Genomic DNA, 144,179 nt, shown 5'->3' on the forward strand with positions numbered 1-144,179 from the left:
ACCAGCTATTCTCAATATTCTCAATAGGGGCCATATATTCCCTGGGAGGCATGGTCTGAAATCATAAAATTTTACTTACTCCTGTATGTTTCTTATGTAGATGGTAGAAGACAAATACAGAAGAAACCAACTAAATGTGACTGCTTCACAGGGGGCCCATAAAGTTTGAGCAGAGTTTAAAGGGGGCTGAAAAACAGACAAGTTCTATTTGAGAATGGCTGGTCTAGACAAGATTAGAAGTGTGACATGATTAGAGCCATACACAAATTATTCACAATGTTCACTGAAATACTTCTAATCTTCTTACTTCCAAGGGTCACTCTGCAAAGAGGCCAGTGTGGTGGTTGGAATCATGGTTTATATCAGTCTGCTTGGGCTCTCTTTAATGGTATGAGGTGATTATGCATTTAATATTAGAGGAGGTGTTGATCTTATGTTGATTTCAACTTAGCATTAGTTTAATCTGTTTAGCCTTATTCAAAGGATGTTTCCACTTCATACCAAATTACATTGACATGGCTCTTTGGATACATCTTCAGAACTATAATCTGTCATTGTTTATTTGTTCATTGGAACCTAGCTACCTTAATAAGGCCAATCATGAATTGGTATTGAAATGGTGATGGTGAACCATCTTCTTAAACTGCTGAAGTCCTTTTGGTGAATGTGTTTATCCAGTTCATTTGGAGGGGAGCTAAATTATTTAGACCCAGTGACAATGACAGATGTGCAATATATTTCTGAAGCAGCATGCAGTGTGGCTTGGAGGAGAACATGCAATTAGTGGTTTTTTTCCCCCACATATTTGCGTGCTTTGTCCTCCTTGGTAACAGATTTCGGGAGCCGTGTTGATGCAACTGTATTGTATTTGAACATTACTTTTCCTGCAACCACTGTATTTCAATATGGTGAATAAGATGCCCCTCACATTGGTTACTAAGTTCTGTAAACCCACTGAAGTATTGTGAGCTGCAGTCATCGAGGAAAGTGGGAGTATTTTTTTTTGCCTTCTTGACTTGTGCTTGTAGATGATTAAAAGGCCAAGGAGTGTAAAATGGTGTGTCACTTGCAACAGGATACACAGGCTCCATACTGCTAGAAATGACCCAGTTGAGGTCCTGTTCCTATTTAGGTCCTGGTCAATAGTGACCTTCCAGAATATTGATAGGAGCGGATATTGAACTCTCTCTTTTTTAAGGTGATGGCCATCCTTGAATGTTGATTAAGTTTGACTGCATGCAGAAGAGTTGTAAATAGAATTGAACATTATGCAATAATCAGAAATCATTCCTACCTCTGACATTATAATCAAAGGAAGACCATTAATGAAGCATCAAAGTTGACTGGGTTTGTGAATCATCCCTGAATACCTCCTGCAGTGATGTCCTTTGGCTCCGATAACAGGCTATCAACAATAGCAATCATATATGCATCTTTACAGGGTACGACTTCAACTTTTGGAACATCTTCCTCCTGATGCTTAGTTTGAGCATTTTATCAAGGCTTGTTAATTCCACACTTAGTGAAATTCAAACTCTGGGCCGGCATGGAAGGCATAGTGTTTACAGCACCAGCGATCGGAACCATTTTCGAATCCAGAGCTGTATGCAAGGAGATAGTACATTCTCCCCTTGTCTGTATGGGTTTTCCCTTCTGGTTTCCTCCTACCATTCAAAACAGGGTTGTAGGTCAATTGGGTGTATTTGGGTGGCACAGGCTCGTGGGCCAAAATGGTCTGTTACCGTTCTCTTAAAACCCTACTGGGCACTAAATAATAAATGGAAATCAAAATTGATAAAAGTTGATTTAAAGTTTTGTCACATGTTGTAAATTAATTCAGTATGTAGGATGTAAGTTGCATAATAGATGGATATTTTAACTGGCAGAAACCACTGATGTACTGGTAATAGCCCATTTTTTATTATGGGTACAAAAACATGAAAGCAGAATTGCAAAAAATTGTAAGTTTAATGCAGCCTACAGAAACTCTGTTCAAGACTTGATCTCATACTTATGAGCCCGCTCAGATCCATCCTCACACTTAATTAGCTCTAAATTTCGTAAAAAAGCCAGATAGCTGACAGCAGAGCAGATAACAGCAACATGATTTAGATTCTGCTGCAAAGAACTGGGAAACTTTCTTTAACTTGGCCGAAAAACAGACAAGTATTTGTTTCTTCATGCACATTTTCACCAAATATACCGTAGGTGCAGTTTGTTTTCTGAAGCCCTCATAAATATGAACGGTGACTTATTAGGACTATCTAATGTGTTATTATAACACACCTAGAGGGCATTCTCCCATGGCAAACAGTAGGGATGTGCATTCGACAGTAAAGTCAATTTTCTGCCTTAGGCTGTGAACTTCATTGTTTTTTTTAAAGGGACATAACAGCAGAAAAATAGTTTGGACAGACAAAAGACGAATAAATCGGCATGGGGGCATTCTCCTCAAATACAAAGCTGTTTATCGTCATAATAATTGTGCAATATCAGTGTAAAGCAGAGTTGTGCCTTACATATTTTGCTTGGTGGAACATACACTATTGTCAGATAGCTCTGCAGGGTGTATGGGAAGAGGGTCTCCCAAGTCTGAGGAATTTAGAGCTAAAGGGTCATATCTTCAAAGGAGAGAGTAGAATGCAACATAAGATCACAAGAAAATGATATTCAGAGGAGGTCACTTGGCTCTTTAATCCTGTTTTTTTTTAATACTTACGTAGCTGATCTGCCCCAAGCCACAACAAATCATGAGCACCAGTTTCCTGGAAGACCATTTTACATTAAAACGAGGAGAACTTTCTACATTCAAAGGGCAGTAATTCCCACTCCCAGAGACTCAGTCACTGAGTGCAGTCACAGATAATGAATGGTGTTGAGCAAGTCAGCCCTGATCCTAAATGACAAAGCCATTTTCATCCATTCCTTATTTTGTTTCCTTATCATTCTACTATAGTTCTGTTCTGAAAGCAGTCTTTATTTCTTAAAAACTATCTTGACAATATTGCAAAAATAATAATTCTTCTGACCAAGATTTAACTTGCTTATTAGAGCCAGTTGATTATGAATGATCTAATTTAATTTCCAGAAAGTACTTGAATATTTTTGGCCTATCTATTTGGTAGGTTGGTTCCTGTCACTTGCTTTTCCCTTTCTGGCTATTGTCTTGATCCACTCTTCCACAACATTTTCTCTTAATTCTTATTCCATGAACCAATTCCAGGCTTAATAAACACCTTGCAGATACAAAACAGTTAGCATAACGGTTAGCGCATGCTATGACAGAGGCAGCATCCCAGGTTGGTATCCAGCACTGTTGGAAAGGAGTTTGTATGTTCTCCCTGTGTCTGCATGAGTTTATATTTTCCTCCCAGTCTCCAAAATGTGTGAGGTTGTAGATTAATTTGGGTGCAATTGGGCAGCATGGGTTTAAATGGCCAGAATCATCTTCTATCATGTTGTAAATAAAAAAATTTAAGAGTAAATGGTAATAAAGGAAGTCACAACACCTTATGGGAATATGCAAACTCCACACAGCAAATACTCAAGCTCAGAATCAAACCCAGGATGCTGTTACTATGCAGTACCATTATAGACCGCTGCATTACTGTTTCATCCATTGCTTATTTGTCATTTAATAGACACATTACCATCTTAACGCCAACAACATGCACATTATTGAGAAAAAGATGTTATTTCTTGGAAACAAATTGACATTGAAATTCATTTGACTCATGTGAACTTGTTGTCTGAACTTGGGTATAGTATAAAAGCTGTGGGAAAATCTTATCAGTACAGGGCAACACAAAATGAAATATTAGCATTCATTTGAGCATGGTCTGATCCAAAAAAAAACAATCATTATTGAGGTGTACAAAATAAACATTCATTTAATAAGTAGCCTTGTATGTAAAATGAAAATTCACAGGTAAGCATTGTTAAATGATGCAAATAGTTTTTACTATAAAAGATTAGGTTTACTTGAGAATATGTAATAAAGTAATAAATATATTTGAACCTCTTCATTTGAGTTTTCAGTTTTGACTCTGAATCTTAATTGGTTCAGTATATTACCAGTGCATTCGAGAAACTTCTGTCTGCACATCTGCAATTACTTATCATCCACAATGACTTTTTCCATATTTTTAAAAATCAGACAGGCACTCTATTTGGTTAGATTACTACCTTTGTGGAGAAGACAAATATGCAATCATTATTATTTTTATGCAGAGGTTTGAATGCAGAACAACAAAGAGCTTTCATTACTTCAGGGCATCATCCCAGATGTTCAACATTTTCACAAAATAAAAGATCAAACTCCTTCATCTTCCCTCACTTGCTCCAGAGGCTAAACAAGATGATATTTTTGCACCTTATTTTTCTAGTGTTCAAAAACTAATTTTCTCACCAACTTCCCTTTCTTAAAGCTGTAAGCTAAAGTCACAGCAAATGGATCACATTATTCTCCTTCACACTCTTCATCATTAAGTTACGCTCCTTGTGGTGTGTTGCGAGAATTTGGGGCTCCCTCCTAGCCTGTGCTGTTTCTCTCAGTTAAAACTAATCCCCTCAGCCATATCAGACCAAGAAGTCAGACTGTGAGCAGTGATCCAGATCAACGGCCCATATCTCACAATAGTCTTACAGCATGGTGACTTTTTGGACCCAGAAGGAAATCTGATTTAATCAATCTGAAACATTTCATACAAGATCTGTTTTAAAGTGTTTGCATGTGACCTACTCTAACAAACCTTTCCAAATCTTCCAGAAACATTTTTATCTACTCGTCACAGTACTCAGCTGATGGACAATTAATTTTCCATCCAACAACCCTTTCAGTCCCCTTGGCACTTCTTTCAAATGTTGTTCAGCATGGTGTGGGACTGATTAATCAGCTGAAGGAGGTGGGTAGATGTAGAATGACACTAAATGGAAATTTATGTTTAATTTTAAAAAGTTAAAATCTGTGCAGCACACAATTCAATTAAGTTTGAAGATTTCATTAGCACAAATCATATTTTTAAATCAATCATCTTTAAGAACATTTTTTTCAGCATAATTTTATATCTAAGAACATAAAAAATAGGACCAGGAGTAGCCCTCTAATTTTCAAGGCTCCTGCATACCAATGGTATTTTAAAAATAATTTTTAACTTACAAGTTTTCTTCTTTCCTACAGAACTTTAACATATTTTGTAATGAAAACTTTTACCTGTTAATTGTTTTCAAAAGTTATACTGGCATTCAAATCAACATTTATGGTAAATAATCATTCAAATATATTGTTACCAAAACCCATCAATAGAAATTCACCAAGGCAAACGGTTACTTAAATAAAAGTTGCTTTTAATTTTCTCTAAACATAAAAACAGGATCAAACTTTAACCTAACTTAACCCCCTTCTAATTTTAAGTGCGTGTATGTAATGCATATATGTTCAGGAAAGTCATTTGATTCACAGTCCAATCTTACTTCTCACTCCTCCAAGTTCACCAATATCAGGCAATTCTTATACTGTGGACAGAATTTAACATTTTATGAATTTTCACCAAGTTTTGGTGATTAAAGGGAAATGGTTGCCTCTCAGGAAGGTTCTTGTTGGTTTCAGAGAGAGATTTGTTGCTCTTTGGACTGATTTCCTCCGATCAGTCACTTCATTGTCTTGCTGAAGAAACTTGACCCCTCATGGGTTTTCCAAATGATAACCTCTTTTTCCAGGTCACTACAGAGTTCCGCTTCTTTCTCTTACTTCAAGAGAAACACTCTAGCCAGCCATTTCCTCTCATAACGATTACAAGGGTTTTCAACAGGCTGAACTCAGAACTCACAACTCATCTTCAAAATTGGGTTTTCAACAAGCTGTCAACTCACCATGTTGCAGCCTCCAAAGGCAATTGCTGAACTATCGAACAGTATTCTCCCTCTCTCTGCTTGCAAAAAAATCGCATGACCCCTCTTAGACCAGCAAACTGCAACCAGATAGATTGCTAGCACCAGAATCAGTTTGTAAGCCTAGATATGTTACATTAAAGACAATAGTCCATTTACTCCACAACATCAGTCCAATTAACAGTTACTTGTGAAGTCTCCATAGGCTTTCTTTAAAGTTTCTGTAAAGTCACTGAGGACATGAAGTCTCTCTTTCAGTAAAGTTCTTGCATTTTAAATGAGATGTCCTTTGTGAAGTGTTACTCTGTTTTTGAAGTGACTTACACTCTAAACTCCAACAATCTATCTCTTTTGAAGACATATTTATATATAATATAATATACCCTGTAACAGTATAATTAATTAAATATAGTAATTTGAAAAGATATAAACATTACACAAATTAAACATTCAAGATTATGCTGTATCCCATCCAAATTATTCCTAAAATGTATTTACAGATTTCTACATGTCAACAAACATAATTATCATCAAACATGTTTTTGTGCTTTGGTTTCAGTGGTGATTGTTTCTCAAGGAATTCGGCTTGTTGAACATGGGCAAGAGTTAATATTTTCACTTTTATAAATAAAGAATCTGATGTGAGTGAGCAATATTGGAATATGTGAGAAATTAATGTGGGAAATGTAGCCCAGTCAGTTCAACATAGAAAAGTGCTAAAAGCATTTTATGTGTGATAGAAAGGCTCGCTGAAAAGAATGTGGTAGACTGAAGAAGTAGTTAGCATGGTTCACAAATGCTGTAATTCCTTAAGGACCTAACTCAATTAGTAGACAAAGGATATTCATTTGATATACGAATTAAAGCAAATCTGGAGTGAGAAAAAATATTCAACCTGCTGACCCCTTTCTTTCCAAAGGCCATGTACAATCAGACCTATCATGGGTTTTAATTTCCTCAGGGAAAGTTCTGTATAATTTATTTGGGGTTTGTAAAGGCATTTATCTATTTCCACCTTTAATATTTTTCAAAGTTTTAAGCTTATGGAGCTAATGGTCGATTTGACTAGCAGCATGTAGAAAAAATTTGAATGTTACAACACAAAAACCCATCAATCAGCCCAACTAGATCATTACACCAGAGTCCCAATCATATTTACCTATCCACTCCTCTCTTTATGCTCTATTTCTTTATCTGATGATCTATCAAAGCACTTTTGTTAACATACTCTCTTCTTCAACCAATAATACCAAAAATAATATTTTTTTTATCTCAATGAATGTCCTCCAAAGTGACAGTTCTAATATTTCACAATTCCTAATATAATAAAAAGAATTGTCTTCCCTCTTTTCTAAATCTCGAATCTAATTTAATTCTGAATACCCTACATTTTATCTTGTATATAAATCTCATCATATCACATTCTCATGACAGTGGAAACTCTCTTTCAGAATTTAAAATGGATTTTTCATGTCTCCTTATGAATTTTATTAAATAAACAAAAACAATATTTTTCAAGCCACGTATTTGTATTTCCCTAACCAGAAAATATTCAAATGAATCTTTACTGCGTGGATTAAAAACCTGCAAATTCATTTTGTGGAGTCAGATACTTTACAGGGTGCTATGATACCAAACTACAGAAATATGTTTTTATTGATACAAATTCACCTTTGCTGTATTAATTAACTGTGCTGATTTTAAGACAGAGGCCATCGTATTATTAATGCTGCATATTAATAATGAGCAAGTCTTGCTTGAAAACTCAAGATTCCTATTCCTGGTGCATCCCAGAGTCACTGCTCATTCTTTAAAGGTGTTTTGCAAGTCTATTTTTGCTTTTAAATACTGCAATATGTGATAAAAGCTTCAATTCTATTTATTTTTCTTTCAATGGCTCTAACCATCTGAGGATAGTCTTTAATATTCTGTGATTCTATACCTTTAAAGTACACACTTTCACAGCACAAGCCTACTGCTCAAGATATTATAATCCTATTGAGAGTTGGGGTATTTCCCTGCTCCTATTTCTTATGTTCTTATGTTATAATTGATAGTTAATCATTAGTTCATGGAGCATGCATAGCATATTTTATATTAAACTCCTACTAATGGTAATCTCTTCACTATAGTAATTCATTCAAGTCTGTCAATCACAGAGTGCTAATTAATATTGTATCTTCTGTTCATTATTTAACTGAAGAAGATAGCCAAAAAGTCATCTAATTCTTTTTCTATCTAGTTCTTCATTGAATGTCATGACCTGGGAATGAACACCCACTGATTAAATGGAGAATCTTCCTCCATACTGAGGAAGAGTTGGAGGATTTGGAAGTCTATAACCACATAGCATTGAAGACTGACAAGGTTACAAAATATCAATGGATTTTTTTTTAAATCACAAGATCTACAAAGTCTAAAAGCACAAGGTAGTCATGTAATTGCATAAAATGTGATGATCAATCAACTTCGAACATTAATTCAGTTCCTGTTCTGTAAATACTCTCTGGCCTGCTTAATGTTTTCAGTATTTTCTTTTAATTTGGATATACCAGCTCAATTATTCTGAAAGATACCATAAGGGCACGTTTTTGCTCTGTTGTACAATGCAACACCATCTGTTGTGGTTGCATTCTCATTAAGGGAAAGAACAACATACATACAAGAAGCAGTATAAGGCCACTCAGTCCATCAACCAGATTTCAGATACTGGATTTATTGTCGGAGTACATTCATGACATTGTAGCGGGCACACACTGTGAATCGCCACCATTAGTTCACAGACTTACCTAACACATCACAGGCTAGCAGTGCTGGACACCAAAGTACAATGAGTGGATCAGATTAAGCTCCTGCCTAAAGACATGGGGTGCTAATGGCTCATAGCTTTAACCTGCTGGTCCACAGGACCAACAGCTGTTCACTAACGAGCTCATTAACAGGCAGGGAATAAAAAGTCTGTGTATGTCTGCAATAAACCACTCTTGAGTTGACCACCTTTGTGTATGTGTTTGCTTTTATTTAGTAGCATCTACTAAAATATTACATATAACCCTGGGATTCTTTTTCAGTGCAAAATAAAAAATCTGTACACAATGTAAGCATGTAAACACATAAACAAATGTAAACAATGGACTGCACAATACAGAGAGGAGGAAAAATAACAATAAACTGCAAAAGTAAGAGTCCTTAAATGAGTCCTTGATTGAGTTTGTTGTTGAGGAGTCTGATGGTGGAGGGGGAGCAGCTGTTCCTGAACCTGGTGCTGCGAGTCTTGTCCCAGCAATACTTATTTCTTGATGGTAGCAGCGAGAAATGAGTGTGTGTGCTAGATGATACAGACCCTTGATGATTGCTGCTGCTCTCCCGTGGCAGTGTTCCCCATAGATATTCTTGATGGCAGGGAGGGTTTTGCCTGTGATGTGCTGGGCTATGTCCATCTTCTTTTGCAGGACTTTACAGTTAGGGGCATTGATGTCCCCATACAAAGCTATGATGCACCTGGTCAGCACACATTCCACCACACATCTGTATAAATTTACCAGGGTTTCCAATGTCATACCAAACCTCCCCATACTCCTGAGGAAGTAGAAGCTCTGATTTTCTTTCTTCACGATCTTATTAATGCAAGATCCTCTGAGATAATGACTCCCAATAACTTAAATTTGCTCACTTTCTTCACCACTGATCCCCCAATGATTACTGGATCATATACATTTGGATTTCCCTTCTTGAAGTCAACAATGAGCTCCTTGATTTTGGTGGTATTGAGTGCAAAGTTGTTGCTGGTGCATCATTCACCCATGTATTCAATTTCCCTCCTGTGTGCAAAATAGCATCAATGGCAGAGGTGGCCAATGTTTCAAAATACACAGCAACAGGAGGTCTCATGAGAGCTGGCATTGGTGGCCTCCATGTTGTAAAAGGTGTTGTATAATTGAGAGTGAATGCTAGGAGGAAGGAGGACAAGTTTACCAAGAGTAGAAAACACAGGTGTATGTTCCTTGTATGTCAGGGTTGGCAGCGGCATTGAGGGGGAGCCTCAAGTGAGAAGTGGTGTTCCCTTTCAAATGTCACCCCCTCTTTCAAGTTGTGCCACACCCCCCCTTCAAGTGGTGCCCTAGGCATGTGCCATGCCTGCCTTACGCCCCTCCCCTTTTTATACAACCAACTAACATGGTATTGTCAGTGAATTTGTTGATGGTGTTGTGTTGTACCAAGCCACACAATCATAGGTTGTCAGACATGTAGTAATTCTAAGCCACTGAATCCTGCTGAATCATCAATTACATCAGGGACAAGAATCTATTTTCTACTGCTTTAAAAATATATTTTCTGTTTCAAATACCCTTGAAGGAAGCGTGTTCCAAAATGCATGACACACTGATTGAAAAAAAATCCCATCTCTGTCTTAAATAGGCCACGCCTATCTGGAAATTCTCATTCCAGATTCTCCCACATGAGGAAGCATTCTCTCCATATCCACCATGTCAAGACCCCAGAGAATCTCACACACTATTATGTATCTTAGCCCAGAGAATCTCACACTTAGCCCATTGCATCTGTCCCCAGACACAAGAATGGAATTGGCTTTAAAAATAGTCTGCATAACATGATGTACAGAGAGATAGTTTACTGATAATTCTGCTACAAGAAGAACCCAGTGCTCACTCCTCCCTCCATGCTGTTGTTTCAGGAACCCATCACCATCTCTTGCCCTCCTAGCCACTGAGCAGGAACCCACTGCTAACCCCTGTTTCCCTGCTGTTGTGCTAGAAACCCAGCATAAACTCTTGCCCACCCTTCTATTGTCCCAAGAACCCATGGTGCATCCCTAACGTTCTCACTCGAGCCAAGAGGCCAGTGCAGATCCTTTGCCTCTGTGCTATTCTGTGGGGAAATTAGGTGCCTAGACTCTGCTGCGCGTCCCTGCCCTCACATCTGCTGCAACTGTTGTACCAATCCAGCAATGAAATGTCCCACTGTTTGGAGAGTCCAGGCTGTATATGAGGCTTTACGTTGTGTGGACTGAAGTGAGAATTGCAGCCACTCAGGCCTGAGACGTGGGTTTCAAGGTTTCACTGTGGCTGCCACAGTATATGGCTATTGCTGGGATCTGGAAACTCTCCTTCCATGTGCTGACAGACAGTACAGATCCTATAGTATTTCACGTCACTTCCTGTTCAATGTGATGGAAGTTTCCATTCCCCGCCCTTTACTTGGATACAAAGCTCTCTCCAGCTCAGGTATCCCTTTAAAGTAACAAAGTCAGTAACAAATGAAAGGGAGACAACAGTTTCCATCAGTGCTGGAGAGTCTTGATGTAGTATCTTGACCTGAAATGTTGACATCTCTTTTCCTTCCACAGATGTTGCTTGACCTACTGAGTTCCCCCAGCAGGCTGGTTTTGTGCTTCAGTTTCCATCAGATTCCCAGATATCAGCCTGAAGCCCAAGCAGATGATTTCTTTTTGTATTACAGAGCTTCTGCAAGTATTGGAACTGGAGATCCAAGAACACTACAGCAGATTAACACTCTATGCTGTAGTGCTTAATCAGAAACCATTTTATAGTTCAATCATGTCCTCTCTCACTCCTCTTAGTTCCAGAGGATGCAAATAAAATCTGTCCAATCTTTTCTTGCAAGACAGACACCATTTCCAGGTTTTAGTATAGTGAAAGTGTCTAAACTGCTTCCAAAACTGCAACTTCCTTCCTTAAATAATGAGATATATAATTGTGCCCAGTATTGCAAATGAGATCACATTAGCATTATACATAAGGCATTATCTCCATACTTTGTATTCCATTTCACCAGATAACATTCTGTTACAAAGGACTTGTCTCCATGCTCTCTGACTCTGTGAATATTCTTTAAACCTGCTAACTGACACTATGCACTGAAGAGCTCAACATCTCACAGCGCAGCCAGATCTCTGCCCATTCATGGAACCTAACCATACTCCTTCACACTCTCATGTTTGAAGCAAATGCAATAAACATGTTGCAAACTCATCATGAACAGAAAGTTTTGGTTCAGTTGTGGATTCACCTGGGTATGAAGTGAGAAACTGAGATGAGGTATATACTGTGTAATTAATGGGTTATTAAAAATCCGAACTATTTCTGCTGCGAATTTGTGAGAATGCTGAGCATTTTGCTTTGATGTTCTGCCAGGGTATTACAGTAGAACTGATCTGTTTTTAGTGTGTAGAATTAAGCACGTGATCAATTATTGTGCTAGACTTTCCAAGCTTTGTGATTGATTGTTACAGTTCAATCCCATTAGCTTAAAACACACTCCAGTTCTGAGAACAATGCCATCAAAATGCTTTATCTCTTTCAGTTATTTGATTGGTCAGCTGTGCCATTGTTGACCCCAGAGGGCCATTGTTGTCACCCATAATGAACAACTTAGCTATGGGAGCAATCTCCAGTAATAACTATACCGTCCTTCGTGGCTGCTTTTTTGAGATCCTTGGGAAGAACTGACTAAGGTGAAAGTTAAGTGGTTATAGAACATGTTGTGTGCTTGTGCTCTCAACCATTAATTATATTCAAATATCATTCCTGATCTGAATGAAGGCTGTTAAAAAAGCTGTTTCATGTGTACTCAACCTTAAGGAGCACACACCATCCATCCCACAACAAATAATTGCTTTGTAATGATAATCTTCTCATAGTTAGACATCATGTATTTTTCTGCAGCTCATTTTTTTTGTTCATCTGTATCTAATCGAATTCAATGCATTCTTGGGGATCCAGTTCAGAAGCATAGCTCATATTCTATGCAAAGTTTTAATATTTGAAGAATATTTAATTGGGCAAGCCTTCAGTTAGCTTCAGTTTTCATGTAAATAGTTTTACTGTGAGCCGGATAGATTATCATTGATCTAGCTGATGTAGAAATCCACCTGGGATTATTAAATAGTGGTCTATCATGCCATTAACAATATAATTACACATGCCACCATTCCCTTAATTCCTGGAAATAAAATCTATGTTGGTTCTGTGTTGAGATTTTCTGCCTGTTCATTTTTAACAGAATCACAAAAACTTCAGAAATTGCAGTCCTGACTTCTAATCTGCAGTTGTTAAACTCACGAGGCACAAACTGAGTCAACAATCTACATCATAGTAACAAATGAGACCCAACTCCCTATGTTAGTTCCTTGGTAGATTTCTATCCAGTGAAAATCAAAGATGACTGATGGGGATGAAGAAAATTGATTTCAGGTACCCTAAATCAGGAGTTCTTTATTTTAAGGTCAGAAGTTAAGGCCTGGATTGAATTGCAACTTTGGCAGTTGGGAAAACGAGAGAAGAAAGGAAGGTTGGAGAGACCTTCCTGCACCTCTGAACTATCAAGACATTATACTTTTAGATAAAAGGCACCCATGGTCTTTTCAGTGCCCCCATCCACCCTCTTGCTTTTCCTAAGATTCTTTCAATGAACCTGGCCCTACAAGCATTATGAATGAATTCATATCAGTCTTAATTATGTCATTGTATTAAATTTTTGCACAGTCATGAGGCATGCTTTGTTTTTTTTAAAAAAATATTTTTCACACTATGAACCATACTGACCAAAATACACACAAACATTTCCCTCTTGAATATACACAGTGTCATTTTCTCCCCTTTTTCCCCTCTCCCTTCCCTCCCTCCTTCACCCACCCCTCCCCACTCACTCAACGTTCAACATATATGATACATGAAACCCATTAAACAATGTCGTCCACAATGAAAATACAGAAGAAATTTGTGTCTTCTACTTGTACATACTGGGTCAGTTCATTTCATCTTCTTCTCCCTCTGTCATTTTAGACAGTGGAGGTCCGCGGTAGGACTTCTCTATTGTGTTCCATGTACGGTTCCCAGATTCATTTGAATACTGTGATGTTATTTCTTAAAGTATATGTTATTTTTTTACAATGGAATACATTTATTCATTTCTCTGTACCATTGTTGTATTCTCAGGCTACCTTCTAATTTCCAGGTTGACATAATACATTTTTTTGCTACAGCTAAGGCTATTAAAATAAATCTTTTTTGTGCTCCATCCAAATTGAGTCCAAGTTTTTTACTTCTTATATTACTTAAAAGAAAGATCTCTGGATTTTTTGGCATGTTGCTTTTTGTGATTTTATTTAATACCTAGTTTAGATTTATTAAGAAAAGATGAACAATGGAGAATATCTGTAAGTTCATTAACTTAATCCATGCAGTACAAGGAAACAAGATGCCAACGGTGGTGGTTGCCTTAGACGCAGAGAAGGCCTTTGACAGAGTAGAATGGAATTATTTATTCAAAGTACTACAGAGGTTCAACCTACCAGAGAAATATATTAATTGGATTAAAGCATTATATAAGGGACCATTGGCAAAGGTGACTGTAAATGGATATATATCAAACCATTTTAAATTAAGCAGATCAACTAGGCCAAGATGTTCACTATCTCCCTCACTGTTCACGTTAGCTATAGAACCACTGGCAAAACTGATAAGAACAGAAAATAAAATAAGAGGGATAAAAATAAAAGAGAAGGAATATAAAATCAGTCTATTTGCAGATGACATCATAGTATACTTAACAGAACCAGAAATATCAATAAAAGAATTGCATAAGAAATTGAAGAAATATGGAGAAGTATCGGGGTAGAAGATCAACGCAAATAAAAGTGAAGCAATGCCAATAAATAATGCAGATTTCACAAAGTTTAAGAAAGAATCACCATTTTGATGGCAAACACAAGCAATTTGATACCTAGGTATACAACTAGATAATAATCTAAGCCATCTATACAAACTAAATTATCAACCATTAACGAAGAAATTACAAGACGACTTAGAGCATTGGAAAGACTTACCACTAACACTGATAGGAAGGGTAAATTGTATTCAAATGAACATCTTCCCAAGGATACAAAACCTATTTCAATCATTACCAATTCACCTAAAAGAGAAATTCTTCAAGGATCTAAAGAAAATAATAAAGAAATTCTTATGGAAAGGGGGAAACCGAGGATAGCACTAGATAAATTAACAGAATGGTACAAACAAGGGGGCTTACAGCTACCAAACTTTAAGAATTATTATAGAACAGCACAATTAAGATACCTATCAGATTTTTATCAAACAAGGGAAAAACCAGATTGGACCAGATTAGAGCTAGGTAAAATAGGGGAGAAGGTACTTGAACATATACTATATAAATGGTGCAACATAGGAATTCACCAGTACTGTACCATCTGCTCAACATTTGGAAGAAGATTCACGTAGAAAGGAATAAAACAAATTATCATCTACCAAAATTAATATTGACGCAAAATCAACTAATCCCTTTCACAATAGATAACCTTTCCTTTAGAAAATGGGAGAGAAAAGGGATCAAAAGAATAGAAAATTGTTTCTTGGGAAATAATTTATTATCTTTTGAACAAATGAAGGACAAATGTGATATAACTCACGGTACAATGTTTGCATACCGCCAACTGAAAACCTACTTGAAGGACAAATTGGGAAACAGACTGAGGTTACCATAAGGAAGCAATTTTGAATATGTGATTACAGACACAATGATAATTAAAAGATTTATAACAAACATGTACATCAAACTGCAAGAGAAAGAGAACGAGGAAACAAGCCAAACCAAAATGGGAACAAGATCTAAACATAAAGATAAAGAATGAAACATGGGAAAAGCTATGCTCCGGAACTATGAGAAATACAATAAACAAGAGGTTACGCATGATACAATATAATTGGTTACACAGGCTATACACTACGCCCCAAAAGTTAAATAAATGGGTCCCAACAGTATCAGACAGATGTTTTCGCTGTAAGAAGGAAACGAGAACCACAGTACATGCAATTTGGGCATGTGAGAAAGTGGAAAAGTTTTAGGCAGGCTTTGTTTGTGCATCTTTTATTAAGTAGTTGACATTGTCACAGGCAGATTATGGTATTACTGGAGAGATGTACATTCTTCCCACTATATTTGGGTCACATGCATTCACTCACATTTGGCATTACAACTGGAACTTAGACATAGAACATAGAGCAATGCAGTGCAGGAACAGGCCCTTCACGCCATGTGTCTATGATGCCCAAGGTAAACTGAAAAACTGCTGCATGCAGTTTTATGCGTACATAAGCCCTCCAATCAGTATACGTTCATACAATGCTCTGGGCAGGAGTTAACCATGAGCATATTTTCTATCTGAGTAGGCAAAATAGGGATTTTCCTGATTTCTAATTTTAGTTAATTAATGGTGAACAACCATTAACAGCAATGTTGAAATGCTTTCTTTTGACTTTAGAAGTTAAGAAGTGAAGGAGATGAATGGGTAATGAGAAATGTGTTCAATTCTGGTCACCCTGCAATCGGAAGGATGAGATTAAGTTGGACAAGATGCATAAAAGATTCATCAGGATGGAGAGAGGATGTGTCATTCCCTGGAGTGTAGGCGATTGGGAGATGTATATAAAATCATGATGTGCTCGGATGAATTGAATGCTGACAATTTTCTCCCGGGTTAGATGATTATAGAATTTGAGGGCATAGGTTTAAGGTGAGGGGAAGGGATCTGAAGGGTTATTTTTTTTTTCCCTCAGAGAGAAGAATTCGGGAGAGTAATTGAGCTTCCTCGGCCTATACTGGATGCCGTAACTGAATGTGGCCAGCTCAATTCTCCAGCACAAGATTTTGTCATTTTTGATCTTAGCTCTGTGGGTGGTGCTGAACATAAATGCCACCAGATGCTGGTCTGTGAGAAGGGTGAAGCTTCTGCCTGCCAGGTAGTGGCACCAGTGGCGGACTGCTTCCATCAATGCCTAGGCCTCATTTTCGATGGCAGAGTGCCCAAGCTCTGAACCATGAAGGGTCCTGGGGAAGAAGGCTATGGGTCTTCCCCCTTGATTGAGGGCGCCAGCGAAGGCAATATCAGAGGCATCACACTCCTTCTGGAATGGGGTGGTCTTGTCCATGCCATGCATCGTGGCATTGGCAATGTTCTGTCTGATGAAGGCAAATGCCATTTGTGTCTCTGTGGGGATGGGAAAGGTGGTGGCTTGGTCCAGTGGACAGACCTTGTCTGAGAAGTGGAGGACCCACTGGGAGTAATAAGAAAAGAACCCTAGGCACCTGCAGAGGGCTTCGTGCATATGAGGGAGGGGCAGTTCCATAAGGGGGCGCATGCATTTGGGTTGAGACGGATGACACCATGTTCATCGATGCATCCCAGGATGGCGAGGCGAGAGGTACTGAACACGCACTTCTCTCTGTTGTAAGTGAGGTTCAGTGCCTCTGTCATGTAGAGAAATCTCTCCAGGTTGGCATCGTTGTCCTGCTGGTTATGGCCCAAGATGGTGACATTGTCCAGGTACGGGAATGTTGCTTTTAGATTTTGTGCCAGTCTACCATGCAGTCCATTTCCTGCTGAAATATTTGTGACCCCAAATGGGACCCAGCGGAACTGTAGAGGTGTCCGTCAGCCTCAAAGGAGGTGTAAGGTTTATCCCGGGCATGGATGGGGAGCCAGTGGTAGGCCAACTTCAGGTCACTCATGGAGAAAACCCTGTACTAGGCTATCACGTTGACCATGTCGGTGATACAGGCAGTGTGTAGGCGTCCAGCTGGGTATAGATGTTGATGGTCTGACTTTAGTTGTTGACTATCCTCGGTTTTCTGCACTCCTTTATGACAAGGACCTGGGCTCTCCAGCAGATGGTGCTGGGCTCTATAACTCCTTCCACCAGAATCCATCTCAATTCAGACTTGATAAAGGTCCTGTCAGCCAGAGAGTGGATCCTGCTCTTGGCCACTAAAGGCTTACAGTCTGGCGTCAGGTAGTTGAAGAGGGATGAAGGGGACACACATAGGGTGGAAAGCCTGCAGGTGGACTGAGGTCGGTAACTGGACAGTGCTGTGGATAGTGAGTGGGGGTAGTGGGCCACCGAAGGCAAGCGGGAGGCTGTGGAGGTGACACTGGAAGTCAAGTCCTAGGATAACTGAGGCACAGAGGTTGATCATGACCAGGAGCCTGAACCCTTGGCATGTTTCTCCCGCCTACTGTCATGTTCACCGAGCAGCATCCTAGTGCCATGATGGAGTGATCATGGGCCACAAAGGTGATAGCGAAGTTCTCTGGGTACACTTTGAGTTTCAGCCTACAGACCACATTCGGGTGCACAAAGCTCTCAGTACTATTGCTATCTATTACCTTTCCATTGACAGTGATGTCCATCATCGAGCACTTGAGTCCATGTGGAATGTCCTCCATTAGTGTGGTGGATGCTAGGACTGCCACGGGGTCTGAGTCGCTGCTCCCCAACTGTTATGGTGAGTAGCGGCAGTGGGTGCCTTTAGGAGCATGGAGTGCAACGAGTGCGCAGTTTTGCATGTGCACGTGTTGACCACATCGCCTGGTCACCTGGGGGAGTTGGGTTGGATGGGGGGGTCGGCTGGCTCATGGCATCAGGGAACCCGGCCGAAAGAGATGTCATCAGTGTGGGCAGAAATGGTGTCACCAATGCGGGAGGAAGTTGAACAATGAACGATGGCTGCACCTGTAGTGAGCACTTGGCAATGACGTGATTGGATGGCTGGACCAGAAATGTCATCATCGTTGCAGGCAGAAGTGGCAGGCGGAGTAATAGCACTGCCTGGCATTTGCATGTGGGGACATCCAAAGAATTGGAAGGGACTCCCATTTGGTCGGGAAGGACTGCAGCACTCCCGGTGGGTTTGGAGAGGTACACTTTAGCAAAGTGGTCTTTCTTGCTGCATCGGGAGCAATACAAGTTCCTCAAAGGGCAGTTTTTTTTTCAGGAAAACCTGTTCAACCCACAGCAGGATCCTCAGTTCTTACAGTGGCAGACTGCGTCAGCAATGATGATCGTCTCTTCCACATGGGATCCCTCAGCGACTGCTGTCATCGGTGTCGGCCATTCTGGAGGATGAGGGAGGCACACATCAAAGAGTTCTACATGGTGAGCTGCAGCTTCTATGGAGCAGAACACCCTCCATGATACTGGTAAGGGAGGCATTATTCTCCTCCAACAGTCATTGTCGAGTCACCCTCGACCACAGACTTCACACTCATGCATCTTGGATCGTGCATTGGCGTGCCAGCTCATGCAGTACCCCCAGCTAAGGTCTGCCCTCTCATTTGGCTGCTGTACCCTGATGCTGAGCAGGTACCAGGCATAGAGTATGTTCATCGTGGTACATGCCTTCCAGGATGGCTATTGCTGGTTTGAAATCCATGCAGACTCGGATAGCCTGGAAAGTGCACAGGCTTGGTGCATTGTACCATGATTTTTTTTCTGGTTAATATTGATGACTTCAGCCTGTGTGTAGATGATTGCACCATTGCATGCTTCCAGATCTCGAAGTATGCTGGAGTATCTGGATGTTGAGGGTTGATATCCAGCTTCTCAATGGTGTGGAACTTCTCCATGGTCCTTTAATTTTAAGCTAATTAAATTGTGAGTGCTGCTGTGTGAATAATTCTGATGTAAAATCCATAGACTGTACAACAGGCTTTAATTAGTTTAAACTTGTACGCATCAGTCTCAGTATACTGCCAGCTCAAGGTGTCTGACTGTCCCTTAAGGGGCCGGCTTTAGTCTTTATACGGGCTGGTGATTGACAGCCAGCAGGTAGGGCCAGCCTCCCAGGTTGTCTACCTGCAGGTACAGTAGTTGCCACCTGCTGCAAGCCGGTAGGAATGTGGTCAGTATAGTGGTTGTATAACCACAGCAAGAGCGGGTTCAATTACAATGTTTAAAAGTTATTTGGAGGGATATATGGATTGGAAAAGTTCAGAAGGATTATGGACCAAATGAAGACCCAAAATCCCAATTTGGTCGGCATGGATGAGTTGGGCCAAAGTTCCTGTTCCATGTTGTATGGATTTCTGACTCAGTGATTCTTTAGATTTTAGATTATATTAGATTCAACTTTATTGTCATTACACCAAGTACAGAAACAAAGCCAATGAACTGCAATTAGATTCTAAAGAGAAGAATAGTGCTATTTACAAGTAACTGTGAATAAAAAAAAAGTGCTCCAGCATACAGACAAGTTTAAAAGTACTGTAGTACAATATGGGTGCAATACTGCTCAGCGCTGTGATGCAAGGTTCAGCAGGTGATTCTATCAAGGAATTTAAATGGAGAGATATAGAGGATGAAGGAAAATTAAGGAGAAAGAAAGTGGAGAAGAAGATGAGCAGAGAAGGGAGAGGTAGAGAGATGGAGAATGAGGTGGAGGAGAGAAATGATAAATCAATACAAGGAATGGGGATAAGAAGTGGATGTAAAGAGAATGAAGAAAGGAACCAAATAGGTACAGAAAGTGGTTAACATTAAAAGAATGTGAAGAACAAAGGTTGAAGAGGTTCACAAAAGAAAGATGTTTCAATGATTAATGGACAGGGTCAATCTCTTTTAGGATCTGATGAGAGCCAGGATAAAGGATAGATGGGTATAATGTAGCAGATATCATATTTTATTCAGGAGGGTGAAAGTCCTTGGGAAATGTTACTTGTAAATTTTACTGGGGATTTTACCCATACCTCCTAAATGTATCCAGGGAAGTTATCCTGGACAATTTATTAAATGCTCCTGTGTCTACTTGTGGGCCAAAACAGGGAACACCCAGGTATAGAAAATGTTTTCCTTCTTCTAATATATCCACATTTCAAAGTGTAATTTTCCAAAGCACGAGCTACAATATCCTAAATTTTGATCCCTTTAATCCAATAATCAAACACTGTGGCTGTTACTTTATATAATTTTAATTCATTTATAAAACAGATAAACATTTTGCATAGCTTCGTATTAAGACTTTCATAATGATAAACAACAAAGTATTTACTATGATAGAGGTACAAAAGGTATTTAAAGATATAAAAAAGCTTTTAAAGGGATACACAAAGATATTTAAAGAGATACAAATGCTTTAAAGAGATACATAATTCAAAGAAATATTTCTCATAGTCATGCTTCTTTCACATCTTGTAGAATAAGCAAGGGCAAGCCATTAGCTTTGGCAGATATTATGTCATATTACATCATAGTAACTATGGTAATACTACAAATGATAGTTCTCTAAAAAGACAGGCACAAAATTAACTAAGGAATAAAAACACAAGGTTTTATCATTTACACCAGATAGAATAAGTCAATGAGTAAATGTCAGAGATGTAAATGGAGTGACAAACATACAGGCTGTTTTGTCCTGACTCAGTTCAAGAGTTTAAAAAAAAATTAAATGTTGACATACAGCACGTTAACAGGCTATTTCAATCCATGAGTCTGTGCCACTCAATTTATACCCAATTAATCAACACCCTTGGTATGTTTTGAACAGTGGGAGGAAACCGGAGCTCCCGGGGAAAACCCACACAGACACGGAGAGAATACACAAACTCCTTACAGACAGAACAGGATTTGAACCCCGGTCCTGATCACTGGTGCTGCAAAGGTGTTGGTGTTGCGCTAACTACTATGCCACCAGTGGCATTCATGTCATCGGTATGTGATAAACAATTGTGCTTACACAGGAAGGCTAGAAAATTCATTGTCCTCATCTCCATATTCCTTCAGCCAATCTACAACTATTCACTACATCATTGATACTCATTTGTTATATTTTTCAGGAACTGCAACAAACTCATCAAGACTCCTTAGACAGCACCTTCCAAACGGACAACCTCTACTGGCTAGAACAAGGCCAGTAAAAACATGGAAACACCACTACCTGGAAGTTTTGCTCCAAACCACACAACAGCCTTACTTGGAAATATACAACCTCACTAACACTGGGCCAAAATCCTCCAACTCCAAGCCACATAACAGCCTTTCTTGGAAATATACAACCTCACTAACACTGGGCCAAAATCCTGTAACTCCAGCATTGAAGGTACATCCCTCCTCAAGGACAGCAGCTGTTAAAAGGCAATTAACACCACTTTTTCAAGGGCAATTAGGGATGGCCAATTAAATGTTGTCTCAGCTTGTGATATCCACATCCTTTGAATGAATAGAAAACCAATATGGCTGTGTTTAGTGGTAAGCATGCTTGGAGTCAGGAGATGAGTCACTCCCCATTAAAATATCCAGAGAGCGACATTTATGCCGCTGATCTTTTTCAGTTTCTGATGAAAAATGATTATTACCCTTTCTCCATGGATGCTGCTAAGATTTGTCTGATGGAATGGTTGGCCTTCATCAAGTTAAAGATGTAATTTCTGGCAGTTATATGGTATGGTTGTCATTTGCTATCTGACAGCAAAAGCATTAATCTCTCCCTGGCAATTCATGTGGACATTGATAATTTTGTTAAGGACAGAAAATTAGCTAAATATGCATATACATAGGCATAGAAAAATACAGCATGGAAGAAAGACCTTTGACGTGAGTCCATGATGACCATCATTCATCCATTTACACTTATTCTATATTTTATGCTCCCTAACTTCCTAAAGACTCTAGATTTTACAACTCTCTTCCACACAAGAGAACTTATAATGGCCAATCCAGACATCTTTCGAATTTGGCCAGAATCTAGAGCACTCAGGGAGTCACAGTGAGTATCTGAAATCTCCAAATAGGGAGATTTGTTAGAGCTATGTCAGTCTGAATCGGAAATGAAGGTTGAACCCAGGTCAGCAGTTGTATTAGATTCATCACTCTGCCACCCTAAAGCACAGTTAAAATGGTTGTGATTGAAGAAATGAAGCAATGGAAGGCGGTTAGGCCTTGGATACCTCCTTGCAGAACTCCTGCAGTGATGTTCCATCGCTTTCAATAGATACAACCACTTTCTTTGTGTCTGCTAGTGTCCAGATAGTGAGGCATTCCCCTGTTGATTCATATTTACTTCCATTTTACTTTGGAAGGGTTAAGTGTGACTTGATGCCATACATTGTCAAGTGAGGTTCAATATTCATGACAGTCACTCTTGATTCATATCAGTTTTACTTTTTTAATCCAAGCTTAAACCAAGGTTAAAAGGCTGGTTGGAAGTGGAGGTCCTGTTAGAATCCAAACTAAATATAAGTGAACACATAATTAGTGAGTAAATTATCAACTCATTTCCATTCTTGCCAACACTTTCCATTGTGTTTATGCTAACATAAGAATAAATAGATGGGATGGTATTTGGTTTCAAAGGATTCATCCTGCTTTTTATGGAAAGGACATAGCACAACAATTTTTTTTGTCATCATGTAGATAAGATGTAAATTTTTCAACGTGCTTGATAATTACTGCATCAACTTTTGAGCATAAGAATTTAGTTCCACAGATGGAAGTTGTGATCCTTGATTGTTCAATCCAGTGCATTCAACTGTATTCTACAATCACTGGACCAAATGAGATGGTCCAAACACTGACATCAGGATTCTCAGGAAGAGGTTGAAGTGGATCATGCACTGCATAAACAAATGGTGGTTGCAAATGTTTTAGCCTTGCCTAATGTTCAGACATATTGGATTCCGTCATCACTGGAGAAGGCAATCTTCACTTAGGTTCCTCCTAGCCTTGACTGTTTTATTGCCCAGCTCTATTCATGGCTCGATGTGGCAGGATTTTAGAATTTTGACTTGACAATCAGTTGTAGGATCATCATAACTTGGTCTACAGTTTTGCTGCTTTTGCTGTTGTCGGCATGTTTCCATAAGTGGAGAAGGCTGAGGATGGGGTGCGGCTGGCAGGATTGCTTATGAAGGAAAGGATAGAAAGTCAGAAAAAGTCCCCTAAGCAGATGTGTTTAGGTTTGGGGTATGGACATTTTGAGGTGATTTGAGGAATATAGTTTTCACCAAGAAGGTAGAACTGAAATGTGGAATGCACTAACCAAGGGGTTGATAGAGGCAGACACCACATACTTTTTTTTAAAGTACGGTATGAAATGGATCCTGATATGCTTTTGGACTGGGAGCTGTAAAATGGGGTCTGTATGATCCTATTTCTGTGCTCTATGACTCTGTGACATTGTGTTAGTGAGGAGAATTTCATGGTAATTACTGGCCTGATTGTGAGGTAGCTGTGACAGAATCCATTGATAGCTGGTCCATCTAGCTTCTCAGTAGTTTTGACATAAATGAATGGTTTGCCAGACTATTCAAATCCATAAAGCCAATCTCAGACAATGACCTTCCCTCCATTATTAGGACAACAGATTTCCTTCCCTGAAAGACATTAGAAAGCCAGATGGGGTTTTAGGGCAATCTGGTAGCTTCACGGTCACCATTACTGATCCAAGTTTTCTATTACAGATTTGTTTAATTAATTAACTGGATTTAAATTCCCCAGTTGCACTGGGGGAATTTGAACACATGTCTGCACATCATTAATCCATCCCTTTGGGTTACTAGTCCAATTAATTAACTACTATGCTCTTTACAAAGCCAAGATCCCATGTGTTTTATTTAACATCTTCTCAACTTGCCTTCTGATTCTAAGATTTACGAACATCCACTCTTCAGCTTCTCTTCCACCCTGGACTCTTTCTCAGTATCACTTAGATTAAACTGCCTCTCTGGGTTGTTTCTCCCCAGTTTGCTCAAATGTGCTTTGAACCAGATGAGTTAATTCATTTTATCATCCAGACTCTGAATCCTGGTCACTATTTAATGAATTGGAATGTTTTGGATCATCTGCAAACTTTAAAATTTCACTTCTTGTACAAAAGCCCCTATTATTTATATACAGCAAAAAGGTAATGAGCCTACATAAATCACTGAGTAACTCCAGTATATGTTACATTCAGGAAAGTATCTGTTTTCCATTGCAGTCTTCATCCCACCACTTAACCAGTTGTCTGCTCTTATTACTATTTTATATCACCACTTCCATTTCGAGAATAAATGAATTTTAAGATATTTCATGAACTGTTCTTTGAAAGTTCAGAATTCAATTTTAATTTCACCCATCCCTTCCCCAATACATCAAAGAGTTGAATCAAGTTGTTGAATGATTTAACAAAATTGCGTTTGGTGGAGAGAATAGGAGCTGGGTGAGTAAAAAATAAGAGCACAGGAGCTGAAATGTAAATGAAATTCCCTGTTTATGAGAACATGTTGATAATTGATACATTTTCATGGTAATATACTGACATGGTAAATAGAGGATGTTGTTCCCATCAGTAGATATCTCAAGGGCAAAGGTACTTAAACTGCTGAACCATAATGAACATCTATTTATCATTGAGTGTGATTATGAACTGTCCATAAAAAAAGATGCAAACAAAGACAATCAGTTGAAGAAACATCAGTAACAAAAGGGAAATTGAGAATCACCCAAAAAGAGAACATTTAGGCAGGCCACAGAAATATATAAACATAAAGTTCCATTATTGTCACTTAATACTACATTTAAAATGTATCATACATGAAATTCTTTAACTTTGTCTACTGTAAGGAAGACAGAGAGGTGCCACCTTGTCCAGCAACTCTCACAGAAATGAGACCTCAGCGTGAAACAAACCCACGACTCTTGGTTTATAAGACCAGTGCTCTAACCACTGAGGTGTCAGAGCCTAATAGGAGCAGGAATAGAACATTCTGCCCTTCAATATGATCTACCCTCCTATATCATTATGGCTGATCCAACTGTACTGACAATAACCACAAAAGCAGTGCGAGTATATGACAGCTTTAAGAAACTAATATGATCTTATTTAATACCTGATTTAGATCTTCCCAAAACTTTTCCACTTTCTCACATGCCCAAATTGCATGTACTGTTGTTTCTATTTCCTTCTTACAGCAAAAACATCTGTCTGATACTGTTGGGTCCCATTTATTTAACTTTTGTATCATGCGTAACCTCGTGTTTATTGTATTTCTCATAGTTCCTGAGCATAGCTTTTCCAATGTTTCATTCTTTATCTTTATGTTTAGATCTTGTTCCCACTTTTGTTTGGGTTTACAGCTTATTTCCTTGTTCTCTTTCTCTTGCAGTTTGATGTACATGTTTGTTATAAATCTTTTAATTATAATCATGTCTGTAATCATATATTCAAAACTGCTTCCTTCTGGTAACCTCAGCCTGCTTCCCAATTTGTCCTTCAAGTAGGTTTTCAGTTGGCGGTATGCAAACATTGTACCGTGAGTTATACCATATTTGTACTTCATTTGTTCAAAAGATAATAATTTATTTCCCGAAAAACAATTTTCTATTCTTTTGATCCCTTTTCTCTCCCATTCTCTAAAGGAAAGGTTATCTATTGTGAAAGGGATTAGTTGATTTGGCGTCAATATTAATTTTGGTAGCAACATACCAAACAATCCAGAGATCTTTCTTCTAAGTAATATAAGAAGTAAAGAACTTGGACTCAATTTGGATGTAGCAAAAAAAATATTTATTATGATAGCCTTAGCTGTAGCAAAAAAATGTATTATGTCAACCTGGAAATCAGAAGATAGCCTGATAATATAGCAATGGTACATAGAAATGAATAAATGTATTCCATTGGGAAAAATAACATATAATTTAAGAAATAACATCATAGTATTCAAACAAATTTGGGAACCGTACATGGAACACAACGCCGACCTCCACCACCTAAAATGACAGAATGAAAAGAAGATGAAATGAACTGAACCAGTGTGTAAAAGTAGATGACACAATTTTCTTGTTTATTTTCATTGTGTGATGACATTGTTTAATGGGTTTAATGTATCGTATATGTTGAACATTTAGTGGGTGGGGAGGGGGGGTGGGAAGGAGGGAGGGAAGGAGGGGGGAAAAGGGGAGAAAATGACTGTGTATATTCAAGATGGAAATGTTTATGTGTACTTTGTTCAATATGGTTCATAGTGTGAAAAATTTAAAAAAAACTAATATGTACACTAAGAGGTCTTGACTCTCTGCAAGATAAACCTGGAAGGCTAGACTGTAGCTCTGGACTGCTTTATAGACAAGGTCACCGGGATGACCCCTGGTGACCTAGTGGTGTAATTACATATCACCACATTCACCCCCCCTTAAAAAATTGTTATCCCCCCCCCCCCATCCTCCTTCCCTTGTTTGTAAGTTCATAAGTCCAAAATTTTTCATGCCTTCCGTTGTCTACTGGACCTCCTCGGTAGTGGTATAGGGGTGGGGAGTGTGGTCTGCCTTTCAGCCTTTCTTGGTGGAGGTGTGGGAGAGGGAAGTACTGGTTGGTCATGTGACCACATGGGCTGGGGATCCTCTTGTATGGGATTAGGGTGGTGATATTTTGTGGGGCAGGCATACCCAGGGTCCTGATTTCCAGGGTGGGTGGTCTAGTCCTCTGGGGTGACTCGATGGTCGACTGTTCTAGTGACTGCTGCTGCTCTCCTTGTTGATCCGTAGACATCTGTGTTTCCTCCGGGTTGTTCACAAATCCAGCCGGCCCGAGATCCCTGGTGGCCATCGAGTCTTCTCTTCCATCTGGGAATATGATGAAGGCGTACTGAGGGTTTGTGTGCCTCAACTCCACTTGATCCACCAGCGGGTCTGCTTTGTGGGGTCTGCAGTGCCTCCAGAGGAGAACAGGTCCTGGTGTCATCATCCATTTAGGCAGCAATGTGCTCGTCGTGGCTTTCCTTGTGAAAGAAAAGATACGGTCATGTGGGGTCATGTTAGTGGCAGTACACAACAAAGAATGCATAGAGTGTAGGGATTCTGGCAACAGTTCTTGCCATCTAGTAACAGACAGGTGTAGTGCGCGTCAAAAGAACCAAATTACTTGTTTCTTTTTTAAACTTTATTTAAAATTTTATGACATGAATAAAATAAAAATTACATTTAAAGAAATAATAAAAAATAAGATAATAAAAATTAGAATACTACATCATTAAACTACACAAATTAACCCCCCCAATAATTATAACACAACATTAATCATCTAATTTAAAATTAATCCAACCCTCCCCCCAAAATAAAGAGTGAAGAATTAATTAACAATGTTGTAAATAAAATAGAAAAAACCCCACTTACAAAAAAAAGGATAAAACTTAACAACAAAAAAATTACTAACAACAAAAAAAATATCAATACTAAAATAATACCCTTAAACATATATTTAAATCAAACATAATTCATGTATTTAACAAATGAAATCCACTTTAAAACTAAATTCAAATATTAAAATCATATATCAACCACATATCTGTTATACAAAAAATCATAATTAATAATACATAAATACAGAATTTCCATTAATACTAAGTTTCCTTTATAATTCATCGAGAGAACAAAAACATCCCTTAGAAAAACAATCAGATAAACTTTTTATTCCCTTCCCCTCCCCTTATATAAAAAGAATTCACCCCTTCTTTGAGAACCGACCCCAGGGTGGATGGAGGTTAGGGGTTGTACAGGTCAGGGGGCCTGACCATCCGGCATGACCACCGTGATGCCGGGATTGGGGTCGCCGGAGTCGTGTTGCCGGAGTCGTGTCACCGGCAGGCCCATAGGGTGCGGCCACTGCTTCGCTCAATTCCCCAACAGCGTTGTTGACAGTATGTCCTGGGCTGGTGGGGTGGTGCTGGTCTCTCTGTTCAACCACATGACCTGGGGGAGAAGGAATAGGGGGAGGTTGGGTTAAAGGCACTGCTGCGCCTGATCCGACTTGGGCTAGGTCCCTTACCGAGATTGTGTCCTCCCGTCAGTCCGGGTACTCAACGTAGGCATAATGCGGGTTTTCTTAGAGTACCAGACGTGGCGTCATAAAAGGACTGGACCGAGAACCATGAGCCATGCTGGTATGGTCATACCCAACTCGGATTTCCTTGGGAAAGAGAACATCCTTTCATGGGGGGTGGCATTGGTCGCGGTGCATAGGATGGAGCGGATGGAGTGTAGGGTACTAGTGAGCACATCCTGCCAGCGAGAGGTGGGGAGGCCTTGGATCGGTGGGCAAGCGTAACTGCTTTCCAGACAGTGGCATTCTCTCTTTCAACTTGCCCATTACCACGTGGGTTATAGCTGGTATTCCTGCTTGAAGAAATACCATGCTCCAGAAAGTACTGCCGCAGCTCCGCGCTCATAAAATGAGGACCCCCTGTCACTGTGGATGTAACTGGGTTACCCAAAGATGGCGAAGATGCTGTGCAGGGCCTCTATAACTGAGAAGGCAGTCATGTCCGAGCAGGGCACAGCCAACGGGAAGCGGGAGTACTCGTCGATGACCATAAGGATGTAGGTGTTATGGTTGGTCGACGGTAGGGGTCCCTTGAAGTCTACGCTGAGATGCTCAAAGGGGCAGGTAGCTTTGATGACATGGGTGTTCTCCGGACGGAAGAAGTGGGGCTTGCACTCAATGCATACTAGGCAGGCTCGGGTCATGGAGCGAATCTCCTCGACAGTGTAGGGCAGGTTGCGAGCTTTGACAAAGTACGCAAGCCTAGTGACCCCTGGATGACAGAGCTCCTCGTGGAGTTTCTGCAGCCTGTCCAGTTGTATGTTGGCGCAAGTCCCCCTGGAGAGTGCATCTGGTGGGTCGTTGAGTTTACGAGGCCAATACAGTATGTCATAATTAAAGGTGGAGAGCTCGATTCTCCACCTGGCGATTTTGTCATTCTTGATCTTACCTCGCTGTGTATTGCTAAACATGAAGGAGACCGTGCGTTGGTCGGTCAGCAGCGTAAAGCTCCTGCCAGTGAGGTAGTGTCTCCAACGACGTACTGCTTCGATTATGGCCTGGGCCTCCATCTCAACAGAGGAGTGTCGGCTCTCAGGACCCTGGAGAGTTCTGGAGAAGGAGGCTACCGGCTGGCCGGCCTGGTTCAAAGCATTTCACCCAATGCTTAAAGTCATTCGAGGCTGTCAAGCGTAAGCTACAGCTGGAACGCTTAGACATCAACCCACAGTCAGCTACAGCCTCAAATGACTTTAAGCAATGGGTGAGATGCTTCGAAACATACTTACAGCTCTCTGATCCTGCCATGATAGAGGACAACCATCGACTACTAATATTGATGTCTATGGTGTCCCCAAGAGTCTACCAGAGTGTCCAGGTTGCGACCACTATGCTGCAGCCATGAAGGTGCTGAAAGAGCTCTACGAGTAACCGATGAACAGGGTCTATGTTCAGTACAAACTTGTTACAAGGAGGCAACGGCCTGATGAGTCCAGTAAAGCTTATATTCAGGCACTAAGGGCAATGGGCAGGGACTTTGCCTGCACAGACTGAACAGCTGCGGAGACCACAGACGATCTCATTCGGGATGCCTATGTGGCCAGGGTTCGATCGAATGAGGTGAGGCAGCGCCTGCTAGAGCACGGGGGAGAAAAACTAGAGGACGTGATCCAGATCACAGAGATGATGGAGGCTGCAGTCTTAATTAAGTATGGACATGTACTCTCAGGGCTGGACCCCAAACTCTGATATGAGTAGGATGCCCTTCGGCTACCCTACTACTGCCACTACGCTGCCCGATGCAATCCCAAAGTGTTTTTTTTTGTGAGAGAAACAAGCACAGCAGGTCCCAGTGCCCAGCGAGAAAAGCCAGGTGTCTGAAGTGCCTTAAAATAGGCCACTTTGCTGTAGTCTGTCTCTCCAAAATGGCCACCGTCAAACACAGTGCCTCTTGTGAAGCCAAATCGCCACTCTCCATTTCAAACAGTTCTTCCTCAGAGCTACCGCGTGGCAGCACCTGACGTCACAGGGCAGACACCTAGCGCGAAGGTACAACCCTCCCTCGCCACAATGACATTCACCCTACCTCACGAAGCAACGTCTGACCAGGCCTCAGCCCCGACCTCAACGCCCGCTGCCGCTGCCGACCAGGGACCTGCCGCCGCAGCCGCCATCCAGGGACCCGCTGCCGCTGCCACCGACGGGAAACGGTGGGAAAACTGAGGCTTTTATAAGTGGGCGGACCCTGTCGGAGTAGTTGGGGACCCATTGGGCGTAGTAAGCGACCAGCCCCAAACATCTTTTTAGTGCTTTCAGCATGTGTGTCACTGGGAGGTCTAGGAGAGGGCACATATGGGCTGGGTCTGGGCTGATTTCCCCGTTCTTCACTATGTAGCCCAGGATTGGCAATTTCTTGGCGCTAAAGACGCATTTGAACCTGTTGTATGTTAGGTTCCTTTCCTCGGCTACCTGGAAGCATTTTAAATTTGTGTCATGATCCTCCTGAGTGTGGCCACAGATTGTCATGTTGTCTAAGTAGGGGAACACCACTTTCAGTTGGAACTCATCTACTATTCGATCCATTTCTCTCTGAAACAAGGACACTCCATTGGTGACACCAAATGGAAATTGCAGAAATTGATACAGCCTGCCGTCTGCCTCAAATGCTGTGTAAATGCAATCACTGTTTCTGATGGGCAGTTGGTGGTATGCTGCCTTCAGGTCTATGGTGGAGTACACCTTATACTGCGCAATGTTGTTGACCATGTCTGCTATGCGTGGCAGGGGGTAGGCACCTAGTTGTGTAAATTTGTTGATTGTCTGGCTGTAATCCACTACCATGTGCAGTTTTTCTCCTAACTTTACAACCACCTGGGCTCTCCAGGGGCTGGTGCCCTATTCTATGATGCCCTCCTGTAGTAGCCTGCGGACCTCTGTCCTAATGAAGGTTCTATCCCTCGGGCTGTACCTCCTGCTCTTTGTGACTATTGGTGTGCATTCTGGGGTCAGGTATATGAGCAGCGGAGGGGGTTCTATGTTCAGGACAGACAGGCTGCAGTCTTGTTTCTTCGTAAGGCATAGTGGAGGGTGAGGCCTGTTGTGCACAATTGTAATGCTTTTTAACTGGCACTGAAAATCTAACTCCAATAGTACCGGGGCACAGAGGTGAGGGAGTACTAGTAATTTGAACCCTTCATATTTTGTGCCCTGGATTTCTAGAGTAACCCTGCAAAACTGTTTTACCTCAGCCACTAGGCTGCTGGCTGCTAACAGGATCTGGTGCTCACTCAGGCATGTGGGGAGGGCAAGGCAGTTGACTAACCCCTAGTCAATAAAACTTTCAGTGCTTCCACTATCTATTAAGCAATTTACCCTCACATCATTAATTTTGATGCACACAGTGGTGTCAGATAAATTGTGTGGACTTGCCTGATTCATGTGTAGGGAAGCAAGTCTGGCGTGTCCTTCGTGTCCTTCCATCCGATAGTACTCGGCATCATATTCATCTCCTGAAGACTGTGTCCTCTGCTCTGTAGCATTTGTCCAAGATGGCCGGCTGCACATGGCATTCTTCTTCTGTTTGTCTGTGGAGAATTTTTCCTCCCTCTCATTAGCATGAGAATGGGCCTTGGCTGTGGCCCATTTTCCACAGTTGGAACAGACATTTTCTCTGGCAGGGCAGAGGGCTCTGGGGTGTTTTCTTTGTCTACAGAAAAAAGCACTTGGGACCCTCAAGGTGTGCTGCTGCTGTGAATTCCTGTGAGACAACATACTTTTCTTTTCGTGGGGCTAGAGAGTCCAGCAGTGTGTCTTTTGTCCCAGCCCCAGGTCCTGTGAGTACTCCTCCAATTCTTTCCTGGTGCTTTCTAAAGCTTCTGCAATAGTCTCTGCCTCAACTAGCCCCACCATTCCTTTCTCCAGCAATCAATGTCTCACCTCAGTGGAACAATTCTGTCCCTAATAAGGTCCTCCACATACTCCTGAGCTAATACTGCTTTAAAGTTGCAGCCTCTCGCCAGGTCTTTCAGAGAGAGTATAAAGTTTCTGGCAGACTCCCCTACTTGTGACCTGGTCATGAGTCTGTACCGGGAGTGGAGTTCACTATGCCCCTTACTGTAATGCCTCTGTAAAATGCTCGTTGCCTCTTGGTACGACCTGGCATCCTGTATAAAGGAGTAAGGGTGGTCTCCCGGCTGGGCTAACAGCAGCATTAATAGCTCTTTATCCGATACCTCAGCACCCTACACGTAATTCAGAAAGCATCTCTGCCAGCGGCCGAAGTGCGTGCCAGCTCTGGGATTTCTGGGATCGAGCTCCAGCCTGTCTGGTCACAGCACATGGCTAAGCCACAGTCTCTGGTCCCTTAGGTGTAGCAAGGGTGGACCCTGGGGTACTGGGAGCTGCTGGTAGAGCCTCTGTGGGGCTTGTGTCTGCTGGAGGAGTAACCTGGGTGCTTGGAGCTGTTGGTTGAGTCTCTGGCTTTGGGATATTTGCTGCGGGCTTAGGGGGGATCCCAGCGGTAGCGTCAGGTCTCTGTGGTACTGGGGAAACTGCTGCTGGGGGAGTGACGGTAGCAGTGTCTAATTTCCCTGGCTCTGGAGTGGCTGGGAATTCTGCACATACGTGGCGATCGGGAACACGACTTGTGGAGATCCTTCCACCTGCACTTGTAGTGGCCCCTTTCTGATCGGACTGGGGTTTAGGGTCGGTGACACCTGTACCAGCAAACCCATGGGCAGGCAGGGCTCTTGGCCATTTCTTACCTGCCCTATCATACTTTTGTGGTCTTCCCTGCATTGCACCACGATTCCAGTACAGCGGTTCCTTGCTGTCTCTGTCCTTGCAAGCACGTGCATGCTAGTTGTCCCCGGATTCCATTCCTCAGGAAGAGTCTCTAGGTGGTCGGGAATGCGTGATGGAGCAGAAACAGCTTCCATCCTAGTAGCTATCATATTAGTTTATGAAATTATACTGACAATAACCACAACAGCAGGGTGAGTATAAGACAGCTTTAATAAACTAATATGTAAACTAAGAGGTCTTCTCTCTCTGCCAGACTACCTGGAAGACTGTAGCTCTGGACTGCTTTATATACAAGGTCACCGGGATGACCCCTGGTGACCTAGTGGTGTAATTACATATCACCACACCAACATCCCAAACTTCATTTCTGACTCTCCATACCATAATACAAAAAAAATTCTTTTATCTCACAAGTGTTTTTGGTGTTTGGCCTCGTTTATCAAGAAGACAAGAAAAACAAGGAAAACTTTTTTGCCTTCTGAAACATTTTGGTCAATCTTGACAACAATGTCATGTTTGTAATGAACAATTTTAATGTCCATCCCTCTCCTTTCCGGTTTCTGCATCAAGACACATTGACAACCCAAGGAGGCACTAAGCGTATGTTAAATTTTATAATACTACTTTATGAATCACAACCAAAAATAGTACATCAACCTACCCAACATGATGCCGATGGGACCTGAGATATCCAGAAACCCTCTCTTGCAGCAACTTTCCTCTCTTGCTTGCCTGACAAAGGTTATCACGTAGTCTGAGGTAAAGTCCCCATGCACACAAAGGAATAGCCACATTTTGTATTTTCCATAATCAACAGAAAAATAGCTTCAATATTTTTTCAAGCAAATGCAGTGCACATCAGTAGTCTTTAATCTCCATGGAACTTCTTGTGTCTGGCACTTCTGCTTCTCTCCATGATAATATTTCCTGATCTGGGGCTCCACCTTCTTCTGTGGTAGTGAATTCCAATAATGTATTGAGCCCAGAGTAAAGGACTATCTTCTCATCTCACTCCGGTTCTCGACACTTCAGGAGAACTACTTTTCCAAATCTTTTGAACATAAGCCTTTTTGGCAAAATTCCCTCTCCCCCCCACCCACCCCCATCCCCCAATACATCCGATCCACTATAAAATGGATCAGTCTGGTGAATCTTTACTATACTCCCCTCCCTTTTAATGAATTAAAAATGCATTTATCAGGATGCACTTTATTGAAAGCTATTTGCTATTTAACACCATCATCCTATCAAAAGTGATCAACAAACTGAGACCTGGGACTCAGCACCCCAGTGTGTAATTTGATCATGGATTTCCTCAGGACAAGACCTCAATCACTGAAGATTGTTAAGAACAAAAAACATCTCCTCCACAATCTTCATCAGTACCAGTGCACCACAAGACCCTTACCCTCCTGTTCTACTCACTTTACTCCCTTACTCACTTTATGAGGGTGAGCAAATTTAATTCATTGGAGTCATTCACTCCGAGGAACTTTCCTGGACTAAACACACCAATAGCATTTGTGAAGAAAGAATGTCAGCACCTCTACTTCCTCAGGAGTTTGCAAAAGTTTGGTATGACACCAGAAACTCTGGCAAATTTCTACAGAGGTGCTGACCGACTACATCATGGTCTGGTATGGGGACATCAATAACCCCTGAGTGTTAAGCCCTCCAAAAGGTAGTGGATACAGCCCAGGATATCAAAGGTAAAATCCTTACCACTATTGAGTACACTTAGAGAAAATGCTGTCTTTGAAGGGTGTAGCATGAATAAAGGCTCTCACATCTGGAGGGAGAACATATGCATTTATTAGCTTATAATTAAGGCTAAGGTCTCACAGTAGTCTTCAGAAGGGTTCTAGGTTTAGGCGGGAAACCAGGGTTATAAGTGAGCAGATTGGGACGGAGCTAGGAAACGGGGCCAGCCATCAGCACAACACACTACCAGAGAATCCCAGTTCACTGCAGAGGGCAGCAGGAATCATCAAAGACCCACACCACCCAGCGCATGCTCTGTTCTCACTACTGCCATCAGGAAAGAGTTAAAGGTGCCACAAGACTCGTGCCACCAGTTTCAGGAACAGCTGCTACCCCTCCACCATCAAACTCCTCAATGAGAAACTCAATCAGACTCATTTAAGGACTCTTACTTGTGCACTTTATTGATTTTATTTTGTTCTCTCTGTATGGCACAGTCAGTTTGTTTACATTCATTATCCATTTTACAGTTATTTTATTTGTTTACATGTTTATGCTGTGTAAAGTTTATTTCTGCACTACCAGTTAGTGGTAATTCTGCTATGCCTACAGGGAAAATGAATCTCAGGATCTCAGGGAAAATGAATCTCAGGGCTGTATATGATGTCATGTATGTACTCTGACAATAAATCTGAAACTTGAAAATCTGAAACCTAAGACTGTGTGGCTCTGAGTGATAATAACACTATCTATCTTCAAATTTGGCAATGATACCACGGTTGTTTAAACAAAGGTGATGCGTCAGCATACAGGATGGAGATTGAAAACCTGGCTGAATTGTGCACCATTGACAACTTTGCACTCAATGTCATCAAAACAAAGGTGCTGAATGTTGGCTTCAGGAAAGGAAAGCCAGAGGTATACAATCCAGTGATCATTTAGGGATCAAAGATGGAGAGGGTGAGCAAATTTAAGTTCTTGGGAGTTGCTATCTTGGAGGATCTTTCCTGGACCCAACGCACCAATGGCATCATAAAGAAAGCACGTCAGTGCCTTTGCTTCCTCAGGAGTTTGTGGAGGTTTGGAATGACATCAGAAACCTCGACAAATTTCGACAGATGTGTGGTGGATAGTGTGCTGACCAGTTCCATCATGGTCTGGTAATGTGGGACACCATTATTCCAGAATGCAAAGCCCACAAAAAGGTAGTGGACACAACCTAGGACATCACAGGCTAAACCCTCCCTACATTTGAGAACATCTATGAGGAAGGCTGCTGTTGGAGAGGAGCAACAATCATCAAGGGTCTGCATCACCCAACACATGCTCTGCTCTCGCTGCTGCCATCAGGGAAGAGCTGAAGGTGCCACAAGACTCACACCACCAGGTTCAGGAACAGCTGCTACCCCTCCCCCATCAGACTCCCCAACAACAAACTCAATCAGGGACTTATTTAAGGACTTTTATTTTGTGCAGTTTATTGATTTTTTTAATATTCTCTCTGTGTTGCAGATATTTTGTTGTCTGTCTACAATTCTTTATTTGTTTACATGTGTAAATTTTGTACAGTTCTTTATTTTTGCACTACAAATAAGTGGTAATTCTGCCTCAAAGGCAGAAAAAAAATTCTTAGGTTTCTATGTAATGTTTATACTCTGACAATAAGTCTGAAACAAATAAAATAAATAAGTACTCCAGCTGCAGTGTCATCAAGGTGCTACAGAGTCTATGGAGATAAAAAGGTAGTTGGATTGATAGGATTGCGCAAGTAAATGTTGACGCAGAGGTGATAGACAGTATAATCTCTCTCTGCTCTATTAATTCTATAATTCTGTTCTTAAGAGAGAAATAGGTACACAAAGGGAAAATGTAGTTATAATATCTTTCCATCAAAGAGGAACAGAATTTTGCTCAAAGGAAAAGATAAATGCAATGACAATATTTAAACAGAAATGTGTGTGCTTATATATTTCATGAAAGCATAGAAGACAGAATTGTTCTTCAGAATAAGAAAAGAAAGGGGCACTAACCAGGAATTGAGATATAGGAAATAAATGAATAGCAATCTCAAAATGACATGGGACTGACCACCAAAAGTTTGTAGTTTGAGAATATTGCATAATAGGTGTGGACAATGAACGAAGTTCAAGTTCAGCACCTGATAGTCTGAAATCGCCTGGGATTGCCTGGTCTAGGAAGGTAAGCAGGTTCATGACTGGTCAGTTCTTGGAGGGGAAACTGCCTAGGAACAGCAGATGCTGTAGGTTTCTGTGCTGGACAAAGTGGTGACTCTCTGTCTGCCTTATGGTAGACAAAAGTTAAAGAATTTCATGGATGTTATACTCGAAATGTAGTATTACATGACAATAATAGAATCTTTACATTTACGGTTATTAATTGGGGTCGGGTTATGGGGATGTCTGACGAAGGAGCACAAAGCTAATTTTAGGACAGTTGAGTGGATATTATGGAATAAAGATGAGATATTTATTTTAAGATCACTCATGAATGGGTAAGCCAATAGAGAACATTCTTTAAAAACATATCTCTGGGACTGAGGACAAGCAGTGGAGACTGATAAGCATTTCATTTGAAGAAGACCAAACATTGGATATGCTCCTGTTTTCAACTGCTGAGATGGAACTTATGAAGGTGAAGGCCATCCTTCCCATGAATGGTTCACATTAGCAATAGGGCCACATGGCTGAAACATCCAAAGAGTGGCATCCAGGCTTGAAATGAGATCCGTTGGAAGAGATTGTGCATGCCCAGATCCCCTCTTATATTCATGCTCAGGATATTTAAGAAATGTTGAGACTTTGTCCAACCTGCAGTAAGACCACAATTATCCTTGACCATTCCTATTTCCTTCAGAACCTGCCATTAGATTATGCCTGCTTATAATAATTCTGAAGCCCCTTGTGAGATTAAGGAGCCAACCCATCAACTCTTTCTCATGCATAAAGTGAAATATTGAAATTCTTTGGCCATTTCTTTGCCACCTTTCCAAGAGTCAGTATTGGTCTTTGGACTCCCATTTTTACATCAGTTATGCAACGTAAATAGTCAAGAAACCAAAGTGTTGAGTTATTGATCTAAAGACAAGAGCATAGAATCTAGAAAATTTAAATTCAAGTCCATAGGAAGACCAATCCATTTAACATCTCAAGCCCAAGCTTCCATTCATTAAAATGCCTGTCATCTTCTACCTCAGCTTCATATGGCCTATATTATCTACATATATCTTGATGCTCCTAATTTACAGAAATATATTGATCTTCATTTTGAATGCAATCATTTATGCATTTCAGTTCAAAGTAGCATTCTCTTACCTTGTGATTGTGACTTCTTAATTCTGGACTCCTCAGTCATGGGAGACACAATTCCCACATCTTTGTAAGTTATGTAAAAATGCTAAAAGTACTGAATGCTTCAATCATTGCTATCATCCTGTAACATGGAGACACCTTGTTAACCAAAACCATAGAGACTAGACACTTTATCTTCTCAATCCATCCTCATTCAACAGCTTTGACAAAGTCTGAACAACTAGTTTGTTGAATCTTTGCTTCCTTCATTCCTTCAAAAGCTAATATATCCTGATCTAAATAACATATCTCCTCATTGCTTCCCCAACATACTCATCCAGAAAACCATCCTACATGCTTTTCAGCAATTCATCCTTCACTAATTTGATATGCCCAGTCAATATCAAGATGCATGTTATATTATTATATGATATAATCGTGTCTGCCTGTCCCGCATCGGACTGGTCAGCCACAAACGAGCCTGCAGCTGACGTGGACTTTTTTACCCCCTCCATAAATCTTCGTCCGCGAAGCCAAGCCAAAGAAGAAAAGATACCTCTCCAATTTCTTTATTTACATCATACCCTCAGTTAAATACATCTGGATTTTATTTACAATTAACTGTGTTACTACTAATGTCGCAAAAAAAAGCTTTTTGTTTTCCATGTCCTTCAGGAATGGTAATCTGTCATCCTTGCCCAATTTGCACCATGAGTGACTCCAAACCGACCAACAGGGTAAACCATGAATTGCCTCCAGTTATGCAGCAATGTGGGATGGACAATGTCTATATCCTGCGAATGAATAAGTAAAGAATTTCTAATTAAGTTTTCTTCATTTGTACCTTAATAATAACTATTAGACCATCTCAACTGTGTCTATCTTTGCCCCTGCCACTCAGACTTTTCTTTCATTTTCAATTGCACAAGGGGTTAAATTTGGAACAAAAACAAACAGCTAAAAAAAACACCATAAAGTTTCATGTTGATGGTGATAAATTAATAAATTATCAGTAGAAGAGAGTGGTCGCTGTGAAGCAGCTGTGGTTAATTGAATTTTGGCTGACCACCGATTAGCTGTCTCCAGAATGCCATAGCACACACTAATAAAACTGACAGGATGATTTGAAATTCAGGGATATTTGTACTCGTTTGCACAGCAAAGCAAATACTTGATTTGTTCACTGATAATCAACTATTTCCATGAGAGAAGATAAACCTTTCCATATTAGCATCTTGAATATGAATGGAAAAAAAGGCTTTAACTAAAAGAATGTTTACCATATAATTTCAGAATTATAAAATGTATCATTTTTTCTTCAGTCTAAATTTCACTACTTCAAACCTAGTTATTTAAAGATTTCAACTCAAACTTTGTGAATGATCTTTGTGCTTTATTAAGATCAGGAAATGTTCCAAATGGACTGAACTTGCACCTACATTTCTCCAATTAGCCATGTTGCTCCCACATTTCTTCCTTTCACAGTGCTCCCAACAAGCTTAGTTTTGTCTTTTATGTATTTTGTTCAAATATTGTAAATGATTTATGAAGCCCATGTCGCAGAGACATAAATGCAGCAGCCATATCTGGGGGCCATCTTAGCTGTCGGAAGATCACAAGAAAAAAAAGCTTATAATTTAAAATGAAATGTTTCCCCAGCTTTGAATCATTGTCTCATATCAATGTTCTCGCTACTTTCCAATTGTAACCATTCATGTCAAGTTGTGCCTTTGTTTCTATGCTTTGAAACACTCCTTGTTTTCTTTTCTGAGCTCCAGACATGCAATACTATTTCTTCTTTTTGCATGGTTGGTGAGATTAAAACTTCCTTCCTAGGTCTTAAAAACTGAGAAGCTGTTTCTTCTTCTAATAGTCTTTGGTGTTATAAAATCAGGTTTGGTATTACTTGATAATAGCATCTTTTACCTCTCCTTTATTTTAATAGTAAGAACTTGTATTAAATTCTTTACCTGGTCAACTCAATAGGGAACACAAAGAATTTCCATTCATTTGACAAGACTACAATTAAATCTATCAAACTTACTCAGGGGAAAAAAAAATAAACTCGGTAATACGTTGGAGCTCGAAGATGAAGAAAGGAGGGAAGGCAGAAAAGGAAATAATTAGTTTGAGGAACTACAAAGATTGAATGTGAAGTAAATAATATTTAAATACCACACAGAAAGAATAATGTAAAATTAGTGTTTAAGATTGAAAATGTCAAACTACTTTGATAAAATGTAACTCTCCCACCACTGTTGCAAAAAATAAAACTATCAGGAGCAAGTGCTGGGAATTTATCTGTTTTTGCCGGCTGTTCTCAACAGGGAGCAATTCAAAATCTTGGCACCCTGGAGGTAGAACTATTTTGTTTGCTCGCTCATTGAATGGTTTCAAGGTTCAATCGCAGCATTTGGAGAGACTCACATTATATACAATTGGATGTCAGTACCACAGTACTCACTGTGAACAAACTGAGTCTGGCCAACTGGGTGCCTTGATAGCCTTGTAGCCTGTTATGCCAGTCAGTGAATGAATTTGTCACTAAGGCTACAAAAACAACTGATCTTTGAGTAACAGCATGCTTCTACATTTCTATAATTACTTGCAGCCACTCTCACCTCCCTAAAGAATAGGCAAGGGCATGGTTGGGGGAATTCTAGTCATGACACTAGTGGTGATCTGCTAATTTCTGATCTTTAAGCCCCAGTGAATCTGTGCAGTATGTGACATTGTAACCTTCTTGGGAGCAGATGTATTATCTGCAGGTTGTCATCATAGCAAGAAAGCTTAATGAAAGATTATAGCTATTTTTGTAATCATAGTGAAGAAATAGAAATGTGTGGCAGAGTATCAGCCCTTACAAGCTTGGATATTTGGACAGCTAGTCCACATTAAGCAAATGCTAGAGAAGTGACTATTTCTATTAAAGTTAATAAAATCCATACTGCTTTCCATCTGCAATGAACTAACTCCATGAACTCGTGGGATTACTGCAGAACTTTAATATTTCTGCAGCTGATATGGTGAAGCTTGATACATAACAGAAATAAATGAAGGAAATTTTCTGGCCTATGAACAATGCCTGGTGGAACATTTTTGAGGTGTCCATAGTTGTTCCCACACTAAGCATCAGATCTTTTGTTTTTAATACCCGGATGCATAATCTGCTTACGGTGTTGTACTGAAGGAAATTTCAGACAAAATAACCATTCTGAGCTTCTGGCTTTTGTACCATAGATGGTTTGACTAGGTAGATATCCATAAATTGTAAATTCTAAAATTAATATGGAAATAATGGATCGATATCTGGAACATCCAGTTTATCATTTGGCACAACTAATTACTAGTAATCTTTCCCTCAGGCCTGGATAGAATGCTGCATAATAGCATTGGAACACGCAGAACACTAGATCAATCAAAATCAAACTAATAATTAAAGAAAACTTCAAAGAACACCCTTTAATTCCTCAGACCCTTCTCAAACAAAGTCCCAAGCAAAGGCATTAAATCAGAGAGGACTCAACCACTTTAAGATCAGAGCAGTGACATTGAATGTGTTTTTGCAATTGGCCATCTCATCATCTGATGCCACATGATTAAATTGTCAGGAAAATGTTCAGTGGGAATCATTAATTCTAACCTTGCTCAACTCTCATCTAAAAGTTGTCCTCAGAAGTATACACTCCCTCTATAGATGTTTGCTAATTTTCTGAGCATTTCTGGGATTTTCTTTAGTTTTCAATTAGATTCTGTTAATAAGAGTTAAATTAGGCATGGATTGGAATCTAACTAGCAGAAAACAACAACAAATGAAATTTAAACTTTGTGGGATTTAACAGAAGGATAAAATTAAGAATATCCATCAAAATCTAAAATTAGTCCATTCTTACAGAGAGAATAAAACTTATTATTAAATAAAAGTTCATGTGGGAAACTGAAAAGATGATGTAGAAAGCAGCAGACGACCCCAGCAGATTCACAAGTGAAGTGTTGCTTCACTTGAAAGGACTGTTTTGGGTTACAAATGGTAGTGAGGGAGGAGGTGTGGGCTCAAGTGTAGCATTTCCTGCAATCACAGGGGTAGGTGCCTGTTACAGAGTTCTGTGTTGTGTATTGACCTATGTGTTGTGTGGTTTTATGTTAAAAAGTGACAGTTTGCTTTTAAGAGCCAAGGTGAAGGTAGACAGACTGAGCATGTGCAGAAAATTATCTAAAAATTTCTGAACTTGGATGATAAACCACCAATGGGGGTGTTGTGGAGTGGAAGAAGGCCCAGACCATGAGTCATGGTCTGAAGGACAGCTTAGAATGTTTGGATTTCAAAAAGGATGGACATTCCGAAGGCAGCCAGAAGGATCTGGACCAAGCCAGATGTTCCTCTCTCTGCAACCAACACAAGACAACTTCGGATTTTGTGCTCTATCTCTCTCACAAAGTTCTTTTGGCTTCAGTTTACCAAACAAACTGAATTTTGTTGATGATCTTTGCTTCGGTTGAGATCGAAGTTTTGTGAGTCATGTGTGTTTTGAGTTTGTTTTGTGTCTAAGTTTTTCTGTGGGCTGGTTGGAAATATAAATTAGACTTTAATTACATATGTTATATTTAGGCTGGGGAATTTATTAGTTTTACACTGTTATAGAAATTTGCATAGTAACCAGTGGGCATTGTTATAAAAGGGAGGATTTTTGAATTAAAGTTTGAAGGTGAATTTTTGTTAATAAAGTAATTGTTCATCTTTACCCCTGTGTGATATACCTTCTTTGTGGTTGCTGGTTTGATCTTGTAACAGCACTGAATGGGCAATTGGTGGGAGGGAAGGAGTGAATAAGCAAGCTAACGAGGGAACGGTCCCTGCAGTCCCTGTCAAACGGAGACCACTAGAATTTGGAAGAACAACACTTCATATTCACTCTGGCCAGATGGCAATAACATAGACTTTCCATGTTTCCATCAATCACACACACACACCCACAACCAATCACCCCCTTACTCACAATGATGATTGCCATCTCTCCCCTTCTCCTTTCCCTATTTCTTTTTTTTCCTCTCTTTCTCTCTCTCTTTCCCTTTCCCTATGTTTCTTTTCCTCCTGCTCTGGATTCACAGAGCCAGTCTTTGCAGCAATCAATTCTGATCTTTCCTCTCTTCTGATCCATGTCTGTTGGGTTTGAACAGATTTGATATGGAAGTGAAGTGGTGCGGTTGATCAGAGACCAATCATGAAACTGGTTATGGAGGCACAGGATATGAATTAGATAATAAATGAGTGCCAATATTTATCTGAATAAGTTTTTATTGTTTTTAGCAATTGTGACATCTGAATTAGTAAATTAATTTCTTACAATTTTAAAATGAAAGTTATTATTTTTTGGTGCCAAATTATTCAAAGGAAAAAGTTCACTCTTATGAAGATTTAACTTGTAACCTGAAAATTGACTGAAATGAGAAATTAAAGAAAGCACAGAAGGCAATAAAGTCCAAAGATTAGAAATAAAAAGCAATAAATCATCACCATAAACAAACCATTGTCGGCTGTGCCCTTCCTTAAAATGCAATAGCTAAGTGTTCTAAAGCCAGGACAAAACACAATGGACTTAGAGGGCATCCTTCATCTCAGTCAAGTAGCCTTTATTTCTCACTTTAAAACTATCCTGCAATGCAGTGCCTCAGTAGAAAAATGAGACAATATTCTCCAAGACAATAAAGCACCTGGACCAGATGTGATGCATCCTAGTTTGAAGATGAAGTTACAGAGGAACTGCCAAGAATTTGGCTTTAACCTATTAAACAATAGAGCTATGCTTTATAAATATATATAATGAACTCAATAACTACAGACCAGTCAGTTTAATCTTAGTGATGGTAATATTTGTAAGACAGTTAGACATGGTTCAGAAAGGTTTAGAAGAATATGGGTCAAAGGCAGGAAAATGGGGCTAGCTCAGGTGAACGACAGGTAGCATGGACAGTGCCGAAGAGTTTGTTTCTGTCCAACCCTATAACCCAATGGGGAAATTTCTTGAAAAAATAGGGAAAGAATTAAAAGTTTGTAGATTTACCTCAGCTAAACAAATAATACACTCATTTGTTTATTTCAGAACATCACGAAGTTGACTTTCTTATTATTCGCTAAACACAACATTGCAGTCTTCATCTACCTAAAAACCACCCAGCTAAACTCCTCTGACCTTCTCTTTGAGTGATGCTGACACTCTCACTCTCCTCCTCCCGACAAGTAACATGGACAAGCATGTAGTTTTTTTAGAAAAAATCATCAAGAATTTGTTGAAGGACCAATGAAGAAATATAGCTAATCCTTTATTTTTAGACTTCCAAAAGGCATTTGATAAGGATTACTGTGTCGGCTTGTTAGAACTCCATTGAATCAAGAGAGCTGGAACAGTTAGGTAGAAAATTGACCAAGAGGAAAAAGAGCAGCTGTGAAAGGTTATTTATCGAACTGGAAAAGTGCATTATAGAAATCCCAAGAGTTCTGCACTACTTTTCTTAATATATGTTAATGATACGGATTTGGGTTTATAGGTCACAATTTCCAAATTTGCAGCTAAAACAAAACTTGAGGCAATTATGAACTGTAAGAAGGATTGCAGCAGGCTACAGGGAGATATGGACAGGTGGGTGGCAGGTAAAAATGATGCTGAGATTTTAATAGTGTGACATTTTGATGGAAGAATGAGAGGAGGCAATGTAAAATATAGGGCACAATTTCAGAAGGGATAATGTGCAGAGAGATCTAGATGTACATGTGCATTGAAAGTGGCAGGGCAAGCTGACAAAGTGGCTGGAATAGCAGTCAAATTCTTGAGCTTTCAAAAAAGGGGCATGAAAATAAAAGAGCTAGGGTTTCATTATGAATCAGAAAATATTGGCTTGGCTACACATTGGAGAAGTAGGTCAAACTTAAGGTGCTGTACACATTGGAAAAGCTAAGAAGTCTTTGAAGAGAGCCTAAGAGAGAATTATCAAAATAATGCAAGGATTAAGGTGACTTATGTGAATGGGTTGGAGAAAATAATGGTTACTGTCATGAAACATGGGAGGATTCTGCCAAAGAGATGGGACAGTGTGTGATTTTTAGTTAATATCAGCTGGTGCATGGAAGTTGGGTTTATGCCAACCTCCTGCTCCAATGCCTTAGAACAAATCTTGATTAAATGCAGACCCTTCTATCTACCCCGAGTTCTTATCAATGATCTCATGGTGTTTTTATCGCTCCCGATGCCAATTATAAATAGGCTCTTGGGGAGGGGTGCAATGTCGTCAGTAAATGAAAGCCCAACCACCTTGACACACTACAAATCATAGTCAGTGACTTTAACCAAGTCTTTCTCAAGGAAACCCTGCCCAATTATCATCAACATATAACATGTTGTACCAGAGATCCCAGCATACTTGATCACAGCAGCACTGAGATAGCGAAGACCTACCATTCTTTTCCAATACTGCATTATGGCAAGTCGGATAGTCTCGTTGTACTCCTTCTGCCTGCAAACAGACAAAGCCTAAAAAGAAAGGCTTCAGAGACTAGAACAGCTAGAAGGTTGTCACTGGAGACTGAAGAACAGGTCGAGTCAGTGAATTGGGCAATGTTCAATAATTCAATTGGGGATCTGAATGATTAAACCAGGGCTATTAGAGACTTTATCAAAACAGCTGTGAATGAGTGTGCCCTCAACAAATCATTCAGGGTTTTCCCCAACCAGTGCCTGGGATGAACAGTGCTGAGAGCCAAACCACAGGCATTTATGTCCGGAGATCAAGAACAATACACAAGGAGCAGGTACGACTTGTGAAAAGCCATCTTCTGGATGAAGTGAAGATTCTGGACAAAAATGGAAATAACAAAGGATACCTGACACCTGTAGCAGAGCCTAACTGACATAACCTGTTTCAAAACCAAATCTGGTGCAGAACGCAGCACTCCCAGATAAACTTGACGCCTTCTGCCTTCTACGCCCAATTTGTCAACCAGAATAAGGAAGAATCACTGCACACCCACATGACCCCTGATAATCCTCTACTGCCAGTATCCTAGGATGGCATGCAGGCTGCCTTCAGGAGAACGAATCCAAGGAAAGAATCCGGTCCAGATGGAGTACCTGGCTGACTACTGAAAACCCATGCTGACAAACTTTCCTAAGTATTCATGGATATCTTCAACATCTCACTCCAGCTGGGATTGGTACTCATCTGTTTCAAATTGGTCTCAATCTTTCCTGTGACCAAAAGTGTAATAACCTGCCTAAATGACTATCGACCAGTGGCACTCACATCCACAATATTTGAAGTGTTTTGAGAGGCCACTGCGAAAGCATATAAGCTCCTGTCTGAGCAACGACATGAATCTGTTTCAATTTACCAACTGCTGCAACGGGACTAGGGCAGATGTCATCTCATGGGCTCTACACAAAAATGCTGGAACATCTGGGCAGTAACTATGCATCCATCAGGATGTTTTTATCGATTACAATTCGACATTCATCCCTCAAAACTTAGCAGCAAACTCCAAGTCCTGGAAGTCCTGGGCCTCATTACCCCACTGCGTAATTGGATCCTGAATTTCCTCTCCTCAAGACTCCAGTCAGTGAGGATTGGTAAGAACTTCTCCTCCACAATCTCCGTCAGTTCCGGACATCATAGGGCTACATTCTTAGGCCCCTGCTCTACTCATTTTGCACCTATTACACCTGTGATTGTGTGGCTCGATATGGCAACAACACCATCTACAAATTCACTGATGATGGTGAGTTGTAGGAGAAGGGGCAATGAGTCAGCATACAGGAGAGAGATTGAAAACTTGGCTGAATGGTGCACAACAATAACCTCATACTCAATATCACCAAAACCAAGGTGCTGATTGTGGACTTTAGGAAGGGAAAACCAGAGGTGTATGATCCAGTGATCATTGAGGGATCAGAAGTGGAGAGTATGAGCAAATTTAAATTCCTGGGACTTAATCTCAGAAAATATTTCCTGGACACAATACACGAATGTCATCGTGAAGATAGCGTGTCAGTGCTTTTACATTGTTAGGAGTTTGCAGGTGTTTGGTATGACATCAGAAAACTTAGCAAACTTCGACAGACCAACTGTATTATGGTCTGCTATTGGAGCACCAATACATCTGAATGAAAAGACCTGCAAAAACTAGTAGACACAGCATAGAACATCACAAGTAAAGCTCTCCCAACCAAATCTACATGGAATCCTGCCATAGAGAGAAGCAACAATAATCAAGGATCCACAATACCTAGATCATGCTCTATTGTCTCTGCTGCCATTAGGAAAGAGGTAGAGGGCTCATACTACCTTGTTCAGGTACCACTCCTCCATCAGACTCTTAATCAACAAACAAACATTTAAGGATTTAAACATTGCATGTTATTTATGATTATGTTTATTTTCTGTATTACATAGTAAGATTGTTTACATTTCTTTCTTTGTTTACATCTATGTCTTTTGTCTTGAGTACTGTTTACAGTCACCAATAAGTAATAAACAGGAAACAGAATCTCAGAGTTATATATGATAACATTTATACACTCTGACAAAATTTGAACTTTGAACTGAACTTGAGGATGCAATGAAATGTGATGGAGATACTTACAATCATGAAGAGTGTGGCAGAGTAAGTGGAGAGGACCTGTTCCCATTGACAGAGGACTCAAGAGATTTACTTGCAATATTTATCACTCACAAAGACATGATGTCTGATATCAAAGTGAGAGTTCACAATTATTTTACTTAGACTAAGAGAATACATCCAGTAATTCTTAGAACTAATCAGTTACCAGACAATAACTTCATGTTAATAGCTTTGAAACTGAGCATATCCTCAGCCAGATGATGCACACTGGATCGAACAGTGGTCGTGTTATAACCAATATCATGGCAGAAAATAAATTTTTTCCAACCGCTCAATAGCCTTTTGAAATGGACCAGTAAATACTGGGTTATCTTCTAAAAAAGTTCAATCAGTTAGTGCACAGCAATTCAATTTACATAAACTCTAAAGCAATGGAAAGGTAGAATCTGTCTGCTTAAAAGGTAAGGCATGTTGTTGCCACAAGTCATTCACTCACTCACAAAGCCGCTAGCAACACAACCCACAAGCAATTGAGGAAGGAAGAACACAGGGATATCAATCAAGATGAAGCATATTAATGGCAATCAATGGCAGTAATAAGAAGTAAGGAGTATATGATTGGCAGAGAGGAAGCTGGTGACAGGTTAACATTACTCCAACACCTTGGGCTTGTCAGGATCCTTGCAGATTTGAATTTAGACTGAAGCAGAACCAGTGTCTAATTTAAATGGCTTAACTCTCACATAAGGATGGTCCCTGCACAGTGATCCTTTAGATGTACATTTCCTAACCCCTTTATTGGAATTTTAGGAGTAAATGAAAGTTTATTTAAAAAATAATATGCACGAATGCTGGAAATCGGAAATAAAATAAGGAAATGCTGAAAACACCCAACAGGTCAGGCGGCATCTGAGTAAAGAGAAATGGAGCGAATATGAAGACCTGACACAAAGTGTTTCTTGTATTTTCTGTTTATTTTCTATTTTGGCACTGATGCATGTTAAAAATGATGGGAAAGTGCTGCTAGCTTTTCAGACCTAGGTTTTTAATTTACAGATTTTTGAATTATTGTGCATGTTGAAACAAAAATACTGAATTGTCCACAAGAGTGCTTAAAAGCAGGACTATATATTTTGGAATGACTTCATCGAGCTGGCAGAGTCCGCAAGCATCGAATCCATGCTGCTGAAGACCCAACTGCGCTGGGTGGGTCACGTCTCCAGAATGGAGGACCATCACCTTCCCAAGATCGTGTTTTATGGTGAGCTGAGACAGAGGTGCACCAAAGAAGAGGTACAAGGACTGCTTAAAGAAATCTCTTGGTGCCTGCCACATTGACCCCTGCCAGTGGGCTGATATTGCCTCCAACCGTGCATCTTGGTGCCTCACAGTTTGGCGGGCAGCAACCTCCTTTGAAGAAGACCGCAGGGCCCACCTCACTGACAAAAGACAAAGGAGGAAAAACACAAAACCCAACCACAACCAACCAATTTTCTTTTGCAACCGCTGCAACCGTGCCTGCCTGTCCCGCATCAGACTTGTCAGTCACCAACGAGCCTGCAGCAGACGTGGACATACCCCTCCATAAATCTTCGTCCGCAAAGCCAAGCCAAAGAAAGATATATACAGAACATAGCAAGCAATGAGGGAGCTGGCAGTTCAAGCATTTTGAATTTGGTTGTGCAGATTATACAGGACAACAAAGATTTTCTTTTCTAAAAATCTTTGGGTGCATTTTATGGATTTTTGGACTGCTGATCATGAAAATCAATTTAAAATTTTCCTATCACATACAGATTTTTAGATATAATCTTTTTTTTCTGATTTCCTGTCATATTTTAAGTCTACTTCAAGCATACAAAACTATGAAATACAATGTGTCATTGAACATTCATTTTCTGCATTTGCACTTGGACTTCTTCCATGCTGATTGTGGTGGAGTCAGTGATGAACATGGTGAAAGGTTTCATCAGGACATGGTGACCATGGAAAAGTGGTATCAGGGCACTAGGAATCTATCACTGCCGCTGACTATTGTTAGACACTGATGTAAGAGACAACAGATGTTGAGTACAAATGAAAACGAGCAGGAAAACATTTTTAGGTCAGTTGAACTAATACAATATGTCAGCATCATTATGTGATTAAACATGCTAAATTTGGTAAAAGCCAATTTAATGTTTCCCCAACTTCCTCCGTGACAGGCTTGGTGCCAGAACCAGTGTTAGAGGAAAGGTGGGGGGCATAGTTCAACACTCATAAACTCACTCAGCAGGAGTGGTGTGGTGGTGCTAGTACCTACCTACTGACTGTTAACGTAGCAGATGAAAGCTGCTTTTATTGTGTGAAGAGTCATTAGCATGCATGAAGCTAGACGCTAATGATGCTTGATGTATGCTAGTGACGTGGGCGGGATGGGGCAAGCAATAGCTGCAAGTGGGGGAACAGCACCTTGTTAGGGGAGAACTTCCCTTTGGCGCTGACCCTGACGTGATACCACAAATCTGAAATTATCTTGTGTTCATCTTGAAGTTGTTTATCATAATCCCCATTTTTTTCCAGGAAGAAAGCCTTTTGTTGTTCAGTGTATTATTGTACACCTTTCAAAATCTTGGACTTAACAATATTTTCTTGTGTGAGGAGTACTCTACTTGAATTGTACCCCAAAGTTTCATATTAGGCTTAAGGTCAGGATAACTATCTCTCGTATGATCAATGTTGCATCATTTTATATAGCTATCTATATATTTAGAGAGATATAGATATGGACTTATAGAGTCATACTGCTGACCATCATATACCCAGATATCCTAATCCTTTTTACCAGCATCTAGTCCATGAGCTTCTCTGTCTTGCAGCTTTTTGATTTATGTGCCTTAATCTTATTGATTTGGTAAATTTTAGCAGTGGTTCGTTTTAAATGATTGCCATGTTTTGTGATTTAATCACTTGATTACAATATCAGTTGACTCAGCTGAGTCAGTGAAAAGTTTCCTTCACAGTTTTCATTCAGCTTTTCACTAGTGATAATAACACAAAGCTATGACCACCATTAAATAGTTTATCTACCATTATCACTAGGCTTTGTGGACAGCTTTGCATTCATAAAATGGCAGTTCCATTTTCAAAATTACAGTATTAATAACATTCTTATGGATCAGAAATCATGAATTTGTGAAAGATGAGATAGAGGAGCAATTCCTTTATTTCCATATTTCCAAATATTTTGGTGCCAGATATTTTCTCAGTCTCAGTCCTAAATATGTTAGGTTGGTAGGGGAAGGGAAGGGGGTTAAGAAGTCATGTGGTTTGCTGGCCTTCATTGGTCAGGAGTTTTAGAGTCATGAGGTAATGTTGCAGCTCTATAAAACTCTTGGTTAGACCACGCTTGGAGTATTGTGTTCAGTCCTTGTTGTCTGACTGCAAGAAAGATAAAGATGCTTCAGAGAGGGTGCAGATGAACTTGACCAGGATTCAGGCTGGATTAGAGAACATGTCTTTTATGAAGCAAGTTTTACCAACTTTGTCCTTTTCTCTTTGGAATGGCAAAGGATGAGAGGTGACTTAATAGAGGTATGTATATAAGATTATTAGAGTCAAAGATAGGATAGACAGCCAACACCTTTGACCCAGGGTGACAATAGCAAATACTAGAAGACACTTGTTTAAGGTGAGTGGAGGCAGGTTTTGTGGAAATGCCAGAGGTATGTTTTTTTACATAGAGTATGTGGAATGCATTGCCAGGGATGTTCATGGAGGCTGATGCAATAGGGACATTCAAAGTCTCTCACATGGGCACATGAATGTAAAAAAAATAGAGGGATAAGGGCTGAGTGATAGGGAAGGATTAGATTGTTTTGTAGGTTTACATGGTCGGCTCAACATATTTTACCTGTTTTCCTAAGATTTTTGGAGGTTCATTCTTCAATTCTAAAGATGCATTAGTCACTGCAACATTACTCGTAAGAGTCGGGAAGGTTCAAAAGAAAGTTAGTGGTCATGTGAAAAAGATGTATTGCAGGTCTTCAGGACAGTGACAACAGCAGCGAACTAGCAAGGGCTCAGTGGCTGAGGGACCTACACATGCTGTGGGTGACTTGCAGTCGAGGGGACCCAAATGGGCTGCAAGCTGTTGGAGACTTGCGCATGGAATCTGGTATCAGAACCAGGGTTCCAGAGGGTGATGAGGGCAAGAAAGACTCCCCATGGGCCTTGGGCATTGATGGCTTTTTGATAGTATGAGAGGTTTGGATCTGGAGCTTGGGTGGCGGATTGATCAAATAGGAGTTTGTGTGGCTAAAGAGGTTGTGGGAGCACTGGAGGCTAATCCATGGACACTCATGACTCTGAATAGACTCTCTTTGCTTCTCTATCTCTCTATGTAAGAGCCGCCAGGTGACACTAATGTTGACTCTTTGTCTGCCTTACAGTAGGGATAAGGCAATTTTGTGCAATATTACATGTGCGGTATTATTACATGACAAAAAGGGAATCTTGAATACAAATGTGGGGAATGGGATGAATGCGATCACTCTGCTGGGAGCTCAGAAGAATACGATAGGCCAAATTGTCCCCTTCTCTGTCATACTAAGTGTGATAAATACTTGAATATGAAATGTTTAGTTCAATTGCACCTGAGGAAAATATGATTGCATTTTGACAGGATTTAAATAAATATTTTCAAAAGAAGCCTCAAAATGGTGTTGAGAAATGAAGAGAACTAGAAAGAAGGTTTAACCTAATGCTATAAAACAAGGATTAGAACATATCCAACTGGATAACTAGCCTTTTCTGTGACACATTTTTGTTAATAAGTGTCTTTGGAATTGTTTCACATTTTGAGGCATTAAATCTGCTGGTAGACAATGTGTAATAATGGGGTGACTCCAGGTGAAATATTTCATCATTCATTACAATTAGTTAGGATATGATCTTCTAGTGCATGGAATCTTCTTCTTTCTTTTTTCTTTCTTTGGCTTGGCTTCGCGGACGAGGATTTATGGAGGGGTAAATGTCCACATCTACTGCAGGCTCATTGGTGACTGACAAGTCCGATGCGGGACAGGCAGGCACGGTTGCAGCGGTTGCAAGGGAAAATTGGTGGGTTGGGGTTGGGTAATACTTGGTATTAAAAGATAAAAACAAAAGGTCAATCTGGGGCTTTACTTGAGACCTGCCATGAAATTAAGTCAAATGAAATGAATAAGAGATGAGCTTAAGCAGGTGAAGTCCCGACAAACTCTGGTTAAATGTGAGAAGAAATCAGCAATGCACTAATTACTGGATATAAAAGTACTGGCTCTACATTATATTGGGTTCAATGGAAGAAATTAACTGAGCAAAACAACAATCCAACTGCAAAAACTCAGAATTTCTGACTAAAAACAAAATTACAATATCGATGTGTTTCACCAAACTCATCAAAGTGTTAATGTCATATAAGCAATCATATAAGCCATCTTTGGAGCATCACATTTTCTACATACTGCCACCTAAACAAAATTAATGAATATAGTCTTGGATGGAATCATTCATTTACCTTCCTGGCTCCAGTTAGCCCCACTAATCCGCAACAAATACAATCTAAATAATTAAAAACATGTCAATTGGTGTAATGATCACATCAACATTACGTTTATAAATATAATGTGGAAGTTCCCCATTGTTTCAGAGACCCTTGACAAATTCCTAATAGTAGAAACAATTGAGAATCAGTCACTACTTGCCTGTAACTATTTGTATGGAGGAATTGTCCTCACTCCATCTCTTGTGGGATTGTTTTGGGAACTCCAACTTGTTCTTTAGTTTTATCCACATTTGGCATCAATTCAATCTTCAAAGACAGTGAAGATTGCTTCCTCTGATCTTTTAATAGTGCAATTGCACTGAAATCTTGCAGCAGAAACTCAATTTTTAAAGAACTTTGAAAATCGAAACAGGCAGCTGAATAGTTAATGTGAATCTAGCATGGTGTAATTCACACAATGCAATTTAAAATAGCTATTACTGCCTGAGGCTGCACAGCCCTGAATGTCAAACAGCTGTGTCACTTTCCACTTTTCATGAACATGTCACACTTCATAGAAGCGTAGTAACTTTTTTTGAACATGACTGGTGTAGACACTATAAGGAAAAATAGCTAAGGTTGTATTTTAATACACAACGGCATCAATGAAAGAGTTATCTGAAAGAGGAAATATTTCTCCAATTCACTGAGATGAGGCTGTGTCACACAGGGATTATTGCAGATTTAATGTGGGACACCAGTCTTCCTGAAATTACATGAAAAAGATCTAAATTTAAATCTTCTCAGCTACTTAATGTATCTGCCATGGAAAGATAAATCTCTGGTCCAGAAATGAGGCAGACTCCTTTCAATCTCTATCATTACATCATTTTTTTTTCAAATTCCTGCAGAATTTCTGTTATTCTTCTGGGCCATTCTCACAAAACAGATATTGTACACTACGATTTGAGCTAATAATGAAGAGTAATAATTGACAGAAGGCAAAATAAATATCAATTAAAATCCTTATCAAGGACCTTAAATTACATTTTTATATTATTTTCAAAATATTAAAATCAATACAATTTTTTTGCCAAACTAATAGAGGAGCAAAAAATAACATCAACTTGTATTTCATGATACAGTACATTTATCATTGAAAGGCTTCATAATATGTTTCACAAAAATTTTGCAAGAAAGAAAATGCCGAGCCACTGTAAAGTGGGACGTGAAGAGATGAGATGGAAAACTACAGATGGATTCCCAGACTATGGGGGTATGTATATATAATGGAATCCAATGTCACATGATCCTGCAGAAAGAAGGACAACTGACTTGTCAAACTATTCTTTGGATATCTCATCATCGAACCACATTTGCCTTGTCATGCATACTAGTTTAGTGTGGGTGGTGTCCGATGGATACAAGAGAAAAAGTGAATTGACGTGGTATTTCAAAAATTAAGGCAGTTGTTGAACATTTTACTTGAGGTTCAATAGGTAAACAGGAAGATAAAATAGGTCAAGCAATTAAACCATAAGCCAAATCTCTACCAAAGGATAATTACATTTAAATATGGATAGACAGCAACATATTAGGCCAATTCCGACCCATGGACCTATGCCATCCAAATACACCAAATAACCTACAAACCCCATATGTTTTTGAAGGGTTGGAGGAAACTGGAACACCCAGAAGAAACACATGCAGGTCACAGGGAGAACATACAAACTCCATACAGAGGACGGATTCGAACCTGACCATGAGTAAAATAATGGCATTGCTTAAACCACTAAACTAACTGTGCCAAATGATTTGCATCCATAAAAACAGCAAAATTGTACTATTTTAAATGAGAATATAAAGAATTACTTTGCTTCAGTAGTTATAATAAGGAAAGAGGAGGGGATGAAAATTAACATTGGTCAGGGAGACTTATCTGCATTAATGGCAGCAAATAACAATACTGAAAGAAAAATAAATCTTAAATTGGTGAAATGTAAGGATGGTTGAATCTTAATTTTGTTACTTTGATAATTAAGAAAGGGAAGCTTGAGATTGTAGAGTCGTTAACCTAACAACTAATATCAGGAAATTACTCAGGTCTATAAATGAAGACAGAATTATCGAACACCTGAAAACAATTTAAGGTGATCCTCAATGACTCAAGAATTAGGATAGACCTTTTTGAAGATTTGACTGAGCACACAACAAGAATATGCCTATATGTGTTATTTATAATTAACTCCTTAAGATGCTTGATAAAGTCCTGTATTGAGAAAGGCATGAAATTGACCTTGTCCTGAATCTTATCACTGTCTAGTATATACAATACTTGCACTGGAGGTACCGACATGAAGGAACTCCTGATGCTATTTGATTGATGACTAAGCCCAAAATCAGTTGCTTTTTTTTAAACCAATGATATGGAAATGCATAAATTGAAGTCAAGTTTTTGAAATTGCTTTGGAAGTTTAACAAAAATCAACAGTGAGAGCACATTGACAGCAGATTATGACTACTGCTCTCAGAATTTCATGTATAGTGGGTCATGCCAAGTGGAAGCTCTGTGTTCTATTTCAATTCTGAATCCAGAAACTAATTTCAGAGGCTTGAGTATAACTTGTGTCTATCAATATATAACTATGACTTTGTTAGGAAGAAGACCTGTCTAACCAATTTGATTACTTACTTTTTGAAGAATTAACCAAGTGCGTTGATGAAGGTGCTCAGTTAATGTAGCCTGCACTGCCCTTATCATGAGTCTGGTCCAATAGATTTGGACTAATGGGATCCGAAACCATTTGATAAATTGGATCCAAAATTAACATGGTAATCAGTGGCCAAGATTGGTTTTGTGATTGAAAGCCTGTGACCAGTAAAGCACCACAGAGATCGATCCTGAGATCCTTATAGAGAAATAGCTGGTGGGACTACATGAGAATTGGCGGCATTCCTCGGTTACAGGGTGATATTATGTTAGGTGATGTAGATGGAAGGATTTTAGAGCCAGGATATACTCAACCAATAGTTTAGTGTGAAGGTGGCTGCACAATAGAGGGATCTTTGAGTACAAAATAAAAGATTTCTGAATGTGGCAGTGAAATCAAATATTCTGCTGAAGAAAACACGAAGGATTCTCTCCTTCATTACCCAGATCATGAAACACAAGAGCAAGGAGATAAAGATATGACATTATATATATAAATATATATATATAAAGACAATCTGAGGTGCCTGCAAGCTCACACCAAGACACAAGAGAAACTTGTCCGTGAACTACTCTTCGCAGACGATGCCACTTTAGTTGCCCATTCAGAGCCAGCTCTTCAGCGCTTGACGTCCTGCTTTGCGGAAACTGCCAAAATGTTTGGCCAGGAAGTCAGCCTGAAGAAAAATGAGGTCCTCCATCAGCCAGCTCCCCACCATGACTACCAGACCCCCCACATCTCCATCGGGCACACAAAACTCAAAACGGTCAACCAGTTTACCTATCTCGGCTGCACCATTTCATCAGATGCAAGGATCGACAATGATACAGACAACAGACTCACCAAGGCAAATAGCGCCTTTGGAAGACTACACAAAAGAGTCTGGAAAACCAACCAACTGAAAAACCTCACAAAGATAAGCGTATACAGAGCCGTTGTCATACCCACACTCCTGTTTGGCTCCGAATCATGGGTCCTCTACCGGCATCACCTACGGCTCCTAGAACGCTTCCACCAGCGTCGTCTCCGCTCCATCCTAAACATCCATTGGAGCGCTTTCATCCCTAATGTCGAAGTACTCGAGATGGCAGAGGTCGACAGCATCGAGTCCACGCTGCTGAAGATTCAGCTGCGCTGGGTGGGTCACGTCTCCAGAATGGAGGACCATCGCCTTCCCAAGATCGTGTTATATGGCGAGCTCTCCACTGGCCACCATGACAGAGGTGCACCAAAGAAAAGGTACAAGGACTGCCTAAAGAAATCTCTTGGTGCCTGCCACATTGACCAGCGCCAGTGGGCTGATATCGCCTCAAACCGTGCATCTTGGTGCCTCACAGTTTGGCGGGCAGCAACATCCTTGGAAGAAGACCGCAGAGCCCACCTCACTGACAAAAGGCAAAGGAGGAAAAACCCAACACCCAACCCCAACCAACCAATTTTCCCCTGCAGCCACTGCAACCGTGTCTGCCTGTCCCGCATCGGACTTGTCAGCCACAAATGAGCCTGCAGCTGACGTGGACTTTTACCCACTCCATGAATCTTTGTCCGCGAAGCAAAGCCAAAGAAGAGAAGATATATATATATATAAAGACATTTGTTGGAGTACTGGGTCCATTTCTGGTTGCTGTGGTGCTGCTCTAGAGGAGGAAATGGTTACTTTGGGAATGCTGTGGAAGAGATGAACTAGGATTTAAGAGAACAAGGAAATAGGAGCTTTGACTTGCCATTCAATATTGTTCTGCCCCAGGCCTCATGGGTTCTTCTGAGTCAGCTCCTCACAACCTTCGATTTTCTGGTTTAAATGCGTATCAAAGATTTACCTACTTCCTCTTTAAATATTCCTAATAATCAAGCCTCCTCAACTTTCTGGGGTAGTTAATTCCAGACATTCACCGCCCTCTGTGAGAAGAAATGCCCATGTACAACAGTTTTACCTGAATGTCCCTTGATCTTAAATGTGTCCCTTTTATTAAAATTTCTCTCACTAATGGAAGCATCTCAATGTCTACCCGTCATAACCCTTCTGGATCCTTATGTTTTGTTGAGATCACCAATCTTCTTCTAAACTCCAAAGAATATGGAGTTTTGAGAATAGTGCATATGAGGCAGAAATGTAACAAATTTTATTCGATTTGAAAAGGACAAGGCATGTATGAGCACTTTATCTGAGTGCTTGTAGCATTCGAAACAATATCAGTGAACGTGTGGCAGAAATTGTTACAAAGGTGTATGATTTAGTGGCCATTACAGAAATGAGATCACAGGAATGGGATTATCAGGAATTAAATATCCAAGAATATCTTAATTATGGGTGTGATTAGGGTGACGGTGAGAGACAATATAAGATTTAAGGCAGAGAATATTGTATCTATCTGGGTAGAGATTAGGAATTGTAAAGGGAAAAATACTAGTCTACAGACCATCAAATGATATCATCGCAGTGGACTCACAGTAAATCAAGAAATATCGGACATCTAAAAGAATGGAAAGGCAAATGCCTTGAGGGACTTTAACTTACATTAGGTCGGTTAAGACAGTCTTGGGGAGGACTTCATAGAATGCATCCATGATAGTTTTCTTGAACAGCATGTTACTGAACCTCCAAGGGAATATATTATCTTAGATTTGGTCCTGTGCAATAAGACAGGGAAAATTGATCATTTTTGTAGTTAGGGATCCTCTCCGAGTGATCACAGAATCATTGAATTTCCGATACAAATAACTAAACCTAAAATCTTAAACAAGGGAGACAATTGGGTTGAGGGAGGAGTAGGCAACTTGAATGGAGAATGAGGAATGGTGGAAGGATTCAATGAGAATTTTCACAGTGCTCTTCAAAACTAGATGCCAGTTAAACACAAGGACAGTAGAGTGAGTAGAGTAAATAGAGCGAGTAGAGTGAGTAGAGTGAGTAGAGCGAATAGAGTGAGTAGAGCGAGTAGAGCAAGTAGAGCAAGTAGAGCGAGTAGAGCGAGTAGAGTGAGTAGAGCGAGTAGAGCGAGTAGAGTAAATAGAGCGAGTAGAGTGAGTAGAGCGAGTAGAGTAAATAGAGTGAGTAGAGTGAGTAGAGTGAGTAGAAAGAGTAGAGTGAATAGAGTAAATAGAGCGAGTAGAGCGAGTAGAGAGAGTAGAGCGAGTAGAGCGAGTAGAGTAAATAGAGCGAGTAGAGTGAGTAGAGTGAGTAGAAAGAGTAGAGTGAGTAGAGTAAATAGAGCGAGTAGAGTGAGTAGATTGAGTAGAGCGAATAGAGCGAGTAGAGCAAGTAGAGCAAGTAGAGCGAGTAGAGCGAGTAGAGCGAGTAGAGTAAATAGAGCGAGTAGAGTGAGTAGAGCGAGTAGAGTAAATAGAGCGAGTAGAGTGAGTAGAGTGAGTAGAAAGAGTAGAGTGAGTAGAGTGAGTAGAGTAAATAGAGCGAATAGAGTGAGTAGAGTGAGTAGAGTAAATAGAGCGAGTAGAGTGAGTAGAGTGAGTAGAGCGAATAGAGTGAGTAGAGTGAGTAGAGTGAGTAGAGCGAATAGAGTGAGTAGAGTGAGTAGAGTGAGTAGAGTGAGTAGAGTGAGTAGAGCGAGTAGAGCGAGTAGAGTAAATAGAGCGAGTAGAGTGAGTAGAGTGAGTAGAAAGAGTAGAGTGAGTAGAGTAAATAGAGCGAGTAGAGTGAGTAGAGTGAGTAGAGTGAGTAGAGCGAGTAGAGCGAGTAGAGTAAATAGAGCGAGTAGAGTGAGTAGAGCGAGTAGAGTAAATAGAGCGAGTAGAGTGAGTAGAAAGAGTAGAGTGAGTAGAGTAAATAGAGCGAGTAGAGCGAGTAGAGTGAGTAGAGCGAATAGAGTGAGTAGAGCGAGTAGAGCGAGTAGAGTAAATAGAACGAGTAGAGTGAGTAGAGTGAGTAGAGCGAATAGAGTGAGTAGAGCGAGTAGAGCGAGTAGAGCGAGTAGAGCGAGTAGAGTAAATAGAGTGAGTAGAGTGAGTAGAGTGAGTAGAGCGAATAGAGTGAGTAGAGCGAGTAGAGCGAGTAGAGTAAATAGAGCGAGTAGAGTGAGTAGAGTGAGTAGAGCGAATAGAGTGAGTAGAGTGAGTAGAGTAAATAGAGTGAGTAGAGTGAGTAGAGCGAATAGAGTGAGTAGAGCGAGTAGAGCGAGTAGAGTAAATAGAGCGAGTAGAGTGAGTAGAGTGAGTAGAGCGAATAGAGTGAGTAGAGTGAGTAGAGTAAATAGAGTGAGTAGAGTGAGTAGAGCGAATAGAGTGAGTAGAGCGAATAGAGTGAGTAGAGCGAGTAGAGCAAGTTGAGCAAGTAGAGCGAGTAGAGTGAGTAGAGCGAATAGAGCGAGTAGAGTGAGTAGAAAGAGTAGAGTGAGTAGAGCGAGTAGAGTGAGTAGAGTGAGTAGAGCAAGTAGAGCAAGTAGAGTGAGTAGAGCGAGTAGAGTGAGTAGAGCAAGCCTTGGATAATCAATGTAATAAAGGAAAGCATCAAGCTCAAATGTATAAAATTGCCAAAAGTTGTGGGCAACTGGAAGATTCAGAATATTCACAAAACTTTCAAATGAAACCAAAAACCATGATGCAAGCAATAAATAAAGAGAAAGTAGATTATGGAAGTAAAAATGTACAAAATATTTTTAAAAATATAGAGTAAAAGATTTTATAATTATGAGAAGTGGGAATTAATATTGGGTAATCCAAAAAGGACTAAAGTTTTGAATAACTATTTTGTGTGAATCCTCAGGATGGCTGAGACGTCTAACATGCAAAAAGAGATCTTATGGATGCAATAGAAGTGAGGACCTTAGTACAATGGCAATTATGAAAGATGTAGTGCTGTACAAATGAGAGGGCCTAAAAGTAGTTAAGGCCCCTGATACTGATAGAATGCATTCCAGTCGACTGAAAGAAATGTTAGAAGTTATAGCAGGGGCATTTGTGGTAAAATCTCTGGACTTTGGGCAGGTTTCTGTGGATTAGATGACAGCAAATGTCATGCCACTCTTTAGAAAAATAATGCAGGTAAAATGCAAGAAGCTTACCATCTGTTGCAAGGAAAATGCTTGGAGGTATCATCAAGGAAGAAATAGCAAGACATCTGGACAGATATTATCCCAACAGCAGATGCAGCGTGGATTCAGGAAGGGAAGGTCCTGTTTGACAAATTTACCAGAGTCTTTTAAGGATATAATGAGCACAGTGAATAGAGGGGAACAAGTGGATGGTGTACACTTGAATTTCCATTAAGCATTTGACAAAGTGCTGCATAAAAGACTTGTGCATACGATATGGATGCATGAAATTACGGAGTGCGAATTAGCATAGATGGAGAATTGGTTAACCAATAGAGAGTTGGTGCTTCTTTGATGGGCAATCAATGATGTGCAGAGTCCCGCAGAGTTCAGTGCTGGACCAACACTGTTCACGATATTTATTAGCAATTGGAAGCAAGCCCGTATCAAAGTTTGCTGGTGACATTAAACTGAGTCAAAGATCAAATTATGTGAGGGATGTAGATGGAGTAGAATGTTGTTAAATATGAGGTCATCCACTTTAAAAGGATAGTAGGAGATTAAATTATTATTTAAATAGTGAAAGATTAAAACATGCTGTTGTGCAGAGGGACTTGACAGTGTCCAAACCCTAGGCCTCTGCACCCTACCCCCCTCCCCCACCCCACCACAACTAGACCCTTGACTTCCTCATTGGAAAATCACAGTCAGTACAAATTGGAAACAATGTTTCCTTCTCGCTGACTATTAACTCAGGTGCATTTCAAGGATGTGTGCTTGGCCCATGACCATGTGGGCAGGCACAATTCCAATGCTATCTACAAATTTGGAAATGGCACCACTGTTGTCAGCAGAATTGCAAATGGTAATGAGGAAGCATACAGCAGGGAGATAGATCAGCTCATTGAGTGGTATCACACTCACAAATTTGCACTCAACATTAGCAAAACCAAGGGGATGATTGTAGACTTCAGTAAGAAGTCAGGAGAACATGAACCAGTCTGCATTGACGGTTCAGTAGTGGAGAGGGTCAAGAAATTAAAATTCCTAGGTGTCAGCATCTCAGAAGATCTGTCCTGGAGCCTCCATGTCGATGCAATCATGAAGAAGCCTCACTAGCATCTATACTTTTTGAGGTGTTTGAGGAGATTCAGTATGTCACTGAAGATTCTTGTAAACTTGTACAGTTGTACCATGGAGAGCATTCAGGCTGGTATATAAGTGCTAACACTTAGGACAAGAAAAATCTTCAGGTTTAACTCAGCCTGCATCATCACAGGTACCAGACTTCACTCCATGGAGGTCATCTACAATAGGTGGTGTCTTAAGATAGCAGCCTCTATCTTCAAAGAACCCCACCACCCAGGTCTTGCCCTCTTCACTTTGCTACCATTGAGGAAAAAGGGACAGGAGCCTAAAGATGAGCACTCAGCCGCACAAGGACAGTTTCTTCCCTACTGACATCAGCTTCAATGATCAATGAACCAAAAACACTGCTTTAATTTGTCTTTTCATGCACTATTTTTATTTAATTTTGAAAGGTAATTTATATGAATGTTTTCACTGTGATGTTTCCACAAAACAACAAATTTTGTGACTTGTTCCGGACAATAAATTCTGCTTCAGATTTTTGGTGTCCTAACTTGAGAGATTCACCAGTTTGGTTCAAGATATGAGGGGAATTAGCCTAGGAGGAGTGATTCAGTTGTCTGGAACTATACCTGCTGTAATCTGGAAGAATGTGAGGGGATCTTATGGTAACAGATAAAATGAAGAACGGCATAGCTAAGATGGAAGCACTAAGGTTTTTTTTCACTGGTAGACGAGATCAGATCTAGGGTACATAGCATTAATGTTTGAGGAGTAGATTTAGGGTGGAGATGAGAAGAAACCCTTTTCCCAGAGAGACCAGTAAATCTGTGGAATTTTCTACCCAAAGAAGCAGTAGAGGTGGACTCATTAAATAGATTAAAGACAGAATTAGATAAATGTTTACATAGAACAGGAATTAAAATGTTTGGAGAAATGCAGGGTGATGGAGTTGAGTCCACGGTCAGATCAGCTTTGATCTTATAAGCCCCTTTCACACTAGCAAGTGATTCCAGGAATTAAGCGCCAATCGGCCTTTAAAGTCCCTGGTGCGAAAGCAAAATAAACTCAACACTGGCATCAGATGACATCATCTAATGTCAGGAATTGATGGCCTCGACCCCTAGTACAATCCTCAGCATCTGCAGGCACAGGTGTTGCAATCAGGCAAGTGTGAAATAGGCAATTGCATTGTTGGATTTGAATAGCCCAAGTTTTTGTATGTGCAGGAATGTGAAGGAAGAAAAGATTAAAATGAAAGTATTAACTTTGCCATGGGAAAGTTGCAGTGGGGGTGAGAGAGAGGGGAAACAAATAGCTATAAATTCCAATAGTGGACAATTTTTAAACAGCGTGGGTAGTGCTATAGCACACAATTTATAAAGGCCTTGGGAAAAAAAAACAATGGCAGACCTGATTTCCCAGAATGCTGTGTGGCAGAGAAACCCCTCCATGCATGCAGCCAGGCATACAGTCCTCTCTCCGCTGCATGGAATTCTGGGAGGGCAGGTCTGCCATCACTTTTTTCCCATGGTATTTATAAATTGTAAGCGATAGTGCTACCAACTCTCCCATACTGTTTAAATTGTAAGCAATAGTGCTACCAACTTTCCCACTCTATATAAATTGCATGCTATAGTGCTACCAACTTGCCCACCTAGGTTAGAAATCATCCGCTATTGCTATTTATTGCTAGCACTTTCCCACAGTCCCTTCTAAAGGTTTATATAGGTCAGCAAAACAACAGGGGCTGAAGGGCTCAGACTGAGCTGTACATAAAAATTAATTATATTCTAGCTATGGATGATTACTTTTTGTTCAAATATAAGATCACAATACATTGATCAGGATTTAGGACAGGTCCACTATCACTCACTGTGTCATGATGTCACTGGTAGAAAGTAGAACAGGGATAACTCTTTGCAAGTGTGAAAGCATTCAGTGTCCCAGTTAGGAGTCTTTCTTTGGCTTGGCTTCGCGGACAAAGATTTATGGAGGGGGTAAATGTCCACGTCAGCTGCAGGCTCGTTTGTGGCTGACAAGTCCGATGCGGGACAGGCAGACACAGTTGCAGCGGTTGCAGGGGAAAATTGGTTGGTTGGGGTTGGGTGTTGGGTTTTTCCTCCTTTGCCTTTTGTCAGTGAGGTGGGCTCTGCGGTCTTTTTCCAAGGAGGTTGCTGCCCGCCGAACTGTGAGGTGCCAAGATGCACGGTTTGAGGCGAGATCAGCCCACTGGCGGTGGTCAATGGGGCAGGCACCAAGAGATTTCTTTAGGCAGTCCTTGCACCTCTTCTTTGGTGCACCTCTGTCACGGTGGCCAGTGGAGAGCTCGCCATATAACACGATCTTGGGAAGGGTCAAGTGTGAAAAGCCAAACCCCCGTTCCTATCTCAGGACACTGAACGGCCAGTGGGATGCAAGTGGGAAAGTGGCTAAAGATTGATGGAGCAGGCTTGAGGGCCCAAGTGGCCTACTCCTGTTCCTATTTCTTATGTTCCTTACTCCACAAGGTACTTCTATGAATGAACACATTGCTTGAAAGTGTCAGCAGAGAGCCATCGTCGGCATCAAAAAGATCAGCAGGACAGAAAAGTTAACAGTTTTGTGATGTGAATTGGACCTACAGAATAGAAAGCCCTGCTGAGGAGCTGCAGTGCTTTATGTGGAAACCTCAACCTTTCCTTGAAAGTGGCGTGAAATAAGAAAGTTTGCAGATGCTATGATTGCAGTAAATACACAAATGTGCTGGAGAAATTCAACAGATCCCATAGCATTCACAGGAGACAATTTATGTAACCAATGTTTTGAGCATGAGCTCAGGCCTGAAACATTGGTTATATATCTTTGCCTCCTAAAGACTCTGTGGGACTGTTAAGTGTCTTCAGCACATTGTGTTTACTTTTCATGAGAATTTATCTTTCAGGTGTTAGAATTCCTTAAAATGTGAAGCCATTGCAGAGATGATCCTGATGGTGCATTTGTTATTTACAATGATTGTCATAGCCACTGGTAGAAGTGAAAAATTGCAACTCATGAATCAATATATTGATGGATATTGCTGGATCTGTCAATGTGACAAATAACAAACCTTCAATACTCTTCACTATCTTCCTGCTCCAACTTAATGAGGAAATGCCTGCATATTTCTTTACAGCAGTGTTACATGCCTGACAGTTATGGAAACATTTTCATCAAAATGGCATTCAAATCCATGCTGGCGACACAATATTAGATGTATTTATTGCAAAAGAAATATGGTATATAAGTAGAATTCCTGAAACTTTATATTTTAAATCTAGAAATACAACAAGGTGCCTATGCATGAGTCAATGCCACTCAATTACACTTAATTGACCTGCAACCCTTGTACATGTTGAAGTGTGGGAGGAAACAGGAACACCCAGAGCAAGCTCACACAGATGTGGGTAGAACATACAAACTCCTTACAGACAGCACCCGATTCGAGCCCAAGTCATTGGTACTGTCTGTAACACCATTTCGCTAATTATAGGGAATTGATTTCTTAAACACTACCTATAGAATTAGTCTCAATATTTAAGGGTAGGTATATTTCCACTGGAGGATTTAAATGTATTTTTAAAAATTTAAATGTGGACATACAGCACAGTAACAGACCATTTTGACCACCCAATTTACCCCCAATTAACCTACACTCCCGATACATTTCGAACGATGGGAGGAATCGGACCCACAGGGAAAACCCACGCAGACATGGGGAGAACGTACAACTCATTACAGATAGCGCAGGATTCAAACCCTGGTCCTGATCGCTGGTGCTGTAAAGGCATTGCACTAACCACTACAAAATCGTGCTGCCCCTACGTCAACCATGCCAATTGAATGGAGACACACATGAGATGGCAGGTGCTGGATTATGAGGCAACAATCTGCAGGAGAAACTCACTGGATCAAGCTGCATCAGTGGTGGAATATAATTATTGTCAGTGTTTTGGGAGGGAATCCTTCAATAGGAGTTTTGGCCATTCTTTTTCTCCCCCTGAAGTTGCTCAACCTGTTGAATTCCTTCAACGGATTGTTTGTGGCTTCTGAAACGAAGGTGATGTTTCATAAGGAAAGGTTAAACAGGTTGACCTTATACCATTTTGAGACAGGATCTTTTTGAAGTAGGTAAAATTCTAACAGGGATTGACAAGGCAAATGTTGAGATGGGTTTTCTCCACAGAGTGAATGAAAAACTAGGATGCATAATAAAATATTATCATAGAGATGAGAAGTAATTTCTTCAGTTTGAAAGTCAGCATTGTTGGAACTTCTCTACCCTCAAGAGATGCAGAGCCTGGATCATTGAATATATTCAGGAATGAGGATGGCAAGATTTTCAAATTTTAGGTAATACAGGTACATGATCCTTTATCCGGACATCTAAAATTCGGAAAGCTCCAAAATCTGGCAAGTGGGGATCGACGGGGGGAGGTGGCCGGGGTAGACTGCCAAGCGGTCGGGGGAGGCTGCTGGGCAGCCGAGGGATCGGTGGTGAGGGAAGGTGGCTGGGGGAGATGCCCGGGTGGCAAAGGGACCACGGTCGAGGGAGACGGCCAAGGAACCGAGGTTGAGGAAGGCGGCTGGGTGGCCAAGGGACCGCAGTCGGGGGAGGCGGCTGGGCGGCCGAGGGACTGGCAGTCAGGGGAGGCGGCCAAGGGACCGTGGTTGGGGGAGGAGGCTGGGGATGACTGGAAGAGGGTGGGGGTGGATATGGCACAACAATTCGGGTGGGCTTTCCGAAATCCGTAAAAATCCGAAATCCAGAACACACTGTCCCCCAAGGGTTCTGGATAAAGGATTGTGTAATAGAATAAGAAATAATGGGTAGGAAACAAGATCAGAGCCCTAGATTGGACTAACCTTGATCTAATTGGATGGCAGAGTAACCTCAAAGGTCCCTAAGGTATGCCCTACGCCTAATTCTAATGTTTATATTTAATAATTCTGACATCCTTCTGAATATTAACTCTTCATATTATAGAGATCAGACTCTTCATGCTTACAACTGTCTTCATTAGTCATGGAAAAATGTCACAAAATAGTATGCCAATTTCCTGACCATGAAACATATTGTTCAAAATGATGATAATATGAAAAACTAAAGCTGCCATAAATTAATGAAAGGTGTAAAATTGCATCAACAAAATGATAATGATGAGAAGTGACTGTCATGTTTAGACCACTGTATAGCTTCCAGGAAGCCTTCATTCTTCAAAGTGATAAAAATAACATCAATGATAAATTAACAATGGGTGATCTCAAGATCCATGAACATACTGAGTAGGAACCGACCAAAGTGTCAATTCTGGAGGAAGCTAGAGGCAGAGACAGATACACGGCAACTATGGCGTAGAGTGCAAGCCATTACAGCCTACAAAATGAGGGCGAACACTATAGATGGCTGCAATCCTTCACTACCCAATGAGCTGAACACCTTCTATGGCATCTTTGAGAAGAAGAAACAAACAAACAGGGCCTACTAGAATCCCTGAAAAGGCTGAGGAGCCTGTGATATCTGACTGAAAGTGATGTGAAAACATAATTCAAGAGGATGACCACTCACAAGGCATCAGGCCCTGACGATGTACCTGGCAGGGTACTGAAAATCTGCACCAACCAATGAGCCAGAGTGTTCCTGGACATTTTCTAATTCTCATTGAAGCAGTCAGAGGTTCCCACCTGCTTCAAAAGGGCATCAATCATCTCGGTACCCAAGAAGAGTGGTGTGGGCTGCCTCAATTACTACCGCGCAGTAGCACTAACTTCTACTGTGATTAAATGCTTTGAAAGGCTGGTCATCACCAGAATTTACACGTACCTATTCAAAGATCTAGACCGACTGTAATTTGCCCGTCATCACAATCGCTCCACAGCAGATGCAATATCATTGGTTCTCCACTTGGCTCTGGATCACCTTGAAAACAATAATTCATACATACAGCTGCTCGTCATCAACTACAGCTCAGCCTTCAATTCCATTATTCCCTCAGTACTAGTCAAGAAGCTGCAAACTCTGGGCCTCTGTCTCACCCTTTGTGACGGATCCTTGACTTTCTCATCGGAAGACCACAGTCAGTATGAATTGGAAACAATGTCTCCTCCTCACTGATTATCAACACAGGCGCACCTCATGGATGCATGCTTTGTCCACTACTCTACTCATTGACTGTGAGGCCAGGCACAATTCCAATGCTATCCAATGCTATTGACAAGTTTGCCGATAACACCAGAGTTGTCAACAGAATCACAAACAGCAATGAGGAAGCGTACAGAAGGGAAATAGATCAGCTCATTGAGTGGTGTAATGACAACAATCTTGCGCGCAGCATTAATAAAACAAAGGAGATGATTGTGGACTTCAGGAGAAAGTTAGGTGAACATGACTCTGTCAAGGGTTTCAAATTCCTGGGAGTCATAATTTTTGAGGATCTGTCCTGGAGCCTCCACTTTGATGCAATCATAAAGAATGCTCGCCAACAGCTATACTTTGTGAGGTGTTTGAGATGGTTCAATATGTACTGAAAACTCTCATAAACATCTACAGGTGTACCATGGAGAGCATTCTGACTGGTTGTATCACTGCCTGGTAATGGAGGCACCAACTCTGAGGACAAGAATAAACTCCAGATGTTTGTTAACTTGGTCTGCAACATTACAGGCACCAGAATTCACACCATTGAGGATATCTACATGAGGCGATGTCTTAGAAAAGCTGCCTCTATCCTCAAAGACCTCCACCACTCAGGCCATGTCCTCTTCACTCTGCTACCATTGGGGGAAAAGGTACAGGAGTCTAAAGATCAGCACTCAGCGGCACAAGTACAGCTTCCTCCCCGCTGCCATCAAATTCTTGAATGATCAATGAACCAAAGACGCTGCCTTACTTTTCATTCACTGTTATTATTATTCGTTTTTTAATAGTAATGTCGTAAGATGGTTATAATATGAATGTTTGCCCTGTGATGCTGATGCAAAACACCAAATTTCATGACTTGTTCATGACAATAAATCCTGATTAGATTCTGAAATCCTCATATCTGGAAATTGTTGAGCATCATTTATTGCCCTGGTAAAACTTTCCCTTCGATGCAAAGACTTTGTTTCCAAGTGACATGAAGATGATGAAAATCAGAATATCTAATTTAACTATGATATTTATGTTTTTTTATTATGCTTAATTATTGTTATACTATGTTATTAAGTTTCGCATTCAAGAAATCAATATATTTCTTCTTTAAGAATTCTGCATATAGTTCTGAGTATGGCCATTATCTCAGTTATGCCAATTAATAGAAAAAAACCTAGCTATATTTTATGTTGTGGTCAACTGTGAGACCTATGTGAATAATTGTACATTTAATGACCAAACCATTGCAGCTCCACAATTTGTAGAATGTAACTAAAAAACTCATAATGAAGAAAAAGATGATGTATGAAACTAGGCCAGCAAATAATATCAAAGAGAATACCAAAAGCTTCAAGTATATAATGAGTAAAAATAGACATGAGAGTAGATATAGGACCACTAGAAAATGATGCTGGATGTTGCCACAGCAGTTAGCGCAACACCTTTACAGCATCAGCGATAAAGACTGGACCAGAGTTTGAATCCTTTGCTGTCTGTAAGGAGTTTGTACGTTCTCCCTGTGTCTCCCTGGGTTTTCTCTGGGGACACCATTTTCATCCCACTGTTCAAAACATACTGGGGGTGTAGATTAATGGGGTGTAAATTGGGTGGCATGGATTCATAGGCCGAAATGACCTGTTACTGTGCTGTATGCCTAAATTTAAAAATTGATATATAATAATGGGAGACAAAGAGATGGCAGAGGAACTACATGAGTATTTTGCATTAGTATTCATGGTAGAAGACATTGGCAGTGCCAGATGTTGAAGGGTATCAGAAAAGGGAACTAAGTGCAGTTACAATTTCAAGGGAGAAGGTGGTCAGAAAGCTGAATGATATAAGGATGGATAAGTTTCCAGACCAGATGGATTGCACCCTTTGGTCCTGAAAGAAGAAGTGGTAGAGATTATGGAGGCATTGGAAATGATATTTCAGGAATCAATAGATGTTGGTATGGTCCCAGAGGACCCCTTTATTCAAGAAGGTTTGGAGACAGCATATTAAAAAAAAATTAGACCGGTTATCCTCACATCAGTGTTTGGGAAGATGTTGGTGTTGATTGTCAAGGATGAACTTATTAAGAACTTGGAGGCATATGACAAGATAGACCAATATTGGAGTGGTTTCCTTAAAGGAAAATCTTGCTCGACAAACCTATTGGAATCCTTTGAAGAAGTGACAAGCAGGCTAAATAAAGGAGATGTTGTGTATTTGGATTTTCAGAAAACCTTTAACAAGGCACATGAGACTACATAACAAGATAAGTGCTGATGGTATCAGAAGATATGTGCTACCATGGTTTGATTATTGACTGATTGGCAGGAAGGAGAGAATTGGAATACAGGGATGATATTTTTGGTTGGCTGCCAGTTGAAAGTGGCATTCTATGGAGATTGGTGTTGGGGCTGCATTAATATTCAACTTTATGTTGTATATTAATGATTTAGATAATAGAATGAATATTTATATGGTCATTCGTAACATTCCTTAAAGGAAAACCTTGCTTGACAAACCCATCAGAATTCTTTGAAGTGACAAGTAGTTTAGATAAATGAGATGTGAATATAGGTGAAGGACCAGGTAGTGTTGAAGAAAGATAAATGCTGCAGAAGGACAGACAAATTAGGGGAATGGGCAGAGAAATGGCAAATAAAGTAAAATGTTGGAAAGTGTTGGGCCATGCACTTTGGTAGGTGAAATAAATGAGATATTTTCTAAATGTGGAGAAAATTGAAAATTCCCAGATGCAAAGTGACCTGGGAGTCCTCATGCAAGATAGCCTGAAGATAAACTTGGATGTTGAGTTGGTGGGGAAGAAAGCAAATGAAATACTAGCTTTTGTTTCAAGAGGAATAGAATACAAGAGCAGAGATGTGATGTTAAGGTGCTGGTTAGACCTCACTTGGAGTATTGTGAGAAAGTTTGGGCTCTGATTAAAAAAGGATGTGATAGCATTGCAGAGGGTTCAGAGGATGTTCACAAAGATGATTCTGGGAATGAAATGATTATCATCGGAGGAGCATTTGACAGCACTAGGCCTGTATTTGTTGGAATTTAGGAGAATGAGGAGGGATCTCATTGAAATATTTCAAATGTTGAAATGCATTGACAAAGTAGATGTCAAAAGGTTGTTTCCCATGGTGGAAAGCTTAGGATGAGAGGGAACAATTCAGGATTCAAGGGTGTCTGCTTAGAACAGAGACGCAGAAGAATTTCATAAGCCAGATTGTGGTGAATCTGTTGAATTTGTTGCCACAGGGGTTTGTGAAGGCGAAGTCATTATATGTATTTAAGGCAGATATTGATAGCCTCTTGATTAGCCAGGGCCTCAAAAGTTATGGAGAGAAAGCCAGATAGTGGGGCTGAGTGGGAAAATGGATCAGCTCATGGTTAAATGAAAGGGGTGAATCAATGGGCTGAATAGCTTTTCTGTTTCTATGTCTAACGATCTTAGTAGCTGAATGCTGTCTGTCAGGGTTAAAATTAGGCAGCATTTCTAAGTGCAATTGGAGGTTGACGTTTGGGATTCTCTGCACATGGTAAATTATTCTTCATCAAATGTAACATTTCAACTTGAGATAAATGTGTGATAACCAAATATATAAATAAATATGGCAAAAAGACAGGCACATGATGATACCCACAAGCTCACTGAATATATGATGTGGATTGATTGGTGAATTGGTTCACTCCTATTCCTACAATCCTAGTCTTTTATGTTTTGCCTTAAAATCATTGTTATGGAGTTTAGGAGCATGGAAACAGACATTTTGGTCCAAATGGTCCTTGCCTAGCAAGTTATCTATTTGTGGTGCACTGTTAGCCAGAATCAGACACACACAAAGATAAAGACTGTACAACAGGCTTTAATCCACAAAGACTTCCACAGAGCCAGGCTGGCTGTGGCTGCAGCAACTCTGAGTGAGGCCTCGGGAGGCCGGCGCAGGCTTATATACTGGAGGGTGATTGACACCCGACCAGATGGGGCTTGATCAATTCAGGCCGACTGATTGACAGCTGGCCAGGTGTTGTCCTGTCCCCTTATACTCCTACATGTATAGAGGTTGCCCCCTGCAGTAGGCCGGTGGTGTACCACCATACTATTTAAGCTCATCCCATTTGCTAGCATTTAGTCCATATCCCCTCAAACCTTTTGAAATATGTTTTGAACATTATAATTGTACCTGTGTTTAAAAGTTCCTCTGGCAGCTTCTGCCACATCTTCTGCATGCAAAAGGATATCCAATAATTTTTCAATCTTTCACCCCTTATATAAAACGTGTGACCTCTAGTTTAAGATTCCCCTAGCAGGGAAAAAGACAATGACTATTTACCTTATCTATACCCTTCAAATTTTATGTACCTCACCCCAAAGTCCTAACACATTCAGCATCTCCTTACAATACCAACTCTCCAGTCCTGCCACATCTTTCTGAATAATTTCTGCATCCTTCCCTGCTTAAAGATATTCTTACTTTTTTGGACAAGCAAGACAGTACACTATACCCCAAATGTGGTCTCATTATTTCTACACCTTCAGGGCTCTTGCTAAACATAAACTCCCTGAAACATATTTTCTTGTTCAAAAGTCAATTACTTTAACTTCTCCCAGTTAAAAGCAAATGCAACTTCCTAAACTGGTTTGGATTAGAAATAGCATTCAATGCAGAAGACTTGCAGCATTTTGACTGAGCAAACAGTAAAAAAATTGCAAGTGACAGAAATGACATTTGCAAAGGAAGTAGTTTCCTGTAAGCACATTTGCAGAAAACATTGGTGTCCAGTTGAGTGTTGCATTCTTGAAATATTATTAATATTTGCATTGAGACCTATCTAAGATGAATTCAGGCCCAATCCACATGTAAAATAAATGCATTGATAAGGTTGAAGGATCTGTTGATTTAACTCATATTTATACTGGCCTGAGTCAAACCTAATGGAGAGTGAGTGACTTATGGTCGCTGGAGACCATTTTATTCAGCTCCAGAGTAAAAATTGAAAGAGTATTTCAAAGAAACGCCATCAGTCCAACCACTTTTGTCTGTTTAACATCTTCCCTTGTCATAAAGTCGCAAATATAACTGATTCCATTGTGTCAACCACAGTTCCAGTGATGAAAGAACCCAGTCTAGGAAGCCTTGTGTAGCATCCAGGATTGTGGGAAGATAATAGTAAGTTGTCTACCTGGAATTGAGAGTCTGAAAAGATGTAAAAGGTTATTGCTAATGCATAAAATGGAATTGATATATTCTTGAAAGTGTACATTTTTCAGAATTATAAGTAAGGAAGGCTTCTATGATACCAATTGAACAGTTTTTTGTGACAATTATGATGCTTTTGGTATTTCTGTCCCCTATGCATCAGAAAGGTGCTTAAAGGTGCTCAAATATCCAGCTGACTCCCATATTTTATTGGTGCACTGATAGCACTTACAAATAAAATTAATCATTTAGATTGCACTATTTTGTAGACCACTGTATTTATTCCAGTGCAAGATATATTCTTCAGTTAACATTAGTAAAAAAAATCAATTAATTGATCTTCATTGCATTACCACTTACAAAAGTATGATGTGTGTGAATTGGCTGTGATATTTGTTACTTCTCAATGTTCACTACACGTTCAAAGTGCCTGATTAGTTGTAAACCATCTTGAGATGACCAATAGAGTCTATAAATATGTTGCTTTTTTTAAACATGTTGGGTCAACTAGCATCCCACATCTGGCCTAATTCTATCTTTCAAGGAAGAAATTAATAAACACTTAAGAGGAAGAAATAGGATAATGGAAGAGATGAAGATGCTAAGATTAACTTTGAATTGATTTGCAAAGATTTTACACAAATCATGATTGAAATAGGTTTTGTATCCTTGGGAAGATATTCATTTTAATGCAATTTACCCTTCCTATCAGTGTTAGTGGTAAGTCTTTCCAATGTTCTAAGTCATCTTGAAATTTTTTCATTAATGGCTGATAATTTAATTTGTATAGATGGCCTAGATTATTATCTAGTCAAATACCTAGGTATCGGATTACTTGTGTTTGCCGGTGATTCTTTTTTAACTCTGTAATCCGCATTATTCATTGGCATCGCTTCACTTTTATTTATATTGATCTTGTACCCGATATTTCTCCATATTCCTTCAATTTCTTATGTAATTCTTTTATTGATAATTTTGGTTCTGTTAAGTATATCTTCATTATGTTCTTCTCCACCTTATATGTTTGTAGTGTTTCGTATTTTATTTTTTTGTCTGCCAATTCTCTTCTTTTTGTTGTACCTTCCCTTGTTGCTAGTTCTTTTTCTGTACTTACTATTTCACTTTCCAGCTGTTCTATTTCCCAATTGTAGTCCTTCTTCATCTTAGTTACATAACTTATTATCTGCCCTCTGATGAAGGCTTTCATTACATCTCATAATATAAATTTGTCTTTCACTGATTCCGTATTTATTTCAAAGTACATTTTAATTTGGCGCTCAATAAATTCTCTAAAATCCTGTCTTTTAAGTAGCACGTTCTTGGTGGGATGTCTTCCAGCTCTATTGCTAATAACAGGAGTGATTGCATTTCCTGCATTGATTTAACCATAAATTTGGCTACTTTGTTCTTTCTGCTCGTCTTTTGTCCAGTTTTATCCATCTTTGAATCCAAATTAAGGTTAAAGTCCCCTCCTTTCAATATAATCCCCTGCGTATCTACAATCTTCAAAAAAATATCTTGCATAAACTTTTGATCCTCTTCATTAGGTGCATATATATTGACCAAATTCCAGAGTTCTGAATATATCTGACATTTTAACATTACGTATCTCCCTGCTGGATCTATCATTTCCTCCTCTATTTTGATTGGTACATTTTTATTGATTAATATAGCTACACCTCTGGCTTTTGAATTATATGATGCTGCCGTTACGTGCCCTGCCCCGTCTCTCCTTAATTTCTTGTGTTCCACTTCAGTTCGATGCGTTTCCTGCTGGAAAGCTATATCTATTTTTTTCTTTTTTCAGTAAATTTAAAAGCCTCTTCCTTTTGATTTGGTTATGTATTCCGTTAATATTTATAGTCATATAGTTCAACATGGCCATTTCATACTTTGTTTACATCTCATTTCTGCTTCCTCCCCACCTCCTTTCCCCTTTTCCCCATTTCCATTTTTCAGTTTTCTTTTTTTGAATGCACTGTATGACAACACTTCTAAAACAAAATATTTCAACCATTCCCACATCTAAAATTCCCTTAACCCCAAGTGCCCTCCCCCTCTGAGTCACCCCTTGTCCCTTGCTGGGCAACCACAACTCCCTTCTCCATTCAGACTGCGAACCAGTTCGCAAGTGTCAACTGATTTTGCAGTGACTATTATTCTCTCCCACCCAACCCCCTCCAGAAAAGACATTTATCTTCACATTACAACAAAGCTTCCCCTCTTTTCTTCTTTTTTCTTTTTTCTTTTGTTTTTTTAACCCCTCCTCTTTTCCCCCCTTCTCCCTTACTTCCCTTTTCTTCCCTCCTTTAGTTCTTACTTATACATTATTTTTACTTATTTATATGTAGTTTGTCGTCGTTCTTTGCTCTTGTTACATCTCTTCATCTCTCTTTCTGTCTTGCAGGTGTTCTGCAAATTCTCGTGCTTTCTCCGGATCCGAGAATAGTCTGTTTTGCTGCCCCGGGATAACTATTTTAAGCACCACTGGATATCATAACATAAGTTTATAGCCTTTCTTCCATAGGATCGATTTTGCTGCATTAAACTCCTTCCTCATCTTCAGGAGCTCAAAACTTATGTCTGGCTAGAAAAAAAAAATTTGACCTTTGTATTCCAGTGGTTTTTTGTCTTCTCTAATTTTATTTATTGCCTTCTCCAATATATTTTCTCTTGTCATGTATCTCAGGAATTTTAATAAAAAGGATCCTGGTTTTTGTTGTGACTGTGGTTTCGGGGCTAATGTTCTTTGTGCCCTTTCTATTTCCATTCCTTCCTGCATTTCTGGCATTCCCAGGACTTTTGGGATCCATTCTTTTATAAATTCTTTCATATCTTCTTCATCTTCCTTAAGGCCCACTATCTTTATATTGTTTTGCCTACTATCTTCTTTTTTCTTTGGCTTGTCTTCGCGGACGAAGATTTATGGAGGGGTGATGTCCACTATAGTTTCCATTATATCCATCTTCTGAGCTAACAACTCCTGTGTTTCTTAAACTTTTTTTGTCACATGCTTCCAATTTTCTTTTTGTTGTTCACTTCCATTTCTACCACCATTACATGGTCTTCCACATTTTCTAATCTTTTCCTTACATCTGTTATGACCAGCTCTATTCTACTCACTTTTTCTTCTGAACTTTTCATTTTTCTTTTCATTTCACTAAATTTTGGTGTCAGCAATTCTTTTAATGCTTTCATTTGTTCTTGAATTTTTTTTTAATCTATGTACTGTCCACTCATTTTGCCTCTTTTTCCTCTGTGCAGAGCTTGGTGTTCTCCTTCTTCTTCTTCTGTGTCTGCTCTTGGGTTTGTCTCTTCTGATTTTCTTGTTGAGCTGCTTGTCTCAGTTTGTTCGGTATTTTTTTCTTCCATGGTGTCTTGATGTTGGTCCTCTTCTTCTGGGTTGGTTATCTGTTGTGTCACTAGTTTCCTTTTTTTTTTCTCACCCCTCCCGTTCCCATTGCTTTCTTTATCTTCCAGCTGGGAGCCCTGCTATCGGGCCTCTCTCAGCCATTTGTGCTGTGGAGTTTCACTCCCCAGCTGGTCCACCCTCCCGTCGGTTTTGTCCTTGTCATGCGCATCGCGCATGCGCAGTTGCGCACCCTTGTTTGGCTCCGTTAGCCAGTTTTGCAGTCCTGTGGTTAGTGGGTCGTAACCCCGCGGGGTCTCCACTAACCATGGGGAGTGGACTCCTCTTTCCATGGCAGGTCCCTGCTTTTTTGTGCAGGTAAGGCCTTCACCTTTCTTTTCTGGCATCTTTCTTTCTTCTTTTCTTCCCATTGTTTTTGGCTTTTATTTCTTAGGTGCCATTTTCTCCTTATTTTTTATTTGTTGTGATTTTTGTGTCTGGGGCTTTGATTTTTCTTCCTTATTTTCTGGAGGGAGCTGGTATTCTCCTACCGGCCACTACTCCATCACGTGACTCCTCTGACATCCACAGTTCTCTTGATGATGCCTCCGTCCACCCTTCAATATGTAAGGACACCATTCCCTCTGTCACACCCACCGCCTATAATATTATATCTCTGACATGTCATCCTCACTCTCTCTCTCTTTGTCTGTCTCTCTGTCTGTCTGTCTCTCTCTCTCTCTCTCTCTCTGTCTCCCTCTCTGTTCTCTTTCTCCCCTTCTCACACACACATGCTCTTTCTCTCATTCTCTCTTCTGAAATGTAAAAATCTCCTTCTCTTTCCTCAAATGCTGCCTAACCTGCTCAGCATTTCCAATGTGGTCCGATTTTATTTCAGGTTTTCAGCATCTACAGTTTCTGTGGAAGATTGATCCAGTCCCCTGCAAACCTTCATGGTTCACTGAATGTGGCTCATGAATTACATTCAGTATGAGCTGTTTGGATATGGATTACTGTGAACAGCGCTGATAGCTGTGTGAGATATTAAGGCAAAGTGGAATGACTTAAGGATGGTCAATAAGGTAATAAAAGAAAATGAACTGTAAATATTGCAGCTTTTATCATTGCATTGCATTCAAATTCTTCATATTGCTCATTTAAGATGTACCATACACTCTTTTATGAAGCCCCATTTACTTCAGGACAGAAAACTTGTGAAATCCATCCACACAAAGACCAAAAAAGGCCTGAGGAATATGATAACTCAACCACCACCCTGGAATGTTAAATCTCGTTGCAACTTGTTGGAAACCATGCCAGCATTCTAACATTTTATTTTCAAGTCCAAACTAAATAAAATCTACATCGCCATGTGCCCTCTCATCTTCAAGGTGATTTGTTTGATGTCCTTCTTTTTCTGTTTCCCTGCAAGTGATTATATTAGCTACAGTGATTGCCTAGAAGCAGAATAGTTGTCTGAAAAATCACAGTTAAATTCACACTCTGTAAGCTCTGCATCTTATGTAAATACCCACTAGTATACTCTGCACCCCCTAGCAAAGAAACCAAGAGCAACTTATGAAGAGGGACTGGTCGACTTGCCATTCTTGTCCAGAGCAATACATAATCAATTGAATTATAAAGCTGCCATCAGGTATATTTTAAGCATAGGTAAATTATGCAATTATACTCCAAATTTGAGAAGCCTTACTGAAAAACTACATCAAAAATTAATCTTTATTTTTGCTGGAGTATCAGTTTAAACAATTCACTTGACTGGAGAAAATGAAAAGTGATAGAAAAAGCTTTTAAAATCCAATGCAGGGAAATAGGTTTCTACAAATATTGCTCCATTGTCACCAACATGGATGCAGATTGTAAATAATATCAGAAAGTATAATTAAAAGATTGTTTATATATAAGGAAATGGATAAATTAAAAAAAAATCCATGGTGGGAGGTAAAAACCATCTACTGGATCAAGCAGTATCCATGGAAGAAACAGAATTATCAACATTTTGGGTCTGAGCCATTCATCAAGTGTGCATAGGGCTGAAAGGCAATATTATGTGGACACTTTGAGAGGGGTTGGACAGTGTCTAGTGGGGTATTGGTGAACCAGGGAGGTGTGAAGGATGATTGACAGGTGGGGAGGCAGAGCTTGTTGATTGGCAGATGTGAAACAAAGGAGAAAGAGGAGAGGGAAGTAAAAGAGAGTGAAGTGGAGGAAGCTCACTGAAATAGTATGGGGAGGGAGAAGAAAGCTAGAGGAGGAGGAGGTGGGGGGGGAATAGGTGGAAAGAAATGCTACTGGTGCTGCAATCTGATGTGGAGAATGTGATATTGAAAATTATGAAGGAAGAGGTGAAGGACAAATTGGGGGAATAATGTGGGTGAAATTTGGGTGGAGTGGGATGGAAGCAGTTTTGAGTGGGGAATAAGGATGTGTTGGATCTGGGAAGGAGTATGTGAAAATGGAGATAAAATTGGGAGAGGGGTAGAAGAGATGTAACTCAGAAGAAGAGAAAGGGGACATTGGCTGAAATTGGAAAGTTCAATGTTTATACCATTGGGCTGCAGACTGTGCAGATAGAATATGCAGGGTTATTCCTTTAGTTGATGTTGGGCCTCAAACTGGCACTGGAGAAGGCCAAGCTTGGACAGAGAATGGGAAAGGAGTTAAAATGGAGCTCAGAATGGCCATTACAGACAGAGTACAGAAGCTCTGCTGAATGGCCCTATAGACAACACTTGGCCTGAATGAGGTCATATCAAGAGCAATAACTATATTTGTGAAGTTTAAGGAGAAGCACATAAATCTTTGCCTCACCTGGAAGGGCTGTTAATGTCCCTAGATAATGAGAGACAGAGTCATAGGTGGGTCAAGTGTGTCGTGTTGGTAAGTAGATTTTAGGAGAATTTAAAAAGGGTGCGGGGTCAGGACTTTAGCCTTTCCAATTGAGAATTAGGTAATTGTTAATTGGGAGAAGGACCAATAATGAGTGAGTTAGGTGAGAAGTGGCCCAGTGAGTGAGTGGCGTAGTGGAGGAGTGGAACTTCAAGGCTTTGATTAGGAGATGCTGAGGAAGTGCTCCCAGTGAGGTAAGGTTGGTATGTTTATTTTAATTAATCTAATTTAATGTAAGATTAGATTATGGAGGCAATTGGGGTGTGCTCCAATTGCAGGATGTGGGAGGTCAGAGACAGCACAAATGTTCCTGATGACTACACCTGCAAAAGGTGCATCCAGGTGCAACTCCTGGGGGACCATGTTAGGGATCTGGAGTTGCAGCTAGACGAGCTTCGGATCATAAGGGAGGCAGAGGCAATGATAGATAGGAGTTACAGGGAGGCGGTCACCTCAAACAGAAAGGAGTAAACTAACTGGGTGACTGTGAGGAAAGGGAAGGGGGGGACACAGACAGTGCAGAGTACCCCTGCAGCCATTCCCCTCAATAATAAGTATACTGTTTTAGATATTGTTGGGGAGATGATCTACCAGTTGTGGTGGTCAAGTCTCTTTTAATTGGGGAGCCGCTGGTTAGGGGAACAGATAGGAGATTTGCTGGATGAGATCAGGGCTCCCAGTTGGTATGTTGCCTCCTAAGTGCCAGGGTCAGGGATGATTGAGTACACAGCATTCTGGAGGAGGAGAGATAGCAGCCAGATAACATGGCCCACTTGAGGACCAATGACAGATAGAAGTGGGGAAGAGGTCCTGAAGAAAGAATATATGAGGTTAGGGCAAAACTTAAAAAGCAGGACCTCAGTGATGGTGATCTTGGGATTGCTGCCTGTCCCACGTGCTAGAGAGGATAGGATTAGGAAGATGTGGTGGAGGACATGGTTGAGATTTAAGGGGGAAATGTTTAGGTGAAATATGAGGGAGAATTTCTTCACTAAGAAGGTGCTGGGAGTGTAGAATGAGCTTCCAGCTGAAGTGGTAGATGTAGATTTGATTTTAATATTTAAGAAAAAGTTGGATAGGTATATGGGCGAGAGAGATGTGGAAAGTTATGGGCCAATGGGACAAGGTGAGAGTAGGCATTCAGCATGGACTAGAAGGACCAAACTGGCCTGTTTCTGTGCTGGAATTGTTATATTGTTATATACATAAAGGAGCAACCGCTTCATACTTATAACTTTGTTCCTATATCTGTTACATCTCCTGCAATTGTAGGGGAGCATATCAGTAGTCATGAAGAAGTGGGGATGGAGGAATGAGTGGACAGTGAAATCATTGAGGGAATGATTCCTGGAGAAAGTGGAAATGGATGGGGAGCATTCGATCTGGCTAGTGGTGGGATATTGTTGTAGATGGCAGACATGACATTGCTGAATGTTGAGGCTAGTGGCAGTAACATTGACGACTAGGAAATTCTATCGGTTTCCTGTTTGGAGATGAGAGCGAGTGTGGAACTCTGAGAAATGGAGGAAATGCAGGAAATAGTTCTATCGACTAGAATGGAGGCGAGGCTAAGTTCCATGAAAAAGGAGGACATTTCAGATGTCTTAGAATGGATGGTCTCATCTTGAGAGCAGATGTGGTGAAGGTGTGGAAACTGAGAGGAAATGCTGACATGCTTACAGGAAACAGAATTGGGAAAGAAGTGTATATTCTCGGTGTCTGTGGGAGTCAAGTGGCTTGTAGTGAATGTTCTTGATAGGAAATGCTTGAGAATGTAAAAACCTATCCCTTATAAAAGATCTTAGAAAATGAACATAACAAATCCACTCTAAAACTTGCACACTACATTTTGGCAGTGTTGAATTTATCTTGTCATTCTCCAACCTTAATGAGAGTGATAACAATCTTGAGAGTCACCAAAAGTCAAATTTGAACTCAGTGTCAGAAACTTTATGACTGATTTAAAATGTCATGTAAAAATACTGTATTTATGCAGAAAATTATAATAACCACAAATCATTCCATTCTAATTGTAATTCAATTGAAGTCTATGTTATTGAAGGTAACAATTTGGATCATCATCCCTTTGAGTGTTGGCCCGATTTCCACCGAACAGATGTTCTTTTCATCTTGGAATCCAAATTTGTCAACAGGATTTTGGGTCCTAGTGATCCAGATATAAGACAAATGTCCAAAATTTTTACAATTTAAAGCTATAGTGTGGATATAGTTTTAGGCTTCCAGGTCTGAATTTATGTTCAATACATATTCTATTTTAATGAGCAATATTTTTTTAAATGTTACAATGTACTGAAAAACATACTTTTAAATAATGGCTTAATTTACTTTTACCGATTTGTCATTTATTTATTGAAGAATATAATATTGAATTTAGGAAGTATGGTTAGCATAGAGGTTAGAGTAGCATTATTATAGTGCTGGCAACCTGGGTTCGAATCCAGTGTTTGCACTTTGTCTTCATGTTTGCATGGATATTCTCTTGCTGCTCCGGTTTCCTCCCATCCTTTAAAATGTAGAGGGGTTGTAGGTGAATTAAGGTAATTGGGCAGCATGGGCTCATGGGCCAGATAGGGCTCATGGGCCAGATAGGGCTCATGGGCCAGATAGGGCTCATGGGCCAGATAGGGCTCATGGGCCAGATAGGGCTCATGGGCCAGATAGGGCTCATGGGCCAGATAGGGCTCATGGGCCAGATAGGCTGGATGTTCACAATTAAATTTGAAGGATTAGCATTATTGTTTTTAACTATAACTGTGTTTTCTTCAACTTGAAATTAGAGGAAATATCAAACAATGATTGCCCCAGAAAAGCAAAGTTTTCACCAATAATCAATATATATTTTGGTTTTTGCTGTATTCTAATAATATAAAAATAAACATATATTTAGAAATTTTGCATGTTTGAAATAAGCACAAAGAAGAATACTAAAGATGCAAAGTGTCTTTAACAGTGGGAAATGAGATTCATGCATGGACCAGAGCTTTATGTGCTGACAGGTTTAGCACTAAATCCCCCGCTTGGTATTTCTGGAGAAAAAAAAAGTGCACATCTGTTCTGTTTATGAGTGAGTGTGTGTTTCTGAAAATAGTTGATTAGTTTTTCGATAACATAATACAATGATGTGCATGCTTTCTTCTCTTTGGCTTGGCTTCGCGGACGAAGATTTATGGAGGGGGTAAATGTCCACGTCAGCTGCAGGCTCGTTTGTGGCTGACAAGTCCGACACGGGACAGGCAGACACGGTTGCAGCGGTTGCAAGGGAAAATTGGTTGGTTGGAGTTGGGTGTTGGGCTTTTCCTCCTTTGTCTTTTGTCAATGGTCTGCGGTCTTCTTCAAAGGAGGTTGCTGCCCGCCGAACTGTGAGGCGCCAAGATGCACGGTTTGAGGCGAGATCAGCCCACTGGTGGTGGTCAATGTGGCAGGCACCAAGAGATTTCTTTAGGCAGTCCTTGTACCTCTTCTTTTGTGCACCCCTGTCACGGTGGCCAGTGGAGAGCTTGCCATATAACACGATCTTGGGAAGGCGATGGTCCTCCATTCTGGAGACGTGACCTACCCAGCACAGTTGGATCTTCAGCAGCGTGGATTCGATGCTGTCGGCCTCTGCCATCTCGAGTACTTGCATGCATTATCTAAATATTAGCACTATTTGTTGAAGTTGCTAATGTGAAATTGTTATCTATATAATCATCTCAAAAATTAGCAATGTTTATTGATTATCTATCTTTCCTTAAATTTTACAAGTTTAGTTCATTCTCATTTTTGCGAGGAGGTGAGTTAAAATGCCGGTTCTGCTTTTGTGACCATTGCTGCATGAAACTCTCTTTTGAAAGAGACCTTATAACACTGATCTGTATTCTCCTCTACACCCAAGTTAAGTTGCTCAAAGTAGGTGTTCCTGCAAAAGTCAAACCAAATTTCACCGTTACAACATTATTGGCCTGTAAAATTATTGTCCAGAAATTCATCCAGACAACACACATAATTGTTTAGAATATTTCAATCGAATTGTAATTTCTTTGCTGGAGTTGAAGTGTAATGATGATCTCAGTCCTTTCAGGTCACTCAGAAATCCGACAGATCACTTTTCAGGCATGAATGAGTCTTGAGTAAATTATCAATAGATTTTTTTTGTCTGTGTTTATGTACTACACAGATCCAAAGAGAAAGATAAATGATTCAGCAACATGCATGCTCACTGTCTGATGAAATTCAAGTAAAACATTGAATTTACACTCACACATCTTACTGATTTAATTGATTTCCACTGAAAGGGCTCCTATTAGCATCACTAGGCCATTTATAGTGAAAATAAGCGATTCGTAAAGACAGGTTTCCTCTGCCTTTAAGATGCAGAGTGTCAAAGTTTGAGCAAAGTTGGTCCACTTCCTGCATAAAAAGATTGCCACTGAAAGCGGCTCCAAACAGGAAGGTAAGATGTTTAACGTCATGCTGAGAGCCCCAACGTCCTGCTGTGCTGTCACAATGTGGCCTGTAGTGCTGTCAGGCTACACTCGCTCACTCTGCCCCTCTCCCTCACACTGTCCTGAACTCTCAAGCCACTCATCCACCTCGCTCCCTCATGCTGCCCACTCCCTCACGCCACCTGCTCTCTCATACCACCATCTCTGATGGGGCTGGCAGGCAGCGGGGTGGCGGGGCTGTCACACAGTGAGACGATGGGGCTATTGGGATTGAGTAGAGTGGTGAGATCGGTGTGGGGCTGATGGAGGGAGATGAGGAAAAGGAAGGGTGTATGGAAGAGGGGGTGGGGAGGGAGAGGGAGGGGAAATGAGCAGGAAGGGAGCGAGGTGGCAAAGCTGTCAGACAGCAGAGTGGCACGGCTGTCAGACAGCAGGGCGATGCGATTGTTGGGTTGGAGCACGGCGCTGGGATTGGTGTGGGGCTGATAGAGGGGAGATTGGGCAAGAGGAAGGGAGAATGGAAGAGAGAGGGAGGAATGGAGAGGAAGAGAATGAGATGGTGGAGCTGTCAGGCAACAGGGCAGGAGGCTGTCAGGCAGCGGGACTGTAGGGCTGTCAGGCCGCAGGACTGTGGTGCTGTCAGGCAGTGGGGCAGGGGGTTGTCGCAATGGGGTAGAGGAGCTATCAAGCAGCAGGATGGTGGAGCTGTCAGGCAATGAGTTGGCCCAGCTGATGCAGATCGGGCACTGCTGTGCCACAAATCCCATCCCCTTTTGCCCTGGGAAGCCAGTGCACTGCTATGGGCTACATAAAAGAACTGCACTCTCTGCCTTTTCAGTCCTCAACATAAATGGTAAATCCACTTTTTTTTAAGTATGAGCAGATGATAACATGGTGTTTGAGCATAAAAATCCCTACTTTAATTGTCCATAGTCCATGATCCATTCTGATCTTGATTATGATCCAATAAGACTGAATGTCATGTAAGAATAGGATCAGGCATGGTTTCTCTGTCCTCTCATGATCGATAGAATTGTGAACCACAGCACCTGGAATTCCACTTGAACAACTGGTATTTTGGTGAGATATGGATGGCTCAGAAGATTCATACAAGCAGACAACGGTAAATGGAAAAGAAATTAGATAAGGACTGAATACAATTTTTCATATATAAAGAAAAATTTGAAGTGTAGATTTTTGTACTTTGCAATCATAGATCAACCAAACTACAATAGGTAATAAATGAAGTCAAGTAGTTTGACTGAAGGGTGTGATCAGCTATCAGACTGCCTACTTCAATTACATTCAGCTCTACTTAGTTTGTCTAATAAGGCTGTCTAATTAAACATAAAGGAATACAATTTGTATAAAGAAATTGTTACCAAATATTTCATTCACATCTGTAAACTCCATTAGCGTTTGAGTGGATGGTCAGCAGGGGACAGTGACAAAGGCTGTAAATAACCATTTTGATAATACTGAGCTAACTATCATTAGTCTCTTTTATTTAATGAGGCAGGATGTGAATTAGAGTAGAGTGACCTAATGTGTTAATATACAATTACTTCATTATTTACTTTCTGTATCTTTGGGGAAGGACTTCCCTCATATTTCACTTACTGCTGGTCTGTGCTGGTGCAGAATTTCTTCCTCTTGATCTAGCCTTTCAAAAGAGCAAGCTAGAACCGAAATGTGTACAATGAAGAAAAATCAACAGGAAAGTTCAACAGAAACTATGTCTTATCTGATATCCGGTGATCATTGGATCATACTCAAGGTCAGACCATGGATGATGGAAAAGATTCTAATAGGAGTCAGTTCAGCTGAAATCAATTAAATTAGTAAGATTTGTGAGTGTAAATACCACACTTTTCATCAATATTCTTCCAAAATAGCAGTTAAAAATCATTTTAACATTGAAGAATTATGGGACATGTCTTGATTTCTTAAAATAACATAGAACAATGGCACAGCACAGACCCTTTGGCATTTGAAGTCATGCTGACCCATATATTTCTTTTTAAAAAAGTACAAAACTCACCCTTCCCCGTAACCCACCATTTTTCTTTCATCCATGTGTGAGTCTCTTAAATTCCCCACTACCACCATCCCTCACAAGTCATTCTAGGCACCCACAACTCTCTGCGTAAAAAAAAACTTACCTTTGATGTCTCCACTAAACTTCCCTCCCTTCATTTTGTACTCATGTCTCCTGATGTTTGCTATTCCTGCCCTAGGAAACAGGCATTAGAAGTCAACCCTATCTATGCCTTTCATAATCTAGTTGACCTCTATTAAGACTCCTCTCATCCTTCTTTGCTCCAAAGAAAAAAGTCCCACTCTGCTAACCTTGCCTCATAAGACTTGTTTTCCAATCCAGGCAACATCCTGGTAAATCTCCTCAGACTGCCGACAGACTGCCGACAAAGAGGTTCAAGTGAATGAAGGGAACTGCCAGACCATTGAATTTTTCTGACAGCTGTGGTCTAGCAGAGACATTTCCTCAGGAATTTGTCCTTGATGAAAATTCAGCTACCTAAAGCATTAACTTTCTTTCTGTTTCTATCTCCATAGATATTGTATGATTTGCTAAGTTTTTCATGTGTTTACTGCATTCTTTTTTTTATGATCAAAGCTACTAAAGACAATTCTTGAAAGTCATTTGAAGAATCCTCTCTGGAAAGTCAATAAACCTTGACTAATGTAATGGATCCACATAGTTTCTTAAAAGTCATTGGGTAGAAAACTGGGTATACATGATAATCTGTGAATACTGTGGTATTCCAGATGTAGGTATTAAATATTTAGGTATTAGAATTGATAATTATTTTTTTAATTATATAAATTAAACTATTTATCTTTGCTTAATACAATTTTTGCAGATTTAAAGAAGTGGAATAATTAACCTATTACTTTAGTTGGCAGAGTAAATTGTGTAAAAATGCATATTTTTCCTGGAATTCAATATCTTTTTCAGTCAACTCCTATTCCAAACACTTCAACATTTTTAAAGGATTTAAATATGCCAGTTTGGAATTTTTTTATGGAAAGATAATATGCCAAGGGCTCCTTTGAAAAAATTGATTTGGAAGTATGAATTAGGGGTTTATGACTTCCTCATTTTATTATAAAATAGCTCAATTGGGATTTATAAATGTGTTGTTTAACTTAGATAATATTCCAGTTTGGGTTTTATAGAATTTAATGTGATAGGGGATATGAATCCTCAGGATTTTATCTATGAATACAATAATAAATTGTTACTTATTTTGAAACATTTGATTAAGTTGTGGAATAATATTGATAATGAAATTGCCTCTAAATCAAAATAGGCTTATTCCATTTTCAATAGATAACAAATTTTTGAGAATTTGGAGACAGATGAGTATTAAGAAGATTGGAGATTGCTTTGTGGATGGGAAATTTAGAACATTCAAATGAATTAGGGAAAATATTAATATACCTAACAATAATTTATTCTGCTAGGTCCTAGTTTGATGTTACCTAATCAAAATGAATTAGAACTACTGATTTATAATACTACTGTAAATAAATTGATTTCAGTAATGTATAATTTACTTCAAATGAAAGCTCCTAAAATTGGGGTGCAAAAATCAAGAATATGATGGGAAATAAACTTTCACACACTAATAAATTAAAAGGATTGGATGGAATTATGTAAAAGTAATATGTCTAAAATGATAAATGCATGATATAGATTGGTCCAACATTTTTTTACATCAATTATATTTGACTTAACAAAAATTAAATAGATTAAATCCTGTTATATCAGATTTATGCTTTCGGTGTAAATCTGAGAATGGAACTTTTTTTGCATTTAACTTGGCAATGCCCTTAAGTTAGACAATTTTGGTTAGGGATAGGTAATTTTCTGGAATGAATTATAGGAGTCATATTCCCACAGAATCTGATGTTATTTTTGTTGAGTAATATTAAGGTTATAAGACAAAAACTAAAATTAAAATGTATAAAACTGAATTTGTATTAATTGCTTTAGCAGTTTCTAGGAAATTTATAGCAATATCAAGGAAATCAGAAATATATTTAGGTATGATAAGATGGCATAGAGAACTTTGAAGTTGTACACCGTTAGACAAGATTACTTATAATCTGCGATACAAGTATTTTTTTTTTTAAATGGCACTCATATTTACAAAATTTGGGTTTGCATGTTTAATAGACTCTCTGAGGACTTCACTCCTTGGTATCCTCCAATATTAGACTTTATGGTATACATGTTTTATTTTCTTGGCATCTTCTGTTTTTTTCTTCTTTTTCTTCTTTTCCTTTTTTCTAGTGGTTGGGGAAGGGACATGGGAGGGTGGGATGGTAGGATTGTGGCAGCGCACTTACTCAGAGCGAACTGGCCCTACTTGTACCGCTACACCGGTGGGGCAGTTGCGAGCACAGGGCACCATCGGGGAACCTCCTTGCCTCATTGTTTGAACTGAGTGCGTGTCCCAGGCAGTGTGATGATGTCACTGTCTGCGCAGGGGTGGAGCTCACACTGTCATTAAAGGGGGATGTGCGGGTTTTGAATTAAACTGCCGCTGAAACTCCGAAAGTGGTGGTGGAGAGTCTCTTTCCTCATAGCTGTCGCTACATTGGTGATGCCGATGGTCCAGATGTTTTTCTGGCCTCTTACTATGGATCCCTCGGAGATCAGCACAGTCACAATGAAACTCCCCCCTTCTGGACACTCGCCCGCGTATATTGGTTCAGGCAGGCGGAAGTGCAGTTTCACCTCAGAAACATTTCATCAGACACCACGATGTTTTATCACGTCGTGAGCGTACTCGACGAAGAGACCATGGTCAGGGTGGATGACCTCATTCACAACCTGCTGGAGGTCGGTAAATATCCCGCCCTCAAGAATCTCCTCCTTGGAACCTTCGGCCTCTCCCTGCAGCAGCGCACCTCCAGGATCCTTCACCTTTTAGGAGTGGGAGACAGAGCCCTGTCTGCCCTGATGGACGAGATACGAACATTATCAGAGGAAGACAAACCATGTTTTCTGTTCCGGCAAATCTTCCTCGAGCAGATGCCCGAGGACATACAGCTCCTGCTGGTGGACGAAGACTTATTCGACCCATGGTGAGTTGTGGCCCTTACGGATGTCCTCTGGCAGACCAAGTGGGGGAACGAGGCCACCCTCAGCCAGGTCACCCCCAGAGCCCAACCGGCCGCAGGTGCCCACCAAGTACATGCCAAAGGAGCAACACCCCACCTCGTGTTTGTATCATCAATGCTGGGGGGCTCAAGCCCGCAAGTGCAGGCAGTCCCGCATCTTTCAGGGAAATGACTCAGCCAGCTGCCGTTAATGGCTGCGGTGGCTGGCCACATGAACAGCCACCTGCACATGACTGAAAGGTCCACTGACCGATGGTTCTTAATTGATACCAGAGTGGAGTGCTCCCCCTAACAGCCCTCAAAACCCGTACCCTGCAGGCAGCCAACGGATCTGCCATCATGACCTTCGGAACCCGCAAAGCGCAGATCCAGATCGGAAAGGACAGGTTCTGCTGGAAGTTCGTGCTGGCCTCAGTGGGCATGGTGCTGTTGGGAGCCGACTTCCTCTGGGCACATTGGACATCAAGGGCAAGTGGTTAGTTAATGCCCGCACCTTTCAAACAGTCTGCCTTGACGCCACAGACATGTGTCCTGGGTAAACTAGCACCTTTCACTTTGTTCGTTTTAGATTGGTCACATTGTTTGAGCTACCGAAAGCGCTTCAGTTTATATAAATCTTTATTACTAAATCTAAAGCTGATTTCAAACTACAATATGCAAGCCCTTCCCAATTATACTTACCAACTGCTGAAGCGAGGCAATGACCGCACACTTCTAGTAGGTTGTCGGGGTGCCGGTAGCAGCTTCTCCACCTCCCTCGACCAGGACGTTGGTTGGACTCTAGAAGTTCTTCTTCTTGTTGAGAGACATTTCCACCCCTCAAGAGAGTCTCAAACTTCAGCAGTGGGACCATGACTTATATTACCCAAAAATTGCTTACTCATAGCCCATCACCCTGAATAAATGGTTTACTTATCTTCAAGGTCTCCTGACGGTCTGCGACCAACAAAAAACAACTGCATCTCTGGGCCCCATGGTGGAATTTAGATTATGTCTTCTGATTCACATGTATACATTCTTGCATAAGCTGGTCTAAATCCTCCATTACAACATGTGCAACCCGGGGATAGCCGCCATCAGTGCCCCCAAGGATGAATACATGAGTATCCGTGATGAGGTTTCCTCCATCCTACAGCCGCAGTTCACCGTTGCTATGCCTCAACATGGAGTCTACCATCACATCGCAATCCAGTGTCTCCTGCTTCATGCCAAGGCCAGGTGATTACCCTCAGAAAAGCTGCAACTGGCCAAAGAAGAATTCTCCTGTGCAGGAACTGGGAATCGTCAGTAGATCCAACAGCCCCTGGGCCTCCCCCCTCCACATGGTCCCCAAGACTTCAGGGGGTTGGTGCCCTTGCAGAGACTACCGTCACCTTAACAATGTGATCACGCCAGACTAATATCCCATCCCGCATATTCAGGACTTCTCAGCAAACTTGCACGGCACCCAAATGTTCCCAAAGGTCGACCTAGTACGGGGCTATTATCAAATCCTGGTCTACCCTGATGGCAATTGTCACCCCATTTGGCCTTTTCAAATTCTTACGAATACCCTTCGGGTTAAAGAATGCGGCCCAAACTTTCGAGCGCCAGATGGACGCGGTGGACAGGGACTTGGACTTGTGTTCATCTATCTCAATGACATCCTCATCGCCAGTCGAGATCACGACAAGCACAAGGTCCATCTCCGCACATTGTTTGCCCATCTGGGAGAGTTCGGCCTTACGGTCAACATAGTCAAGTGCCAGTTCGGTGGGCAATCCCTGCAGTTCCTGGGCCATACCATCGCGGTGGCGAGAGCCACCCCGGCACCGGAGAAGGTTGCAGCCGTGCGCCAGTTCCCAAAACCCACCATCCTCGAGGGCTTGCAGGAGTTCATCGGCATGATGAACTTCTACCACCGGGGCATCGCGCATTACACGGTCATTATTCGCACTGATCGCCACAAAGAACAAAGTCCCGGTATGGTTGGAAGAGGCGGAGGGTGCTTTCGCTGCAATGTAAGACGCTCTGGCGAGCACCACTCTATTATCCCACCCGCAGCCGGATGCTCACACTGTGCTCTCAGTGGATGCATCAGCCGTTGAAACTTCCAATGTGGTGGTGGAGAGTCTCATACCTTGTAGCTGCTGCTAGGGGATTATATATACTGTATGTATAATATTTCAAAATAATTTCTGGAATTAAATGTAATGTAACTATTACTTTGGTATGAAATTTGTAAATAAAATAATCAAAAAAATGCTGTGATACTGAAATTGGCATAAATGACAATGCGAAAATTCCATCCCATTACAATATGTTTACACGATAATGTGTAAATGCAATGACATTAAAATGAATTTTGACTTTTTTCTGAAGTTGACATTTTAAGTTTAAAGGAGCCCATCACATGAAAGTTGAAGTACTCATGACCTTATGAGTAGTCAAATCCATCTTTTGGATAGCCTCATGTGTAACTATAATGGGCGACAAAGTTCAGTGGCATGATTCCATTATCCACCTATCTTAGGAGCAATAAAGACAAGGTATCACACCTCAGAAAGGATAATATAGTTGGGCATGCAAAAAATTACTTTGCCAGCATTTGAAGAGGAGCAAGTTTTTTCCAAATATTTTGACCAATTAATTCACTGAAAATAAATTAATCAGCAATAATTAAAATTATTCAGTTGTGAATCCTTTTTGGGTGACCATTGTCCTGAGTCCATCTTGTCGATCTAAAAAAGCTATTTAAATCAGGGGCCAGAGACAGGTAAGGTTGTGGAATTAAAATGTTGTAAGGTACTGGAATTGTTAAGAAAGAGATTAAAGAGGTGGCAAAAATTGGGATAAAAGAGAATCAAATTCCATTTATAGTTTGTTGGAGATTGAGAGAGAGGAGGCAGGAGAAAAGATACAGAGGATTTATTTAATCTCCAGACACATTTGCTTATGGTCCATTTGTTTAATCAGATGTACATCACCTGGATATGCATGCTTTGAAAGTGGTACTTTCTTAATCTTTCCTGGAATTGTGGAGCAAATATTTGAGTTGATGTCAATTCTGCTGGCTCAATGTCAGAACATGCAATGTTCAAAGATCGGTCTGGAAAATGGGGGCTGAAACGATGACTGATTTCTAAGTTGATATTCATGTCTGCCCAGTGGTGTTTGGTGATCATTACACTGGTAGAAATATCCCATAAAACCCTCCCCACGTCAGACCAACAAGCCTGTTGGCTGTTAAAAAAGAAAGATGATACTTTGGAAAAAAGTATTCAGCTTGCAACCTGTGATATTGTTAATCAGCATGTGAATCCTTCTGTTACTTCACAGCCCTCTCCAAGAGAAGAGTGTGAGATATGAAAATAGTAAGTTTATGAGCATAGTGTATGAGGTCATTGTTAATGATTTATGCAAGCACTTTTTGGCACAATCAGTGTTATTTGAAGGAGGAAACTGATGGTCTATTTCTGTATATGTATATATCAGGGTGATTTCACTGGTGCACAGATTGAAAAATGATTGTGACAGCTGCAGCCTGATCCTTAAACTAGATTCCCTTTGAACACAGCTTACAATGGGTTCATATAATTGGTGAATTTCAGTTGTTAAATTTAACATGATGCTTTCAAAAATCTGCTATGCAAAATGTTAAACTTTAAAGCAAATTAACTCATAATGCAAATTTTATACATACTGTCACGAGTGGATAGCGCAACATTATTATCGCAGCAGTGACTTGGATTCGAATCAGCTGCTGTCCGCAAGGAATTTCCAGGAGGTTTTTCTCCCATATTCCAAAGATGTTCAGTAGGTTAAATGGTAACATGTATTTGGGCAGTGTGGTCTTGTGGGTCAGAAAGGGCTTGTTATTCTTCTGTATCTAAATTTAAAAAGTTAAATTAAAATGCAGAAATGTAATAAGGTTTTCTTTGCCTCCATCACTTTAACTTAGTATATATAGAAATATATCAGAACTTGAACTTAATATGAAACATTAAATGTCATATTAATATTCATTATTACCTCCAGTAATCATTTATTCTGCACAACCACAACATCTTCAGGTTATATTGTACTTGAGAATCCTTTTAATAAAGACAATTGGCATTGAAAAATATGATTCATATATTAATTAAAAACAAAAAATAAATGATCAATAGACATTTATGCTAGTTTATAATATGTCTTCTTGTTTTTAAATGGCACAAGTTTTCCTTCAACCCTAAACCTCGAGTGCAACTGGCGTACTGCTTGTTCATTGTCTCGAAAGATGAGCTGAATTCAACACCGGTTACATTTATTTTATGATATTCCCCAAGATAAAGTTCATGGGAATGAGACCAGGGGTGGAGCTAGGTTGTTACATTAGGGGGAGCGAACACATAAAAAAGGTACTACAATCTCTGTTCCTTCAAAGCTCTGTGCGCACGGACACACATTTTGCAACCAGCATACAAAGGAGATTTATGTACTCACATCGGCGATGCATACCAAATAATTTTCTTTCTTTTTCAATCTTTTTATTGATTTTATAATAATAAAACATATAAACACATAGTGTATGTGGAATACATAATAAGTATGGAAAGTAACACAACACTTCATCCAAAGCTACTATAATCAGTACCCATATTACTAATCACCTCTAAACAATAAATTAAAGAATGATATGAAATATTTTATGATTATTTATAATATCTATTCCCACTACCTAAATTGGAGTTATTTGCTTCAGAAAAAGAAAGCATGATTAAAAAAACATTAAATTATCTTTGAAATTGTTATTGTTTGAGAGGTTCTGAAAATAGTTCACAATGGTCCCCACATATTCTGACAATTCATATTCATATCAGTTACAGACCATCAAATTTTCTCCAAATTAAGGCAAGACATAATTTCACATAACCATTGAGCCCGAGTGGGTGGAGGAGCATCCTTTCATCTAAGTTGTATAACACGTCTTGCCATAAGAAAAGACAATATTTAATGTTTTGTTTTTATTAGAGTCATGCTGTTCTCTCCAGTATTGCTGAAAAGTGCACCTAAAGGATTAGGCTATAACTTTAAGTCAAGGATTATTGTTACATCTGAAAAACCTCTGTACAGTATCTTCTAAGGCTCGAACAAGTCCAAAACATATGGATTAATGTTACATCTGCATTGTTACATCTGTCACAATGAGGACTCATATTTGGGTAGATACAAAAAAGTAGATATTTGGACATGTGATCTCTATTGTAAGAGGGAATGATGAGGACATAATGATGAGGTATTAATCAATTTGAAGATCAAATCCCCTCTATTCAGATATTGAAAAATGTAAGCCATGTTCCCATGCTTTTATAATTGTATCTAAAGGAGATTTATGCAATTTTGACAACATTTCATAAATTGTAGATAATAAACCTTTCTGTGAAATTTGTAAATTAAAAATTGTTTTAATAATATTTGGTCAAGAGCATTGGGAAACTCAGATAACTGAGAGTGGAGAAAGTTCCTAATCTTCAAATGCCTAAAAAAAAATTAAATTTGTTGTCATCAAAACACAAGGAACTTTATAAAGGTATAGTTATAAAGGAAGTACATGTTATTTGCATTTAAGTTCAAAACATAATAAAAACATGTGTTATTTAACTCTTTTATATTTTAAACATAATTAAACATAACATTGGGTGGGTTGAAGTACTGAAGAAATTGTACAATGCCCAACACCAGACTCCAAGTGCTCCCCTTGGCCTACCACACACCAGAGCTCCCAACAGCTTGACTCTGAACACTCCCCTTGGCCTACTGTACACTGGAGTTTCCACCGCCCAACTCCAAACCCTCCCCTCAGCCAACCACACACCAGAGCTCCCGACAGCCTGACTCTGAACACTCCCCTTGGCCTACTATACACTGGAGATCCTGACAGCCAACTCCGAACCCTCCCCTCAGCCAACCATACACCAGAGCTCCCAACGCTCAACAACAAACCCTCCCCTTAGCCTACCACACACTGGATCTCCCTACGTCCTGACTCCAAAACCTCAGCTCGGCCTACCTGAACTGTGAGGCATCTAACAAATTCAATTTTTAGATAAAACATTTTACTGACATTTTCCGATTTACTTCAAACATAAATCGAATATTGATTTGCACCTTTGGTTTGCGATGATCCACGCCAGCTAATCGCTGAAGGTCTGAACATGTCCAATCAGCAGGCAGCTTACACCAATCTGCGAATGCTGAGCACACTGTTCAAAAAAGCACCACTTTTGGACAAATGTGCTCTGCATCCCCCCCACCCCTAGCTATGCAATTGAATAAGATTGATGTTATGGAAAGCTCAGCAATAACTCACAGCCAGTCACACTTTATCATCTTCAGCAGTGAATGAGACAGCCATATTTGAGGTCCCAACCTCAGAAGTGACATTGTTGGAAGGCTGACCATAAGGGTGGAGCAGAGGAGCAAGAAGGGCATGATCACCTTGATGGGAATGTACATCAAGCCCCCAAATAGACAATGAGAATTAGAGGGGCAAATATGTTGGAAAATTGCTTCCAGGTGCAGGTCAAATAACATTATCATTTTAGGAGATGTACCTTTACAAATATTGACTTGGAAAATCATAGTGTTAAAAACTTTAGAAGGAATGGAATTCATCAAATTTGCTTTGGGAAGTTTTCTTCAGCAATGTGTAGAGTGTCCCACAAGGGAGAGGGAAACACCTGATCTAGTCTTCGCAAGTTAAGGGAAAAGGGATGAAGTTTGTGTGGATCAACTGATGGAGACCACCTATTATTGCTCTTTTAAGTTTAACATAGTTAGGGAAAGAGACTGGGTGAGACTACAATTTACGGAAACAGAATATTTGGCCTTTCCAGTTCGTGCTAAACAATTTTTTTTTGCTTAGTTCCACTGACCTGCACTCAGTCCATAGCCCTCTATACCTCTCCCATCCATGTACTTATCCAAATTCCTCTTAAATGTTAAAATTGAGCCCCCATCCACCACTTCAACTGGAAGCTCATTCTGCAACCTTACCAGTTTGAAGAAATTCCCCTTCATGTTCCCTCTAAACTTCCCCTGTTTCACATTTAACCCATGTCCTCTGGTTTGTATTTCACCCACACTCAGTTCAAAATGCCTATCTAAATTTACACTCTCTAGACCCCTCATTTTAAATACCTATCAAATCTCCCCTCATTCTTCTACATTCCAGAGAATAAAATCCTAACCTGTTTAACCTTTCCCTGTAACTCAGTTCCTGAAGTCTCCATTTTTTCTAACTTGTTGATATCTTTCCTGTAGTTAGGTGAACAAAACTGCACACAATACTTCAAATTTGGCCTCACCAATGTCTTATACAACTTCTAAATAACATCCCAACTCCTGTACTCAATACTTTGATTTATGAAGGCCAGTATTCCAAAAGCTCTATTTACAACCCTATCCACCTGTGATGCCACTTTCAAGGAATTATGTATCTGTATTCCCACATCCCTCTGTTCTACTGCACTCCTCAGTGACCGACCATTTACCGTGTATGTCGTTTCTTTGTTTGTCCTTCCAAAATGCAACTCATCACATTTGCCTGCATGAAATTCCATCTGCAATTTTTTAGATTACTTTTCCAGTTGGTCCAGATCCCTCTGCAACCTTTTAAAACCTTCTTCAGTGTCCACAACACCTCCATTCTTAATTTTATCTGCAAACTTGCTGATCCAATTTACCACATTATAATCCAGATCATTGATATAGATGACAAATAACAATGGTTCTAGCTCTGATCCCTGAGGCACACCACTAGTCACAGGCCTCCAGTCTGTGAAGCAATCACCCACCACCACTCTCTGGCTTCTACCATCCAGCCATTGTCGAATCCAGTTCACTACTTCACCATGAATACCAAGCATCTGAACCTTCCTCACTATTCTTCCATGTGGAACCTTGTCAAAGGCCTAACTAAAGCCCATGTAGACAACATCAATAGCCTTTCCTTCATCTACATTCCTGGTAACCTCTTCAAAAATCTCTATAAGTTTGGTTAAACACGACCTACCACACAAAAAGCCATGTTGACTGTCCATAATCAGTCCATGGGTATTCGAATAATTGTATATCTGATCACTTAGAGCACCTTCCAAATATTTACCTACTACTGATGTCAGGCTTACCAGCCTAGAATTTCTAGGGTTAATTTTCAACCATTTTTTTAACAACAGAACAACATGAGCTATCCTCTGATCCTTTGGAATTACCCCTGTGGCTAAGTACATTTGAAATCTTTTTTGGCCAGAGCCCCTGAAATTTCTACACTAGCCTCCCCCAAGGTTCAAAGGGATATCTTGTCAGGCCTTGGGGACTTATCCACCCTTATTTGCTTTAAGACAGCAAGTACCTCCTCCTCTTTAATCAGTATAGGTTCCATGACCTCACTGCTTCTTTTCCTTACTTCTTATGACTCTGTTCCATTTTTCTGAGTGAATACTGATGAAAAATAACCTATCCCATCTCTTTTGCCTCCATACAAGAAGCCGACCTCGCTGATCTTCAAGTGAACTAATTTTGTCCCTTAATATCTCTTTGCTCGTAATGTACCCATAGAAACCCTTAGGAATTTCCTTCACCTTGTCGGCCAAACCAACTTCACGCCTTCTGTTTTCCTTCCTCATTTCTTTCTTGAGGCTTTTTTTTTTATTTGTTTCTCATACTTTTCAAGTACCTAATTTTCTCCATGTTGCCTATACCTGTTATCCACCCCCTCTCTCTTCTTCCAAACCAGATCTCCTCTATCCCTTGAAAATCAAGGTTCCCTGTGCCTTCTAGCCTTGCCTTTGATCTTGACAGGAACATACAAATGCTGAACTCTCAAAATTTCCCCTTTGAAGGTCCTCCACTTACCCCACATATCCTGCCCGAAAACAATTTATCACAATTGATGCATTCTAGATTATTTCTCATTTCCTCAAAATTGGCCTTTCACAACCCAAGGCTCAGACCTATCCGTCTCCATAATTAACTTGAAACTAATGCCATTATGATTACTGAAACCAATATGTTCCCCTACACACACTTCTCTTGTCTCGTTCCCTAATAGGAGATTCAGTATTGCACTCTGTCTAGTTAGTACCTCTATATATTGCTTTATATATATTGAATTTAAATTCAGAATTGGGCCAAGGATAAATTTTAAGGTATAAGATAAGAACTAGTTTGTTAATTGTAACAGGATCAGACACAAAACAGGTCAGACACAGAAGCTCAATAGCCTGAATACACCTGAGATTGTCTGATCTCGGAAGCTAAGCAGGCTGAGACCTGGTAAGTACTTTGAGGGGAGACTGCCTAGGAACACCAGGTGCTGTAGGTTTCTATGAGGGACACGGGACAAAGTCGCGACTTTCTGTCTGTCTTACGGTAGACAAAAAAAATAATTTCATGTATGTTATATTCTAAATGTAATATTATGTGACAATAATGGAACTTTTATCTTTACCTTAAGGATGTTTGAAGGAAGAGGAACATTAGGAAAATAAGATGTTTTAAAAAGTGTTGACAAGTGTCCAGGATGTGTTAAAGTGAAGGGTCAGACATGCAAACAGAGGGAAGTTTGGATGACTAAGGAAATTCAAGCTCTGGTCAAAAGCAAGAAGGATGCACGAAGAAGGTATAGGCAGCAGGGATCAAGTTTTACATGGAAAAATTTGGGGAACTGAAAAGCAAACTGTAGAGTATGTCAAAAGAACCAAAGACTTGTTGATCCAAACCAAGGCTTTTATTAACTAGAAGACTGGAGCATATCACATGTAGGTCGACCAATCCAGAATGCCAGTAGGTGTGGCTACACTCTCAGCCAATCACATTCATCCTACACTACAATCTGTACATATACACATTGGTGATAGAATCTGTACTATCACACAAACTAAAAAAGGAAACTGCGGAGAAAAAAGGTGCAGGGGTTAACTCTGGCAGATAACATTAAGGATAATCCCAAGAGAAGTTATGTACATCAAGGGAAAAAGGGTAACCAGAGAAAAAGATTGGACTGTGAGAAAATCTTGTGCAATACTTCATAAACAGGTCCTGAAATATCTCACTAATGTTGTAATTTGGAGATTTTACTGCCAAGAGATGAGGGAGGGGTGGAGAAAGATTAGTTTATATTGAGATTCTAAAACATGGAGAATATGGACCAGGCAGTTCATTGCCTTTAACACATTTTCCTTTTTGCATCTGTTCAAAAATCTATGATATAATGTGGCTATTAAACATAGTTTACATTTGTTGCAACCACTATAATTCAGACATGAGTGGAAAATGCATGAATTAATTAATCATCATATTTTAAACTAACAAGCAAAACATTTTCTTTCTCAGGTGTCTATTTAATTGGAATCATGATGGATAGCATGCAGTTCAGAGGGGAGCTCAAATATGCCCTTGTTCATGAAGTCCAAAACAGTGGGTGCTCAGTAATGACCTTGTACATTATACATGTGTATCTCAGTGGCACGAGGTCTGATGGAATAGTTGAACAAGGTTAGTGCTTCAGTTAGCTGACATCAGGGAATGGAAGCCATCAGGTTAGGCTGGTGTTAAAAGAAGATAGCTGACTTCCTGAGAATCAGTAAAACACCATCAGGGTCCAGTAGTTGCAGATGCAAAAGAAAGTTGCAGTATATTGTTGGAGGTAGTGGATAGATATAAGGGGTAAGTTAGAACTTTAAAGGGATTGAAGGGCCACAGTGTGAGACAAGTAAAGCAGGAGGGGTTTCCTTCCATTTGTACTGAAAATTTGCAACACCATTTACAGGCTTCCCATGCACAAAGATAATTTTAAATTACTATTATCTAAATGCACTTTTACATCATTGTATATAAATCGTCAGACACACAAACGACCAAGAAGCAATTTGCTAATGCGTAAGAGGTATGGTGTATAGGCATAATAACTGCTGAAAATTTCTGTTGCTCTATTAGATGGTTTCTACTGCATCAGCATGTGTTTTCTGTATCCAACCATGCACTCCCACAAAGAAAACATGGTGGCGCTGCCAGATTCTGCTGGTGCGGACCCAGTGAGAACAGTGACCGAGACACAGAGCTCCCCTGCAGGATCCTACCATCCAGTCTGATTGCTGATGGGTCTGTAAAAGGACCTGATGTTGTTTTATTTAAAATCTTGCACCACAGGTCTGGGCCTAAGATGGCAGCACCTGATTTTGGCAGTGACCTTAAGGGGTTGCAGACTTTGAGGGCACACAGACTGGTGCCAGTAACGGGGAGAACAACTGCTGTTGAGAAGGAGAAGCAGAGGAAACACCCTTAAGGACAGTGACCATGGTGGCAGACAAGCAAGAGGTTCTGTAGCTGAAGGACACACACACAGATGGTGAGCAGTTGATGACTTGTGGCAAGCAGCCCATACAGCTGCGGGCAATTTGAGGTCATGGAACCTACCACAGTCTATAGGCTTCTGGAAACTGAGAACCAGTTATTGGAACTGGGATTGGAGAGGATGAGGGCAAGGAGGGTCACCAAAACTCCCTGGGCACTGAAGACTTCCTCTTCTTGTGAGAGGTTTGGATCTGGACTCAGATTGTCAATGGTCTGAACTGAACTGGAGCCTTGTGTGGTTGCAGAGGTTGCCGGGAGCTCTGGAGGTGAATCCATAAACACTCAATGACTCTGAGGGACTTTCTTTTGCTTCTCTTTCTCTGGCTGTAAGGGATGCTGGGTAAAGCTAATGCCAATGGTGTCTTTTCCTGCCTTATGTCAGACTAAAGGCAATTTTGTGTAATATTACATTTCTGTTTCATTACATGATGATAAATAGTATCTGATCTGATTAATGATTTATAAGGGAGGCCAAACATAAACTTGAGGAGCCAAGCCTCAAATTCGTACAATACAGCCTTAAATGTGACAGTGTCAACATTGATTTATCCAATTTTAGGCACCCCACCCTCTTTTGATCCCGCTGTTTCTATCTCCTACATCTTGCTAACAGTCTCTCTCCCTACCTGTCTCTCCATCTTTCATATATTTCTGTCTGATATCCTTTCACCTCTGGGTTCTTACCTCAATTTCTTTTCCCTTTGCATATGCAATATCACCCTCTTCTCTTTAGTGTTGATCTAAGGTTCAGGTTTAGACCATTTCTACCCATGGATCCCAGCGGACCTGCTGAGTTTCTCCTGCAGTTCTTTGTTTGTATCTGTTGAATTGCCTGAAAAGCACACATGTTTTTGCTGTATTTCTGTTTGAACGGCAATAAAACAATGCAATTCACTATGGCAGAAATCCACAGCGTAGATCTTTAGGAGGCTGGCAAACTGCCATGCTCTTCAGTCACACACTATTTGGTGTCTCCTGTTTCTTCAAGTGTGGCACAGGGTGCCATCTCACATAAGAATGTCACTGCTGGAAGGCAGTTCCCTGCAATAGTGCAGCGCAATATTGACCAAAATGGCTTCAAATGTGGCTGTTCCTCCACCTCTAACCTTGCCATCTGTCAAATAAACAACTCTCTTGCACCACCACCATTTCATTGTGTCACTTCGAAGAAGCCGGGGGAGTACAAAATGGCTCATTTCAACATTCCAGGCTGCTGAGGTAGTTTGTTTCCAGGCTATCACTGACACCAGTCAAAGCAGTCCTTTCTCCTTGTGGCCTCAAATAAAAAATCACAATAAAAACATATTTGGTCATGTGAGGCAGCTGACATCGCAATGGGGCCACCAGGGAACCATTTGAACTATCATTTGCTAACATTGCAAAACATATGGTGCCAATTCCTTGAGACATTTGGCCATGCATACAAACTTGTCCTGTGGTCTTATGAATAGGATGATTCTCTGCACCTTAAAGAACTTAGAAGAGTACAGCACAGGATGGGCCTTTTGCTCATGATATTATGTTGACCTATATAAACATATTCCAGCATCAATCTAATATTTCCCAACAAAATGGGGGGTGGACGTGGGGTGGGGGGGGGGGGCAACGCAATTAGAGTAGTGGTTAGTGCAACACTGTTACAGTGCCAGAGACTTGGGTTCAAATTCGGCACTCTCTGTAAAGAGTTTGTAGGTTCTCCCCACGTCTGCATGGTTTTTATTTTCTTAGTGCTACCATTTTCTCCCATGGTTCAACACTTACCAGGGATTGTAGATCAATCGTGTGTAATAGAAAGCCACAGATTTGCTGGCAGAACAGGCTTGTTACTGAACTGCATGTCCAATTTTTTTTTTAATTTAAAAAGCATCACAGCCGATAAACCTTTATTTTTCTTACATCAATGAATCTTTGGGGGGGCGTGGCAAGATGGCGTAGAGTCTAGACGTGTAATCTCGACCTCTCTGGCCAGACTTTTAAGAACCCATTTTTAACTCTTTGTTTTCAGGTTTAAATTTTTTTTAAACTTAGTTTAAAGTATCAAGGAATTGTTATGGCTATTAATGGTAAAAAGATTAAACCTCAAGTACAGAAGAAACTACATTTTTGGACTGTTGAAGATTTAGAGCCTAAACAGTCTGCTACAACTTCAAGTTTGCTTTCTTTCAAGCCTAAAGCACAGAGATTACCTGTGGGAGCTGAAAAAATGACTAATACTCACCAGGAGAAGGACATCGCTGGAATTACCCATTCTCAGGTGGAAGGTGCGTGTGCCCCCGATGTGGATCCTGCTTCTGGCAGCCTGCCGACTTTAGCGGAGGGGGCACGCAAGATGACGACTCCATTGCTTGAAATACCCCACGATATACTCCAATCTGAATATTTTGGTATTTTTTGTGAGTTTTTGAAGCAACAAAGGGTTGCGGGGGGAGAACAGCGTCGGCCCCCTGAGGAAGTAGGGGTGCCGTCACTGGAAGTCCAGACCCGCAGTAAAACTGTTAAACTGCCTGTTGTTGAGATGCAGCAGGAGCTGCAGTTACCTGGTTCTGCCACTACACAAGAGAAAGCAGGGTTGAGCTTTTCTGAATTACAATGTAAACAGCTAAGCCTTATCATTCAGCCTATGCTGAATGAAATGTCTCAGAGGCTCAGTTTGGAACTGGATACAGTTAAAATCCGTGTGGAAGCATCTTGTGAGGATTTTAAACAATTTCAGGCTGATTTTTTGAAATGTCAACAACAAGTGGCTTCTAATACAGAAGAAATGTTGGAGGTGGAAAAATCCGTTAAAGAACGTGAGAGGGAGTTAGAGAGGAAAGTAGATTATTTGGAGAATCAAAGTAGAAGGAATAATGTGAAGATTGTTGGCTTGCCAGAAGGTATGGAAGAACAAGATCCTCTTCGTTTTTTTTTACCGAATGGATTCCACAAATACTGGGGCAGGAATTTTTCTCTGGAGGTCTTGTATTGGAAAGAGCTCATAGAGCCTTAAGAAGAAGGCCTTTGCCTGGTCAACCACCGACACCCGTGATAATTTGATGTTTGAATTATTTAGACAGGGAAATTATACTTCGTTTAGCAGTGCAAAACACGAGACAACGAGAAGCTCCGTTAATGATTCAGAATAGTAGAGTTTTTTCTATCCTGATTTGAGTCAAGAGGTTATTCAGCGTCGGCATCAATTTAATTCAGTTAAAGAAGCTTTGTGGCGTAAAGGTTATAAGTCTACTTTTCGCTATCCAGCAGAGTTGAATATGTTTTGTGGAGACTTTCAATTTCGTTTTTTTGAGAATGAGGGTGAAGCAATGAGGTTTGCTGACACATTGCCAGATGTAAGAGGACAAAGACGTAGCCCACCATTGTCTCCTAAAGAAAAATCTGGTTGTTGTGGAAATGGAAGAAATGGCAGAAATGGGAGAAATGGGAATGGAAAGAGTCCGTTTCCTTGAAATGGGGTCGCCGAGTCTGGAATTTCTTGAATGAATGGAAGAACTTTTTTATTTTTATTTTCTTTTTTTATGTCATTATGATATCTTGTTGTTATTCTTTGTTTGGCTGGGGAGGGAGAAATTTGCTCTATGTTCTACTAGTCATCAGCCACTGGTGGGTGATCCACACTCAACTATTACCTTTTGGTAGTTTTTTTTGGGGAGGGGGGTGTCTTTTTATCTTTTTTTTAATTTACATTTTATTTAGACTTCAATTTGTGGTTTCTTTTTCGCCTATTGGAGGGCCTATTTACGTTGATCTGAGTCTTTATATATTGATATTATTAGTTTTTAGTAATATTAGTGGATATGTTAAAGTTGAAGTTTGCCACTTTTAATGTTCGGGGTTTAAATAGTCCGATTAAGTGTAAGTGTACTTTTATCAAGTTCGATCTTTGGTAAAACGTGTTTGGTAGAGATAATGTTACCTGAAATGATTAAATTTGAGACTTTTGGCATAATGAAATGAAATATTGTTCAATAATGGAAAAAAATTACATATATTCGTGGATCACTATAGTTTTTTTTATTAATAGGCGGTTGTTATATTCAGAATATTTACATTTTGATTTATATTGACTAGATTTTAATACATATGCTTTACTTTTCTTTCCTTTTTTTCTTTCTTTTTTTAATATGTATAAAATATAATATTCATCCTTTGTTTATTGTTATATATGTTACTTATTATCTGTATTTTGAACGAATAAATAAAGTTTAAAAAAAATCGGTGAATCTTTAAAAAGTCCCTATTATTTTCCAAATCCCCAGCAATGTATTCCAGACACCTACACTCCCAGCAACTTGGCCAGCACTGCCGAGAGTCCTGAAGTGAACTATCGGAAGCCATATGTCCAGGAGTCTAAATCTCGACACCCAGATGTTAATCAGTGCCCTGGCATAGGTCTCAGTGGTTGTGTTGGCTAGTGGGACTGCTTCCGGCCACTTTGTGGAGTGGTCAATCATGGTGAAGAGATACCTCACCTCGCAGGAGACTGGTAGTGGCCCTACAATGTCAATATGGATGTGACTGAACCTACATCGCACTGGCTCAAAAGTCTGGGGGGCGAGCGCCTTGATGTGTGTCTGCACTTTGAACGTCTAGCAGAGCATGCAGGTTTTAACTGCCCTGTTTCCAGAGACTGTGCCAGATGAACCTACTGGCCACCATTTTGACAGAAGTTCTGATGACTGAGCCAGGATGTGCACCGTGTCGAAGACCTGCCACCTCCACACTGCCGGTATGATGGGGAGAGGTTTGTCAGTAGAGATGTCTCAAAGGAGTGTCTGGTTACCTGGGCTGACACCAGAAACTGCCGTCCTACATGCCGGGATCTCAGGCTCTTCTTGCTGTGGCTTGGCTAGGGCTGAATAATCTTTCCCCTAGGACAGGGCCTGGAACAATACCTGAAGTGCCTAACTGCCAGGTACAGTGCCAATAGTTCACAGTCAAAGGCACTGTATTCGAGTTCAGGTGGCCGGAAGTGCCTGCTAAAGAAGGCCGGGGGCTGCAATTGCCCTTCAATGAATTGCTACAGTAGGCCTCCTACCACTGTGTTGGATGTGTCTATTGTGAGTGTGGTTGGCACCTCTGGCCTGGGATGTACCAGATGGGTGCTGTTAGCTAGCCTGTCCTTGGCTTTCTGGAATGTCTCTGAGGCCTCATTGACCCAGGTAATGTCTTTACCCTTCCCTGCCAAGAGTGTGAATGGGGGCATTGATGAAGGCTGCTGTTGGTATGAACCGGTGATAAAAAAATTAATCATACCAGCAGATTCTTGCAGCCCCTTCACTGTGCAGGTCTTGGAGAAGCACCAAACAGCCTGTACCTTTTTGGGGAGGGGCTTTGTTCCGTGCATGTTGATTCGATGCCGCAGAAAGTCGATGGTTTCTAGCCCAAACTGGCACTTAGCAGGGTTTATAGTTAGTCTGAATTCCTGCAGCTGGGTGCCCAGTCACCTTAGATGGACCACATGCTCTGTGTTGTGGCAGCTGGCAATAGGAATATCATCCAAATAGATGAACGCGAATGGGAGATCACAACCCACTACATCCATCAGCCTCTGGAAAGTCTGGGCTGCATTTTAAGTCCAAAGGGCATTCTCACGAACTCGAAAAGTCCAAAAGGGCTTTAGGATTGTGGTTTTAGGAATGTCATCAGATGGTCCGGGATCTGATGATAGCCCCTGATGAGGTCGACTTTTGAAAACACCCGTGCCCTATGTAGATTAGTGGTGAAGTCTTGGATATAGGGCACGGGGTACCTATCAGGTGTGGTGGCCTTGTTGAGATGGTGATAATCACCATTTGGCCTCCACCCTCCTGCTATCTTTAGGATGGAGGCCCAGGGTCTGTCGAAACGCTGCATTATCCCCAGCTCTTCCATTTTTTGAACTCCTCCTTGGCGAGGGTGAGCTTCTCGGGAGAAGGCGGTGCGCCCTGTTGTGGAGCAGGGGAACCTCACAACAATGTTGTGTCTTACCCTATGTTTCGGTTTGGTGGAGGAAAACCGTGGTGCCATGATCAAAGGGAACTCCTCTAGGATCTGTTTAAATGAATTGTTGGACAAAGTAACAGAGTTTAGAGGTGGGGGGGGCGAGGTAATTTGGCTTCCTCCAAGGTTGTGGTTTGAAAAGACCTGGCATTCACCAATTGCCACCCTTTAAGGTTGACAACCAGGCAGTGGGCTCGCAGGAGTTCTACTCCCAGGAGCGTGTAACCACAGGCACAATTGTGAATGTCCATGTGAGCCAGTTGCTGCTGAAGCAAAGGGGGATGGTGCGGGTATGAAACATTCATATGGTGGTACTGTTCACTGCCTTCAGTGAAGGCCCGGTTTGCCATTCTGGGTGTTGTAGACAGAGGGGGGAAAGGACACTTATTTCAGCGCTGGTGTCAATGAGGAAGCACCTTCTGGACAGAGAATCCAAAATGTGGAGAAGGCTATCATTTTGGCCAACTGCCACAGCTATTAACGATGTTTGGCCATGGCTTTTTTCTGAAATGCACTGAGTGGGTGGCATTGATGGGCCCCAGCACCTCATCATTGGTGATAGCAACAGTTCTGCTATATAGGGGGGGGGTCCACGCTGCTTCACTTGCTGTTGCCTTGTTGCCGGATGTGTATAGCGATCAACTCCACTGAGGTGCCGTTTTCTTTCTTCGCTCTACATAGCACGTCCACCCAAGCTGCGACTTTCCTGGGGTTGCTGAAGTCTTAATTGGTGAGCAAAATATTCTCAGGCAGCTAGCTGTTCCAGGAAAATTTTCTTGAAGAGCAGGCAAGGCCTATGTCCCTCAGCAAGGGCAAGAATCTCACTCATGAGGGCAGATGGGCCCTGTTCCCAAATCCATCCATATATAACAATCAGGCGACACACTCACATCATGAGAGCCTGAAACTGTGGGTTAATAGCTCCTTGAGGTCACCACAATCTGCCATAGGAAATTGTCGATCCTTGCTACCATGTTCTGATTGAGCGAGCTCACCATGTAGAAATTAAGTGTGTCATCGGTGGTGTTCGGTCGGAGATGGAACTGGGACTTGGCCTGTTCGAACCACACATGTGGCTGCAATGTCCAGAACACTGGCAACTTCAATGAAACCATGTAAAGAGCTGCGTGGTCTTTCATCTTTGGGTCCAACTGGCTGTTGGATTTGCTGGTGTCACCAATGTAATGTGCATGCTACTGTGAAGTGTGGAAAGAATGACACACACCCAAGAAGTTGAAGTCAAAGACTAATTTATTGCACTGACATTATGTTTTATTGCACTCTACTTATGTTTTCTCCCTCTTGCTGATGACAGGAGTGACATCACAGTAGCGACAGCCTCGGATTGGTCGGCATTCCCGCCATTGCTGATTGTTTCCCACCATGTACGTTGTTACCTGGGTCGAAGGTCATTGGCCCCTGCAGGGTCTGTGCAGCCGCCGCATTTGTCGGCCATCTTGTGGACCAGGTCACATCCCAGTCAGTGTGCCGCTACAGTGGCAGCTCCTGTTGATGAGACTATTTTCTGGAGACTTTATGCCTGGTAGTGAAGTGGAATGATGTAAAAGGAGTATTTGGAATCCTGGAAGTTCTTATTAAAATTCCAGGTGACCTTGGGTTGGCTCTGGAGATGTATCATGTATGGAACGAAGAGAGTTAAAGTACAGCAAGGTTGTGACCATGCAACAGGCAAGTAACCACTTATGCACTTGAAAGCTCTGTGATGCATGCAAAGAGGAAAGGGTATTACCATTGAAATTACAGAATATTATTTCGTAATCACTTGAATGTTTGAGTTAAATCCCTGAAATCTCATTCCTGCTTTATCACATCTTTGAGCAAAGAAAGAGAAGTGTAGATTACATAAATGTGCAAATATTTGTAGCTTTTATCATTCCTTTAGCCATCAATGCTAGAGTTCAGCATTCCTGAATATCATAATAGCCCACAGTACTTGCCTGAAATTGTTCAAACTGCAACAAGATGAGTGGAGTGGAGACTGAAGTCATTGCAGAGTGCTCTGTGAATGAAGAAGAATGTTAACTAGGCTTTGGTGAATCAGAGGGAGGCCGAACCCCTTGTGTGACCTTGTGGAAATTGATCATTTCTCTTTTACTTGGCCAAATTGTTTCAAGATGCCACTGTGACAAGTCCTGGTTTTCTTGCAACTGACTGATTTTTTTTTCCATTGAAGAAGCAGCATTTATTGTGTGCTCATCCTTGCCTTTTCAGGCCTTGTCCTATCACCCCTGTTACTAATAATAGTGGAAGATATGAATGTAGCTTGGCTTCTAGTAGATATCTCGTATATCAAGAGATGAAAGGAGCTGTAGAGGAGCTAAGAAAGTGGGGGAGGTGGAGAGAAAGGTTAGAGAAAAAGGTAAGAATGGTTGTAGTTAAAGAAGTGAAAGAAACAATAGCAGTTGAACAGCAGTTCAATCAAGGAGGAATATGATTTGTTGTTCCTGATATTTATATTTATCCTCAACCTGGAAATGGATAAGACCGAGGTCAAGTATGCCTGTGCAGGAGTTATGTTTTCATCTTTTAATTACCAACTTCTATTCTTAATTTTCTTTCTAATTACCTCTGTTTCCCCCCCAAAAAGCCCCCCCCCCCCCCAACCGCCTCTCTATCCGGAGGCAGAAGGTGTTAATCCTGTGGAATTTGTTGCCACAAGCAGTTGTGTAGGCCTGGTCATTTTAAGATAGAGCTTCTTGATTCCTCTGGGCATCAGATTCTGGGGAGAAGCCCAGGCAATGGGGCTGAGTGGGAAAATGGATTAGCTCATGATTAAGTGCCTGAGCACTCGATGCACTAAATGGCCTATTTCTGCTCCGATGTCATGGTTTCATCCATCACTCCACCTCTCCCACCTTCTTTCCAATACCCTATCACCTCCGAGCTCTTCCCATCTTTTCTTCATCCCTTGATATAGTGGATTTCTCCCCTCCGACTTTAATTTTGATAAATGTCCTGAAATGTTGGCTGACCAGTTCTACCTATGAACGCTGCCTGACTTGCTAATTTTCTTCGGCAACTCATTACATGTTCAAGGTTCCAGCATCTGCAGTCTTCGCCTCATTCTCTTCTGGTGAAATTGGTGCTAGATCCTACATTTGCATCACCAAATATTGTATTCAGCTTTCTCTGCTTTTGAGATATTTTATTCATGTTATGTACATTTGCAATGGAATTGGGTCAACAGAGGAAATGTTAGCCTGACATTTGCAGCAAAGCTACCAAACTGGACATGTCAAAACAGAAGGCCTTTTTACGGGCTTCCACAATCGGCATTGAGATAGGCCCATCGGCACAATATTTTCATTATACTGCTTGGCATTTGATTCAAACTGACAGATGATTGCAAACACAGCAATCAAGCAATTCCATAGGGAACTGGGTCAGCTTGCATATTGGAATCCATTAGCTTGAATTCCAAAGTACAAAATTCTAATTTTGGATACTGATTAAAATAGAGAAAATAACATTATTTATAATGACTTGTCAGAGAAATATATTTTCGACTTTGGCTCTGAAAACCATATGTTTTAAATAAAATGAAGATTCCAAAATATATGTTTAATCTCCATGCCATTACTGTTACGGTAATACTTATGCATAAACCACAAGGAGCTTCTACAATTAAACTGCAGAACATTTTTTTTTCCAGTGTGTTGCAAATGAAGATTATTTTCCAGATTGATAGCGAATAATAATAATTTCTAGGTCACTTTTATGTGTTAGTGATGTTTATGCGAGTAGCATGCTACAAACTTCAGTAATGTCATCTGTCTAATGTTCCTTTTTGGGCAACTGTACAAAGTTGCACGAGATATAGCCATTATTGGTTATTCTTTGGACCACTGGGTCATTGCTTCCTTCTACTATATTGGCACCACTGAGAGGGCCTTTCCTTTTGTTTTCTGGTACACTCCCTACCAGCAACTTCTCAAAAACTGGCTTCTCTCTTGACCACTCAGTCCTGTGATTTCCCTGAAACAGAGTTGGCTTCAGAACTAGTCTAATCAGTGGGGGGGGGGGGGGGGGGGGTATTGGGGTCCACGAGATGTGGGGGCACAAACTGCATTCCAAAACTTGCTCAGTGGGAGGGAGGGGGAGCAGGTGCCATATCTGCCATGAACCTCTTCCGTGTGCCGCAGTCACACTTCCCCCTCCCTCTGACGTAACAGACAAATGCGCATGCTTATAGGGTGTGAAGAGCATGTGATGCTGCAGATAAATGGGGGGGGGGAACCACAATAACTCATTTGGGGGGCATGACCCACAAATGTCCCCCATGACACCGAGCCTGCCCTGAGACATCCAAATGAGACCTTTTAGCAGATGGAAGTCTCCATTCATTGTGCCTTCTTTCATCACCTATGCCATCCACCATGACATAGTCAAGGCTCATTTATTTAACTCCTCATCTGCTGTTAGTATAGATCATGATAATTTTGTCATCACTATCCCCAATAACAGGTCCTGAATATTACTTTCCCCGATGCTCAATCTTAGCAGGGCACCTATTTTTCTGTTCACCTCACCTACCGCATCCCAATTCCCTTTTTTCCACACCCTTGATTTAAGGAAAGGCAATTTTCATTGTTCAGCCCACAGCCATGGACCATCTCCCTCATTACATCATGAACATTCCCAATCAGGGTAGTAAAAACATCTTTACATCTGATGGGAAAACACAATACTAATTTAGTTAGATTGAAAACTAAAATGTACTCAAGTGTACTAATAAAAACTAAAAAAAATAATAAAGTGCACTGAAATGTCTCTGCCTCCATTGTTATGAAAAAAATATTTCCAATTTTACCACCAACTAAGAAGTGTTAATGTTCTTCATCAGGAAAAAAAAAGACTTGCAATCAATCACAAAACTATCTGGTTGTCATAAATGCCAATTCATTTATTAAGTTGTCTCAGGAAAGATAACCTGCTTCTCCTCTGCATCAGTGTGTTACTCCAGATTCACAATAATGTGAGAGAATTCACTATAATTCTTAAGAAGAATATTGTGGATTTCAGGAGGAAGTCAAGGGAACATGATCCTGTCTTCATTGAGGGTTCAGCAGGGGAGAAGGTCAAAAATTTCAAATTCCTGGGTGCCAAGATCTTTGAGGATCTGTCCTGGAGCTTCGATGTTTGATGCAATCACAAAGAAGTCCTGCCAGCGGCTACACTTTATAAGGTTCTTGAGTAGATTTGGTCCGTCACCAAAGACTCTTGAAAACTTGTACAGGATAATCATACTGGCTGGTTGCCTCACTACTTGGTATGGAGGCACCAAATATCAGGACAAGGAAAAACACTAGAGCAGGGGTATCAAACTCAAATTCACGGAGGGCCAAAATTAAAAACTTGGACTAAGTCGAGGGCCGAACTAAATATTTATTGAAAATTTTCAACAACATCTGGATGTTTTCTCTTCTTTCAACATATGTAATGTTAAACTTTTTCTTATTAAAATAAATGTTTAATAATAGTTTTGGATAAACTCTTTCCAGAAGCATTAACAAATGAGAAATAAAATATTCAATAAATAATATTTCTCTATAGAGGATTTGTCAAATGTTGCTAGTGTGCTATCGAATAGTAAAATCTGAGGGCTATTGAGAATGTGGGAGAATAACATGATTCCTGAAACAATCAAATGGGTGACTGATTGTGTGCATGAACTCTAGCAGGGTTATTTGCCTTGCCCTTTTTCCATTGGTACAGATATCCTTTGATTTACACACTTTTCAAGTTTTATGCCTAATGAGCTTGTATCCAGGTGCAGGATCATTTTTAACCAGGAATATATTTATTACTGCGACATGAAACTATTGGAAGATCGTTTTATCCTGAGATTAAAGTTCATAATCCTTACTCAGGCCTGTGTGCGGGAGGGCGGGGTTTGCGGGCGATCGGGTTGGACAACGACAGTGCGGGGGCATCGGCTCTCGCTGCAGGGTGGCATCTCGGCGGATCAGCGGCCCCGTCATCGTGAGTCGCGGGTCGGCCTGCGGCAGGGAGGGGGAGTGGGCAACGGTCCTGCCGAGGTCAGGCCCGAGGCCTCCGGTTCCAGGCGCTGGGAAGCGGCCTTGGCTTCCCCTGACACCGGCCAGGCCGCGCTGTGGTGGGGGGGCGGGCGGGGGGACACGACAGTGCGGGGGAATCTCGGCGGATCAGCGGCCCCGTCACCGTGACTCGTGGGTCGGCCTGCGGCAGGGAGGGGGAGTGGGCAACGGTCCTGGCGAGGTCAGGCCCGAGGCCTCCGGTTCTGGGCGCTGGGAAGCGGCCTTGGCTTCCCCTGACACCAGCCAGGCCCCAAAACCAGAGTCCACGGTGAGACCCTGCAACGTAAACAGAGGAGGTGGGGGCGATTAGCGGGCTGACGCCAATGCATTCTGGGATTTATAGTATTAGCTATGCATGCACTATACTGGCACGGCGGCCAGCGGGCCACCTCTAATACATTTTTGAAATGATCTTGCGGGCCAAATATAATTATATGGCCCGCGGGCCAGAGTTTGACATGTGTGCTCTAGAGGGTTGTTAACTCAGCCTGCGATATCTTAGGCACCAAACTCCACTCCATCGAGGACATCCACATTAGGCGGTGTCTTAAAAAAGCAGCCTCTTGCCTCAAATACCCCTACCACCCAGTCCATGTCCTCTTCACTCTGCTACCATTGGGAAAAAGGTACAGGAGCCTAATGATGAGCCCTCAGCTATACAAGGACAGCTTCGCCACTGCCATCAGATCCAGAATAATCAAGAAATAAAAAACATAGCCTTACTTTTCATGCACTACTATTTTTTTAATATATATTATTGTTGTAAGATGGTTCATAATATGAATGTTTACACTATGATTCTGCTCCAAACACTGGATTTCATGGCATATTCCGTTCAATAAATTCTGGTTCTGATTCTGATTCTGAAGTGACTTAGCTATTTATGTATTCTTTGAAACTGTGTTATAAGTTTTGGATTGCAAGAAAGGATGGTTCAGACATTGATCTCGACATCAGCCCAGATATCTGTACAAGGAAGATGGTGACAATGCAAGAATGGCGCTCACCAATGTCTTGAAGACAAGTGAGGGTGAGCAAGAAATGCTGGGTCTGGCATAAAATTAAAACAAATACAAAGAAAACCATGAAGCAAACATTTTCATTCCCAGTCAACATCATTAAGAAACTGCCGTCAAAGGTGAAAATGTTTTCCAGAGATTAGTAAAACAACGAGGGGTGATTGAGGTGCAGATAAAGGTGAGGGGTTGTCTTTTAATGAACGGAGAGATGACAACAGTGCTTTGGGAGTATATTCATTGGAGATTGTTCAGTGAGGCTATATTATTAGAAACAAGAAGGGATTGATCATTTTAAATGGACTATCATAGGCATACCAAGTAGTCGGGAATAGTAGGAGCAAAAGAGTAGGGAGATCTCAGCGAGCTGTAGAGATAATAAAGTAGTATTTCTGGGAGACTTTAACTTCTTTTTTTAATTATTTTTATTTTTCACACTATGAACCATATTAATCAAAATACACACAAACATTTCCCTCTTGAATATACACAGTGTCATTTTCTCCCCTTTCCCCCCCCCCCCAAATGCATTAAACATTCAACATATACAATACAATAAATCCATTAAACAATGTCATCACACAATGAATATAAACGAGAAAATTGTGTCATCTACTTTTACACACTGGGTCAGTTAATTTCATCTTCTACTCATTCTATCATTTTAGGGGGTGGAGGTCCGCGATAGGCCCTCTCTGTTGTGTTCCATGTACAGTTCCCAAATTTGTTCAAATAATGTGACTTTATTTTTTTTAAGTTATATGTTATTTTTTCCAATGGAATACATTTATTCATTTCCATGTACCATTGCTGTATTCTCAGGCTCTCTTCCATTTTCCAAGTTGACATTATATATTTTTTTGCTACAGCTAAGGCTATCATAATAAATATTTTTTGCACTTCATCCAGTTTGAGGCCTAATTTTTTACTTCTTATATTACTTAGAATAAAGATCTCTGGATTTTTTGGTATGTTGCTTTTTGTGATTTTATTTAATATCTGATTTAGATCTTCCCAAAAATTTTTCACTTTCTCACATGCCCAAATTGCATGTATTGTTGTTCCCATTTCCTTCTTATAGCGAAAATATCTATCTGATACTGTTCGATCCCATTTATTTAACTTTTGGGGAGTGATTATATAGCCTGTGTAGCTTTTTCCATATTTCATTTTTTATCTTTATGTTTAGATCTTGTTCCCACTTTTGTTTGGGTTTATAGCTTATTTTATCATCATTTTTCTCTTGCAGCTTGATGTACATGTTTGTTAAAAATCTTTTAATTATCATTGTGTCTGTAATCACATATTGCCTACAATCACATAAAACAAATTACATATAACCTAACAGAGATCAATGAAAATTTCAAGGAATTCTACGAGCAATTATACCGGACTGAGAGCAAAGGGGAAGAAGACAAAATAGATGAGTTTCTAGCTAAATTTGAACTTCCGAAATTGCAAGAAGAGGAGCAAAACAAATTGATAAAACCATTTGAAATAGAGGAAATACAGGATATATTAGAAAAGCTACTGAACAATAAAACACCTGGGGAGGATGGACTCCCAATAGAATTTTATAAAACATTTAAAGAGTTTCTAATTCCTCCTCTCCTGGAAGTAGCGAACTAGATAGAAGAAACACAAAACTTGCCAGATTCATGTAAAACAGCAATAATTACAGTAATGCCAAAGATGGGGAAAGATCCACTAACACCAGCATTGTATAGATCAATATCTCTACTTAACTCAGATTATAAGATAATACCAAATCAATTAGCAAACAGATTGGCCAAGGTGACAGTAAATGGCAAACATAAGTAATCTGATACCTAGATATTAGACTAGATAATAATCTAGGCCATCTATACAAATTAAATTATCAGCCATTAATGAAGAAATTACAAGATGACTTAGAACATTGGAAAGATTTACCACTAACACTGATAGGAAGGTTAAATTGCATTAAAATGAATATCTTCCCAAGGATACAATACCTATTTCAATCGTTACCAATTCCTTTAACAGAGAAATTCTTCAATGAACTAAAGAGAATAATAAGGAAATTCTTATGGAAAGGTGGGGGGGGGGGAAACCAAGGATAGCACTAGATAAATTAACAGAATGGTACAAACAAGGTGGTTTGCAGCTACCAAACTTTAAAAATTATTATAGAGCAGCAAAATTAAGATATCTATCAGATTTTTATCAAACAAAGGAAAAACCAGATTGGACCAGGATAGAACTAGAGAAAATAGGGGAGAAGGTATCAGAACATATACTTTATAAGTTGGATCAAAATCTGGAACAATATAGAAGTTCACCAGTACTGCACCATCTGCTCAACATTTGGAACAAGATTCACATAGAAAGGAAAAAAAAAACAAATTACCAACTACCAAAATTATTATTGACGCAAAATCAACTCATCCTTTTCACAATAGGTAACCTTTCCTTTCGAGAATGGGAGAGAAAAGGAATTAAAAGAATAGAAAATTGTTTTTTGGGAAATAATTTATTATCATTTGAACAAATGAAGTACAAATATGGAATAACTCATGGTGCAACGTTTACATACCACCAACTGAAAACCTACTTAAGGGACAAATTGGGAAGCAGACTGAAATTACCAGAAGGAAGCAGAAATTTTAACTTCTTTATTATTGACTGGAGCAACCATAGTAAAAATATCTTTGACAGGATGGAGTTTATAAAGTGTCCAAGAAAGTTTAATATATTTGCTATATTAAGGGTCCTATGAGAGAGGGCACAACACTGGATATGCTCTCAGGAAATGCAATAGAGGAAATGATAGAAGTATCAGTGGGGAAGCACTCTGGGACCAGTGACCATTATCTCACCAGTTATTAAATAGGTGAAAGATAGGACTGGTACAGTGTTAGGCAAAGCCTCTCTCTCTCTCTCTCTCTCTCTCTCTCTCTCTCTCTCTCTCTCTCTCTCTCTCTCTCTCTCTCTCTCTCTCTCTCTAACTCCACACTTCTGTCCTGTCTTACGTACTTGCTGCACTATGTCTGGCATGTCCAGCTGGATATTGAGAACCAGGTCAAGAAAAAAAGGAGGCAGAATTTAAACAGTTTTGATCAAGTGAATCCCTCAATGAGTATCAGGAGTAGGGGTATGCTTAAGAAGAATTCAGAAGGCTGAAAAGAGGACATGAGATGGACTTGGCAGACGAGATAATGGAAATTTCCAGGAGATTCTACCAGTATATTTAAAATAGTATCTACTTCTCAGTTTTACAAAGGAGATAATGGAAGTTGAGGAAATGAAACAAATGAGCTGTGATATCATGGATCATCTGCAAGGTACCAATGAGGAGGGAGCACATTAATCTCCAGGGCCTTTGAACCTTGAGGGACACTAGGGAGGAAATTGTGGAGGTCCTTGCCGAGATGTTTACATCATCTTTGGACTCGGCTGAAGTACTTGAAAACTGGAGGGTGATTCTTCTTTGGCTTGGCTTTGCGGACGAAGATTTATGGAGGGGGTAAAAGTCCACATCAGCTGCAGGCTCGTTTGTGGCTGACAAGTCCGATGCGGGACAGGCAGACACGGTTGCAGCGGCTGCAGGGGAAAATTGGTTGGTTGGGGTTGGGTGTTGGGTTTTTCCTCCTTTGCCTTTTGACAGTGAGGTGGGCTCTGCGGTCTTCTTCAAAGGAGGTTGCTGCCCGCCAAACTGTGAGGTGCAAGATGCACGGTTTGAGGCGATATCAGCCCACTGGCGGTGGTCAATGTGGCAAGCACCAAGAGATTTCTTTAGGCAGTCCTTGTACCTTTTCTTTGGTGCACCTCTGTCACGGAGGCCAGTGGAGAGCTCGCCATATAACACGATCTTGGGAAGGCGATGGTCCTCCATTCTGGAGACGTGACCCATCCAGCGCAGCTGGATCTTCAGCAGCGTGGACTCGATGCTGTCGACCTCTGCCATCTCGAGTACTTCGACGTTAGGGATGAAAGCGCTCCAATGGATGTTGAGGATGGAGCGGAGACAACGCTGGTGGAAGCGTTCTAGGAGCCGTAGGTGACGCCGGTAGAGGACCCATGATTCGGAGCCGAACAGGAGTGTGGGTATGACAACGGCTCTGTATACGCTTATCTTTGTGAGGTTTTTCAGTTGGTTGTTTTTCCAGACTCTTTTGTGTAGTCTTCCAAAGGCGCTATTTGCCTTGGCGAGTCTGTTGTCTATCTCTTTGTCGATCCTTGCATCTGATGAAATGGTGCAGCCGAGATAGGTAAACTGGTTGACCGTTTTGAGTTTTGTGTGCCCGATGGAGATGTGGGGGGGCTGGTAGTCATGGTGGGGAGCTGGCTGATGGAGGACCTCAGTTTTCTTCAGGCTGACTTCCAGGCCAAACATTTTGGCAGTTTCCGCAAAGCAGGACGTCAAGCGCTGAAGAGGTAGCTCTGAATGGGCAACTAAAGTGGCATCGTCTGCAAAGAGTAGTTCACGGACAAGTTTCTCTTGTGTCTTGGTGTGAGCTTGCAGGCGCCTCAGATTGAAGAGACTGCCATCCGTGCGGTACCGGATGTAAACAGCGTCTTCATTGTTGGGGTCTTTCATGGCTTGGTTCAGCATCATGCTGAAGATGATTGAAAAGAGGGTTGGTGCGAGAACACAGCCTTGCTTCACGCCATTGTTAATGGAGAAGGGTTCAGAGAGCTCATTGCTGTATCTGACCTGACCTTTTTGGTTTTCGTGCAGTTGGATAATCATGTTGAGGAACTTTGGGGGACATCTGATGCGCTCTAGTATTTGCCAAAGCCCTTTGCTGCTCACGGTGTCGAAGGCTTTGGTGAGGTCAACAAAGGTGATGTAGAGTCCTTTGTTTTGTTCTCTGCACTTTTCTTGGAGCTGTCTGAGGGCAAAGAACATGTCAGTAGTTCCTCTGTTTGCGCGAAAGCCGCACTGTGATTCTGGGAGAATATTCTCGGCGACACTATGTATTATTCTATTTAGTAGAATCCTAGCAAAGATTTTGCCTGCAATGGAGAGCAACGTGATTCCCCTGTAGTTTGAGCAGTCTGATTTCTCGCCTTTGTTTTTGTACAGGGTGATGATGGTGGCATCACGAAGATCCTGAGGCAGTTTTCCTTGGTCCCAACAAAGCTTGAAAAACTCATGCAGTTTAACGTTATGCTAAAAGGAAAGCAAGGACAAGCCAGGGAACTACAATACAGTGGGCCTAGTGTTAGTCAAGGGACATTGTTGGAGGAGATTCTGAAGGATGGGATTGACCTGCATTTGGATAGTGAGGAACTTACTAGATGTCTGTGCATGAGAGATTGTGTCTCATGAATTTGCTAGGGTTTTACAAAGATGTAATCATGAGGATAGATGAGGATAAGATGATGGATAATGTCTTTAAAGAGAAGGCCTTTGAAAGTTAAATCACATGGGATCCAGGGGCATCTGGCTAAATAGATACAAAACTAGCTTAGTAGAAGGGGAGAAAGTATAGTAGATTCATGGAGATTGCTTTTCTGATTGGAGACTTGCAACCACTGGTTTGCCGGGGTGGGCTCTGGATCCACCATTGTTTGTTATACTTATTAATGATTTGGATGGCAATGTAGTTAACATGCTTAGCTAATTGCTGATGCATTGGATAGTGAGAAAGGATAAGCAATTTTACCATAGATTTTTAGATTTAGACATACAGCACAGAAACAGGCCCTTTCAGCCCATAAGCCTAAGCTGCCCAATTGCACCCAAATGGCTTACACTCATGCTACATTTTGAACCATGGGAGGAAACCAGAGTCCCCAGGGAAAAACTACACAGGCATGGGGAGAAAGCACAAACTCCTTACAGACAGTGCAGGATTTGAACCCCAGTCTCGATTGCTGGCTTTATAACAGCATTGCGCTAACTCAGCATTCATAGCCGTTATGCCAACTGTACTGCCCTATGATATAGATGAATTAGGAAGGTGGCCGAAACATTAGCAAATGGAATTTGACTGACAAGTTTGAGGTGTTATAATTTGGAAAGTTAAATCATGGAAAGATTGAGACAGTAAATGGTATGGACCTGACATAGAACAGAAAGTCCAAGGGTTACAGGTGCATAGTTCAAAGAAAGTATTGACTCAGTTGGACAAGGTGGCACATTTATCTTCATTGGGATTGGTATTGGGACCTCATAATCATAAAAAAATGCTGCACTGCAGGAGTTGCTGATGGTTCAGACATGCAGAGAGTGGAATGAAGACACACAGCACTCCTTCACAGAGTTCTACTGCTAAGTTATACTGCTGGTGGCTCTGTACAGGGTTTAAACCACTTGTATAAGGAGCCAATGGAGGTTTATTCAAAAATCCTGTGACCATGGGGTTTGGGCCCAAAATGGTAGAGCCTATGTTTGGCAGCAGCCTTCAAGGATTGCAGACTCTGAGGAAGCAGAGGACTGCTGCGGGACACCAGAGATTGGGAAGACCACTGCCATTTGAGAAGGAGAAGCAGAGGAGATAATCCACAGCATGGTCATCATGGCGGCAGATCAGCTGAAGAACAAACATATGGCGGGCTGTTGGTGGCTCAAGGCGAGGAACCCTCTCAGACTGCACGCCACTGGTGACTGCTGTCAAGGGACTTACACCAGGCTGTGGAGTGCTAAAGAATGGCTTGAGACTGATGGGTACCAAGTATCAGAACCAGAGTGCCAAGGCTGCAGAGTGTTTCCTGATCATGTCAGAGATTTGGATCTGGAGATGGGTTGCCAATGGTTTGGATTGAAGTCTTTGTGGCTGCAGAGGCTATGGGAGCATTGAAGATGAATCCAAAGACACTCAGTGACTTTTGTCGGGGTGGGGGGGAGATCTCTTTTGCTTCTGTTTCTCTAACTGTAAGGGGCACTGGGCAATTTCTGCTGATGGTGTATCTTTGTCTGGCTTACCGTTGACTAAAGGACATTGTGTGTAATAATACATTTTCTGTTTTATTACATGACAATAAAAAAATATTTTGAATCTTTTCAAAGTTTTGGGGAGCCCATTCTTTGAGTACTATATGCACTCTGGTTGTCCAGTTATCGGAAGGATGTGTGGCTAGGAAGGACTTCAAAATAAATGCTAACAAATTGGACCAACTTACTCAGCCTGGACAAACTGGATCGAAGCTCCTGGTTCATGCTGTATGACACAATAATCCTATGACTTCTTGAAATGTCCTTGCTTAGAAAGTAATAGGTTTCAGGCAACATCCTTGACCCCTCCATCACCTATGCAGACCGACCAAAGTTGGTACTTTCACGTAGAGTTATGTAAGTACGAGGTCTTGGGAATTCCTGGGAGCAATTAACATTGAATCAAGGTCACTTGCAGTCTTATGGCTGCAGGCAAAACAGGAAATGGGGGGGTTCTTCTGCTGTAAAACTGTGACATTATTGCCCTGAACAGCTTCCTCTTGTGGTTTTCTAATTACTTCTTAAACACAATCAGTGGATTCTCCTTGAATTACACTTTCAATGACTTTTATGCATGTGACATTTTCCTCAGAGTAACCAGGAGCTACGAAGAATCTTAGCAAATATAAAGTATGAGGTTTTTTTCTTTCAGTCTTTTGAAAGCTATGTAAGGATATCAAAAAAATAAACTCCTAATCTAGAATGTGCTTGATAGGATCTTGTTGGTAGATATCTATCATGCCAGAATTACTTAATGAAATAATGTCTATGTATGAACTAATTTTTTCTCTCTCTGTTACTCAGATATGATGACATGCTTGTTGATATTTGATTTTTGGAATCTGAATAGATCTGGCAAAGCTTGAATTTATATCATATTCTTAATTGAGCCACCTTTATCAATCATTATAGCACTCAATATTTATATAAACCTACTTCATGATCAATCTAACACTTTTCTCCCTCACAGTCCATAACTCCCCCATTTTTCTGATATCCTTGTATCTATTTTAGAGTCTCATAAATATTGTATTAGCCTAAACCAGTACCCCTGGTAGTGTATTCCAGGTCACTCATTTGCAACAGGGACCATACAGCCCTCCTTAGGGCACTTGGGACTTAGTCACGTAGTCACTTGGGACCCCAAAATTTCTCGCTGTTCAAATAGATCATGGCTGATCCACCCCATGCCTCATCTTCTTTTCTGCTCCCATTTTCCACAGCTCTCAGTTCCCTGATCTTTTGAAAAACATTCCTAATGATTGTGTTTCCTTAATCAAATGAGGTAGAGAATTCCAAGAATTCACTTCCCTCTGTGAAGAGAATTTACTTTATACCTCACTTGCGCCCTAACCTTCTATGTCCCCTCATTCTATATTCTCTCATTAGTGGAACCATCTTATTAACTAGCCCATTCTACCTAGATCCATTCTAAGGATCTTATATGTTTTATGAAGCCATCATTTAATCTTGTAAACACCAAAGAATATAAATCTAATTTTCTTAATTGCTCGTGATATTATATTTCTCTCATCTCAGAAATGAATTTGGTGAATCTCTTTAGCAATACCTCCAATTCCAATATCTCTTCTTTGGCTTGGCTTCGCGGACGAAGATTTATGGAGGGGGTAAAAAGTCCACGTCAGCTGCAGACTCGTTTGTGGCTGACAAGTCCAATGCGGGACAGGCAGACACGATTGCAGCGGTTGCAGGGGAAAATTGGTTGGTTGGGGATGGGTGTTGGGTTTTTCCTCCTTTGCCTTTTGTCAGTGAGGTAGGCTCTGCGGTCTTCTTCAAAGGAGGTTGCTGCCCGCCAAACTGTGAGGCGCCAAGATGCACGGTTTGAGGCGATATCAGCCCACTGGCAGTGGTCAATGTGGCAGGCACCAAGAGATTTCTTTAGGCAGTCCTTGTACCTTTTCTTTGGTGCACCTCTGTCACGGTGGCCAGTGGAGAGCTCGCCATATAACACGATCTTGGGAAGGCGATGGTCCTCCATTCTGGAGACGTGACCCATCCAGCGCAGCTGGATCTTCAGCAGCGTGGACTCGATGCTGTCGACCTCTGCCATCTCGAGTACTTCGACGTTAGGGATGTAAGCGCTCCAATGGATGTTGAGGATGGAGCGGAGACAACGCTGGTGGAAGCGTTCTAGGAGCCGTAGGTGGTGCCGGTAGAGGACCCATGATTCGGAGCCGAACAGGAGTGTGGGTATGACAACGGCTCTGTATACGCTTATCTTTGTGAGGTTTTTCAGTTGGTTGTTTTTCCAGACTCTTTTGTGTAGTCTTCCAAAGGCGCTATTTGCCTTGGCGAGTCTGTTGTCTATCTCATTGTCGATCCTTGCATCTGATGAAATGGTGCAGCCGAGATAGGTAAACTCCAATTCCAATATATAGTTTTATAAAAGGAAGCATACATTACATATCATATCCCAGTGTGATTTTGTCAATTACCCTGTACAATTGTAACAATACTTTTCTATTTCTAAACTCAAATTTCCTTATAATAAAGACCAATTTCCCCACCATCGATTGGATTTACCGGGATCATTGTTTAAAGAGGACTCACAAAATCAGGGAGGATCCCTACCACCCCTCATGCAGCATCTTCCAGCTAATCCCATTGGGAAAAAGATACTGAATATCAGAAGCAGGGCCACAAAGTTATGGTATAGCTTCCCATGGGGAGTGAGACAGCTGAATAACTACTAAAAACAACTCTGTGACTCCGGATGCTTGAAGTTGCCTGTTTCTTGAATTCTGGATAATAGGAATTTTACTGTATTAACAATATTTATTTGAATATATGTACATACTGTATGTAGTATGTATATATACCATTTTTTGTATGAATGTTATGTCTGTAGGCATGTTTTGCACTATTCTGCACAACGGACTGGAGGACACTGTTGTTGGGTTGAACTGATACAATTGGATAACAAATAAAATGTTACATGAACTTCAACTTGAACTTCCTTACCACTTGTTCCACCTGTTCGCTAACATTTCTTAAGGCAAAGAAAGTCTGTAGAGAAATCCACACAGCTTTCAATACATTAAATTTAATATTATGTTTACTTGGCACATATCTGATGGAGTGAGAAAGGTTCTTCTGTGAGCAGACTAAGAGGTTACCACTAACATTCCTATGGCCATGTAAAGAGCACAATTGCAGAGCATCGGAGTACAATGAAAATTAATATTAATTAGAAACAAGAAACAGAAGCATGAGAGCACTATTATAGGGTTCATTCAGGAGCCTGATGGTGGCAGGCAAAAAAAAAGTTTTGAAGCAAGGTTGTCTCTGCTTTCACACTCTTAAATTATCTTTCCGATGGGAGGAGGAAGAAGAGATTATGTCAGGCCTGCTGTTTGTCCTTCAATATATTGGTTTCCTTTCCTATGCAGCAGGAAATATAATGGAGTCCATGGAAGGGAGGGGTTTGGTTTATGTTCTGAGCTACATTCACTACCTTCTTCAACTTCTTCTGATCTTGAGCAGAGAAGTGCCTGTACCACGCAATGGTGCTTCTAGTAATTATGCTTTCAATGGTCCACCTGTTCTTGAGGAAAAGAGGGGGAATTCCTGAACTTAAAGGTATCATTAAGCTTTCCTGAGCATTGCATCAACGTATTGGTCCCAGATCAGCTCATTAGTGATATTTGTTCACAAGAAGTTGAGCTATAGAGTCTTTTGACTTCAGCATCATTAATATGGACAAAGGTGTGAATTCAGCCCACACTCCAGAAGTCAGTGATTGTTTCCGTCATCTTATTAACATTGAGAGAGTTTGTTACCTTGGCACCATGCCACAAGACATTCAATCTCTTTCCTGCATTCAAGCTCATTATTATTTAATAACCAATCTAATACTGTGATGCCATTGGAAAATTTGAAGATGGAATTGGAATGGTATTTGGCTGTACAGTAATTGGTGTGTAGAGAGAGTATAGTAGAAGGCTGAGTACATATCGTTATGGAGCACCAGCGTTGAGTGTGATTATGGAGGAGTTGTCCATTCTCATCCTCACAGATTACTGACTGTTGGACAGGAAATCAAGGATCCATTTGCAGAATGGTTGGTGAGTCACAAATCCTAAAGTTTGCGAATGATTTTTGCCTGAAAAGAATGTCCTTTGTGTCCTTGGTGACCAGATGCAATAGATTTATTTGGCCAGTAGACAAGTTGAAGTAGGTCAAGGCTGGTAGGTAGGCTGGAGATGACATGAGCCCCTTTTACATTTCATGATGGTGGACATCAAACTCAACAGTCAGTAGTCATTTCAGCATGTTATTGTGCTTTGCTTCGGTAATACAGTATCAGGGAAAACCCAAACACTGAATTTGGAGAGGATTTTTGCAGGAAACTGCATATGAGTTGATGTCATTTAAAAACATAATTTTTGGTTTTCAGTGAGTAGTATATCATTATGTTGGAACAAAGGAAAGGGGAAATACCTAGAATATATGGAGGGAAGCAATTTTTTTTTTCATTTTTAAATTTAAATATACAGCACGGCAACAGGCCCTTCTGGCCCCTGTCCCTGTGCTGCCCAATTACACCCAATTGACCTACAAACCCCTGGTACATCTATGAAATGTGGATGGAAACCAGAGCACCTGGAAGAAACCCACCTAGACACATGGAGAATGAACAATCTCCTGACTTACAGTGCCAGATTCCAACCTGAGCCACTGGCGCTGTAACAGTATTGTGCTAACAGGCAATGTTAACCGTGCTGCCCCAGACATAGAGCATGGTAAATGGGTCTTGCAGCCCACAAGCCCATGCCATCCATATTGCCTTTTTTTTTCTCACACCATTTTATCAAGAGTTTACATTTAATTTTATAGAGAAATAAATGCTGACAGTGAGAATCCATTTAAAAGATTTTTTATAGTACTGCACAGTTTAGATGACAAAGATAAATTCATAAGGGGTATACACAATGCAAGTTACCCTTAATCCAAATCAGTTTTTTTAGTAATTTTGCCTCTGACTGAAAGGCTGAAGGTTTGTATCCTGCCACAGAGACCAGTGCAATGCTGAAGGAGTGCTGCATTGTCAGATGCATTCATTTCCAGATGAGACATTAAATTGCTGCCCCGCGAGCTCTCTCGGATGGGAATTAAAAAAATGCCTTCTTTTGGACAAAAACAATGCATGAATCAATACCTACCCCTGAACAAATATTTGCAGGGCTGATCAATGGGGTTAGTATAGAATGGTATTTAATGGTCAGCATGGACAGGAAGGATAAAAGGACCTGCCTCTGGTTTGTGATCTACATTTTTTAAAAATCCATCTTTGTTACACAGAGATGTCAAAGTACATCTGTCATTCAAATTTCCACTTCAGAAGGGAGGTGGCCACAGAATTAATAGCACCTGCTGCAAGATGATTCAGATAGCTTCCCCAACAGAAATAGCTCTACATGGAACTGTGAAAGTAACCACAACATTAAGGTTTTATGTAACTGTACTCTTCCTAGCAACCACAGGGGAGCCAGCTGTCCAAACCAAGTGACAGATGAAGCGTTTTGAAGGGGTAACATCTTAGTCATCATTTCCCTCTGAGTAGATTTCACTTGGAATTCTTGCTGCTTGGCAAGGTTCCCAGGCTATCGTTCATCCAAGAAGCAGGCATCCATCCTTGTTCCCATATGTACATTTCAATGTTGCATGGATGTTTTCTGGAGTGATGTCTGCCTAAGAGTCTTTTTTTAGTGATTTTATGCCAGAGTACAGGATAGTAATTTGTGAAATAAAAATAACTCCCAAGTTACCAAAAATAAAGAAATATGCAAGAAAATGGGGAAAAAAAGCCTGTTGTGTCAATGCCAACAATAATAGATGTGCTTATCTTGATTTTCCACCTGATGGGAGCAAAACTCTTTTTGATTTGCCACAGAACATACAACATAAAATAGTACAACACATATGGCCCTGCAGTCCACAGATTCTGGTGCAAACCTCACGACCAAGTTAAACTAAAATTTTGCTGTTTGATCATGATAAAATAACCCTCAGTGCTTTGCATATTCATATGTCTATCTAGAAGCCTCTTAAAAAACACAATTTTTATGTTTTTTTCTTCAACATTGTCCCTCCAAGCCCATTCCAGGCAAACACCATCCTGTGTTTATAAAAATGCATGTCTCATTTAAATTAACCTCCACCCCACCATTTGCTCCCACCTTAAAAGCATGTCTGCTAGTGTGTGATTTTTGTAACCTGGGAAAATTATTCTGACCAACCTATCTATACATTTAATAATTTTAATTTTAATTTATTTAGAGGTACAACATGGTAACAGGCCTTCCAGCCTATGAACCTACCATACCTGTACGCCTTTGGAATGTGGGAGGAAACTGGAGCACCTGGGGAAAACACACGCAGACATGGGGAGAAGGTAAAAACTCCTTGCAGACTGCTGGATGTGAACCCAGGTGACTGGTATGGGTTACATAATTAACTGTGCAATTCCTTGGCAAATATTCCTGGAAATCAGTGCTGGGGGCACATCCATTGACTGAAACTTTTTGTAGTCTCCAAAACTATAATGTCTTTGAAATTATCCACTTCATTTGTACATGTTCAGTCATTGCAGTAAATGCAGTAATTTCTTTGATAATTCATCTTCATTGTTTTCATGGTGGATGGAAAGGACCTGAACTGATCAGCATTAATCAGGTAAAGTTAAATTGAGATTTTTTCAAGATTTTGCAAGAACCCCGTAGATTTATTTGTTTATTCTTTGTGTTGAAATACTAAACTTGCTATGATAACTTAAACTCATTGGCCTCAGGGCGGCATGGTTGCCATAGTGGTTAGCACAATTCCTTTACCGCGCCAGCGATCAGGACCAGGGTTCAAATCACATGCTGTCTGTAAGGAGTTTCTACCTTCTCCCTGTGTCTGTGTGGGTTTTTCCTGGGGGCTCCAGTTTCCTCCCACTGTTCGAAATGCACTGGGGGTTATAGGTTACTTGAGTGTAAATTGGGAGGTACGAACCTACGGGCTGAAATGGCCTGTTACCGTGCTGTAGGTCTAAAATTTAAATTTAAAAAAAGCTCATGCCCATCATGGCATAAGACCATAAGAGATAGGAGCCGAATTAAGCCATTTGGCTCATTGTTTGTCCTGCCATTCTATCATGACTGATTTATAATCCTTTTCAATCCCATTCCACTTCCTTCTCCTTATAATCCTTGGTTTTGTTCCTGATCAAAAATGTATCTATCTCCACCATAAATGGTCCCAATGATTTGGCCTCCAGAGCTGTCCATGGCAATGAATTCCATAAATGTACCACCTTCTAAGTAAAGAAATTCCCCCTCATCTCAGTTCTAAAGGGACATTTTTTTGTATTTTGAGAGTCCCAGATTCTCCCACCATAGGAAACATCCTCTCCAGCAGGAATATGTATTGTAGTGAGGCTGTTAGGACATGCTGAACTGATGCCCAGCAGAGATATGTGCTACAAATAGGCACAGTCAATTTGGAGTTCAAAGCTTCACCAAATGCCCTTAGCTAACCTTCTACCTTCACACAGAAGCAGGATGAATTACCTAATTGTGTTATGTAAAGTGACTATTAACTACTTCCAGGTTGATTGCTGATCATTTTCTGCCAGCTGCTGTCGTGCTTTCCACAGTTGTTTCAGAATGTTAAAAATCTTCAAGTCAGGCAAATGCCTTTTTTCTACACTTCTGGCTTTCACAAAAATTCACCGCTCTGAAGTTTAATCTCATTCAATGGCTGAGCAGGTAGAATGCTGAGTTGGGTAAGAACAGAGAACATAGAATATAGAATACTGCAGCAAAGTAGGGGTCTTTGGCCCTTGATGCTGTGCCGAACTGTTTATTACTACCAAAACAATAGAAGCATTTTTATTTAATCCTTGTGGCTCTTAAAAGGCCCTAATGTTTCAGCTACCACATCATCACTCCTGGCAATGCATTTCAGGGCACCTACAACCCTCTGTGTAAAAAAAAAACATACCCTCGATGAATCCCCTAAACTTTCATCCCTTCATGTTTGTTACTCCCGTCATGGGAAAAAGTCACTTATCCATGCCTGTCAGAACTTTGCAGATCTCTATTACGTCACAAAACACAGCAATACTGGAGAAACACAGCAGGTCAAACAGTGCCTTTATGTAGCTCAAGCCCGAAACGTTGGTGATGTATCTTTACCTTTGCTACATAAAGACACTGTTTGACCTGCTGAGTTTCTCCAGCATTGGTGTGTTTTTTCACTTAACCACGGTGACAACAGTTTTACCTTTATTAAGTCACATCTCATCCTTCTTCACTCCAAAGAAGGGAAGAAAAATGATTCAGTAGATGCATTAACCTTGAAGGGAATTTGAATTTGAGGAAAGGTGGTATATACAGCATCACTGATTCAGACTTAATTGAAACCTGCCTCCTGATCCAGCCACAAAGAGAAGGACTGAGCAGCACAAAAACCCTATCCAAATCACTGTGGCCTTGAAACCTTTATGTGTCATGCTACTTTCATGTTGTTCCTGGAGATATTCTCAACATAGCTTGCTGTCTACTGTTGCATAACGGAGGTCAGAGTCTGCTCATTCAAAGAGAGCAGACATTTCATTTTCACTTGGCAGAGAGCAGCAGGTGGAGCAGATTTGTGAAGATTGCAAGATTTCCCATGGTACAGAGTACCATAGATTGCATGCATATCATATTTTGACCCACTGTCAAGTGAAGCTGCATCAGAAACAAAAAAAAAGCATTCCACTCACTGGGTGTCTGTTATTGCAGCCATACACAACAGTTTGTGCAGGTTAACACCCAGTTTTGTGGCAGCATTCCTCATTCAGCGGCTGTCTGCTGATCCATCTATACTTGAAATGTAACAAAATAAAGAGAGACCAATGGGTGACTAGAGCTCTCTGCTGATGTTGCTCTCCATTCTAGTGTGCAACCTAAGCACATGTGGACAATATCCATTCAGTGAAAACCAGGCTATGGCATAAAAGTTAACAGAGCAGATATATGATACATAAATGCAACTGGGTCTATTCTTTGAAATGTTCCGGCAACGTCCTGTCATGTGAAGTGGATGTCATTACTTATCGTGGTCAGCTGAATCCTGCACGAACTTATCATCATGAATCCTTCTCGCCAGCTGCATGACAAGTGATTACGAAGCAAAAAGAAGTGAAAGGTGCATTGAATAGAGAGAGAGAAAAAAGACAAGGGGTTTACTGAGGTAACCCAGATACCCTCATACATCTGTAGCATCAACAAATGTAATTCCCTATTCAATAACACATTTATAACTGAATGTACCTTTAATTAATGACAATATGTCAATTACAGACAACAAATTAAATGTTGAAAACCATATTTATGGATTGTGTAGAATAGTTCACTAGTTACCTTACAAATACCTTAGATGTAGCTGTCCATAGGCCTAATGCTCCATTCAGTTCTAGCCCAGAGGCTGCAGCAATTTGTCTTTTATTTCATTCAAGGGCTTCAAAGGTTGCACCAACATTTAATTGGCCATCCCTTGAGAAGGTGGTGAGTGATTTTCTTGATCTGCTGCAATTCTTGGGGTGTGAACAAACCCACAATTGTAGGATTTTTGACTGAATAACGGTGAGGAAATGGCGATATACTGTACAGTGAGTGGTTAGGAGGGCTATTTCTGGTTGGTGGTGCTCCCACACTTTCTCTACCCTTTTCCATTCAGCTGGTAGACATTGGGAGTTTGGAAGGTGCTATCTAAGGAACCATGGCGAGTTGCTGCAGTGCATCCTGTATATGGTACAAAGTACTGCTATTGTGCTTTGGTGGTGGAGTAAGGGAATGTTTGTAGATCTGATATCAATCAAATGGACTACTATATCCCGTATGGAATTGAGCTTCTAGTGTGTTGTTGATGCTACACTCATCCAGGCAAGTGGAGAACATTCATCACTCTTTTGACTTGAGTCTTGAAGATAGTTTCAGGCTTTGGGTGGGTGGAGGGGTGTCAGGAGGTGATTTACTCACTACAGGATTCCCAGTTTCTGATCTGTTCTTGTATATATTGTGTCTATTTCTACTCCAGTACAGGTTGTGGTCAATGGTAATGCCATTGAATATCAGGAGCTAATAATTGGATTTTCTCTTGTTATTATCATAGCCTGTCACTTGTTAGCATTGCTAACTTTTTGGAGGTTGAGACCTCAAGTGGCCATGCAGAATAACATCAAACAATTCAGACCTAAAGCATTTGACAACTTATGTGAAACTGATGGTGCGTTTACCAGAACTTCATGCGGAGCTGCAACCAAATGCTTGCGACTCGATCCAGGCTTTGATGGCCCAAGGTATAAATTATACTATCCACAGAACCTCCAGTATTTCAAACATTAATTTTGTTCTCAACATCCCTTACATCATAGCTTTCAGTGCTATGTTGGAAACATTTGGACCCCATTTCTGATGTGATAATGTCAGAATTTCTACCTGAATGACTCCCAACACCTGTTACAATCACTGTGGACCTCTTCTTCAATAGTTGCAAACTGACTATAAATACTACAAGCTGGTTTAATTGGTGCTGCCCACTCACAATGTTGGCTTCCTGCTGAGAAGTGCAGCCACTCAACTATGTGCTTAGTGCATGCAAATTGGCAGGCTGGTGTATTTGCTTTACATCAAAAACAACAGATGGGTTTTTATTGAACATTGTGATCATGGCACCTGTTGTAGAAGGCTATCAAATTTAACCCATTTGATCTCTGACTATCATGCACTGTTTTGCAGAAACTGCCAAAATGTTTGGCCTGGAAGTCAGCCTGAAGAAAACTGAGGTCCTCCATCAGCCAGCTCCCCACCATGACTACCAGCCTCCCCTCATCTCCATCAGGCACACAAAACTCAAAACGGTCAACCAGTTTACCCATCTCGGCTGCACCATTTCATCGGATGCAAGGATTGACAACAAGATAGACAACAGACTCGCCAAGGCAAATAGCGCCTTTGGAAGACTACACAAAAGAGTCTGGAAAAACAACCAATTGAAAAACCTCACAAAGATAAGTGTATACAGAGCTGTTGTCATACCCACACTCCTGTTCGGTTCCGAATCATGGGTCCTCCACCGGCATCACCTACGGCTCCTAGAACACTTCCACCAGCGTTGTCTCTGCTCCATCCTCAACATTGATTGGAGCGACTTCATCCCTAACATCGAAGTACTCAAGATGGCAGAGACCGACAGCATCGAATCCACGCTGCTGAAGATCCAACTGCGCTGGGTAGGTCATGTCTCCAGAATGGAGGACCATTGCCTTCCCAAGATCGTGTTATATGGCGAGCTCTCCACAGGCTACCGTGACAGAGGTGCACTAAAGAAGAGGTACAAGGACTGCCTAAAGAAATCTCTTGGTGCCTGCCACATTGACCACCGCCAGTGGGCTGATATTGCCTCAAACCGTGCATCTTGACGCCTCACAGTTCGGCGGGCAGCAACCTCTTTTGAAGAAGACCGCAAAGCCCACCTCACTGACAAAAGTCAAAGGAGGAAAAACGCAACACCCAACCCCAACCCATCAATTTTCCCCTGCAACCGCTGCAACCGTGTCTGCCTGTCCCGCATCGGACTTGTCAGCCACAAACAAGCCTGCAGCTGACGTGGACTTTTACCCCTCCATAAATCTTCGTCTGAGAAGCCAAGTCAAAGAAGAAAGATCATGCACCAAATAAAACTGAGAGGAAATATTTGCCACAAGGAAATATGCAAAGGAATGTCCAAAAGTTCAATCTGAAAAGTAACTAAACTTTCTTTTACGTGTCCTAACTATGAAAAATATATTTTAATGTAAATAATTTTAACATGAATAAAACTTAATAACTATTTGGTTGAGAACTGTCTTTTAAACTGTGCAGCTGGACAATTAAAGTTATTTGTTTTATTTCCAGATATAAATCTGCAATTGAAAAAGCAGTCAGAAAGAATAAATGGAAATAAATATACCAGTGCTAACAAGAACACATTTTAACTTTTGGTTAAAATTATATACCTTGTTAGTTCAGCCGTATGGCTTGTATCCTGTGACTTTACATCTCACTAACCAAAATTTGGTTTACAAATTTAATTACTTGGAAAATCCTATGAAAAAGGAAAGCAAAAAATGCTCTTTACATAGATGTTCATTTTGTGAGATTTAGTCCAGATAGTCTTTGAGTTATTGAGGGGAGGAAAAAAAACAGCTGTAAGTGTTGATAAAAGAGAAGAAAAATCGATTGAAGTTCCCCCCCCCCCCACCCCCCCACCCCTCACTATGGATATTATAGTGCAATGTGAGAAAAGGAGAGAAAATAGAGGAATATGTTGGAATCTATCAGTAAGTACAAAGGGTGCATTAAATGGGGATAAACTATCCTAAACTACAAGCTATTTCTTTGATAGATGTACCTCATCATGGATTCTGTACAGTTAACAATCACCTGAGGACAAGTTCTGTAAAATGTCTCTCAGGTTACATAGACTAATTACCCAGAAATATCATATTCATTGTTAACACATCTGTTATATAAATCTAGTAAGTTGTCTCAAGGAATGTTATTTCCTCTGCCCCAGCAGTAATGGAGTTCACCTTGTCATTACTTGCCCCATCAAGATTAAATTCTGAAAAAAAAAATTGCAGAAACAAAAACTAAAATGAATGCGGGATGTACTCATCATTAATGAATATTCTTTGGCCTGAGATGTGGATTGATCCACTGAGTATTTCCAGCATTTTTTGTTTTTATATTAATTCTTACATTGTTATCAAATTCTATCCATCTTTGAGCTTATTAATCAGCTACAATATTGAGAGAAATAATTATTTCCAATTGCAGTCACGCTTTGGTCGTACTAATTCAACAGTCATGGTATTTCTAATGCTCTTGTAACTAAATTGAGAGTTGACTTAAAATGATGGCACATGCATTTATGAAGAGGCAGTTCTGAATGAAACTGTACTTAACCTTGTTCCATTCTGATCTATTCACCAACAAAAAAAATATTCATAATTGCTTCTCTTCCCATTCCAGTGCTCTTCAAGGAACTTTTGACTCCTTTTTAAAACATAAAAGACCCATCTCACTCTGGACCTTCTGTTGGATAGAAGAAAAAAAATCATTTGTTTGAGAATGCAAACCTACAGATTCAAAGACAGGCTCTTTCCTACTGTTATCACACTCTTGTGGGTCATGCAGAGTTTTGAACTGCACTTTCTTTCATACCTGCAATATATTCTAAGGTATTTAACATATTGTAGCACTATTGGTTGTTTATTTCTGTATGTGTTCATTTCTTATTATTGTACTACCTGCTGTTTAAGTTGATTTACCTGGAGAGCACTCAAAACAAATGTTTTTTTTACTGTACCTCAGTGCACATTACCTGCAGTGATTGAAGTAAAAACATAAACATTCTCAAGGTACTTTGAAGAAGGGCTCAGGTGTGAACATTTGGTTAGATATCTTTTCCTCCTAGAGGTGCTGCAAGAACTGTTGAGTTGCTCCAATGTTTTTTTGGTATTTTTACTCAATATTTTAAATTCTCCTATTTTGTCTACCATTGACACTAGGTTAAAATCCACAGGAACAATTCAAGAAGAAATAGAACCTTGGAAGATGAAAACAAGCATATTCTCTATCCCTAAAGTTATCCTCTTCAAAAATCTGTGGAATTAAGCATTGGTCAGGAAGATTTGTTTGCTTTTAAGCATACCAATTTAACCAGAGAAAACTACAGCACAGGGCCAGGCCATTTGGTCTTTCTAGTCTGTGCCAAACTATTTTCCTGCCAAGCTCCACTGTTCTGCACCGAGACCATATCTTTCCATACGCCACCCTCATCCATCATCCATGTACATATCAAATTTTCTTAAATGTTAAAACTGAGCTGCATTTACCAATTCAATAAGCAACTTTTTCTACACTTCCACAAGCTATTCACTGTATCTCAATATATGTGATGACAAACAATTCAATCAATTGTGCTCAAAACCAAACTAGTTTATGTTTTGAATGGCTTTTGCAATATCACAAGAAGTAATTATATCTCTTTCTTGCTCAAATCGATAATTGATGAATTGTCCACTTTACGATAGATGGTCAAATTACAATATTCCTGTGATATATTAGAATGCTCCTTTGGTTATTTAAAACTTAATTACTGATTTATATTTGTCCCCTGATTCAGAATGAACCTTAAATAGTAGCATTTGAAATGTTAAATATCTTGTAATAATCTGAGCAAATTGTATTCAATAGTTTTAATTAATTTAGAAATGTGAAATAACATTTTCAAAATGCTCCTCAGTATTCCATGCATGAGCATGGAAAACATCTGATTTTTCTCAATGCCAAATGTTAAGTAACTTGTGTTATAATTTGTACATTAATCTTAACTACTTTTTTCAGTAACAGTATTAAATTTGCTTTTGTCCAGTTTTCAGTTACAGCTCTTGTAAGGTTTTCTCATTAACCTTTTGAAACTTGGTTTAATAAGTTGCTGAATTGAGTGTTAAATTTAAGTACATCCACAAAGGGCAGATTCTTTTTTACTCACTTCATTAAATTAAAGAAATATCCTTATTGCAAACCCCCAATATATACTACAGAGGTTAACAAAACAGAGTAATTGCTTCAACCATAAAAATAATTCAGTCTTCTAATCTTAATTTACATTTAACTTTTAGTCTATTCCTTGGTGCAATGTATTATACCTCATCACATCCTTAATGATCTTCAGGTCAAGCTCTCTTTGTATTCAGGTTTCACACCACTGGCATTTTTAATGTCCTCTGATCCTTTGCTCTTTGTCTGATTTTAGCTTCCGCAGAATAGCTTGAAGAAACGATCATTGCTAAATTTGCAAAGATTGCCTTTTTTCCCCCTCATCTCTTAGGATGAGCACAACTTAATATCACAATGCAACAAAACACAATCCTTCAACATTCCCCGCGGTTGTTTAATTTCATCAATTTCTACATTCCGGCAATGATACAAATCCTAAAATAACATAAAGCGGGATTTTGGCCATCTATTCTCAAGCTTCCTTGGAGCTTTTCTAATATCATCTGTTTCACAGATCCAAATTTGCTTTACTGATTTCTGAACCAAAATGACCTATTTTTAAATTTATTCATAATCATTCATATGTAAAGACTTTATGGAAAAAATATCATTTACTAGGGCTAATGTTATTTTATTCTTTGTAAAATTTTCACATAACTCATCCTTTAATGGACCTATCTGTTTTTCACTTCTTAGTTTGCTACTTACATTGCAGAACATAATTCTCTGCATCCCTCTCAGTATTATCTACATCCTGTTACATTAATATTCTAACCCCTCTTATAATAGCCATTTAACTTAAATTCAACTGCATATCATGACTATTGTTTAGGTGGTTATTGAAAAAAAAGGCACTCGTAATTTAATTCCTTTCATTCCAGAAAATAGGAGAAAGAAACAAACAATGCAGATATATATATATAGAAAAAACTGGTCATTATGGCAACAAATTTGCACTGGATAATTTTTTTTTAATTTTGTAGTTTTGCCTAGTTACTTCTTGAGAGTAAATGAATAATATCACTCATGGCCAGATGCACAAGGTATGAGAGCACCAACTTTCTCAGCCAACCATCAAAGCTGCTGCATAGCACAGAAAATTTTTACCATGAGATTTTTTAATATGTTTTCATATTTTGATGGGAATATCCGATGAATGACCAATAATAGAAACATAGAAACATAGAAACATAGAAGATAGGAGCAGGAGTAGGTCATTCGACCCTTCGAGCCTGCTCCGCCATTCAACGAGATCATGGCTGATCTTAAAGTTCAGTACCCCATCCTCGCCTTCTCTCCGTAACCTTTAATACCCTTATACTGAAGAAATAGATCTAATTCCCTCTTAAATATATTTAATGAACCTGCCTCTACTGCCCTCTGTGGCAATGAATTCCACAGATTCACCACCCTCTGGGTAAAGAAATTCCTCCCCATCTCGGTCCTAAATGGTTTGCCTATTATCCTCAAACCATGGCCCCGGGTTCTGGATTTTCCCACCATTGGAAACATCCCATCTGCATCCATTCTGTCCAGTCCTGCCAGAATTTGATAGGTCTCTATGAGATCCCCTCTCAATCTTCTAAACTCCAGCGAGTACAATCCCAATTTGCACAATCTTTCCTCATAAGTCATTCCTACCATTCCAGGTATCAGCCTGGTGAATTGCCTCTGCACTCCCTCCATTGCAAGAACATCCTTCCTTAGATAAGGTGACCAAAACTGCACACAATACTCCAGGTGGGGTCTCACCAAGGCCCTGTACAGCTGCAGTAAGGTATCCTTATTCCTATACTCAAACCCTCTTGATATGAAGGCTAACATACCATTTGCCTTTTTAACCGCCTGCTGTACCTGCATGCTCGCCTTCAGAGACTGGTGTATATGTACCCCTAGGTCTCTCTGCACTTCCCCATCTCTTAATCTATTGCCATTCAAATAGTAATCTGCCCTCCGGTTTGTATTACCAAAGTGGATAACCTCACATTTATCCACATTGTAGTGCATTTGCCAAATATCACCAAAAATTACGGAGGAAGACCAACTCCTCCTGGAATAATGCTCGTGGCTGATGCTGTTTTTAAAAAAAGTACTACATGTATGGTACATCAAATATTTAGGTGGAGAACAGAATGCTTTTAAATTCCTCACTTCAGTGTTCTAGGATTCATTTCCTGTTTTCAGATTCTGGGCTGCTCCACCACTAATGTTTGTAGATACATTTTGAAATTTGATTTTTTTTTCTCATCACCTAAAAACTTTCAACGATTTTCTCCTCTTTGTTCCTGAGCATTGCCGAATACTCCACCTTTGAAGCATCTTGAAATCTCGTGTTTTTTAAAACATGTTGCTTAAATATCAAGTATGCAGTAAAGCTTCAGGTCCTCTAATCTTTACAGCGCATCCATTTTAAAAAAAAAAAATCAGCATTAGTACTGTTTATCATGTTTTAATATTTCCATTTCAGGCATATATTATTTGTATCTTGTTATGATCTAAGTATAGTTTAAGGCACATGTTGTTAAACTTTAGCAATATTGCTTTGGACTTGCTTTCTATTCTTTCTTAATGTCCAAGTATTCTACCTGATGAGACAAATCAATATTACTCCAAAGATATTCTTTTTTGGAATAAAAATCTTCATTTAAAATGATCTTCATTAATTAGGGTTATCATGTTTGAAGTTGCCACAATCATTTTATATTTAACATTTTACTCTATATTTTCTTACCACATATTTGGAGATAATTTTTGATGATGCTTAGAGTAAGCTCACCAATCCCATTTCCCCATTGACCTCCATGGTCTATTCTGTCTCATGTCAGCTCCACCATGATTCCCTCGCACCCACCTGTACTGGGGGTAATTAACCTACCAGCCTACATGCCTTTTGGATGTGGGAAGAATTGGACCACCAGGGAAAACCCAAGAGGAAGGACATGCATACAGTCAGCTCCAGTAGTCAGATTCAAACCTAGGCTTTAGGAAATTTGAGCCACCCACTACACCACCCTGTTTTGAGGAACAAAATGGTTAAATTTCATCAACTGTAATGTTCAACTCATTTATTTTATTATATTAACTGTGCCTTGAACGTTTTGCCTTATTCTTTCAAGGGACAAGGACTTGGCATGTTGAGCTAACATTTAATTTCCAATCCCTAGTTGCCCTTGAGAAGCGGTTGTGATGCTGCCTTCTTGAACAGCTGCAGTCCTGTGGTGTGGATGTACCCACAATATTGAAGGTGTTTTTGCACCATTGGGTGGTCATCTTCAGGCTCCACTACCTCCTTCCTGATTCAACACAATATTCTCTCCAAATACACTGCAACATTCACAGAGAAGATGAATGATGGCAATTTTAAATCAAAGAACAAGGAGAAGGTTGGGTTCTGGGAAAAGCTGAAAAATGCAACTTTACTTGTCTAAATCAACAAAACCTAGTTCACTACTACATTGCATGTTCATTGAAGCCGGAAGGATTATTGATTTTCAGGAAGTATGTGGAATGACAAGATGGGTACCATATTTTCACCAACATTAACTGATCTTTGGCTCCATGATCAAGGCAAAAGAAATGGACATATTGCTAGGATTGTGACATTAAGCTGTACTTCCCAAATTCCACAATTTTTCCTGGATGAACCTGCTTGATTTTGGCCAGGAAAGTGCAGGAAATATCATATTTATAGTCAAATTAATACAAGTAGTAAATCCAAAAAAAAACAATTCTACAACCTTTCCTTCTGTGCTGGCCATCTCATTCAAAGTGCACTGCAATTTTGGCTTAACATTTGCAGATTATGCAATATTCTCATGAAGCTTTATTCAGATATATTTTAAAATCTATCACAAGGTGGTGTGCACTAAGAAACATAAGACATTTAGCTGACTGCATCAAATAATAAAACCCCCATCCTTAACAAATTTTGCAAAGGATTATTTTCCACAGGACCCCAACCCATGATATTCTGTCTATTAATTTCAATTTGAATGGATGGAAAATTATCAAGTAGAATGATTCAATTTCTCATCTGTATTTCTGTCTGGTGTAAACATTCAGACATAGCATTTTTTTTCCTCCAAGTTTATAAATATGTATTTTTTTTTCATGTGTTTTCCCCGAGTACCTAATAAGCAAAGCTAGAATGAAGATTACATATACCAGTACTTACACATTTTTTATATCCTTTACTTTCCAAATTTTCCTTTTAGGGCCCATATCGTTGTTCCCTGCCTGGCTGATAAATGTTTTAATGACATGCAATTTTGTAAACACAATACAAACAATGTACTGTTAAAATGTGCAATTCTTTTCACTCTCTTAATGTAGAAACATGCAAACCTTTTTTTTATCCTGAGCAATTCCAGTAATTTTAAATAGTGGAAAAATAAAGTTGACAATACCATGATTTCTGACTTAAATATAGACTTGTGAAAGAATATTCTACAGCATTAACAGAGCAGATATATTTCTTCAGTTTGTTCCATATTGATTCCAAGTGACCACCATTGACAAGGAAAGTTGTAAAGGGGAATCTCAATATTCCCTGGTGTTTTACCTATTGATTATAATTAGTCCTACACTAGGAACAGGGGAGCTGTATTCTTTTCTCTTGGTAAATTAACTATCAATTACTATGAACTGCCACTGGTTGAGAGAAATCTAATATCCTTATTTGAACTATCTATCGATTGCAAGTATCCATAACTAACTAAAGATAATAACTAGAAGACACTGCTTGTTGTTCCCAATGAGCAAGCTATCAATTACATGTAGCCATATTAGCAATACTAACTGCAGTAAGATTGATTCAAACACATAAACTGAGATCAGTGCATGCACCTGGAAAATGAACAAATCAGGTTTATTCTCTTTAACTTACTAAAATGCTGCCATTCAGCTTTAGTTTCAAAATCATTAAAAATCTTTCAGCATTTTAGTCCAATGGCTATTGTTCATGAGCTTGTTGATGGAACAGTAGCTGATCCAAGGCCAATATTTTCACACAATGTTATCTCAAGTATGAACTCTAGCTATCAACTTCAAGAGAATGAGGCCATCTAAGCACTAATGGTGACTTTTCAGCTGACTGATGTAAAGTATGGATTCAGGCAGGGAGCTTATGGTGCTATGTGGTCCAACACAAAGTGTAATCAAGAATTGAACAAACATGGTATCAAGTTCTTTAGATAGATATCACTCAGAGCTAGCACAAAGTATTTAATGCAATCTGCATTTTTTGTCAGGCGCCCTAAACTCAATTGACACATTGAATCTGATTTAATAAATAGAAAATAATTTAATAATGCATAAGTAATTAAATGAGAGGAAAAAGAGATTGAATGACTGAATATGGTCTTTTATTTTTCTTATCAAGTGTATCTGAAAATATTTATTTCACATCTTGTGAGGTTAAAATATGTAAGCACACGATCATTATTAAGATTCAGACATTTATGGCATTAATATGGAATAATCAATTTTCTTCTTTGGCTTGGCTTCGCGGACGAAGATTTATGGAGGGGTAATGTCCACGTCAGCTGCAGGCTCGTTTGTGGCTGACAAGTCTGATGCGGGACAGGTTGCAAGGGAAAATTGGTTGGTTGGGGTTGGGTGTTGGGTTTTCCTCCTTTGACTTTTGTCAGTGAGGTGGGCTCTGCGGTCTTCTTCAAAGGAGGTGCTGCCCGCCGAACTGTGAGGCGCCAAGATGCACGGTTTGAGGCGATATCAGCCTACTGGCGGTGGTCAATGTGGCAGGCACCAAGAGATTTCTTTAGGTAGTCCTTGTACCTCTTCTTTGGTGCACCTCTGTCTCGGTGGCCAGTGGAGAGCTCACCATATAACACGATCTTGGGAAGGCGATGGTCCTCCATTCTGGAGACGTGACCTACCCAGCACAGTTTGATCTTCAGCTGTGTGGATTCGAAGCTGTCGGCCTCTGCCATCTTGAGTACTTCGATGTTGGTGATGAAGTCGCTCCAATGAATGTTGAGGATGGAGCGGAGACAACGCTGGTGGAAGCGCTCTAGGTGATGCTGGTAGAGGACCCATGATTCGGAGCCGAACAGGAGTGTGGGTATGACAACGGCTCTATATGCTATCAGCCAGACCGTTATCGTTAATAATCAATTTAATGAAAATCCAAAGAACAGAATATCCTGGAAATATGAAATTAAAACAAAAAATGTAGAAAATACTCTGCAGGTCGAGCAGCATCTGTGGAAAGTGAAACGGAGTTTAATTTCAGGCTGTAGACCCTTCTGAGTTCTGTATATACTATAGACAGTGTACCTATACAACAGAAAGTTGCCTTGTTTTGATGGAAGTATTTTTTTTTTCTTTTAGAAGCATACAGAGTTAGTTAAAGTGCCAAGGCTTTCTGTGGAGAATTCCACCAGACAGTGGAGGGTTGCTGCAATATTGGAAGTCCTGACCTTTGTGTCAGATGTATAATCTAACTCACTTTTGGCCTTTCAAAAACATTTAAAAGATATCCTAAAACAATTCAAAGCAGAACTAGACTAGATCAGTAGTGACATGGTCACTGTAGACAGCCATTGCTATTGACTTCTCTGCACCCACTGCAATTGCATTGCAGCCACCGAATTTGCAACATGCACAGACTGCACATGCATGACGACTGTGAGGGCGTGTTAGTTGAATTGAGACCTAGTAGGGAGCAGTTGGCTCTCTCTCCCTACCCTGTTTATCATGTTTTGTTGTCTTCAGTAAAGTCTTTTATTTGGTTTACCTCAACTGTCAACTCGACTCATTATTAAGCATACAGAAATGAACATGGTGTCAGAAGTAGGATCACCATATGATCCAAATATTTTAACATTTTAACAAAAAAAGAATAATTATTTCACAAATTATGTTTTTTTTTCCAAATATAAACACGATTGCAGTTTGTTATGCCATCTTTGTATATTCAATTCCACATTATTTTTCCAAGTAATCGCTATACATTTTCTTGCAACCGCTAACCCTAACCGCAAAAATGCCAATTATGACTTATCAGCCAATCCCTAAATAACAGCATTCATATAGCCCAATAAACACAACATTGGTTCCACTTGCAAATCAACTGTAAATAAATCTCTTAAAAATGTTATAACCTTTTTCCAAAAAGATTTAACTTTCTTACATGTTCATACACAATGCATAAAAGTACCTATCTTTTCTCCAAATCTGTTAAGCTAAAACTATATTTTTTCAACTTCTCCAGAATCAAATACAGTTGATAAATAAAATTATAATTAAGCATACTGTATCTTACATTAATTAATTTTGTAACACTATCAATACACATGTTTGACCATTCCTCCCAAGACAATTCAATATTTAAATCTTTGTCCCACTTCTCTTTTGTCTTGTATAACCCAACTTTATCCATCTTTTCTTGCAGCAACATATCTGATATAAATCCTTTTGTTTTTTTTTTCAACCATTAGAATCTCAGACTTATATTTTCTCCTTTTTTTTACTTTTTTTCTTTATATCTGTATTTTTGTGGTTTTGTATTTTCTCTCTTTGTACTATTTTTAAATTTTTGAATAAAATTTTCCAAAAAAAAGTGGGATCAAGAGCATCCCAAGCCTGAAGTCTACCAATCGCAAATCTGCCACAGTGAGTAATCACAACCTTGTTTTGCAGTCGCCAATATGGCGGACAGATTCAAGCAGCCTGACCCACTCGTGTTTGATGGAAATGTAGCATATTCATAGCAGCAGCATATAGTGACAAGCCTGCCCATACCAGGGCATACATTCTATTAAACCTGACTGGCCCAGAAGTCATTGAAAGGGAGAAGTCGTTTGAATATGCAGGAGAAGTGTCTGGCAGGAACCTTGTTACTAGCCCAGCTGAGCTGAAAGTGGACTCTGAATATTTAAAGCGTGAATTTAGAGATATGTACAATCCTCAGAGAAATGTGACAATGGAAAGACACAAATTCATCATGAAAGACCAAAAGCCTGGCGAGTTGATACATTTATACACCAGCGATTTAAAAATAAGGGAAAAAACCTGCAATTTCAGCACGCTTTCCAATGAACTAATTAAAGACAGAATGGTTTGTGGCATTTGCGATGATAATATAGCAGTGGAACCATCCACTGTGATTGGCTGAGAGTGTAGCCACACCTACTGGCAGGTCTTAAAGGATTGCTCCTAGCCAGACCAGGTCATTCAGGACTGGTCGACCTACTTGTGATATGCTCCAGTCTTTTAGTTAATAAAAGCCTTGGTTTGGATCAACAAGTCTTTGGTTCTTTCGATGCGCATTACAACTAGCTAAGGCCATTGCAACATGCTTGATGCATGAAACTACTGAGCTAAATTGTAAATGCTGGCCTCTCCACAAGAGCAGGCCATAAGCACTGATGTGATACAGGTGGGACCAGTGAGCAGACAGTGGCTGGAAGCTAGAAGGAAGAGCCGGTCAAGCCAGCCAGGTCACCCCATACCCAGGACAGGAGGAAGCAATCACGGAGGAGACCACAAGCCGAGAAGGGGGATGTGCCCGGCATTTGGTCAGCAGTGTAGGAACTGCGGCATATGGAAACACTTCAGCAGATACTGCAGATCCAGGCAGCGCATCACCTCATAGACCAGACCCAGGAGGACCATTGACCATTTGGAATTGGAGCAGAAAGGAAGCAACGCTGATGATAAGTACTACATCAATGGGCTCACCATGAGGATGGTAGGCAGCCCAGCAGAAACCCAGATCAAGGATAACAACGAGGCCCTCATGTCCATAGAAGTCAACG

At 40.3% G+C, this 144,179-nt stretch overlaps 1 long non-coding RNA gene across 1 annotated transcript; it reads left to right on the forward strand.

Annotated features, from left to right (window-relative positions):
• The first annotated feature begins 42,706 nt into the window (after window positions 1–42,706).
• On the forward strand, window positions 42,707–101,647 carry LOC138756114 (uncharacterized). The gene is made up of 3 exons (XR_011352761.1): window positions 42,707–42,836; window positions 98,911–99,075; window positions 100,392–101,647. It is a non-coding gene; the product is annotated as an uncharacterized lncRNA (long non-coding RNA).
• Window positions 101,648–144,179: the final 42,532 nt, after the last annotated feature.

The sequence above is a fragment of the Narcine bancroftii genome, chromosome 3, assembly GCF_036971445.1.
Source record: "Narcine bancroftii isolate sNarBan1 chromosome 3, sNarBan1.hap1, whole genome shotgun sequence".
Lineage (NCBI taxonomy): Eukaryota > Metazoa > Chordata > Chondrichthyes > Torpediniformes > Narcinidae > Narcine > Narcine bancroftii.